Source organism: Pantherophis guttatus, chromosome 4 (genome assembly GCF_059756535.1).
Source record: "Pantherophis guttatus breed Tessera chromosome 4, ASM5975653v1, whole genome shotgun sequence".
NCBI classification, from domain to species: Eukaryota; Metazoa; Chordata; class Lepidosauria; order Squamata; family Colubridae; genus Pantherophis; species Pantherophis guttatus.
Window position 1 is genome coordinate 125217064 of NC_142066.1, and position 121896 is coordinate 125338959.

General features: G+C 38.3%; 2 protein-coding genes across 2 annotated transcripts; both read right to left on the reverse strand.

Annotated features, from left to right (window-relative positions):
- Positions 1-55822: 55822 nt before the first annotated feature.
- Positions 55823-60836, reverse strand: ARL4A (ARF like GTPase 4A). Its single transcript, XM_034402673.3, has one exon. The coding sequence runs from the start codon at positions 58237-58239 to the stop codon at positions 57637-57639; it is 603 nt and encodes a 200-aa protein (XP_034258564.1). The 5' UTR covers positions 58240-60836; the 3' UTR covers positions 55823-57636.
- A 2377-nt stretch (positions 60837-63213) lies between these two features.
- On the reverse strand, positions 63214-120714 carry SCIN (scinderin). Its single transcript, XM_034402559.3, has 16 exons — positions 120012-120714; positions 113993-114147; positions 113045-113206; positions 97251-97400; positions 87118-87210; positions 84604-84736; positions 82091-82179; positions 78441-78656; positions 77334-77455; positions 76092-76182; positions 70199-70369; positions 69079-69256; positions 68835-68956; positions 67026-67103; positions 65466-65526; positions 63214-64823 (listed from the first exon to the last, which is right to left on the reverse strand). Exons 1-16 carry the CDS (start codon positions 120211-120213, stop codon positions 64690-64692), a joined length of 2157 nt encoding a protein of 718 aa, XP_034258450.1. The 5' UTR covers positions 120214-120714; the 3' UTR covers positions 63214-64689.
- Between the last annotated feature and the right edge of the window lie 1182 nt (positions 120715-121896).

The following is a 121896-nucleotide window of genomic DNA, read 5'->3' on the forward strand; positions in this document are numbered from 1 at the left end:
AGTCCCGCCTCCCTAAATCTGGAAAGGACGTTTCTCACTCTGTCCCCCAGTTGACATTCATCCTGAGCGCTGATTAAAACATCATCAAAGTAGGGCACCACCCCCGGGAGCCCTTGCAAGAGGCGCTCCATGGTGCTTTGAAATAGGCCGGGTGCAACGCTCACCCCAAACTGGAGCCTGGTGCATTTGAATGCACCCCTATGAGTTACAATTGTCTGTGCCTCTGCCGTGGCGTCGTCGACTGGTAATTGTTGGTAGGCCTGAGCTAGGTCTAATTTGGCAAAAATTTTGCCGGGTCCCAGGGAGTGTAGTAGATGATGCACGATCGGCACCGGATAGGCGCTCGGCTGCAAAGCCTTGTTGATCGTGCACTTGTAGTCGGCGCAAATTCTAATTGAGCCGTCAGATTTAACTGGGGTCACTATGGGGGTCTCCCATTTCACATGGTCAACAGGGACCAACACCCCTTGTTTAATTAATTTGTCCAGTTCCGCATCAATCTTTGGTTTCAATGCGAAAGGCACCCGTCTGGCTTTAAGTCTTATTTGGGCTACGTTGGGGTCTAGGTTTAGGGAGATGGGGGTCCCCACATACTTGCCCAACGTGTCCCTGAAGACGTCTTGGAACTCGTTCAGGAGGCTGTCCTTCAGTGACGACTCGGACATTCGGTGGACACCGGTGAAGCCCATGCCTAGGGCTCGGAACCACCCCATGCCCAGAAGGCTAGGCAGCTGCTTGGTGATGATGGTCAGCGGCAGGTCTTTTTCGAAGTCCCCGTAGGTGACTCGGAACGTGCCCACGCCTTCGAGGGGGACCCGGTTCCCCTGGTAGTCTAGGATGCGCAGTCTTTGCTTGGATAGCTGGTCCTTCCGGAACGACGGCAGGATGGTCTTCAGGGTCACCCACGACATTATGGAGAGAGCTGATCCGGTGTCGATCTCCATCGAGCATGGCTTGCCGTTGATTTGGACCACCGTGCTGACTTTGTCCTCGATCGCCGTGCTGGCCTGGTCTATGTGTATGCTGCGGCCATCTCGCGGTTCAAATTCGCGCCATTTCTTCGCCCCTCCTTCTCTCATTGGATGCTTCTGTCGTGTTGATTCTGGTTGGCTGCGGCGCTCACGTGGTTGATGTTTTCTGGGCAGAATGGCTCTACAGACTCGCGCCAAGTGCCCTTTTTTCTCGCAACACCTGCAAATAGCCTCTCTGTATTTGCAGGACAGTCTATCATGGTGCCCGCCACAGCTGGGGCAGTTTCGCCGGGGGCTGCCTGCGTCTTTTCTCTGGTGCTCTGTTCGGAAGACGTCCTCATCTGACTCGGACTCCGAGCTGGATCCGGTGTCTTCCCTGTGCACTGGTGCAGACTTAGGATTGTCTTTGCTGGTCAGCGGATGCTGCAGCGTTTCTGCGGCTTTTGTGGAAGCTTCGTGAGCCCTGGCCTCGTCTAGGGCTCCAGCAAGCGTTAAGTCAGGCTTGGCGAGCAGGCGCCGTTGTAGCCTAATGTCCCGAACACCACAGATTAGTTGCTCAAGCAACGCATCGTCCAAGTCCCTATAGTCGCAATGAGTTGCGGCTTTACGCAGGCTCACCATGTAAGCGCTGACCGGTTCTCCCTCTCGCTGTACGCGCTGTCTGAGTTGGTATTGTTGCACGAACTTGGAGGGCACGGGAGCGTAGTGAGCCCGGAGAGTTGCCATCAGGGTGTCCCAGGAGACGGTCTGGACCGGCGTTGGCTCACAAAGTGACTCTGCCATCTCGAACACGTCCGGTCCGCAGTGGTTTAGGAAGAGGGCTCTCTTCCGATTAGCGGAGAAACCCTGCATGTCGCTGGCTTCAAGCAAGCACTCGTTAGGTACGAGACCCATTTTTCGCGGGTCGGATCAAAAGGCTTGGGCGGAACGTAGGCAGACATGTTCGGTATGCCTCCTGTAGTTCGCCTCGTCGCCTAGCTGAAGCTCGTGGTCTCACTGGTTCACCTCTTGTGGCCTCAATCCCACCTTCGTCACCAATGAAGTGGTTCGGGAATAACGAGAGGCACAAGCAAGCAAGTGACAACAGCTCTTTAATATACAGTGAGACTTCAGCAAAAACTCAGAGGCTGCAGCCCTCCTTATATACAATCCTGGAGGGACTGTCAGCCAATCAGAAACTTAAGCAGGTTTGAATCTCCCGCTGAAAAGTATCAATACATAACACTTTGTAATGCTGCTTTTGAGTTCTTGATTTATTTTTAACATTGCACATTTTGATTTGATTAGTAAAATCATGGGATTCATTTTTGTAGAATGGGACTTTCAAACTGCCAATCCCTACTTTCCCAATCCAAAGCATAATGCCAGTCTAGCATTTAATGTTGTAGTGGCAATGCAGAAAACCAAGTGACATATTTTGATTTCTCAATATTAAGAAAAGTCTAGAAGTTTAGAGCTCATTCTGAGCTAGCCTAGTTTCCACCCACCCCCCTTGTTTAATGAATAAGGAGGACATGAGGATTTTCACTTAGCTTCAAAGCTTTTCTCACTGTGTGAGTCTCAGACTTCCGATTCCCATCCCCTTGTGCCATCTAGTCAAGGTCAGGCCTTGCATAACAATGTCATAAAGCCATAGTGGCAAGTTTTGAGGCTGTTGTGGTTTGTTTGGCATTTCTGCACAGAACCCAGCATTGGGAATTGTGGAAACTGGGCACATTAAGGATATCTCTGCTGTCATTATTAAGAGGCTCCTATACCTTGTAAGAGATTATTATCTTGCTTGCTATTATGTTTTTTTATGTTCAGTTTTCAAATCTGTTTGCATGATAATAAAACTTAAAATATTTACTAGAATGTTCATTGTCTCTGGATCCAAAAGATCCAATTGCCTGGGCACCTGATCACTTCCTTCCTGATGCTTAGCAAAACAAATGTATACAAGGGTAAAAGGAAAAGGTATGGGAAAAGGTTTAACATAGAGGAATAAACTTATGGACTTTGTTTGAATTTGAGATAGAGATTTATGAAATGCAATTCTGAAGCAATTTGGCTACTAAAGAGAACCATTTTCAAAGTACTTAAACAACTGGTACTATTTCAATCAGTCTTTCTTAATGTAGGAACCTCTCAAATGCTGAAAGACAGAATGATCAGCTAGTGAACAAGATATTCTGGAGGTTGCAGGTTCAATTTATTTGAGGAAGACAATGAAAATGTCTAGGGGCACTTCAGCAAATTTATTATGGCAGAATTTTTTATGAGATAAGTTCTAAGCCAAGGCCCCCAAATGTTTCTGAGCCAGTGTTTATATCTGAAATGAGATGTATCATTGCAAAATGGTTTTTATGGAATGTGCAGCCAACTATAAAAGCCTAGGTACCAAAAGAAACTGTGAAGTAGCTTCCCAGGTCAATCAGTTCCTTCTGTTTCTTTCAAAAAGGTAAAGAACTAGACTGTAGCCATTCACCACTCTTACTTTTCAACAATCCCTCCACAGTCTGGGTAGTATCCAGAATCTATCTTGGAAATTAAATACATGCTTTTATTCTGCTACCTAGCCTTTGGAGTATGGTGGATGCCAATGAAACTATCACCAGAGACGCTGATATCGGTAGTCACCAATTGGGAACCCTGATGTTCAGTTCACTATTACCATGAAGTAGGTTTCTACATATCTATCATGTAGTAAATAGTACTCTCCTTCTATAAATTTTCTTAATATTGGAGGTCTTCCCATGGCAAAAACTATCATTAGCTCTTTGGCTAAATGCAACCTCTTGCAGAAGCCATACCTAAGAATTTCCATTTGTCTTTTTCCCTTCCACAAGGCATTTATACTCAGAATTATTTAGCTGTTGTATATAAGAACATGATTGAGAGGCTAAGGAGACCCACATTTTAGCAGGTCAAATGCAGCCTGGCAGGTGTAAAGATATGGATTCAGATGCAAATAAGGAAAGGCTGAGTGCAAGGCAAAAGAGGCAGAAACTGAATTGCTGTTGACACTATAAGCCCGACAACCCTCCCTCCCCCCAAAGTCTGCCTCTCAATGAGAATAAAGGCAGCTGGAACAGTGATGTATCCTTGCACATTATTCATCTCCATCACCGTCTCCATTGTCCCAAAGCAAAACACAATCAGTGGCTGCTCAGGCACTCCTGCTGGAGGCAATATCAAGGAATACAGCAATACATTTCAAACCCGTTTTGCATTTGTTAGAATAAACAACAGGCTGGCTATTATTTTAATCATAGGGTTGTAAGCATATAAATTCTGCTGCAATGTCACACTACATGTTCTTATCAGCCTCTCACACAATCCTATATTCTTCCTTCTTGTGACAATCCTGATTACCTTGAATAACAAATTCAGATCAACAAGAACATAGTGATTAGAGTATCACTGGAAAGAAGCTGAGTTAAATCCCTACTCAAGGTTGAAGTTGATTTAGTCAATCAGACATTACCTGACTTAATATATCTTGTACTAGCTATAGAATACTGATTAATTTAAATGTAAATGAAATTAAAGCACCACTCACTACTTATTGGCATGTTATTCAGAGGCAAAGTGCAACTTTTGTCTTGCACAATTTTTAATATCTTGTACTAAAAGGAAGGAATACAGGTAGTCGACTTACACCATTCATTTAGTGGCCATTTGAAGTTACAATGGCACTGAAAAAAGTGACTTATGGCCATTTTTCACACTGATGACCATTACAGCATCCCCATGGTCATATGAACAAAATTTGGATGCTTGGTAATTGTTTCATATTTTTGATCAATGCAGTGTCCAGGTCATGTGATCACCTTTTGTGATCTTCTGACAAGCAAAGTCAGTGGGGAAGTCAGATTCACTTAACAACCATGCTACTAAGTCAACAACTGCAATGATCTGCTTAACAACTGTGGCAAGAAAGATCGTAAAATGGGAACTTACTTAAATTGTTAACTTACTTAACAATTGTTCTGCTTAGCAACAGAATTTTTGGCTCTATTGTGATCATAAATCAAGGACCGCCTGTACCAATGGGGAAGAGGATGCTCCCACCTTTTTTTTGAAACTGATCAAAACCTATCCTTGGTCTTCTCCTTAATAGTTTTAAGCAACCTCATTCAACTCATTATGTGTCAAATGGGTGTTATTTCATTTTCCATCATTTCCCATTAAACAATGTTTTCAGTAGCTGACACAGTAGGAACTAAAATTCAGCATAGTTTTGGGGTCGTATGGAGAGGGACATGGCATTGCGGAATGATAGTTTTCAACCTGACAGTTCATATTAAAGCACAACCTTTACAATTCAATAGATAAAAAATTGCAATAGCAATAAACTATTGCCTGACCTCTTACAATGATAAACTGTCCTTTGCTGCTTAATAATTGATTTAATAATTAGGGCCTTTCTTGATGAAACTTTGAAAAGATCAAAACTTCTCTGTCTCGAAAAGTTTGCTTTGTTAAATTGCTGCTTATCAGAAGCTAATTGGTGCCCCTGAGAATTGAGGCTCCAAGAATCAACTGTAGCAGACAAGTCAGTTGAATATGCAATTTCTTTTTCCCAGAGGAGATACATCTAGGAACAAGAAAATGAGATAGCTTCAAGGTAATAATTTTGCTTTAAAAAAAAAAAGATTGTCCCAGGTAGAAATCATCATCAACCAGATAAATGATAGTATGGTCACATGTATAGTACAGCAAACAAGCATTATTTTCAAGAACGAGTAAGGAGCTCCATATAAAAAATATGTGAGGAATCACACTTAATTCCTCATATAAATTGCTTATAAGAAATTGGACATATTAGTATTGTAGGGTGAAAAGCAATTCTAAACCAAGCAAGTTCAGAAACTAACAAAGAACAATTAACCAGTGAAATGGCTTGTCTTCAGAATTGTAGGTGTTCCATCACTGGGTTTTTTTAAAAAGAGTATAGACAGCCACTTGTATGAAATGATATAAAGTCTTCTGCTGGGCTAGAGCAGTGATGGCGAACCTTTTAGAGATGGAGTGCCCAAACTGCAACCCAAAACGCACTTATTTATCGCAAAGTGCTAACATGGCAATTTAACCTGAATAATGCGGTTTTACTACCTAAAATAATGATAAACAATTCAGAGTTCAGCTAATGGTTTTAAGAAAAATGTGATGATTGTACTTTTATGTCCCTTCATTTTTTTCTGCTTTTGAAATATTATGTTTAGTAACAATAAAAAAGAAAAACTTTTGTAATAATATTTCTCTCTTTCCCTCCCTCTCTCTTTCTCTCTTTCCCTCCCTCCCTCTTTCCCTCGCTCCCTTCCCCCTCTGTCTTTGTCTCTCTCTCCCTCTCTTTCCCTCCCTCTCTCTCTCTCTCTGCCTCTCTGTTTCTTTCTTTTTCTCTCTTTCTGTCTCTTTCACTCCCTCTCTCTCTGTCTTTTCCCCGTCTCTTTCCCTCCCTCTCTCTTTCTCTCTCTCCCTCTCTTTCCCTCCCTCCCCCTCTGTCTCTCTCTCTCTCTCTCCCCCTCTCTCTTTCTCTCTCTCTCTTTTTCTCTCCTCTCTCTGCCTCTGTTTCTCTCTCTCTCTCTCTCTCTTTCCGTCTCTCTTTCTCTCACTCTCCTCCCGGGGTATGGAAAGGAAACTCTGAACTGGTGCTGGGTGGTAGAAATCTGACTTCCAGAGGCTAATGAGTCAAGGAGCAGTGTGCCGAAGACCAGCTGGCTGGCGTGGAGGCAAGGCATCCCAACACAGGCAGCTCTGCAGGAAAAGCAACTGACATCTGGGAAGCCACAACGAGGAGGGTTGCATTGTGGCTGCGCGTCATAATGGGCTCCAGGAAGAGGACGGGACCCCATCTGCCCCATTGTGAAGCACACTAAATTTCACTATGCTGCATAGGGGCAGGCCAGGGAGGCAGAAATAGCAAATGGACCACCACGAAGATGGAATGCTGTTTCGCTCAATTTTTATTCCAGCAAATGACGGCGAGAAACATGACAGTGAAACACCATGAGGCTGGTGCAACAGTGTGTGTGCCCACAGAGAGGCTCTGCGTGTCACCTCTGGCAAGCGTGCCATAGGTTTGCCACCAGGGGACTAAAGGATCTTTAAGGTCTCTTCCAACACAGTTATTCTGCCTTATGACTTGAACTGGATCCTACCACTATATTCAAGATGTCTTGCTTCCTATAGCAGGAGAGGACAATATATGAAAGAAAAAAACATTATCCTTCCTATTCTGAAATTACTTTAATTTCCTTTTGCATCCTAATTTTTCTAATATACAGTATATATATTAGAAACCTACAAACATTATTGTTAGGACAAAGCATTATATTTACCATAGATAAAATAATAACAGTTAATGTTCAACTAAGAAATTGAAGGCACATTATGTACAAGTTGCTGTAGATGGGGGAAAAATTTTTTGGAAAGAGTTCAAATGAAATGGTCTGTATATTCCTAGCCTGTATATTCCTAAATCTGGAGAATACCAGAAGAGGTTATGAGTACTTCTTCCAGGAATCTGATGGAAATGTTGAGTGTAATCTACAGATTAGGGGAAAGGAGAGAAATTGTGAAACATAAGTGGTATGATGTTTAAGACAAAAGCTCAATAAACTATTTTAAATTTTGATTACTTGAATATATTTTTGTATTTTTCTACCTTTTATACCGACGCTTGATAATAATATATTGATTTAATTAAGGACCAAATGGCTGTAATGGTGGTTGCTTTTTTTTTTTTTTTTTAATCAAATTGATGTTTTATCAAAGACTATGCATTTTAGAAACGTACCAAGAGCAGGTACTGGAAGAGGCCCAGGTAAGGGGAAATATTCTAAGTCATTTAGAAGCAAAAACAGAAACTCTGGAGGGTGTGTGTGTGTGTGTGTGTGTAAAGTTAGACCACAAATCTTTTTCTTTTATCTTGACAACATATGTCTTAGCTGTTTTAAATTACAATACCTGAAACTTTGCACATTTTTTTGAATTTATTCTTGTTTGAGCTGAGTTGTCCTTAAGATCATTTTTGTGCTACTGAATGACTTGTAATCAATAAAGCAAAACAGTGGAGACTTTGGCTCATGAAATTGATGATATTATGTGATATGCATGTACCATGCTTTCAGATCACTTGTAATGCATTTCAGAAAGCATGACACCTGGGGAAAATACAGCATGTGCATTTCCATCAGAACCTTTCATTTCCATTAGAATATTGGTTTATATAAACAACAAAATATAGGTCCATCTTGTGTCAGGCCCGAACAACCTGGTTTTCTCTGAATAAATAGCCCACATCGGTTCCCTGATATCTGAACTCAGGTCAGGAAAAAGAGCTTCGGAAAGAATTGTTTCCCAGCCATATTTTCAGAGCTATGTAAGAAGCTTTTCCTCCAAAGATAAAAGATAATATGATGTTCCTTACATTCTAAGTCACCTGAACACATTTTTGCATCTTGTTGCTACACTTGAAACTGCAAAGCATTTTCCTTGGCTCTTAAGGACAGTGAACTACCATGTTTCCCCAATAATAAGACCCTCTCTTATATTTTTTAACCCCAAAATAAGCAATTGGCCTTATTTTCAGGGAAGTCTTATTATTTTGGGGCGTGTGGAGCAAGATGGAGCTCCTCTTTCCATCTTACCTGATTTCTAGCTCTGCATTTATATATTTTTGGAGAAGGCTTATTTTTTGAGGGAGGCTTATTTTAGTGCATGCGCTCAAAAGCCCAATTGGCCTTATTATCAGGGGATGTCTTATTTTTGGGGAAACAGGGTAATAGGAAGACCAGGTTGTAAAATTCTCATAACTTTGTCCTTCACTATTCTTATCTTCCACCAGCAATACTGGGTTGCATGGTCCATCTTATTCTGCAAAGTAAAAAAAAAAAAAAATCTGGCTGCCTATATGGAGATTTTGGATACTGTACTAGGGATTTTTCATTTGAATTCTATAATTTATCACTGAGCTCTAACTTTTCTATATAATAAGGAAAACTCAATACATGAATCATTTCTAGCTTTGTTCTAATGTCATTATGCTTACATTTCTAATTCTAGTCCAATTGTTTACTAATTCTCTTTAGATTAAAGTCTTGGAATTCCTGTAATTGGATAACCATAGGGCTATATATATTCACCATGGTTGGAATTTAATAGTAATTGTAAATATAGCCATAGTTATGCATAGTTATGCTCACATCTAGTGTGGGCAGGTGTTAGCATTCCAGAGATTAAGGTATGTCAATAAACCCATGTAGCTCTGAATTCCTTGCAAGATCTTTGAGCAATTATTCATCCCTAGCTTCAGTTTCTTTTCTATAAATTGTAATTGTAACTCATATTTCCCATCTATTCTTCTCTGTATTGTTTGTCCAAAATAGCAAAACAAAAAAGAACTCATGGGTACATTTTTTTTTACTTCAGATCCTACTAAGTACAGTAGATGAATAACCTATGAAATATAAGCTTCATGCATTTCCTCAATCTACTTTTGTGACCCCCTGAGCATGTAGAAAATCTCTGGAATGACCAAATGAGCAAAGCAGTTAAACTATTGAAATTTGGAACAGAATGAAAGTCAAAGAGGTGAAATATATTCTTAAACCCTTGCAGTGACCGAAAAATACTAATTACAATTCTTTTTCCTAGCCATCTCTACAAATATAGCCATGTTCATGAGAGGCTATAAAGGCAAAATAGGATATCTTAAGTATCTAGAAGGCTTTAGGCTTTCATTTAATCCAATCCAATTCTCATCCCAACTCTTATTAAATCATTGTACAAGATCAGCATTTTTTACTGTGTACAATCCAGTAACATTTGGAATCTTGCAGTCCTTCGAAGCTAGAGATATTTATTTTTAATGTAATGCAAAATAATTGGCTATCCTGGTAAATTAAAATAATTAACTTTCCCTAAGCTCATGGGGAAGTCTAAAATGTCTCCATTTCTTTGAATCCTTTGAGTCCAGGATTTCTACACAATCAGAAGAGGAGAAACCTACAGTGGAATTCAAAAGACCAGAGGACCTGTCGTCAGAAGCAGGCTAAAGATCCACTCTTATTTCTAATTCTATGGCTACTTCAAACAAATAACATGTACAGTAGGCTCAATAGTATCTGGTTCTTTGAAAGACTATTGAGAGATAGATTTAATGGTTAGCATATAAGAAATGATACTTAAAATAGGAGGTTTCCAGTTTAGTAGCCTTAAAAAAAAATTCAATGAATTCCTTATTAAATTCCAGGGTAAGAATAGAATAGAATAGAATAGAATAGAATAGAATAGAATAGAATAGAATAGAATAGAATAGAATAGAATTTTTTATTGGCCAAGTGTGATTGGATACACAAGGAATTTGTCTTGGTGCATGTGCTCTCAGTGTATATAAAAGAAAAGATACATTCATCAAGAATCATAAGGTACCAAATCAACCAAGAAAATAACAGACAAAGACACTGGATATGAATAAGGGGAAAAAAGTGTAAATGTAATTAATATATAGCTTATTACAGATAGTCCCTGTATCTGGAAATGTTTACAGTTGAAATAGCAATATATATTTTTTAGAACTGAAGGAAATATTAAAATTACAGAGGCTTCATTAGGCATGGGAGTTGCATCAAAAAATAATATTTTGTAATGATCTACACCACAAGCCAAAGCATGCCTTTTTGGATGCAAATCTTCCTAGCTGACTCCCAGACATGTGCAAAGGTTTTCAGTCATCCACATTGTAGCAAGGAGAGGGAGTAAGATTGAACTGTAGATAATGTTTGACAAAATGCAAGCACAATGAATTCCCTATTGCCCCCTCGCCACTCTCCCTCACAATTGCCACAGAGCTTTAAATTTAAAAAAATCATAGATCCCCACTTCTGGATCTATTGAAACCTGTACAAGGAATTCAGTATTAATGACTGTGGAGCAATTTCATAATTTGCTAATTTCCATATCGGAGAAATGGAATTTTGGAATATTAAACAGGCAGCAGAAGAGGAATGACTACAATATAAGAGAAAGTAAATAGTTCTTTGTGATATTAGTAAAGTTTAATTTATTGAAATATTTTCCAGAAACAATATTGAAATTGAAATAGATTGAATTAATTATATAAACATGATATATAAACAAATGATTTTTTTTTTTTAAAAAAAGGAGGGGGATTCCTGAGGTAGACTCCCTGAAGTTTTGGTCTTTCACTATTTCATCAAAGAGTGAATTTTTGAGGAAAAGATTCATCAAAGCTGATATAAAACTGAGATCTTTTAAAATATGATTGTAAAAATAAAACTTAAATATGTTCCTGCAGATCTAATGAAAGATAGGTAGATAACCTTTAAGATGGCAAATTTACACTGCCCTTGAACTGAATGCCTGGCTAATCAACCTTCAGAAGACCTTGCTTCCTGAGGCATGGAACTGCATTGTTTAGAAGCAACCCTTTATCTGGTCCTCAGCTATCTTGCCTCCACAACAACTGGGGTCTTTTATTAAGGTTAAACATTGTTCAAAACCAGCTTTATCTTATACAAGATTTGAACTATTTTGATTGTTTGGAAGAGTTACAATTCAACAGATACAGAAGATTAACTAGAAAATTCCTCAACCTTACAGCAGCACAGCCTTTGTTTTTCACTCTTTCAACAGAATGAGCCAATCTTTTTTCTGTATACACAGCAGGCTCCTAGCCAGGCTGACCACATGCTTTACCCCCTTTATCTTAGATAAAAAATAATGGGGGGAAAGAAGCCAAGATTGCCTTTCCTAAGATTTCTCTGTTGCAACTTTCTCTTGAGCAAGAAGGTTTAACAAGAACTCCCTTTTATGGACCAAGAATCACCTTGATATCAGAAGCAAAATAAAAACACTTTTCCCACATCCTAGGTCGTTATGACAGTGGACTGGATATTTTCAGCCATTTTTAGAGGTGTTCCAAAAGGTTGCTCAAATACACCAGTTTTAGGATTTAACTGTAAAGCATTGTAAAGAACTGTAAAGTTCTCAACCAGTGGGTTTAGGATCTATACTACACTGTAGTCAGTAAGATACAGTACTTCAACTCCCAGAATTCTTAGCAATGTTATACTGTCAGGGAATTCAGGACTCAAATCACAGTGTACACATCTGAAGGCTGTCCAAGTTGCAAAAGTTAGCTTTACTTATTCAGGCAAAATTCATTTGGAACATTTTCAATATCGTTTTATTCTGGTTCAAGTCCCCAACTTGACCATGTGTGTACAGGATGACTTGGATCCAGTTGCTCTCATTGTCCAATCCACTACATTGTGTTTTTGCTATAATGATAAAACAAGAATGTTTTTCAGATAAAAATTAGGGCATAAATACAATGCATAAAAATAGTAATTTATTTATTTATTGTTTATTGGTTCGATTTATATGCCGCCCTTCTCCAGAGACTCAGGGTGGCTTACAATGCGTTAAGCAATAGCCTTCATACTTTTGTATATACCTGCTTAGTAGGATTTTCGGGGGGCCCCTAAGCGGTGTTCTTTTTATACAAAGTCAGCTTATTGCCCCCACAATCCAGGTCCTCATTTTACCTACCTCGGAAGGGTGGAAGGCTGAGTCAACTTTGAGCCTGGTGAGATTTGAACTTGCAGTAATTGCAGGCAGCTGGCAGGCAGCTAGCAGCTAAGTTCTACTTAACAGCATTTTAGTCCGCTGCGCCACCAAGGCTCCTTCGATTGTGCTGTAAACTGACAATCTTAATATTTTCCCAATGAAATTATTTCATTATAATGACTGAGGAACAGATTTGTTGGAAAGCTTTCCATTTGCGGGGAGTGAGGTTTAAAAGAAATGCATTTTGGATTAGGCTTTTTAGTTTCAGTAATAATGCCATTTGTTGGAAATCATTTTGTATGTGCTAATTGAATTCATTTCTATGTGCACAAAAGTACATTTTTCTTGCAACTGATATCATCATAGACAAGACTTGAGTCAGACTAGTCATTTAAAACCTTTACCCCATGGATTTTGTATGACCTTAAAACTGCTCTGGTTAATGCTGCTTCTTGTCCAGATTCTTGCTGAGTCACAGCTCAGTTTTAGTTTCAAGACAGGGATATATTTCAAATCCTGTCACACAGTTCGTAGTCAGAGATGTACTATGAATGATTAGATGGTGCAGACTGAAATTGTGGACAGATGTAGCTCTCTCCAAAGAGGCCCAATTTTTCCAGTTCAGATAAAGTGTCCTAGTTCTGGTCATTTGATGCTGGAAGCTGCATACTAGAATCTTTTATCTGTCTCTTAGCAAATAAACTGCTCAAATCAATCTGTGGTTAAATAAACAAAGTTCACTAGTGATAGTTCTCAGGCAATGTTTTGTTGGAAAGGGCTCAAGGTCCAATTGTACATTATGAACCTCTGTGCAGGTTTGCCACGTACGGAAGTTTAGTGTTTCCTTGTTCTTATTTGCACATCAGCAAAGAACTACTGTAAAAAAAGATAGCAATCTGAACTGGGGGAGGTAAACCTTGCACTATTGACATGATCAGTCCACCCACCTACTTCCTAAATAGAAAACTTCTATTAGAGCTGAATGAAAAAAATAAAATAAACCTCCATTGTATTCAAAATCTGCTATAATGAGATCCATTAAATTGAAGTTTTACCACCAGCAGGAATTATTTCTCACAAAACCAGCAAGAACTCCAACAATAATGGCATTTACAGAAACCCTACACTTAGTTCTAAATGGAACTGTCAGGAGGAAGTATATCTTAATACCACATTTGGAATTAATTGTATACGTATGTTTTTGCTATATTGGTTTAATCTTCTTTCCTCCACTGATGGAAATATATTTTTTACGATTCATTCATTCCATAGAGCTTTGAAATTATATGTTCAGTATTGCACTGAACATATGAGCAACCTGTAGAGTTTTTATCTAGATGTACTTAATAAAGTGGTCTGTCCCATATCCCAAGCAGACAGTTTGTGCCCCCAGAGAGGCCCTCAGATTCACTCCCATATCCACCGTGCTATTAATTTCAACATCAGATCATCACCAAACAGAACATTCTATGAAAATATGTATACTGAGAATCTGAGAGCTTCTAAGTACTCTCCCATCATACTATCAGGCTTAAATTCTGACCCAGCTCTACTTATTGTGACCTTCACCCATCGTAAGTAAATAAGTTGCAAACTAGCACCCACCAGCACTAAAAATGCCCAACCTTATGTCTATTTTGTGTGAGAAATTACTATTAGATTTCACAAGACTTTTAGATAGATGTGAGTATAGTTACACAAAATTCCAAATAAGATGCTGTTCATTATTTAAAAAAATGGTTATTTTTTTGTAATTTAGAATAATAAAAGATATAACAGCAACAGCAGATGTTATACTGGATTAAAACACCAGTATTATTAAATCTTCCTTCTAGTTAGCCTTTCTACCATTAAATGGCCATTAATGACATGAAGCTTTAAAATACCTAATTGGTTGATGATCAAACTGGAAACATACACAGAACATTGCATTCTAGGAAGCAGAAAGCCTATTTTTTTTAAAGTGTATTTCAAATGGGAACATTTCCAAGACAAATGATTAGGTCATCATCACAGGAGGCCTGTTAGCTGTTGTGCAGGAAACCCAACCTAGCTAAGAAAATAAAAAGTTTCCTTTTCAAAGAAACCATGGAATGATTGTGAAATAGTACAATATAACAATAAAAGAATCTTGTCTCAATTCCTGCTTTTTCAAATTGGGAAAAAAGGCTGGCACTCATTTGGTTGACTTGTCAATTATGTCCAGAAAAGGACCGACTTGACGCTATTTGCTTGAGCTTCACAGGATTGTGTCTTAAACTGAACCACAGCAGCAAAAAGTAGAGAGGACGGGAAAGAACATAATCTCAGTGGTGCATTAAAGTGTAGTTTTCAAATTTTGAATCAGAGGAAAATAGAATCATTGTTGCTCCAAGAGTGAGGAGCTGGCAACTAGTGGCCTTCACAGCTTTAATGATCAACCATTTAAAGATAGCAGTTGGTTCCCTGGCTCTGTTCCTTCCTCTCTTACATCATTTACTTATAAGAGAGTGAGGAGAAGGACAAGCCAGCCCCAGTTGCTGTCCTTAACATGTTATGTGCTTGGTGTCAAACCTCTTTAACAACAAAAAGATTAATGAGTCGCCCTGAACTGAGACAAGGAGAATTTATTAGAATAAAAGGTTAGAGTGAGAATAAAAGCATTCTGGTGGGTATTTTTATTTCCAGACATGAAATCAGTAGTTAGATCTTTCCAAACACTTGCAGTCCCATTCCCCCCACCCCTTGCACTCTATTAGATATAAGGGAGAGGATGCTCACCTCTTTTGAGGAAACCTCAATCCTGCACCCACTCATTGAATTAATTAATTTTTAGATGCTCATTTCAACAAGTGACTGTGGGTAGCATACATAAAATTATTTTGAAATGGCTGCTGACTTTCTTATCACAATGAGAACCAATTATCACAATCAACATGAGTGTCTAAATGAATACCTTTCAAGAAACCGAAGTGACAACTTGCCACCCCAGAGCTTCTCTGCATTGCACAGTTACTCTGCTCTTTCTGAACACTGTTCTACCATTCTTCAAGAAGAGTGTCAATTAATCCAGTGCCAAAAAATAGCTGATAAATTGATGAAATGCAGAAAGGTGCTGATGAGGTGAGATGGAGCTCCCTGGTACATCAGACAATCTCCCCACTCCCCACCCCATCCCCATTTCTTTCCATGTATCTCTAGCCCATAAACCACTTCCCCAGTGGTTTACTTTTGAAGGTAGGTTTGGTGCTCTTCCAGAAGAATGATAAACTGCACATTCAGCTGCAGCATACTGACAGGTCACACTTACATGATTGTCCATAGGACTCCTAGATCCCTCTTACTGCTTATTTACTGCTGTACTGCTGTACTACTATACTACTTTCAGTTACTTCTGTTTAGCCAGATACTTGAATTTTTGTTTTTTCTTGCCTAAGTGTAAACTCTTATTTTTCTCACCACTGATTTGCATTTGCTGGATAGCGCACAGTGTTCCAGTCTGTCAAAATCCTTCTGTATTTTGGGCCTATCTTTTAAAGTGTTGGCTATTACCCTTAACTTGGTGTTGTCTGCAAATTTGATGAGTTCGCTTTTTATCCCCTCATCTAAATTATTTATGAAGATGTTGAAGAGAACCTTGGAATATCCCAGTGCATACTTCCCTCCATGTAGATGTAGTTCCATTGAGGTCTACATGTTGAATGTGATTGGCAAGGCAGTTATGAAGCCATTGGTAGTGATGCTGTCTATCCTGCATTTTTGTGTCATACCAAAAAGTAGGCTATAGTCTACTGTGTCAAAGACCTTACATAATACCAAATATACTATCCTGTTTCCCTCAAAATAAGACATCCCTGATAAAGAGCCCAATGCTTTGGAGTGCATGGCAATAAGGAGCCTTGGTAGTACAGTGGTTTAATGCACCCTGTAATTAACACAGCTGCCTGCAATTTCTGCAGGTTCGAATCTTACCAGGCTCAAGGTTGACTCAGCCTTCCATCCTTTCTAAGGTAGGTTAAATGAGGATCCAGTTTGTAGGACAATAAGCTGACTTTGTATAAAATATATAAAAGTATGAAGGCTATTGCTTAACGCATTGTAAGCCGCCCTGAGTCTCCGGAGAAAGGCGGCATATAAATCAAATAAAAAAAAAAAAAAGCCCAAGCACTTATTTCAGAGTTCAAAAAAAATATAAGACAGGGTCTTATTTTCGGGAAAACATGGATGTGTCCAGAGCATTTTGCTGATACATTAATTTAGTCATTTCAATAATTTAACAACATTTGAGTGGCATGATCTGTTTTTGACAAACCCATGTTGGCTTCCAGTAATAACTTTGCTTATTTCTAAGTGTATGCAAATCTATTGCTTGATTAACTTTTGCAGACTCTTCCCAGATATTGATGTCAGACTGATTGATCCGTAGTTTCCTGGATGTATTTTTCTCCCTTTTTTGGGAGCCACATCAGTTCTTTTCCATACTTCTTGTATTTCCTCAGTGTTCCAAGATATGTGAAAGATATGGCTCAATAGTTCTGAGACCATGTCTGGCAGCTTCTTCAGAACTCTGGGATATAATCCATCTGGTCCTAGTGATATGAACTCATCTAGAGTGGATAATTGTTCTCTTACCTTTTTTTTTGTCTACACACTCACCATTATGTTTATTCATTGTCTTTGGCTACTTTGTGTAAACCTGAATAATTGGATAAATCATAGATGAATTAAGCCACTGAGCTATAAACTCATCAAGCCTAATTTTGGTCTAATGTTAATCTATTACTCAAACTAAACTTATTTCTTCTATTTCCATTTTTAGAGAAAAAATCTGCTCAGGAAAGGGAACACTTGTATTATTAACTGCAAAATATTATACAGAGTGATAGGAGTAGATAAATACATTACTAACCATCATGACCCATAAATGAGCATCATTGATCTTTTTGTAAAAATCTGTATATCTTCATATCATATGACATTATAAAATATTATAATAGCTATTAGGCACATGTTGTAGAGAAGATATACAAGCATACTGTATTAGACAAATCAATTCAAAGTGTGAAAGAAATAGTTGTATTATTTATGGAATCATGAATACTTTTGACAAGCAGTAAAAAAATACTTGCAAATATCATTATATTCAAAGAAGAAACACAAACACATTGGTCAAAAGGATACAAAATTTTAATCTTGACCCCAAATTTGTATCTCCATTTTCTTAGTGGAGTTTAATAGGATTTACTGAGGGCAGGATTTTAGCATGTGTGCCCATTCACACCCAATATTACTGCTTTTGTAAAATGCAGTAACTCCATTAAAAACCAGGTACACAAGCTAGACCAGTGTAAGTTATCTCAATGGAATGTCCCTGCTATTGTAATGCAAATCTATTGTCCTCGAGCAAGATACCACCATTGGCTGAAGTACAAAATCCTTTGAAAATATCACAGCAAACTTTGAGAAAGGTAACAAAAGATCTGCCCTTTTGTCATATTATCTAGTTAAGAGTTGGAGGGGGGGGAGAACGCTAGAAGGAGGAAAAGCAGGCACATTGTCCAATCCTACTTTGCCTCCCTCCATCTTTCAATACCACCCATCAATTAGTAAGTAGTCCTCAATACACTACCTGAGTGATTGCAGTCCTCCTTTCACAATGTTTTCAGGTGTAGAAATGTTTTTAGCAGCTGCAAAGGAGAACATATTGTTATTGGATTATTAGTTTTATCCTTCTGAGTAATCAGTATCTTAAAATGGGGTTGGATGATGATGCATTCCATATCCATTCACTGAATTCTTAGTAGTTAGAAACATGAAAAAAGTTGGGTTTTGGGGGAAAAAAATAACGCACCCACGGTATTTATTAGAAAATGTTCTAGTTGCATGCAATGATTTAATAATACTGATGTAGATTAAAGTAAACATTTATATTTAATCTTTTCTAAAGCAAGAATGAGCAATTTGCACCCATGATTTTTTTTAAAGCAGACCTCAAAACCATCTGCAAATTCAGTTGTGTGGTTTCCCCAAATTAATCAGTATAATTTCCAACCTTCCATTTCATGTAGGGAATGCATGACAGTTTTAGCATAATCCCTAAGGAAAGGGATAATGGTTTAATTTTTGGTCCAGGTCTTGGAGAGTTTCTATTTCAAATTCATCTGCAGCTACAGAGGTTCACAGGAGGACTTTGGAGCTGTCATTGGTTCTCACAGTTACACATCTATTTTAAAGATTTATAGCTATAGGGAAATTAGAGGACAAAGTGCTATATGCCACCTCACATTTCTGATGGAAATAAAATGTATAAATCAAAAATGAAATAAACAAATAAAAAGCCATAAACTTTTAAATGAAAAAAAATATTAAAATTATTGAATCATAGATTTGGAAGAATTTAAGATGTCATCAAATGCAATCTCCTATACACTGTAGGATTCAATACTATCTAGCCTTTGTTTGAAAATCTCCAGCAAAGAGGAAGAAACCACTCCATATAGTAACCTATTCCACTGAACAACAACTTTTACTCTCAAGAAATTCTTCTTAAAGTCAATTCTTTATTTACATTCTTGAAATTCATTGCATTAGTTCTAGTCTTATTTTGTTTTTGGCTGTGAGAATAACCAGGAGGAAGAGTCAAAGACAATGGTCAGATAAGAGAAATCTGAGTCCAAAACAGAAATGTAATTTGAGAAAATTTCTTAGACTTGACCCTCCCTTATTCTGATAGGATAAAGGTAGCAAGGGGAGGGGGAGCCAAATTCAGACATGCAAGTTTCTGTAAAAATAGTATTAGCATTCATAACTTTGGTTTCCTTGTTTGGGCTATCTTGAAGTGCTGATACTTATCCTCTGGAAAAAGTGAGCCTGCAAGTGAAAATAAGTCTGAAACTTCTACAATGTGACTGCTACTTATACATCCAAAACAGCTATCATATACCCTCTAACCATTCTCTTCTGCAAGCTGAATATATCTAGATCTTTTAACCATTCCTTGTAGGTTTTGGTTTTCATCTTATTAGTCCTTCACTGGACTTGCCCCAGTATATCCATGTCTTTACTAAATTAGGTTGTGTAAAATTAAACACAATATTCCATGCAAGGTCTGACTGGCAAAGTAGACAAGATTAATTAGTTCTTGTGATCTGGACTCTGTGTTCTTCTTGATCCTACTTAAGATGTTGATCTTCTTTGCAGCTGGATTACACTGTTGATCATTCCAGTTTTATTCTTATATTTATTTATTTATTTATTTATTTATTTATTTATTTATTTATTTATTTATTTAGGCTTATATGCCGTCCTATCTCCAGCGGACTCAGGGCGGCTTACAACAATAAAAACCACAATCCATAATGCAAGTTAAAATGCCTAATCAACTCAGATACAATTAAAAACCCGTAAAAACCCCCATCAGTCCAGGCCGGGGGACTCGAATAATCAAGTTTTTAATTCATGGTGTGCGAATTAAAGGTGCGAAGGTCAGGGGCCAGCTGAAGCCCCAAGGGAAGTTGATTCCAGAGGGTGGATGCGCCCACAGAGAAGGCTCTACCCCTGGGGGCCGCCGGCCGACATTGTCTCGCTGACGGCACCCTGAGCAGGCCCTCCCTATGGGCGCGAACCAGGCGATGGGATGTTGTTGCTGGCTGCAGGTGGTCCGCCAAATATCCTGGGCCTAAGCCATGTAGGGCTTTATAGGTCATCACCAGCACCTTGAATCTCACCCAGAGGGCAACCGGTAATCAATGCAGGTTGCACAGGAGGGGTGTTACATGGGAGTATCGGGATTCTCCCATCACAACCTGCGCGGCTGCATTTTGCACCAGCTGAAGCCTCCAAGTGGTCCTCAAGGGTAGCCCCATGTAGAGAGCATTACAGTAGTCAATCCCGGTCCAGGTAGGGGCGCAACTGGCGCACCAGATGGATCTGGGCGTATGCCCCCCTGGTCATGGTCATTATATGATCTTCTAAACTCAATCGTGAGTCCAGGAGGACACCCAAGTTGCGTGCCCTGTCTACAGGGGGTAAAACTTCACCCCCTACAGCCAGCGATGGAACCTCTCCCATGGACCGAGATGCCAGTACCCACAGCCACTCGGTCTTGGCCAGGTTGAGTCGAAGTCTGTTCCTTCCCACCCAGACCACTTCCAGGCACCGAGTCATCACGTCAAGGGCATCACTGGGTTGGTTCGGGGTGGATATAAAGAGCTGAGTGTCATCAGCATATTGATGGTACCTCACCCCAAAATCACAGATGATCTCTCCCAGCGGTTTCATATAGATGTTGAACAGAAGGGACAAGAGAACTGACCCCTGGGGCACCCCACAAGTGAGGGGCCTCCAGGTTGATCTCTGCCCCCCTGCCAACACCGCTTGCGTTTGACCCGAGAAGTAGGAAGAGAACCACCGTAAAATGGTGCCTCCTACTCCCAACCCCTCAACGCGACGCAGCAAGATACCATGGTCGACAGTATCAAAAGCCACTGAAAGATCTAATAGGACCAGAACAGAGGAATAACCTCTGTCCCGAGCCCTCCAGAGATCATCCACCAGCGCGATAATGCCGTCTCCGTGCTGTACCCGGGCCTGAAACCCGATTGGTACAGGTTGAGGTAATTCGCTTCATCCAGGGCCAGCGGGAGCTGACGCGCCATTACACTCTCAACAACCTTCGCTAGAAAGCAGAGGTTGGAGACCAGATGAAAATGACTCAAAACAGCTGGATCTAAGACCGGCTTCTTGAGGAGGGACCTCACCACCGCCTCCTTCAAGGCGGTCAGAAAGCTTCCCTCCCTCAAGGAAGCCATTATCACTGCCTGGATCCAGCCGCATGTCCCCTCCCAAGCTGAATAAACCACGGGTCCAGCACACAAGTGGCCGCACTCAGCTTCCGCATGATCCTGTCACTTCCTCTGGGGTAACAGAATCGAACTCTTCCCAAAGCACAGGACCTACTGCCTCCTCACCGTCTGACTCTGTCCAGTCAGAGTCCAAGCCATCCCGAATCTGAGCGACCTTGTCCAACAGGTGTTGGCTAAACTCCTTGGATCGTCCCCGCGGAGGGTCTTCCCTCACCCTCTGAGTCAGGAGGGAGCGGGACACCCTGAACAAGGCAGCCGGGTGATTCTCTGCAAACGCGATGACATCGGCAGAGTAGCGACGCTTTGCCGTCGCCAACTCCGCCAGGTAGGCCCATGTGGCCGACCTTAACCGGGACCAGTCAGATTCAGAACAACTGGCTCTCCAACAGCTCTCTAGGCCTCGCCTATATCGCTTCATCCCCTGGAGCTCCTTGGTAAACCAAGGCACCACCCTGGATCTGTGACATGTCAGAGGCCGCAAAGGAACGACCCAGTCAAGAGCCCTGGCAGCAGCCTCATCCCATATGTTATGGTATATGTTATGGACATGTTCATTTTGCATAATTTCTGAGATATGTGACACATTTTAAATGCAGCAACCAGCATTAAAAAGTTGCCTATTCATGCTGTGTAAACCATCCATGCAGAAAAGTTTTGAATATATGACTGCTTTAGAATCAATCGTGTCTTTTCAACTTTCCAACATCTCTGAAGTTACAAGTATAGTCAGAACATTTAGCAGATTAGCTCATTATAGTTGTATTTTTTTCTCTTTCTCTCAACTGTTGCTTGATAGTTTCATATCTCTTCTATTGCTTACAAGGCAAAATACGAATTTGAGGCCACACTTGTGCAAAGCTTGACGTAAAGAGCCGAAGTACAGTACACACAAGTAGATACAAACTGCTCTATTTATCTTCCACCAGGGTGTGGTTTGCCGAGTTGTAAAAGAGCCACTCAAAGAGCGTTCACTTCCATCAGGAAAACCCTTGCACGTAACTTGCTATGTCAAACGTGGTGGGGAAGGAAATGTGGTTTTAAACATTCCGCTCCATCAAGCTGGACAAATAGGGAATTGATTAAACACTTGAAAATGTCCATTTTAAAAATATGAATAGGAAATAAAGAATTGCCAAGAAATATTATTTCACACTGTTGATACCCTCTTTGATTGATTTTGGCAGTAGTCCATCATTCAGATACAGTGACAATGGCTGTTTAAAGGAAAATAGGCTGATAACAGTTAGAATATGCCGGTGATCAATGGCCCAGCTTAGAATTCACAGTTTGCTACTCCACATATCATTTTTATTACCAATGCTTTATATATACATTTAAAATTTACAAATCAACCTGGAAATTTATGCTGAATAGCATTTCATTCTTACATACAGGTATTTATTTATTACGTATAACCCCTAGCCAATGTCAGAATAAGAATGAAAATATCACTTAAATACCAGTAAGAATGACTTCAAATATCTCAGCCATGGGTTGAGGGCTAGTTGAAGGCAACATGGTGAATACATAGCAGGAAAAAAGTTTGCCATAATATATTTGTGCTGTAATTGGGTATAAGAGTAGAAAAGTCTTATGACAGATGTATTTATCTCATTTGCTTCTTCCCAAATGGTTTTCCAGGACACAGAATACTGAGTTAGGTTGGCCTTTGCTCTGATTTATCAGAGTTCTTCCTATACAATGCATTTTTTTCTTCCATAATAGGTTTGGATCACTGCCTCTCAGCTTAGACTTTGCTCAATTTATATAGAAATGCTCCATTATATAGAAATGTCCCTGTGTCCTACATTTTAATGCTAATTCAGGGCAAATTCAATAATGGAAAAGATATATGGCTTTATTGGGTTCCTATGCAGAGACAGAAAGCTGATTTCAGAAAATGTACCATCCTATTTATATGATGATATTCAAATGCCACCTGTTCCTGGTATCCAACATAGAATCTTGCAACATACTGTACAATTCACTTTAATAATTAAAAACAATTTAACCCAGTCCTAGATCCCAAGAGAACAATGTTTGCAAGAACTGAAAAAATTCCAAGATAATAATAGAGAAAGTGAAATTTAAGGAGGCACAACAAGCAACACAAAGGGAGAGCAATCTTGTCATGTTTTTACATAGTCTTCAAATGAGCCTACAGTATGCTTTAAAAAGTAACTTCCCTTCTAACCTAATGAATTCTAGGCTTCTATTCTTAGATGGTCATAAAATATGTACATAATATATGTATATATGTATATGTATGGTAATCAGTGGTGGGATTCTGCCGGTTCTAGGGGGTTTGGCCGAACCCTTTGTTAAATTGCTGGCTCACCCCACCCCTTGCCCCGCCCCTCCGCACCACTATTTATTGCCAATAAATAGTGAGGGGTGAGGGGTGGGGGAGCTAGCAATTTAACAAACAGTTCGGTGTTTTTTTGTAATTTTATTGGCCCGCGGAGCTTCAGCATAGGCTAATTAGCCCCTTGATTCTATCGGCCTCCCGACTCTCAGCTGATTTGCTCTCAGCTGTTTTGCTCAGGGCTCTGCTGCTTGCTTGCAAAGAGTGCAGATTTTCCCCCCCCTATCTATGCTGAAAAACGAAACTGAAAGTAAAAGCCTGCTTTACTGTTGCTGCAACGTTGGAAAATTAGGCAGGCAGATTTCTTTTCTTTTTCCTCGCCAAAAAAGGTAGGTGCAAACTACCTTTAGTGGAAAGGTAGTTTTCCCTAAAGAGGTAGTTCCTCTTTAGGGAAAAAGAGGAGAGTTCAAGATTTTAAAACACAAAAGAAAAAAAGCTCTATTTAAATAGGGAATTGTAATAATTGAGATACTATTAATTGTATACTGTGTTGAAAGCAGAAATGGTTAAATTGTGGTTTGGAGGAATATATGGGGGAAATTATTTGGTTTATTATTATTGGTAAATATAATTAATTGATTTGTAAGAAATTGGATTGCATGGAAATAATTGGAATATTCATGTTCATATTGATTAATATACAAAAAAGATAGTTATATAACTAATTGATTTATATTAAAATGTTGAATTTATATTAAACAACTGTAATATTACATAATTAACCAATGTGAGGATAGATATAAAAATAGATGACGATGCAAAGAGGTATAATATAGAATAGAAGGGAAAAATTGAATTTGATTAAGATTAGAGATGAGGATGAAGGGTAATATTTTTTAAAAAAAAAATAGATAAGGAATAAATATGGCAAAAAGGAAATATAGAAATTGTAAATTTAATTGAAATGACTAAACACTGTTTAAATTTGTGAACTGGCCAAATACTCTGTTCAAAGAAAATACATTGTATGTTTGTATGTGTGTTTCTAATTACTGCTATTTATTCATATTTATTCTCTTTTATTCTTTAAAGTTTAACAATTCATTCTTTATCTTAATATCTTTATATTTGTTTGGGGTTGCCTTTCTTCCATTTCATCTTTTTTACTGTACAGCAATCTTTCTCCTCAAACCTACCACCTCTCTCTTTTCTTTTCTTCTTACTTTCTCTTCCCCCCTCTTCTTCTCCTTCTCTCTTCCTCCCTCTCTTACCCTCACTCTTACTCTAATTTCCCTTCCCTTCCTCCCTTCTCTTCCTTCCCTGTCTCTCCTTCTTTCTTCCATCTCTCTTCTCCTTCCTTCATCCTTCTCTATTGCTGTATCCTTTTGTGCATATGGATTACTCAGAGGGCTGAAAAAGTTAATTTTGACCAGTCCTCGCACTTTTGACCAGTCCTCGCACTTACGACTGTACTCACATTTTATGTTTTGCACCCTATCTTGTCACTGTGGTGAAGACAAGTAGTGGTGAAATGACTGACACAGTTGTTAAGAATGCCACAACGGGCATAAATGTGCGGAAGGTCATAAGTGCGAGGACCAGTCAAAAATGTGAGGACCAGTCAGAAATGACTTTTTTCAGCCCTCTGAATAGTCCCTATGTGTATATGGACTAGTCAGAAGGCTGAAAAAGTTATTTTTGACCAGTCCTCGCACTTTTGACCAGTCCTTGAACTTACGACTGTCTTCACATTTTATGTTTTACACCCTATCTTGTCACCATGGTGAAGAGAAGTAGTGATGAAATGAGTGACACGGTTGTTAAGAATGCCGCAATGGGCATAAATGTGAGGATGGTCATAAGTGCGAGGACCAGTTAGAAATGACTTTTTTCAGCCCTCTTAGTAGTCCCTATGCACATAGCCACGCCCACCCAGTCACATGACCAGCTAGCCACGCCTACCCAGTCACATGACCACCAAGCCACACACCCCAATTAAGCCATGCCCACAGAACCGGTTGTTAAAAATATGGAATCCCACCACTGATAATATATAATATGCAAAATTGGACTTAAATTTGTGAACCAATATTGAATTTTCAATATTGCATAAATATGGCCTAAAGAGGGATCAGTTCTCCACATAAGTGCTAATGTTAGTTAAACAGAATCGAATTAAATAAATACCTGCTTATTTATTGAGGAAAATGATCCATTTCATTGGCTGTTTTAGAAGGGAGGCATACATTATTTTAACCAGACCTATCGATCTATTTAATTTTCAAAAAAGGACACAACCTAGAATGTCTCTATCCTATCCTATCCATTAATTTTCTTCTTTTTAATTTTTTATTGCTTTTAAAACAATTATAGAAAAAAGGAATAAAACACATACATAATTATGACAGACATGCATACACTGTCAAAGAAAAAATGCATAATTTTTTAAAAGTTGAAAGGAAAAACAGAAAAACAGAAAAATAAAAAGTAAACATTTTATAAATATTATTTAATACAAATATTTTGTCTGTTTTCTCCTTTCATCTTTCCCTCGTGTAAGTTTCATTCAAGACTATATATTGTCCCTGAATAGGCTATAGATTGAAACCAATCAAAAAGCAAAATAAAGGAATAAAGAACAAATCAATAATGTCCCACCTATACAACATTCCTCAAAATCACATGGAATTTGCTATGTCCCTTGCAATCAATTCATCCCACCTTGACTCTAGATTAGATTGGAATGTGATATAAGGGGAAAGTAGATTGCATACAAATGGAGCTGTTTTACATTACACACTGCAAGAAAATTCCTTCAGATGTATTTTATTAATTACTGTTATTATTCATTCTAAACGCTTCCCTCTCATCTTATGCCAATCTGGAATCACAGGAGATGTTGGCTCACAACAGTATTTTCCAAGCCCATAAGTGCTATAATTCAAACTGGCTGAAATTCTCATCCAAAATTATTCACACGCAAAACCTCCATTATTGTAATGGCATTGGATTGCAGTATTATCTCAAGCTATATCCAGAACTGATTTTAGTTAAATCAAATAGTGAGCCGCTTTTCAAGCACCATTCTTTTTTAGATTTGATGCTAAATTTAACAAGATAAGATGGAGGGGAGAAGCAGGGGAAGAAAAGAAATGGGATTTTGATGCTCTCTGAGCTTGGTAGTTTTCATTGAGATGTTTCATTATTTTACCTTGGAACATCCTTAGTGCCAATAAGTGTGGGATTTTCTCGTTGTTTATGTATTAAGCCATGATGTGATTTGGTTGCTTTTGACTTCAGGTGTTATGTGTGGGTTTGTTTGTTTTTTAACAAAACATTATTTTAAAAACTTATGAATTAGCATGTGGTATGTAGCCAATTAAGTGATAGAATTAAAATGATGGATCAAGGACTACTTTAAAAATGATTTATTTAAAATATTTGTATGTTATCAACTCAACTGCAGTGATTTTGAGTGACTTACAAACAATTTAATAGAACCAAATAAAAAGAATAAATAAAAGTGCAATAGAGAAATAAACAGAATAAACAATTAAGAATATCAAAATGATGGTATGAACAGAAAAGATACCATCATTTATTTGGGATTCCAGCATATCCTGACCAAACATTTTAGGAGAAAAGCCAATTCCTGATAGCTTTTCTAAAGGCCAGAAGGGTCAGTGCCAACCATAGGTCAGGACAAAGGTCAATCCATAAAGTAGAGGTCACTTCCTTGAAGTTGCATTTCCTGGGTCCCACAAAGTGGCATTGTTTCATTGAAGAGATCTGGAGCGCACCTTTCCTAAGAGTATTTGGATCAGTCATATAGTCTAGAAAGAAGTAGCAATGAGTCTGGTAGATAAATGATTGGAGAAATAGCAGAAGCATTCATGTGGATAATTGCTTTTTAAAAATTACGATTACCACGATTTTAATTCAAACAAGTAAATTGATAGCTAAAGGAGCTTTAAAAGGGTGTATTTGTTAATCAGTTTCAATGATCTTACCTGATCAATAATTTGAAGAAATTTGCTTAATAACATAAAGTAGAACATGATATTAAGTATGATCTGTTTGATCACAATAATGAGTCTCACTCAATGATGTCTGTTTCAACAGACAAAAACCCCAGAACCCAAACTTGTCACTTATACTGCTTTCCAGCATTGTTTAAAGAGAAAATATTACTGTCTGTTTGTTTTTTGCAGATAAAGAATATAATGGAGATGGCCACAATTGTGCAAAAAAAAAAAAAAAGTTAATCAAAATGTCTCTTCCAGAAAATATTTGTTTAACAAGGGTACAATCTGCTGAATGCTTACTAGAGGTAAATGCAACTGAATAAAACTAAATCTTCTGATGAGTAAGCACAGCTAGGATTGTTAAATTAACAATTAAACATTGCAGCTAAATATTTTATATCAGATAATCTTCTTAATCTGGAAGATTATGCCTAAATTTTTAAGCAGTGAAAGAATAATTTTGTAGGGAAAAAAACTTTAAAAGATACAATTTGCATGTCAACATATGCCATAACATTAAATCAAAAGCAAGTTTGGTGGAAACAAACAAGATAGAAAGATCAGTGGGGAGGGAGTGCTGCATTGTTTTAGAGGGTGGACTTTGCTCTCTTCATCTCCTGAACTCAAACTATTCTTTCAACACAACAGTAAGTTTTCCAGGTTCTTTTGTTCTACAAAGATAGCTCAAAAAAGATGCATTGTCTGCACCCTGAGGTTCCTTGGAAGGAAAATCCCTGACTCACTTAAACAATCATGGGGAGGAGAGGAAAAGTGTGAACTCCCATTCCCCATTTAATGTGAATTTAGGCACTTCAAAGCTTCACAGAAACATCTTTCGCAGCAGTGCTTTAAAAGAATTCCTGTCTCACCTCCTGTGTTTATCTAGGGTGGTGCTCTGGGACTCTGGTCTTTCAAAACCATGCTGAAAACCCCAGTTTCCCCCACCTTTTTGCTTTATATGCAGCTCCTCATTGCCCAGTCCTTTCTTCTTTGAAGCAATTCTATCCTGTCAGAGCAATTTGAATAGAGTTTCTTCTCTACTCTTGGTATGCTGTAAAGCAAGTGATTAGCTGCTACATTTATCACTGTTTCAAGCTGTCATTAGAATGGCCTTAGAGAAACATAAATGACTTTCGAAAGCATGAAAGAGACAAACTACTCCTTTGTTTGGATTCAATACAAAACATTGGTTAAGGCTAACATGGCTCTTAGAAACAATAACTTGACCTGCTTCCATACTCTGCATCTTATAGGTTAGATTCATGCAACATTTCCTCCTACTTTCTCAGGTATGGTTTATTGAATAAATCACAATTTGTGGCTTACTGAATAATTTGCTAAGTTTGCATAACAAAGACAAATCTAAGCAAACCACTTTATGTCTTAGCATGATATGAAGTTGGGCATAGTGTTTCTAGTTCTAGTTGTTCTTAAAATTAGCACAGGAACATTAATAAACCAAAACTGCAAAAACTGTACAAAATAGGAAGTCTGCTACTGATTTTTTTTTTTACTTTTGTTTCCCCGCCTCCCAAACTTGTAAATTATAGATGTCATCATGATGTAAATACTGCCCTTTTGCACTTTCATTGCAGCTTTGCAAGCAAATAACTCTGCATTATGATATTGCCACAAAAGTTTTGTCCCATGTCCTTTTTTGTACTTCCTGCACATGCTTATGGATGTGTATAGTTTCAAAGAGAAAGTATTTTAAAGCAATATGTAGATGAAGATTAGGGAGACCTTAAATCCAGGGAATGGATTTGGCTATGGAAATTGTTTGAGTAACTACTAACCACTCTATATCTTTTGATCAACTTTGCTGTAATTTTGATGGTCCAATAATGGGAGATGCTCATGTAAGAAAATGTGGGGTATGAATCCAGTGAATAAACTAACAGTAAACTATATGTAGCAAATGGCACAATTGCCTTGCTGGGTTCAGAAGCTAACTCATGAAAAGGAATTTCTGGAAAGTTACACACACAAAAAAATCCTGAATAAGCCAGTAAAAAACAATTTATATGTCCATGGAATCACCATGAATTAAAATTGTTTTGATGGAGACTTTATTTTTATTTCAAACCTACTTCTTAAAGATGTTGTAGGCTAAAACCCTAATAGAAATGCAAAATTACAATCCACAAAATCACTGATGGTAAAATTCTTACCGTATAATTGGAATCTGAAGCCAGAAACTCATTGCATCAGAGGTAGAAACAGCATAATTATCATTGCAGCAATTCTGGGTAGCAATTCATAGTATTGCTGAGTTTTAATAGAACTCTGAAATTAAGATAATGCCAAAACATAAGCTCCTGATTTAAGTAATATTGCTGGAGCTAGCCAATTTCCCTCACCTAATGGAAGTCACTGGGAAGAAATTAGTTTCTAGTTAAGACTGAATGGAACAATTCAAAATAGGTTACAGGGATGTTGTAAGAATTATGAAGCAGTGTATATAAATAATATTGATTTAAATATTAAATATATGCTTGTAGTTAATATTATTATTACTGTAATAATAATAAATAGTATTTTCCTCTCTTTTTAAAGCAACCACAATGCTTTTTAACATCTGTGGTGCAGAGAGATGGTGCTCTTGATAAAGATGTCTTTAATCATTTACATTTTATATTTATTAGTTCCTTGTTCTAAATGGTGTAATTTCTACATAAGTTAGTATTCTATTTGGTGTTTGAGTTATAGACAACCATTGTCATTTTCACTAGGTTAAATAGTGTTCCCAATACCGTATAAGTTATTATACGGTATACACCAAAACAATGCTTCCCTCACCCCCCAAAATCATGCCTTATCCAGCATATTAATGTTAAAAATAAATTTTAGCACTGTGCCAAAATATGACATCCAAAGTCTCAGCAGTCCCAGGTCTGAGAATCTTAATGAATTTCAAGAAGCAATGCTGTTATCATAACTGGGCATTCTCTCTATTAACAGAATAAAACAGAGTTGGAAGGGACCTTGGAGGTTTTCTAGTCCAACCCTCTGCTCAGGCAAGAGATCCTATATTATTCCAGACAAGTGGCTGTCTACACTCATAATTTCTTAAGGCAAGGCGTTTCAGTGGTTAATTGTTCTCACTGCTAGGAAATATTTTCTTAGTTCTGGGTTGCTTCTCTCCTTGATTAGTTTCTTCTCTTGCCTTCTGGTACTTTGGAAATTAAACCTCCAGTTCTTTGTGGCAGCCCCTCACATATTAGAGAGGCTATCATATTACCCTTAGTACTTCTTTTTACTAGACTAGACATACCAAGTTCCTGTAACCATTCTTCGTATGTTTAACCTATTCATCTTTGTTCCTCTTTTCTGCACTCTTTCCATTTTTTTATAATATGGTGACCAAAACTGGATGCAGTATTCTAAGTGTGGTCTTACTAAGACTTAATTTATTAATCTATGCCAAAACTTTAAAAGTTTGTGTACTCATAGATAGTTAAACTGTTTTAAGATTGGGTACATAAGTACAATGGTATTTAGCCCACCTCTCATAGACACACACACACACACACACTTAATTAAAGGTCAACTTTCCTAATGCAACAACTTGCAACAGTTAGGTGATTGCTGCTCCTGTTTGTTGCAGCTGCTTACACTTTCTCAATCTGATACCCTTTAGTGTATTCCCAGAATTTCCAATGAGTTGACTGAATTTGTTAGATTGGGAAAGGCTAATTTGGCAGGCTAATACAGGAACAATCATAATATATGCAATAGCAGATTTCCATTGATGAAGCAAACAGGTCCATCCATTGTGATCGAACCGAGTTCAGTTGAGGATTTGGGCTTTAAAATGAAAATATTAAACACATTACTTGCTGCTTTAAAATAAGGGGCAGCATTTATTTCCAAAATCCTGTATTTCCATAAAATTGGTGATTAAGATATTGAATGCAGATATTGAATGAAAGAGCCCAAAATGCAGGTCACTGGGTGATTTGGAGACAATTCTTTTCTCTCACACACATTGAACTTGACTCAAGGGTTTTTTTGTGAGGATCAAATAAGGAGCAATGTTTCCCATCTTTATGCTATATTCATCTTGGAAAAAAAGAAGAAGCTATAAATAGAATACATGGATACAAAATAAAATAAATAAGAATCTTTGACAGATTGTGGCTAAACTAATGGGTATCCAAGGTGGTAGGGAATTGAAAACTTTGAATGTGCCAGTTTTCAAGAATTTCATTCGTTGGTTTCTTGAAATGTAACACAATGATATAAATTGTTCCAATATCCCCAGATATCTGTTGGCTGCCTTGGTATTTTTGTTGCTTCATAGCCTGGAGCCAATTCTGGTCTATAACTGTGTTAAACTCTTTCCATAAAAATATTTATTTCCCATACCAGAGTTGATTTTAAAACAGGTATTTCTTCTTTTTAAAGTCCAGTCATTTTCTCTCAGCCCAAGTCATCTCAGAGGGTTGGTTTTTGTGGGGAAAATAGGAGAAGAAAGTTGTACTGAATATATTTATCACTTTGAGTTGTTTTTCAAAATAATGAAGGCAAAAATAAACAAACAAAAAACCAAACAAATATAAAAAATATAAATAAATAGATCTATCCAAATAAATGATGTATCAATTCCTGTACAAGGACTATACTCTGCTAGCCCCATGGACACTGTTGGTTATTTTAAAGCCACTTTCCTTTAATATATAGGATTTTCAGATATGTAGATATCAACTATTGCAATACTTGTCAATGGTCTTGCTGGTAGAGAATTCTGGGAGTTGATGTGCACATATCTAAAAGTTGTCCAAGTTAAGGAAGGTTGTAATAAAGCCTTCAATAGATTGTTGAAGAAGAGTGCTCACATTTTAAGAATTGGTATAGAAATCTTTCTCTTTTGTTTTCCTTTGAGAGCTGCTAATTTGTTCGCAATAAAAGGAAGGGCCTTTGGGGTTATGACTCCAAGATCATGGAATAGCTTGCCTTTTGAAATTTGCCAGGACCATTACTATCAGTTTTTAAAATAGTGCTAAAATTTATTTTAGTTGCTCAAAATTTCTCATCATCAAACCATATGGCTCCACTTAGGCTCCAGTTGGAACTGTGGAAACATGAAAAGCAAACAAGGACTTCTCAAATATTATCTATTGCAAACCAAAGAGAGAGGGCTTGTTTCAGATTGAAAACTGAAGATTTAGGGAGTATTAATAAAAAGGCAGTTTGGACCACTGTCACAAATTTCATATCATCAATTTTCATCAATATCATAAAAATTTTGCATATTTTTAAAGTAGGTTTCTCCAAAGTGATGCTCTTCAGAACTTTTGAAATACAATTCCAATTATGCTGACCTTGAATTAAAGAAAGCTCCCTAATGTAAAAACTTAATGGTGGAAAAATATATATAAATTGTTCATAAACAAGCAAATAGTTACTGATTTGTGAGCATATTAAATACCCATTAAAAAGTATAAATGTAAAAGTGATTTTAAAATAGCAATGACGTCCTGAATTACTCCTATAGTAGCCAGATTATATATGCTGACTCAGATAAGGTGACTAGGAAAGGATATTAGCAATCTAAGTCATATTAATCTTGTACTTTGTTACAGGTACTGTTCTAAGAACCAATTCTTTATAGCTATCTAAAAGTCTAAAAGCATGTGAGAACCTGCTGGATCCCAGAGGGCCAGGGCTTCTATGGAAAAGATAAGAGTATCTAGGTCTTACTAAATGGCAACATTTCATGGAAGCGCCTGAGGTACATTCATTGTCAGTTCGGTGGGATAGTCAGATACCCTCAAGGAGACAGAGTTTTGCATTTGAATTTTATTCATTTATTTACAATGGAACCTTGGAGCTTGACTTCTTTGAAACTTGTCAAATTTGGTACTCAACACATTTTGATATAAAAATTTTGTCCCAGTACTCATCATTTGTTTGGTGCTCAACATGCAAGCTAGAACTGGTTGGGTCCAGTTGCCTCATGACTTACTACCCTTTCTGGCCAAAACAAAGGATTAGTTATTGTTTGGTACTCATCATTTTTACTACTCAGTGTGCGTCCTGGAATCAATTAATGATGAGTACCGAGCCACCACTGTATTCATTTTAAACGATCATTCTGCTTGAAAGAAATCAGAATAGAACAAAATGGGCTTACTTCAAATGTGGGGTTATAATTAATCTCTAAAAGTTAAAACAGCAGTTTGGATCCTCAATTAGTTATGTGGTTAGGATGTTAAGAATGAAAAGAGCTCTGAGAGTTCATTACCCATTAGAAGACCAGCTTTATCATTTCATGGACTTGCAATGAGTTATTGGGCCTGCATCCTTGCTCACTTGTTACCAGAAACCAATCAGGAGACAGAATATATTTATCTTACAAAGTACAATGAAGTTATTATAATGTAAGAAGAATTTATTCCTTTGCAGAGTTTATTATGTGGGATACTTGAAAACAAGAATATCAAAACTCAAACAGAGAGATAAAATTAAATGCTAAAAGTAAACAGTTTTGCTATTTCAACCTTGCATTAAATCCACTAAGGGCCATGAAGCTGAAGCACTTTAGCTGATTGGTCAAGAGCTATTGCATAATTTAGCTTTTTAGAGAAACACAATAATGGCACTGTAGTGGTCAAACTAACCAGGGACTAAAAGGGAGAGCATGCCCACATCAGCCTGAAACAATCTCTAAGTGTGAAACAATCTCTATATCAATGGACACCTGACTTAACCTCCAGTATAAGATGGTGAAGCATAACAAAATTTACATAACTTGCACATATATTGATTTAATTGAATATGGGCCCTTAAGTCTGTCTAAATTTAATAGATAAATTTTCTCCATAACAATCTGTTTTTAACCTGGTGTCTCAAATCTTTCAACAGCGCACCCATGGTCACTGAGTCCATCCATTTTGCTGATCTTCATCCTCTTCTTCTAATTCTTTCCATCTTCCCAGCATTAGAGCCTTCTCTAAATTACACATGAATAATATAAAATATATTAATTGGTGCAACTAAAGACGACTTAAGCCTGCTTCACTCACGACCTGGCAAAAAACAAACAAACCCAACAACAGAAAAAAAGATGCTGCCAGGGCATGTTTCTGCCATACTGAGGTACAAGTGGAAAGATTCTTTATTAGAGATTACACAAGAGAATGGCAACATTTACATATAATAACATGGAATCCTTTAAACCATGATTTATAGAATAAGACACACTGGCCTGGTTCACAAATAACACTGCTGCAGTAGCTGGGTTCCAAAACTGTTCCAAGCTAAAACAAACAACATTGTGATATAGTATGATGTGCAAGCTATAACACTTCTTTCCAGTTTAACTCTTTCCTTTCTTACTAGTAGCTTCTTTGCATTAGGAAAAAAATTAATATTTTATTTGGAAGATCTACTTAATGCTAATTCTAATGTGCAGTAGCTGACGCTGTAAACATTTTGGTCAAGTAGATTCTTATTGAAATAGCTGCATGAAAGAATCCATTGCAAAGTATCTTGAAAGCTTTGATCTCTTTGTTTAAGTATTATCTTTCCAGTACTTCATCCAGCTGAGTATAAAAAGGTGTTGAACAAAAAAGTCACCTGAGTTTGTACAAGTTTAGCACTTCGTACATTTACAAACACTGCTTTGAGATCCACTGGTATAATTTTAAGAGAATCTAGATAGAAAAATATCACATCTCCTGAGCTATTTATAGACAACTGTCATTTTTATTCCCCTTCTTTTAGTTGTGTAGTAAGACTCCAGGATCACATGTAGCTCCCCTTCCAAATCTTCTTTTTTTTTTACTCAATTCTAATTTTCATTGTAGTCAAAGAGAGTAATACTTAGAACATGACTGGAGAGTAAATAATTAAATCAGCTTCTAATTTTAAATATAAATCAGATAATTTGTTTTCATTCTGGATTTATTCCTTATTTTGGAAAGGATGGCACCTGGTACACCACTCTAAGGCTGGGTGTGGTTGTCAGCCTGAAAAAAGTTGCACAGCCTTGTTATAGCAGGAAGAAAAGAGCATGATCCACCTATACCTAAACAATCTTGAGTTTGCTACTATTTGAAGTCCTTGTAATTTAAAGGATGAGAGAGAAATCCTTTCAGTTTTAGGGCTAATTGTAGTTAATATTAGATCTGACAATTTTCCTTATTATAGCCACAATTTGGAACTCTGGTCAGAAACATATTTCCAGACTGTAGCTCAAGCAAACCATTATGGTGAGTCAAAATGCCAGTGCAGATATAATGATAACCACCGCTGACTCTTTGGTAGAAATAGAACATCCTCAATGGTTCAGAGTTTTAGTATATTCTTTCTACCCATCAAGGTTTAATGTTGTGTTATGTTGTACAAAGACTAAGACTATGGGGTCATCTCATAATTCTTCTTATTTGTTATTCAGTTTGACTGTGCATATAAAACACTATGCATTCCTGATCTTCTTTCTTTCTCCATCTCTTCTTCTCAAATCCTCATTTACAAGTTGCCCTTGGTTATACCATATAGATCCTTTTATATCAAAATAACTTTTCTCCTTAATGAATAATGAATATAAAATGAATAAATGAAAGCCAAACATAGTAGCTAACATTAATGTTAATATATGGTTTTTAATCACACAGCTGACTGCTGATCAGACATAGGCCTCGATGAATTGTCTTGTATGCAAGTTAACTAAACAGTTAACTAACCTAAACTCTTTTTACCAAATGCTGAATCTCCACAACAACTACATCAAATTGTACTGAGGCACATAGTTTAATTCTGAGTATGAGGCTCTATATTTGGAACACAACAAAGAAGAGTCAAATGTTATCCATTGAGTCTCACCTGACATACAACTTAGTGTACTAACTTTCAAAGATGGCATGAATTTTAATTCTTTTTGAGGCGGGGGGAGGGAATCCCTAACCCCAACATATTGGCCACATTGTTTGTCTGGTTTCTTACCCACACCAGCAATCAGTATATTGTACTTCTGTTATTATTGTACTGTTTCTCTTACTTCATGCTGTGGAAAAATATTTAATATAGGCACCCTTATTCCAGCCACATTAAAGATGAACACAATTATCATGCCAAACAAATCAGACACATTTCATGGAAAGTGTTCTTGTTCACAACATTTTAGAGTTTAGACTATATTTATTGGTTAAATTTATTTATTGGTTCAATTTATATGCTGCCCTTCTCCAGAGACTCAGGACGGCTTATAATGTGTTAAGCAATAGCCTTCATACTTTTGTATATACCTGCTTAGTAGGGCTTTCGTCCCCCTCAAGCGGTGTTCTTTTTTTTAGTATATAAAGTCAGCTTATTTCCCCCACAATCCGGGTCCTCATTTTACCTACCTCGAAAGGATGGAAGGCTGAGTCAACCTTGAGCCTGGTGAGATTCGAACTTGCAGTAATTGCAGGCAGCTGGTGTTACTTAACAGCACTTTAGTCTGCTGCGCCACCAAGGCTCAGTTTTATAACTATTTTATAATAAAATAGTTATCTTTCTGCTGTCTTTTAGCTGCCATAGAACTTTTTTGAAAATTGACTATGCAGACTGCATTAAAATGGTTTTCTTTAAGCTATTGCAGAATTCTTTGTTGTTCTTAATGAAACAAAATACTTTAGGGTACAAGTATGCAATAGTGCCAACCTGTCTTCTGTGGGTAATGCAAAAGAGAATTTGCATTCTCTTTTGTGTACTCTCCTGTTTCTCACCTGAGGATACACTCCTTGCAGATGAAAGAGGGGGGGAAAAGAGCACAGTCAAATGCCTACAAAATCACTGCTTAATTAATTGGTGTGAATTCATTCTTGTCAGTCCAGAGTGGTCGGGATCCAAAACAGCGCACATAAGCAAGCCATGTGTATAATGTCAGAATGCAGCTCATCTCACTGAGACCAGCTTTAAGACAGGTATAGACATATATGGTTACAGGGTAGGAATTAGCAACAAAATACTTGCAAATGCACATGCTTGTTTGATTGCTAGCTTGCTAACACATTTTACACACCTTCAGTTTTTGCTGTGGAAGAAATAAAGTCTTATTTTCTCTCTTTCCCCCAAGTCGAAATCTGACAGGAAAATGTCAGATGGTTCCTACCAGCAGTCTAGACTGATCATATGAAAGTGATTTTGACAGCAGACCAATATCAAACATCTTGTGAAATCATTTAAATAATTTATTCCCAAAGCAAAATGTGCTCAGAGAAGTTTTTTTTAAAAACTTCATGATGGCAGCCATCCATCAAGGACAACCCTTTTCCTTCTTCTCCGTAATTCTATTTATTAGAGAGACTACCATCACTCTCAATCCTTCTCTATCTGTTTGATCCTTCTGTCAAATGACACCAAACAATAGGCATAAACCCAGTGATGGGATTCTACCGGTTCGCACAGTAGAAGGGTTGTTAAGTAGTTAGGAGAACCGGTTGTTAAAAGAAATCTACTTTTGTTTTTTCCACTTTACAGGGTTAATCCTGTAAGGAATTACAATATTCAGTGTTGTTTCTAGCCTCTCCAGCAGTATGCCTAGACTTACTGATGCTTCCGGTTCCGGAGGTTCTCAGAGAGTTTTTTTTTGGCTTGACTTTCTTAAAGGGGAAGGGTTCTTTTAAGCTTTTTACACCGCTGTTGGGAGGAAATACTCCCCTGTTGGAGTTCTTCCAGCCAGGGTGCAATGATCAGCATTTTGAAGAAATAATTGAATAACGAAGCAGACACTTTTAATGACAAGGAACCAAGATGAGTGACATTCAGCAAGGCTTATTGGCTAGCTAGAAACATTGACATTCAAACGTGAGTTTACATATCCTTTCTGACTTTTGGTCTAAAACTGTTTTTTGGTGAAGTTTAATTCTGTGCTTGGTAATGAGATAATTTTCCTTATTCAGCTTTGTTTGGAAGAAAAAATGTTAATCTCTGTTCCTGAAAAGAAGCAGCTCTGGAAATCTGACTAGTTCTGTGTCTATTTGTTCTGCTAATTGGTTTAACAAGCAACAGATACTCTGTTTGCTCCTTTGTTTCATTCTGGATAGCTTAAATGACTTCTCTGCTAAAGGGTTTCACATTATGAGCAAGAGTTAGCGGTTGATAGTTATCATTGCATTTTAACTATTTTAATTCCTCAAGGTGTTCTGGCACTCTCCTTGATTTGTAACTCCAGTTTGCAGGTATTTCTAATCTAATGATTGGTATTTAGGGCAGTTTTTTGCAAGCAAAGAAGCTTTTTGTATTTTTGCACAGATAATCCTTGATGTACAATAGTTACAATGGCACTGGAAAAAGTGACTTATGACCGTTTTTCAAACTTATGACCATTGCAGCAAACTGTCATTAGGGCAAAGAAGCGATGCCACATGACCAGCTGGCCACGGCCACCCGGTCACATGAAGCACCGCAGTTGTGAAATGAGTGACACGGTTGTTAAGAATGCTGCAACGGGCATAAATGATGACTGAGGACTGGTCAAAAGTGCAAGGACCTGTCAGAAATCACTTTTTTCAGCTCTCTGGGTAGTCCTTTTGTGCATATAGACTACTCAGAGGGCTGAAAAAGTTATTTTTGACTGGTCCTCACACTTTTGACTGGTCCTCGCACTTACTATTGTCCTCACATTTTATGTTTTTCGCCCTATCTTGTCACCATGGTGAAGAGAAGCAGTTGTGAAATGAGTGACACAGTTGTTAAGAATGCTGCATAAATGTGAGGATGGTCATAAGTATGAGGACCAGTCAAAAGTGCGAGGACCGGTCAGAAATGACTTTTTTCAGCCTCTGAGTAGTCCCTATATACATAGCCACAGCCACCCGGTCACATTATCACCAAGCCATGCCCACCCAAATAAACAATGCCCACAGAACTGGTTGTTAAAAAAATTGAATCCCACCACTGTATAAACCATATATATATGTCAAATCATTCCTCAAAGAAAAACTGTGTAACTGTGATTTACAATCAGGCTAAATTGTTGATTTAATTTGTGTCTTCCCTCAGTAAAGTAGAATCAAGAATTCTGTTTCCAAGTCACAGTTCTCTCAGTAGGCAGAGCATCCATTTTCAGATATGAATCATTGGAAGGCAATCCTGTTTTGCTAAATTACTTACCTTTAAATGTTTCAACTGTATGCTAAATTGGTATGTCTGTTTCCAGCAAGTCTGAATGTTTTGTTTTGTTCTTTTCTGTTGCTTGGACAGCCAAGCCCAGGAAAGAATGCTTTGTGGATATAAATATTCTCCTATTTTGGAGAACTGAAACAGCTTGATAATAAACTTCTATAAAATTAATGCAATTTAAATATGAAATGATTCATAATTATTATGTAAGATCAAAAAAAATTCTTCCTCCTTGGAGTTTCTCTTGAAACAGAAAAGTATGAAGGCTATTGCTTAACGCATTGTAAGCCGTCCTGAGACTCCGGAGAAGGGCGGCATATAAATCGAACCAATAAATAAATATAAACAAACAAACAAACAAACAAACAAACAAACTGCTGCAGGTTTTGGGTCTGGCTAGTCTAGAGAAAAGAAGAACTAGGAGTGACATGATAGCAGTATTCCAATATTTGAAGAAGAAGAGGTCAAATTATTCTCCAAAGCACCAGAGGGCAGGACAAAAAACAATGGTGGGAAAATAATCAAGGACAGAAGCAACCTGGAATTAAGGAGAAATTTCCTAAAAGTGAGGATAATCACAGAGACAATGCGGTTGATTTATTATCCAAAGAATCTGAATGCAAGACAAGAAGTAATGGATGGAAGCTTGCCAAAAAGAGACCCAACCACAATTAAGAAGAAATTTCAGGTGTCACAATAGGCATGCTTATTGATTGAAAGTACTTGAAGCACATCATCTTTGATCTCAGTAGAAAGGCACATATCATGGAAGATAAATGTTTCAGGCAGCCTGGCCCTGTGCTATGAAGGATATATATGTGAAGGAGAGCAACTTGAATTGTATCCAGAAGATCATCAATAGCCAGGACTGTCACATGAGCATTCCGAGACATACTCAACACTGCCTTTTCTGCTGTATTCTAGAGCAGTTGTAGCATCTGATCTTCAAGGGCAACCCCATGTAGAGCATATTGCAATAATCCAATCATGGAATGACATATTATTACATGAGTAATAGTATAAAACACCTCACAGTCCAGGAATGGGTGCAACCAGCATATCAGGTAAACCTGTGCAATGATCCTTTTCTTACTCTTTGACACCAACACAACCAGTGGTGGGGTTCAAATTTTTTTACTACTGGTTCTGTTGGCATGGCTTGGTGGACATGGCTGGTGGGGGTCATGTGACAGAGTGGGCATGGCCAACTCGACGTGACTGGATGACCGGGTGGGCAGGGGCAGGGCTGGCCAGAGGTGGTATTTGCTGGTTCGGCAAACCAGTTAAAATTTCTGCTACCAGTTCGCTGAAACCGGTCCGAACTCACTGAATATCACCTCCGAACACAACCCTCTAATCATATATCAATCTTGATATAGTAGATGTGACTCACTATAAAAGAAGGAGGCTACTGCTGGAATGCCTTCTCATCATTGTAACAGAAAGCACTGTTTTTAAAGAGCAATTTCTGGATTTATGTGAACAGATTGTCAGGGGAAGTCATGAAACTAATAGAAGCTATCCTAGTAATTTAAATAAGCTTTAACTGTGCCAATTCTATTACCTAGACTACCATTAAAAAACTGTTTAGGAGGAGTAGCCATTCCGGAATGGGAGATTTATTATCAAGCAGCATCCTAACATGGTTAAAGGAATGGATGGAGTTGGGAAATAAAAGAATATTAACAATTGAAGGACACGATCTACAGGTAGAATGGCATGTATTCCTATGGGGTGAAAAACATAAAACTCATGGATATTTTAGAAGACATATAATTAGAAATGCATTATTATCAATTTGGATTAAAATCAAAAAGCAACACTATATGAAAATATCGATTTGGATTTCACCTAATGAAACATTAATACATCCAAATTTAATAGACTACACTAAGATAATTAGATATAGGGATATTTTAAACAATTTGGGAAAATTAAAAACAAAGCAAGAATTGGAACAGGATTTGAATAGGGAAGTTGAATGGTGGACGTATTTACAAATAAGATCAAAATATATAGGAAATATAAAGACAATTGGAGCAAAACGAATTGGATAAAATTGTATATGGGATGGAACAGAAACTAATTAGTAAAATATATAAATTCTTATTACGGTATAAAATGGAAGAGGAAATAGTGAAAGATACTTTGATTAAATGGGCAAGGAACTTATATTATTATTATTATTATTATTATTATTATTATTATTATTATTATTATTATTTAATCTTTAGTGAGATTCACAGCCTTTGAGGCTGGTTAATAGCTCAGCAGCTCGAGTCCTAACCTAGGAACTAGGACCTAGGAACTGTTAAGGTATCATCGGAGGATGTAAGCAGTTCCGAATAAGGTGGTTTTTTTGTAGAGTCAAAATGTTCAAGTCCGGCAAATTTAGAATTTCTAAATAGCGAGGTAGCCCTTTGGGTATTGCTCCAAGGGCTCCAATTACAATTACAATTACAACTTATATTATTATTATTATTATTATTATTATTATTATTATTATTATTATTATTATTATTTTAAATTTGTATACTGCCCTACTCCCGAAGGACTCAGGGTGGTGAACAGCCAAATAAAATACATATAATACAAAGGTTAAAAAACCATTAAAATACAATTAAATAATTGGCCTGGAAAACGAAATTTAAAACACCCCAAATTCATAAGACAAATTTAAATTTAAATTTTTTCTTTAAAAAATTTAAAAACAATTTAAAAGAGAGGTTAGGCCAGGCCGGCCTGCTGGAATAAAAATGTTTTGAGGGCACAGCGGAAAGCGCGCAGATCCGGGATCCTCCGTATCTCCGGGGGGAGCTCGTTCCAGATGGCGGGTGCCCCCACAGAGAAGACTCTCCCCCTGGGGGCCGCCAGTCAACACTGTTTGGCCGACAGCACCCTGAGGAGCCCCTCTCTATGGGAGCGTACTGGTTGGTGAGAGGCTACTGGTGGCAGAAGGCAGTCTCGTAGATACCCCGTCCTAAGCCATGGAGCGCTCTAAAGGTGGTAACCAAAACCTTGAAGTGCACCCGGAAGACCACCGGGAGCCAGTGCAGCTCGCGCAGGAGGGGGGGGTCACATGGGAGCGCCACATCACTCCCATAACCACCCGCGCGGCTGCATTCTGGACCAGCTGGAGCCTCCTGGTGCTCCTCAAGGGGAGCCCCATGTAGAGAGCATTGCAGTAGTCCAGGCGGGAAGTGACGAGGGCATGAGTGACCGTATTTAATGAGTCCCGATCCAGAAAGGGATGCAACTGGCGAATCAGGCGAACCTGATAAAATGCCCTCCTGGCCACAGCCATCAAGTGCTCTTCTAAAGACACCTGTGAGTCCAGGAGGACTCCCAAGTTGTGAGCCCTCTCCATGGGGGCCAACGACTCGCCCCCAATAGTCAGTGATGGCACCAACTGACTATATCGGGATGTCGGAAACCACAGCCACTCAGTCTTGGAGGGGTTGAGCCTGAGTCTGTTCCTCCCCATCCAGATCCGTACAGCCTCCAGACACTGGGACATCACTTCAAGGGCATCATTGGGGTGGTCCGGGGTGGAGATGTACAGCTGGGTATCATCAGCGTACTGGTGGTACTTCACCCCGAAACCATGGATGATTTCACCCAGCGGCTTCACATAAATGTTGAACAGAAGGGGCGAGAGGACCGACCCTTGTGGCACCCCACATACAAGGGGCCTCGGGGTCGACCTCTGCCCCCCTGCCAACATTGACTGCGACCAGTCAGAGAGGAAGGAGGAGAACCACCCCTAACTCTTCCAGCCGGTGCAGCATGATACCATGGTCGATGGTATCAAAAGCCGTTGAGAGGTCTAATAGGACCAGGACAGAGGAGCAACCCCTGCCCCGAGCCCTCCAGAGATCATCAACCAATGCGACCAATGCTGTTTCCGTGCTGTACCCAGGCCTGAAGCCCGACTGGAACGGATCCAGATAAGCCGATTCATCCAGGTACTGAGGGAGCTGTTATGCTACCACACTCTCAACAACCTTCGCCACAAAGCGAAGGTTGGAGACTGGACAGTAATTAGCCAATACTGCCAGGTCCAGGGAAGGCTTCTTGAGGAGAGGTCTCACCACCGCCTCTTTCAAGGCGGTGGGAAAGACATCCTCACTCAAAGAAGCATTTATAATCCCCTGGAGCCAGCCTCATGTAACCTCCCGAGAGGCCAGCACCAACCAGGAGGGACATGGGTCCAATAAACATGTGGCAGCATTCAACTTCAGTAACACGGTAGAATTAGAGAAGTGGGAAAAGATGTGGCAAATAAACATGAAATTGACATTATCAATGGCATACAAGGAAAAACAGTTGAAAATGTTCCATAGATGGCATTTACCTCCAGCCAGAATAGCGAAGATGTTTCCCAGCAACTCACCGAAATGCTGGAAGTGTAAAAGTAACAATGGAACATATTATCATCTCTGGTGGACTTGCCCAGTGGCAAAGAAATTTTGGGCCAAAGTCAAAAAGTGGCTAGAGAAAATAACACAGAAATCAAAAAAAGGGAGAACCAGAAACGTTCTTGCTAGGAATTTTCATAGAAAATTACACAAAGGAAACAAAATATTTAATACTACACATACTAACAGCAGTCCGCATAGTCTATGTGCAAAATTGGAAAAAGGAAAATCCACCAACAGAAGAAGAGTTAATTTTAAAAAATTTAGAATGTGCAGAGATGGACAAACTGACAAAAGAACTCAAGGAGAAAGAGGATACAGAATACTATAAAATTTGGCATAGATGGTATGTGTGGTTGGAGGATAGGAAAAATGAGAAAGAGGAATAAAGGAGAGACAAAGAAATATTAAAATTAAGGGGGGGGAATTGGTAAATGATATAAATGACTGAAATGTAAAGATCAAGCAAAATGTAGATGAAATAAAGAATATAGATAGCAATATGGAATAAGATAAAGTTAAAATATGTATAAATAATAAATATTAAGAAAGGATCACTATGAAAAAGTTGTAAAAAAGTTTATGTATATAAATGTTGTATGTTTGTGTTTTGTTTTAATGTGTTTACAACAAAAAATTTAAAAAAAAATTAGTGATAGTTTGCATTTCTTGCTGAACCATAATGTTGTTTATATAAATTGAACCATTGTGATTTACTCAATAAAACATGACTTAATCACATATTATTATGTCACAGATAGGGAGGAACCGTAAGAGCAGAATTATGACTTGCCTCACCTCAGGCTGTGATGTAATTCTGTAACTCTGGATTTAATATTCTTAGTGGAGATCAGCTTTGAACACTATATGTGTAACACTTAAATAAACATATTTGGTTGTTGTTTTTAAACTAACAATATATTTTAAATTTGGAATGAGCATCCACTACTATAAAAAATATTTGTAGCACCTTAATGACTAACAATTTTTACTCTCTCACTGACTTTTCTAGTTTATAATCCAGTTTATCAAAAATATAAACACTTGAGAAAGCTTTTATATTCTCCCCCCATGCATCTGATGAAGAAGCTTCTATTTCTCAAAGACTCAGTTCTTTTAAGGTACCACAAGATTCTTTGCTGCAGTGATCAAAGCTATTTTCCAGAATTTGCAATTGTGTCAAACTTTTTCAACTATGAAATATTTAAGAAAACAGTAAGAATAAGAATGCTGTGGTAAGCACCTTGCTGATGTCTGAGTTCATGTTAGGCCATGAACTGTCATAGTAGCCCACCCAGCAATTACTTGCACTATTACTTGAGGAACACCTGTGTTGCTAGGCCATGGACAATGTCTAGTCTTAGCTGTACTACTGAAGTCATGAAAGTTGATATTTGAATAGTGGGATTCCAATGAATGAATATATAATAAATTGAATTCTGTTCTTTCACTCATAACCTAGCCTATGGTCACATGATTATATTACAGAATGTAGAAACTCACATTATCAAGAGCATCTCTGGATAAGAAAGGCTTAGCACCACAAATGACCACTCTCCTGTTTCCATGGTTTGGAAACAAATAAGATGCTACTATGTAACTAATGAAACAAGTGACCTTTTCACGAGGACAAAATCCAGAAGCAGTTACTTTTTACAGATCTTAAATAGATTTGAACATTCCCTGAACACCAATTGTACAATTTAGGAGTTCTTCTGGATAAGCACTGATATGGGAAGCACAATTTCAGAGGCAACCAAGAAGTCCTTTTCAGCAATTTAGCTATTTAAGCACCTTTGCTGGCTATTAGACAGAATTATGCTTCTATTCCTAACCTTTATTTCTGATATTCTTAGATTTACAACCATTAAGAAATGGCCAGTAGTTCTATTAAATCCACTAGAGCTTGTAAATATTTTATTTCCATCTGCACTCCTTTCCATATAGTTATCCCATAGCAAAAATTTAATACAGTGAAGCCTTGATTTAACAGATCCCATTTTAGCAGACTTTGGATGCAGTGGACTAAATTTCCATCTGAGATTCCCACTGCCTTAAAAAAAAAAAAAAGAGTTTAGATGAGGCAGTTAGTTACATTATTTTTATGTCATTCACAGAGATGTATGCCATTAGATAAAGACATCATTACACAAATAATACAACATTACAAATTGCTGTCCTGGGATTAACAGACATTCCTTCTCCAAACTGGTACATTAAATCAAGTTTTCACTGTACATCCTAATTTTACTGCCAATAATAATGCATTAAATCTTCAATGGGACAGTCTGGTAAAATAGTGTCATAATACATAGGAACAGAGGAAAACAAGCAAAATCTACAACAAAGAACTTTTTTTACTTAGGCCTGTTCAAATGTGGATTTTTACTGAATACAAAAGTTTTTTATCCTGTTGTGGGTTTATAAAAGGCATGTCCCATATGTTTTGCATAACCAGCTCCTCTGATTTCAGAAGAATGAACAAAAATAAGATACCATTTCCGTGAAGAACTGACATACCACATTTAGAAAGATCATTGTGTCAGCTATTTCTCATTTTAATACCCATTTGTCATAGAGTTCATAATCTAATCAATATACAATGTGATGATAACAACATTATTAATTTGTATAGTTTTAAAAAGAGATTGGATAAATTAATGAAAGATAGATCTCTTGAAGAGTCAGTGTTATCAACCAATACCAATTGTGGAACAGAGATAAATCTCAATTTCTTAGAGATCAGATTCATTCTTCATATTCAGAAATTGAATAGCCTAACCAAGCAAGATGTTAACTGCACTGTAGTAGGTAGGAGGGAGAATGCACTAGTGAAAGAGAGATTTGAGAAGACACAGGTGCAGGCTGATTCAGCATCAAAGGTCAGCAAAGGCTTGGGTGCTAGAATGCATCACAAATTATGCAGAGTAAAATAACCAAAGTAAAGTTATCTACTTGAAAGAACCATGATTCGGCCAATTGTAATAAAGGGGACATCTGTGTTTCTGGCTTTTTATGATAAATAATGTTCTACTTCCCCTCTTGAAACTCTGCCCGATGCTGTTTGGATTACCAGCATGAACTATGAATTGGAAGCAGACAACTCTTTGATATTCCCTGAACTTGTGATTTGCATCTCTGAATGCTCAGTTTATGCATATGCTTTTCTGTACACCTAAAGCAAAAGTTTAATTTGCAGCTTGCTTTGGTGTTAATTTTTCTTGAACATTTTAATACAGCTACCAGGACCCAGAATATACAGCAGAAATATTTGTATGTACAATTGCCAGAATACTACATACTGCTTGTAAACATCCCAGAGGCATAAGGTTGACTTCTGAACCAAAATGGGTCTTAAGCTGAATGTTTTTATGCATTTAAAGGTTATGCCAAATCCTAATATAGCATAAAACCTATAATGGCTAGAAGCCTAGTTATTTAAAAATGCCACTTTTCCTAGACAAATTCTGTTACGCAATATGAGCAATAAAAGTGCCTGGCTAAAGTTCCTTCTTATCCCCAAACATGATCGGGAGAAACTCGGCAGCAGGCACTGTTGGGAGCAGGCTCCTTTTCCAGCCTACCCCCAAAATGAGGGTAGCAAGAGTGGGATACTCAGTGACCCCATAGAGGGGTTATGACCTTCTAAAAGCTACTGTAAACTTAGATTGTCAGAAGGCTTTAGAAATTTTATTTTTTATTTATTTTATATCCAATTTATATACTGCCCTTCTCCCTGAGGACTCAGGGCGGTGTACAGCCAAATAAAAACATAAATTACAAACATTAAAATAGTATTAAAAGAATATATATAAATTTGGCCCCGTAATTTAAGAAAAATAACAAACCCATTTAAAACATTTAAAAAATTAAGAAAAAAAGTTAAGCCAGCCCAGCTTGCTGAAAAAAGAAGGTTTTAAGGGCACGGCGGAAGGCACCGAGGTCTTGGATTCTCCTTATCTCTGGGGGCAGTTGGTTCCAGAGGGTGGGTGCCCCCACAGAGAAGGCCCTCCCCCTGGGGATCACCAGCCTACATTGTTTGGCTGATGGCACCCCGAGGAGGCCCTCTCTGTGGGAGCGCACAGGTCGATGGGAGGCCTTCGGTAGCAGCAGGCGGTCTCGAAGATATCTAGGTCCTATGCCATGGAGCGCTTTAAAGGTGATGACCAACACCTTGAAGCGCCCCCGGAAGACCACTGGGAGCCAGTGCAGCTCACGCAGGAGAGGTGTTGTATGGGAGCGCCATGCAGCTCCCATAACTACCCGTGCGGCCGCATTCTGGACCAGTTGGAGCCTCTGGGTGCCCCTCAAGGGGAGCCCCATGTAGAGAGTGTTGCAGTAGTCAAGGCGAGAGGTGACGAGGGCATGAGTGACTGTGCGCAGGGCATCCCGATCAAGAAAGGGCCGCAACTGGCATATCAGGTGGACCTGACAAAAAGTCTCCCTGGCCACAGCTGTCAGAGGTTCCTCCAAGGACAGCTTCATATCCAGAAGGACACCCAGATTGCGGGCCCTCTCCGAGGGGGCCAAAGACTCACCCCCAATAGTCAGAGATGGAGTCATGTGACTATATCGGGATGCCAGGAACCACAGCCACTCAGTCTTGGAAGGGTTGAGTTTGAGCCGGTTTCTCCCCATCCAGATCTGCACAGCCTCCAGGCACTGGGACATTACTTCAAGGGCATCGTTGGGGTGGCCAGGGGTGGAAATGTACAGCTGGGTGTCATCAGCGTACTGGTGGTACTTTACCCCAAAACCACGGATGATCTCGCCCAGCGGCTTCACATAAATGTTGAACAGAAGGGGCGAGAGAACCGACCCCTGAGGCACTCCACATATGAGAGGCCTCGAGGTCGGCCTCTGCCCCCCTGCCAACACGAACTGCGACTGGTCGGAGAGAAAGGAGGAGAACCACCATAGCACGGTGCCCCCCATCCCCAACTCTTCCAACCAGTGGATCATGATACCATGGTCGATGGTATCAAAAGCTGCTGAGAGGTCTAACAGGGCCAGAACAGAGGAGCAACCTCTGTCCCGAGCCCTCCAGAGATCATCTACCAATGCGACCAATGCCGTTTCTGTGTTGTGCCGAGCCTGAAACCCGACTGGAACGGATCTAGATAAGACGTTTCCTCCAGGTACTGTGGAAACTGTCGTGCAACCACACTCTCAACAACCTTTGCCACAAAGCGAAGGTTGGAGACAGGACAATAGTTGGCTAATACTGCCGGATCCAGGGAAGGCTTCTTGAGGAGAGGCCTCACCACCACCTCTTTCAAGGTCGTGGGGAAGTAACCCTCACTCAGTGAAGCATTAATAATTCCCTGGAGCCAGCCTCATGTAACGTCCCGGGAAGCCAGTACTAACCAGGAGGGACATGGGTCCAGTAAACATGTGGCCGCACTAAGTCTCCCCAGAATCCTGTCCACGTCATCAGGGGTCACAGAGTCAAACTCTTCCCAGATAACATTCTCAAGACTATTCCTCGTCACCCTGCCCGAATCTACCCAGTCAGAGTCCAACTCCCCCTGGATCTGAGCGATTTTGTCATACAGATATTGTCTGAAATCCTCCGCCCTGCCTTCCAGGGGGTCCTCCTGTGCTCCTGGGTGAAGCAGGGAGCGGGTCACCCTAAACAGGGCAGCCGGACGATTCTCTGATGATGCAATAAGAGCAGAAAAGTGGTTAAACTTTGCTGCTTTTATCGCCACTAGGTAGGTCTTAATATGCGACCTTACCAGTGTTCAGTCAGATTCAGCAAGACTGGCCCTCCAACCACTCTCCAGGCATCTTTTCCGGCGCTTCATCTCCCTCAACTCCTCGGTAAACCAAGGAGCCACAAGGGATCGGCACCGGGTCAGAGGCCGCAAAGGCACAACTCGATCCAAGGCCCTACCAGCCGCCTGATCCCAGGCAGCCATCAGGTCCTTGGCTGAGTCGTGTGCCAGATCCTCAGGAAATGGCCCAAGCTCCATCTGGAACCTATCAGGATCCATCAGGCGCCTGGGGTGGACCCATCTTATTGGCTCCGCCTCCCTGCAGCGGGGTGTAGCGGTTCGAAGGTCCAGGCGGAGGAGCGAGTGATCTGACCATGACAAGGGTTCCATGTCTATATTCCCTATGACAAGATCACTTGACCACTGGCCAGAGACAAAAATCAAGTCCAGAGTGTGTCCCCCCCCCCGTGAGTGGGCCATGAACTAACTGGGTCAGGTCCGTGGCCATCATGGAAGCCATGAACTTCCGAGCCATCCCAGATGTTTCACCAACGGACGGCAAGTTGAAATCACCCATGACCATAAGTCTGGGTGTATCAACTGCCACCGTGGCTATCACATCGAGTAGCTCAGGCAGGGCCGCTGCCACGCGGCAGGGAGCCAGGTACGTAAGCAGCAAGCCCATCTGAACCCCATGACCCCATCTCACAAAGAGGGACTCACATCCCGCAATCTGAGGCACAGTGGTCTCCCTCGGACCGAGACCTTCTTTAATAATAACCGCTACCCCCCCCCTCCCCTCCCCTGGGCTCTCGGCTGATGGAATGATCTGAAACCTGGTGGGCACATCTCGACCAGAGGGACCCCTCCCTCCGGTCCCAACCAGGTCTCCGTGATACCTGCCTTGATTATATGTATATGATCAGCCCCAGAATGGTTGAGTTTACTATACTGTATGTGTTATTATATACCACTTTTTACATTTTGAACAATACCTAAATTCCCTTGGGTTAAGGCAATAAAGAAACAAAAATAAATGAACAAACACAAATTAAGTCTCCTTAATTTCAGTAGATCTACTCCAATGTCTAGATTTTTGTCATGGAGTGATTGACACCTTTTTTCTTGCACTGTTTCCAATTTCTCTCTATTACATTGAAGTATGTATTGCCCTTGGTATTATTATATAGAGATGCATGCATCTATTCTATATGTATCCAATTAAAAAATTCTACTGACTAAAATCATTCATGCAAGTGCATGTAAGACAATGGTAATGTATTTGATAAAATTGACTTGAGTCCAATAAAGCCATTTCCATAGTATGTCTTTAAGGGACCATGTTCCTTTATTGTTACTTCAGTTGGTGCTCAGTGTGGCAATGATCTGAAAAGAAAACACATCTGGTCCTACTAGATGTATCTGGTCCTACTGTTTTGAAATCATGTGTCCATGATTTCAAAACAGCCTAGAGCAGTCTTTCCAAATGCATTGGCTTCTGCCCTTCACAATCTTAACATCTTGAACTTTTCTGTTATGCAGCTGTTAAACAAAGCCTCAAAGTCAAAACAGAAGGAAAGGTACTGTAAACTGGCCAATGATATCTTGTAAATTTTAGACCCAGGATGGAAGTAGCAGCATCAGCTTATCTCGTCAGACCCAGTTTGTAATAAATAAATAATTAATAAATAATTGATAACATTTCAAAAATTACATCTTGTCCTTAGACATGCCATTCTCAATTGGATATAGCATATTTTTACAGCTGTTGTAAAGCATTCAGTTGAAAGCATGCAGGTAACAGTCCAGCAGAAAGATCAGCAGTTCGATCAACAGTTCTAGCAGGAAGATGTTATTGCAGAAAGATTGGGAGGAGAAAGGATTAATCTGAAGCAGTTGTTGATTATTTTATTAATACTTATGGAAGAATCTAAGCATATTTGAGATTGCTACACTTTTTTATCCAGATAGGCAACTACTGTACTCTAATTCTCATATCTTAAAATACTATCAAAGATAGTTTCAAAAACCTTTGGATAACTTTCAAGATTCATGGCCTAATACTTTATTTAAAAAGTAAATTTTGAATTGTATATGTAAAAAAAAAGTTCTTTTTGGTTTGGTACATCTTAGTGGTGATGTCAAATTAAATCATCATATTTTGACAGAATTCCAAAAATAAGATGCTTGGAGCCAGGTATCAGCTAAATAAATAATTTTATTGTTTTTAAAGCTATTGGGATTTCTGAGCCAAAGAGAAAATATTGTGACAACTTATAAGGTCAGCCAAATCGTATAGTACTGGCCTCCATTTAAAGCTTCCTTGTGAATCTTGAATGGTATGCAGCTACTTAAATAACAAAAAAAAAAAATCTATATGATTCCTTTGTAGGAATAGCAGTGCATATATGGAAGGGAGTGGCTGATTTGTTTTAGTAATAGATTTTGTTTTAAGTGAGTTAATGAATGTTTTACTTAAAAAGTCAATGCACAAAATTCAGCATCCCTGTCTTAAACATGGAACACATGTTTTCTCCAAAGATTTGCTGAAGAGCATTGAGAACAAGTCTCATTCATCCAACAAGTTTAGCTTGCCACAATGCCAGCTAAATGGGGAATAAAGGGTTTCTGTAGATTCCCTTCCCTATTTTGTCTATCAGAAGCGGACTGCAAAAATTACATGGACAGCTATTACATGGCTGCAAAGAGACACAGAAATGCTAAGTCTTTGTAGCCATTTAGTGATAGATTTTTGCAGACTAGTCTGATAAATGTATTACCTATCTTGGTGCCCATTAAATATGTTAAGCTGTCCATCTTAGTCAAAGAAAAGGTGGCACATTGAGCAATCTGACTGGTAACATGTATGTTTAGTAGGCTGCATTCAAGCTCAATAAAATGCAACTCAGCTAGAAAAGTCAAGTGAAACCTTCAATTTATTTCATCTTGTGCTTGACCCATATCAAATCATGAAAGTTAGAGGGAAAGACCATCACTTGCTTTGCTTAAGATTAATTGAAAATGTATATTTGAAGTCACAGAATGGAAGTTAAATGTCTTGTCCTGCATTCATATACTAAAAAAGTAATTCTTTTATAGGCAAGAATGGTTAACACAAATTATAGGTTGAAGGTATCAATTACAAGTCTCCAATATTTCATATAGTTTAGCCCCTTGGTAGAGGTTACATTATATAGAACAAGTGATAATAGCAGAGAACAATGTTAATCTACATGATTGATAGGATGTAGCCAAAAGCGAACCCACTTTTAACAGAATTTTCAGTATAATGAGAAACAAGCAGAATGAAAGCAAAAGTTTAGGCTTGCCAACTTTTTGTTGCTTTTAGGAACAGCTCAGTCTACAATAAAAAGTAATACTTTTTCCCTTTGTTTTATTGTACTATGTGAAGGGAAGCCACATTCCTCTTTTACACCTCTTATCAAATGTTGCTTAGTCAGATACTTCTGTCCATTCTAAAAGCACTTCAGAACTGAGCAAGTCATGAAGGCTGTTGCTACTGATAAAAGCGTGGAGAGGTATTAGATAAAAAATTCAGGGCCCATCCTTTTTAAAGGAGGGTGGAATGGGATGGGGCAGCCTATCATGTTAATACACATTTTTCAGAATGTTGAGTTATTAATGAACAAGATATGGTATTACTACATTATAGAAAAGTAGTAAGTTGGGGATGTGACTCAAATTAATAAACAATGAAGTAACAGTACTCGTTAATACATTCATCTAAAGTCTATTCAATTTTTAAATGCACAGCCAACTTGCATTTGCATTATCCAAGATAATAGAAATATTATTTTTATAGGTAATTTGGGCAATGACCCTTACTGTAAAATGGGAATACAAAAGCCATATAGTACAAGTGTTTTCTGGTTTCTACCGTGATCGTTTACACATACCCCAGAATGAACAGTCTTGCTACATTCTGCAGTGAGATGTTTTCTCAAAAAAAGTCCTGAAGCTGGGCCAGTAGAGCTCTGAGAACTGGATAACAATGCTCATCTGATCTCAGCAACAGTGGGATATATTTAGAAATCCTTGTATCTAAAATGCCTTTTCACAGCCTCTCAAATAACCTGCCATGCAGGATTTTTCTTGACAGTCCTGAATAGGGAAAAACAATCCTGCAAAAAATCCCCTTTGTAGGCTGGTGAAATAATTTCAGCCAATGTTTACCTCATTTAGATTCTGAATGTGTATAATCACTACTTTCTAATAATTGTTTATAACAGCTTTAAAGGAAAAAAAAATTTTTAAACTATTTATATGCTGCCAAGCATAGCCAGCCTTTGGTAGGGGTCTTCGGATCATTGCTTCTAAAGGATCAGCAGCTTGTTGCGCAAGTCTCAAAAAAATCTCCCACCAGTTTCACTTTCCTCCAAAAAAGAAAACTTCAACATGCCTGTGGTTGAACAAAACTTAGCACGAATATCAAGAATTGTCCCACAATCTTAAAAAAAAGGTATTCAATTTCTCCCCATTTTTATTCATTATTCGAACTATGACATTTATTTGCAAAATCTGCAAATGTTCACCTCTCTTCAAAAGAAAAATAGTAAGGAAATAAATAGTAGCTAATCACTCCCTTCCATCAACACTTTGTGTAGATTATATGTCTGGCTGAACTCCTTGGCACTACTTTATCAGATTAGAATGAGAAAATATCATTGTTTAAATGTTTAATGGCCTAGAACCAGTCGCCACCCACCCCCTGCAACAATTTCTAAAACATTACCAGTGTAAAACATAGCTATAATCTGTGATGTAATTTTGTATTTTATTTCCTAGTGAAAATAGGAAACAGGCATGATTTTTAATTCATTCAACTCTAGAATATTCAAAATAGCTGCACATGTAAATGATATGCTGATCTTTTAAGAAACACAACTGACTTCCAAAACTGTAGCTTAGGTAGACCCACTAAATATTCTCAAGTAATATGCAAGTAATATCTATCCTGTACAATGATTCATATTAATCCATATCAGTCTTAGAACATTTGTAAGGAAGTATTTTTCCTACAACTTCCCTCAGATTTTGCTTCCAGTCTCAATAAATACCTAGTAAAAGCCCAGACATACATCTAAAGAATATTTTTGCTCTTTAAGAGATACACACCTCATCAACAAGCGTGTACAAGGTTTATTCAATACTGGGGGTTGTGGTAGAATTTTTAAAAAAGAATGAAAAATGCCAATCCCACCTTTCCTTGGGAATAGGAAACAAACATTTTTTCCTTTTATTTTATATGGGTGAGGGGAAGAAAACTGTAAAACTTCCCCTAAAATTCAAATCTGTAGTTTTAGGTGGGCATACTTTTACCAGAGCATTCAAAAACAGCAGACATCTGGCTCTATTTTGATCAGTTCCATTGACAATTCAGTCTGCAAACAGCAAAAATGTCATTGCTTTAACAAGTTATCAACCTTTGTTTCTCAATGTTTGCAGCACAGAAAGTACTAGGACAATGCTTTTATGTCATAAAATATAGGAGTTTAATTAATAGGATGCTCTCAGAACAGAAATAGACCACCACTGTTCATAAACATCATAATTGCATAAGTAATACTTCCAGGTATTACCGGAAATACATTGTCAAGTTGTGTGCAAAGATAATTTTTAGAGACACAAGGACTAGCCCCTTACATTTTGTATTCAATTGAATGAGTGACCATAGACTTCAAGGGAAGAAATGAAGAACATTTGTATACTAACATAGGATTACAGAGAAATGTGCCACACCTTTGTAACAGCTAAATTATTCTACAACTTAGTGAGAACATCTATTGTGTCCTAAAGCTCGTCAGACACTAGAATCACAAAACTGAGACAAGAAATTGTATCAACAATTATATTTCATTGTTATAAACAGACAAAACATAATGCAAATTGCCATTAAAATTTTAATGAGATACCAGTGATTTTTAAAACATTGTCACATTTTACAAATGTCACATGAATAGAGTTCATTTTCATGCAGTGTCTTAATAAAAAGCAAAATCAACATAATAAAATGTGTTCAACTTGTGTTTCAATGAATTACTTGGAATTGAGTTTACTGAGGTTTAAGAAGTTATCTACATTTCTATAAATATAGACATTAAGTGACTTTTAATGTCACTAGTGCAGATACATATAGCCACCATACAAAAGCTCCATTAGAAGCTACTTCAATTCTTTCGAAAAGGATCAGGATTTCTTTTCTTTTTTTAAAAAAAGCTTACACTTTCAGTATTGGAAAACACTAAAGTGCATTTTTGGTTACCTTCTAACCAGTTTCTGGCTATAAAATTTGATTTTGCAGAAGTTTTTATTTCTTAACAGTCAGGACAATAGTTAACCCTCCCTATATCTGATCAATAAAATTATACTAACTTTGTTGGTTGTGCTGAAGGAAGGACAAATCTATGTTCCTTTCAAGTTCATTTAGTATTGGAATTATAATTTCTCACAGCACCAGTAGAGTAATACAGGCTTCACTTTAGCCCTTTGACCTGCTACCCATACCAACCGACTTTTTTTGGAAAAAAAATTGTACCAATAAGAAACATGTTTCAATATTACATGCCATCCCAACTCAAACAGTTTGCATGACTGTAAACAAGAAAAGTTTAAAGCATAATTAGAGTAGACTTGTCATCTTTAAACTCTTGTTTTCCACAGTGTCAAAGTTTTCAAGTGTATAAAGATTAAGTACATTCCTAGTACTACAAAAAAAATTTTTTTTATAAAAACCTGGCAGTACATTTTAACAATATTGGGCACAAAGGACATGTTGCTGATGTTAGTTTGACTTATACTGAACCACGATCAAATTTTATTGCCATCAATTTAATCTAAAGGTAATATTGCACTATAAGAATCCTGAAACTCCTTATGGTAATAGTTTACATTTGTCTAATCATTTGGGTTTTTTGTCTAAAACATGTCTTCTTGAAACAAATAAGTATGGTCCAAATCTGATTAGCACTGCTTTAAAGATGCACAGCTATTTCTAAATAACTCCTACACACCAAGACATGCTATATTATCAGGAAACTCATCCATACTCTTACATAGTCCATATTTTTTCTCTCTATCAAGTTGCAAATAATGTGACTAACACAATAGTGGTAGTTCACATCATTTGAGTTCCAAGTAGTATTTTAAGAGAAACTAGTTAAAAGTATATACCATTCAACCAATCTTTCACATTCACAGCTTCTTAAATACTGGTTGTCTAGATCCAGACATGTTAATATTATTTTAAAGCTGTATATTCATCTAAACACCCTACTGACAGAAGCAGTAGGTGAAAAACTAATGCCTTGAATGCAATTTTCTTGCAAAAGCACTCTCAGACATGACTATACCATCAAGCAAACCACTCTTCATTGTTTTATTTGGTTATTTAAATATCCAAATTACATTTACCCACCCATCTGTTTCCTGAACTCTTTGTACTATGTAACAAGGGAGCTGCTTTTTTAAAAAAATAGTAGTGCCCAAATACATATAGGGAAATGATAAAATCATCTGCCTGTAAAACTTCCCACCAGGCTGCATGTTTAATCAATCTGTACAAGATCCAAATGAGCAAGTCTGGTGCTGCCGACTTTTTTTTTTTTTTGTCAAATACCAAGAAGGAATTCACCCCTATAGTCACAGCAGCTCATCTTTTCTTCTTCTGTTGCCTCAGCATTTTCCTTCGTTTAATTATCATGTCATGCAGTTTCTCCAGCCCTTCTTTAAGACCATCTCCTATTATAGCACAAGTGGGCTGCAGATGCCAGGGAGTGGAAGAGGTCAGCTCGCTGGTTGCCAACATCTTTTCCACCTCCGAAAGCGACAATGAATGTCTCAAGTCCTGCTTGTTGGCCACAATGAGCACAGGCACTCCCTGGTTCTCGGAAATCCGTGTGATTTTGTGAAGTTCCGTTTTTGCTTCTTCCATTCTTTCCACATCCACGGAATCCACCACGAAGATGATGCCGTCCGTGCAGCGGGTGTAGGACTTCCAAAGCGGCCGCAGCTTCTCCTGGCCTCCGACGTCCCAGAAGTGAAAAGTGACGGTCTTGTGGTTTCCCAGCGTCACCTTGATTTTCTCCGTATTGAAACCTTTAGTGGGCACAGTGTTGACGAATTCGTTGAATTGCAACCGGTAAAGGACGGTGGTCTTGCCGGCACAGTCCAGCCCCAAGATCACGATGTGGAAGCACTGGAAGGAAGGCAGGCTCGACAGGATCGGCGTCTGCTCCGACAACCCATTCCCCATCGCAGGGGAGGGGCCCGCGGCGAGCAGAGGGCACCAGTCGCCCGCCGCTGCCGCCGTCGCAAGGCTTCTTCGCCTGTCCCGAGCTCCTAGTGACGATCTTGCTTCCCTGGCAAGCAGACGAGCGCAAGGTCAGACCAGAGAACGATCGCAGGGCAGAAAAAGCAAGCCACGAAAGCAGAAAATCCCCATCCGCTGCTCAGCTAAAGTCTCGCCGCCTCTTCCCCGGAGGTTCCGAGAAGGCACCTTCCAATGCCGCAGCAAAACCCGCCTGTGCTTCTGGTCGGGCCGCGCCTCCTTACCGTTTCACCCAACCCCTCATTCTTCCCACCCCCTCGTTCACGCTCCGCTCGCCATTGGATCAAGAAGCTCTTGCCGAGAAAGCAATTGGGCGGCAAAGTAGGGAAACCACTCTGCAGGCTCTGCTCTCCCCTTTCAGTTACTGGCTCCAACAGCCACCCATCAAGCAGATTGCCCAATCTGTTTGAACCTCATTGGTCAAGCTGAAGCGCGTGAAGGCAGGAGGAAGTTGGACGTTACCTCCCCGGGGCTGGCCTGCTCTGCCCCCCCTCCCCTATTCTCCCGCCGCTTTTTCTCCATTCATAGCTGTTGAGAACGGAATGTGCTGCAGTGCCTGTCCTTCTTACGCCTTCAACAGAAAGGGAGTTGCCTCCCGTCCTGTTTTCGAGAGGAAGGAAAAAGATAACTGAAACTGAGGCTGCCTCTTCGGTCTGGCTTCAGATTCCCCCCTCCTTTTCTAGCAGGGAACACCCTGCCAGGGCTAAAGAACAAGTGTGCCTGTTGGACGATTTTGGCATGGCTACTCCTGCCACCTATAGGAACATTGAGATTCATTTCTGGAAGCCTTACTCTTAATCCACTTTTCCTTCCTCATCTTTCCTGTTGATACCACTTTCTAAACGTGGAAAGAGGGGGAAGTGGGTATCTTCAAGGTTCATGAGGTGAAATAACGGCTAAAGGCGCTCTGCCCAGCCAGCTTTTCACACATTTTACAAACCCAGTTGTATTAGGCGCAGTAACCGAAGAACTCCTCCGTTGGCCTCCCCGTGCACTCGTTTCCTAGCAACCGTTTTCAAATAATGCCCTCAAGTAACCGGCAAAGAGCCGAAGCAAACGCTTTAGAACTATTAGGCATCCCCCCCCTCCCCACCCACGGTTTCTGGCACGTCTTTCCCGAATAGCCCCGCCTCCTCGGAGTTCTGCCTGCTATGCTTCACCTTCCTCAGCGCTTCTCGGCCAGCTCACGTGAATGGCAGACCAGGCACCTTGGCCAAGCCGGCTCTTTTGTATTGATCGTATTGAGGCATCCACGCAGCCTTGGTTATCTGATGATTTCCCGGGGAAAATATTAATTTTTCCTGTTCCTAAAAGAAACTCGCTGTTTTCGGGAAATATGACCAAAAAGCAAATCTATTTGATGGAGAGATTTTAAAAGTATCCCTTTTCCATGAACACATGTGCCTCCTTAATTCCTACGTAAATAAATGTACAGGGGGTTCTGATTTGAAAGTCGGGAATTGAGGATTCCGCTCACATGTATTCATATTGATAAACTGCATACCCCTAAGATGTTTCTAAGCCATAGATTCTTCTCTCTGCTACTTAATTATAATTATCTTTGCCAGCCATTCCAATCTTATTCCAGGGTTGTTCCAGTGTTAATTCCAGTTATTTGTACTATAGCCTGGCTTTATTCCTCAAGTCCAGGTTGTCAAACCAAAAGTTGTTTAAATTTATCATTGAATTTTGTATAATGTGTATTCATAATGTAGGTGCTGTTATACCTGCTCTTCCTCACAGTAACCTCTCTGCCTCAGCACTTGTAGTATGGAACTGTAAATCAAAGATAAAACAGGGTGTGTGGTGTGGAACCCCAAATCTTGACCACTTACACCAGGGTCTGGTTTATAAAATCACAAGATCTCTCAAACCAGTTGCTAAAAGCTAGGCTATTGGTTGTGACATGAAAGCAACATATTTTAACAAAATAGGGTATGGAATGAAATCAAGTCTTTAAGGCATTGTGTGTGGTAGTAATGCAAAATAGATTGGTATAATATTTGCAAAGCTCATAAATCTGTCTGAACTAAACAACTGTTTATGACATACCCGTAAGTCTTTTTCAAATTAAGCCAATGTTAAGTTATATGAAATAATCTATGCCTGAATTAAACCAGAATTAAACTGTTTTTAGTCACAAGTTTCTGCTTGCTAAATTAGTTTTTTTGGGAATGAAAATATTTAGGTTATAAAATAGACATCTTTGTGAGTTAAGCCAGTTTTTATGTGTTAGCCTCTTTAACTTAAACCAATATTTGTCATGAAACTATTAAGTCTGTGTGACATAAATCAGCTTTTGTGGAACAGAATTATAAGCCTTTGAAAGTTTCAGCAGCTTTCATGTATAAAGTCAAAATAGTCTATTAGCTACGCTAAGATTGTGTGTGTGTGGTATTAAATCAGTCTTTCCAGGCTAGACTAATATTTGTGGCATGAAATTGTATTTGGTTTAAATGATTGTAGTATAAAATCTCATATTTCTCTAAGCTAAACTAAATTTCTAAAAGTATTAAACCAAATATCCCCATCATTTATCCATCTTTAAATGATTTTTCTACTTGGAAAGAAGCATCCTTAAATTCAAATCTTGGACCATGCAATTGGCTTACAGTACCTATGTATATTATTTCTGATCCTTCCCTTTTTTTTCATATAATGTAGCAATCCAGGCAGTAAGCATTTTTTTAGAGTTGGAATGCCAATCTAGACAGTTTGGAATATTTTTCCCACGGATGGAATTCCAAATCTTGCAATACTTGGAAGACTTCAACAATGTGATTATAAATCACTCGGACCTAATGGATTACATCCCAGAGTTCTGAAGGAGCTGGTAGATGTTACCTCAGAATCATACCATAGCTTTTAAAAATCCTGGAGCACTAGAGAACTACCAGAGGATTGGAAAAGAGCTGATATGGTTCCCATCTTTAAAAAAAAAGAGGGTGGGGTGGGGGGAGACCCAGGAAACTACAGACTAATTCTTGGGAAGATACTGGAAAAAATAAACAGATCTGTGAACATGTAGAAACAAATAAAGCTATAACTAGTAGCAGGTTTGTTAAAAACAGATCATGCCAAATCAATCTTATTTCATTCTTTGACAGAGTGACTAAATTAGTAGATCAGCTAAATGCTGTGGACATAGTATACTTAGACTTCAGCAAGGCATTTGACAAAGTAGTCCACAACTTCTTGGTAAATTAGAAAAATGTGAGATAGACAGCATCACCACCAGTTGGATTTGTAACTGGCTGACAAACGGTACTCAACAAGTAAATGGTACTACATTTACATGGAGTGAAGTAAACAGTGGGGTAATACAAGGTTCTGTTTTAGGCCCAGTACTCTTCAATATCTTCATAAATGACTTAAATGAGGGAATAGAAGGGGAACTCATCAAATTTCCAAATGACACTAAGCTGGCAGGAATAGCCAAGACCCCAGATGACAAGCTCAGTATCCAAAAAGATATTGACAGACTTGAACAATAGGCCCTATCCAACAACATGAAATTTAATTTGGATAAAAGCAAGGTTTTATGCCTAGGCAGGAAGAACCAAGGGAATAAGTACAGATTCGGCAAAACCTGGCTCAAAAACAATAACTCTGAGAAGGACCTTGAAGTCCTAGTGGACAGTCACTTAAACATGAGCCAACAATTTGTGGCAGCAGCCAAAAAAGCTAATGCAATCCTTGGCTGTACAGTACAAAGAGAGGCATAGAATCAAAATCACGTGAAGCTTTAGTACTGCTTTATAATCCTTAGTAAAATTTCATCTAGAGTACTGCATCCAGTCTTGGTCATCACATTATAAAAAAGATGTCAAGACTTTAGAAAAAGTGCAAAGAGCAGCAATAAAGATGATTAAGCACCTGGAGACAAAAGCATATGAAGAACTGTTGCAAGAATTGGTTATGGCCAGGCTAGAGAAAAGAGGGACTAGGGTGACATGATAGCAGTATTCCATTATTTGAGGGACTACCACAAAGAAGACAACAACTTATTTTCTGAAGCACCAAAAGGCAATACAAGAAACAATGGATGGAAATTAATAAAGGAGAGGAGCAACTAACAGTGAGAACAATTAACCAGTGAAACAACTTGCCTTCAGAAGTAGGTGCTTAATCACTGAAGATTTTTAAGTGGAGACTGGACAGCCACCTACCTAAAATGGTATAGGGCGTCCTGCTTAAGCTGGGGGTTGGACTAGAAGACCTCCAGTTCTTCGTTTAGTTCATTTAGTGACCGTTCAAATTTACAATAGTATTGAAAAAAGTGATTTATGACTGTTTTTTACAATTATCTTTCCAGACTCCCATGATCATGAGATCAAACTTCAGGCACTTGACAATTGGTTCATATTTATGACTGTTGCTGTGTCCCAAGGTCATGTGATCCCTTTTTGCAACCTTCTGGCAAGTAAAGTCAATGCAAAAGCCAGATTAATTTAACAACTGGGCTACTAATTTATCAACTGTAGTGATTCATTTAACAACTGAGGCAAGAATGGTCGTAAAATGGGGCAAAATTCACTTAACAAATGTCTCACTTAACAGTGAGAAATTTGGGGCTCAATTGTGGTCATTAAATCGAGGACTATCTGTTTTAGTGTGACATACAGTGGTGGACTAAAGTGTAAAGATTAATAAATGTCTTAAAGTGTTTTTTTTAATATGTCTCTTAAACTTATAATGATAATGGAATGGGTAGAAATTTATACACTATATTCTGATATAGTTTGGAGAAAACAGATAAAATTAAACGATTACTTCTGCCAAAATAACTAACTATGTATATTGGAGACAAGGTAGAAGATGATCAAGGTAATAAACTACTTGAATATGTAAGTAAATCAAACATAATTATATAAAAGGAAGACAACGGTTTAACAATAGTTTTGATTAAGAGGCTTTATTAATTGGAAATATAAAATTAATATTTAAAACATAAAACATAACATATCTCATGTTTAATTTACCATAAACTCCCCCTCACCAATAAGAAACTGAACAATTATTCTCACTTTTTGATACCATATATTCATCTTGATCCTTCATGTTCTCATCAAACTTAATATTTACTTATTTTGGTCATGTCAAGAAAGAGACAATTATAGGTCAAAGCAGGTTTCCATAATGTTTTCTTAATCAGAAACTAAACTTATAGTAAATATATCTAGACATACCAATCCAATTAATAATGATAATAGTTTTGTTTCTCATAAATGTTACAAGCTCTGGAATGTAAATCATTTCAGAGTATCTTAAACTGGAAACAAAAAAATTAATACTACTATTGAGATATATTCTTATAATCAGTAAATACAGGATTACCAGATCAGTACTGCAAAAATGTCAATAAACAATAGTAACTAATGAAGTCTTCTATATTTCTTTCCTGCCATCTAATGGTCATCACATTGTAATTTTGTGTTTGTATGAAGGATCAGAACAGAAGCGTGGTAGGTCAATAAGTTTTTTTAAAAGGTTCAGTTGACAAAGGAATATAAATGACATTGTTTTTGGCAAATCTTTGTTCTGAGCAACAGAGTATAGTTTTCTTCCTACAGAGCTTTATAAGATGCAAAGGTTAGAGGAGGATTTAAATAACTTGGAATATTAAAATCAACTATTTTCACTTCCTTTCCTAAAAATTGACAGACAAGCTCAGGTATTGCATAGTTGCCTTTTTCAAAAACTGGAAGGTTCCCTAGGCTGTACAATTCTCTGGGTCTTTAAATGTCAGGTTTGAAGAGTTAAGTTGTGATTACTGTCCAGGACTTGGCATAAAAATAGATGAAAAATAGATGTTTTATGATTGAAGTATAAGCAAAACTAAAATGACTGTACCAACATAATGAGTCAGGAGAAACGTTTGGACAACCAGACCAATCTTTTCCAAATACTTAATTAGCAAGCTATAAATTACTGCGCTAGTACTCAATCACACTGGGGTTAATAATAGACGAGCACATAATAAGCCAAGCTATAGAGAGAAAAGAAGGCTATGTTGTTGAAATTCCATAATATCAGAGCAGAGCTCTGGTGTTCAGTCAATGAAATCGACAATGATAGCCCTAAATGTTGTCCAGAGATTTTGGATTTCTTTCTTCCTGAACAATGTATTTATGAAAGGACATTTTCTAATTATGCTGGTAGCATGCATTTATGCTTGTAGAATGTGACATATGTTTTATTCCCTAAATATACACCCAAGATTAAGGCACAGATCTCAATAATAGTTGTTTTTAATCCCCTTTACTCAAAGGGGATTAAACATACTCAAAACTGTTGGAGAATATGCAGCTATGATACGTTTTCCATGGTTCAGTGTTTCGTTTTCCATGGTTCAGTATTTCCATGGTGCAGCTATTAGTTCTTCCATTTGTTGTAATCCCAACCCAAAAACCAGCCTGTGAATGTTGGAGGTTCAAAACCTTGTTTTACAATAACAACTGGAGTCCGTTTATCTCTTCCAGAAGGATCAGTCTCAATGTAGTTTTTGGCTGAAATACATGAAATATATGGAAAATAATACTATAATAACATATCACTGCAAAATAGTGTTCTATTTTTAGCTAATTTCTAAATCACTTTATTTAATTTCTACATCATTCTTCCCCTTATGAGAGCTCAAGAGGGGTATGGGAAATCTGGTATAGAGCTATTCTAATAAAATCATTTATTTAAAAATAAGATTTTTCTTTAAAAAAAGTTCATTAGATAAATAATCAGCAAAATTAAAGCCGAATGCTGAAGGAGTAATTGTTTTCCCATATACATAAATCTTGAATTGTTTACAATAAAGAGAATATTCTGAGGATCAGCCAAACATCTGAAGAAAGAGTCCCATAACTGTATACCATCACTGAGATGGTCCTGCAAACAGAGCTAAACATACCAGAGAAACCACAAAGAAGAACTCTTCTAGGAATAAATATAGCTGAATTAGGGATGTACCTGAAAAAATGATCTCTTATTGAAAACCTTTTTATTTATTTATTAATTATTTGCTTTATTAATTATTTGCTTAATTATTTGCTTTTAATTGTTACATTGATAGGGAAGTATAGATGCATATCTGAAGGGAAACACTGAACTTAAAATATGAGCATCCTGCAAATCAACTATTTGGTTTCTTTTCTTACCAGATTTAACTGATTCAGCACGTTCGGTTTCGTTAGCATCTTTGCCAATCCAGACAAATACCTTGGAATAACAAGAAAGAGAAAAAAAAAACATATATCAGCTTTTGAAATGGAGCATGGAAATCATTCTACAGATTAAAGTTAGGAAACTTGTATCCAGTTTTAACCATTATTTTTTCTCATTTACTAAAATACTAAAGGTTGTATTTAATTTACTACCAATTGGGACTGGAATTGCTACTGTTAAGTGAGGCTGTCTTCAAGTGAGTCATGACTGATTTTATTACTTTTTTGTCACAATCATTAAGTGAATCATAGTTGCTAAATAAATCACAGTCATTAAACAAATTTGATTTTCCCATTTACTTTGCTCATCAGCCAGCTGGAAAGTTTTCAAATGGCGATCACATGACTGGGATGCTGCAACCATCATAAATATTTGCCAGTTGTAAAACACCCAATTTTTGATCGTATGCCCATGAGGAAACTGATGGTCATAAGTGTGCCAGTTATAAGCCATTCGTTTCAGTGATGACATATTTTTGAATGTTCGTTAAAGGAGTAGTCATAAGTTAAGGATTACTATACCTGCAAATGCATTTTCATGTTTTATTTTAGTATCAAATTGTACATGTATTGTACATATATCAGCATTGTCTGAGTGTTTATTTTGCTATGCAAACATATTATTCCAACTTACATTTGAAAACCAGCTATTGTTTCACAGCTCATAGTATAGATATATTCATTCAAGTCTCACTTTCCAGGCAATACTTCTCCATTCTAAAAGAGTTCCCTTATTTACTTGATTAATATCCTACCATTTAATAGGACTCTGCTAGATAGCTTCCAAAAAGTTAAAAATTATAATAAAACAAATATTAAAACATGAACATACAAACCTACAATACATAAAGCCATAATAAAACAATTAGTATAAAAGCATTAAAGATTAAATTCTTGCATACAGTAACTCATTTTTAAAAAGTTTTCCTGTGCCAGCATCTTAAATAAGGATTTGCCATTGGCTAAACATAATAGAATTGAGTAATATCAAAAAAATTCCCCACTCCCCAATTTGATTTCAGTATCTAGTGCAAGTTTTTTTTTAAAAAAGAGATCTTCCATCTTACATTTCTTCCTCAATCTCATATTGTCCATTGACATTTCCTCATATTTAATACTTTATTGCAATATTCTGTTAACATAATCTCATTTATTTAAATAGTGTTTTTTTTTTTTACATTAAATAGTTATGGTTAGGAATGAGTTTAGAATCAAATGGGTATAGGTATGTGAATATTACTTTTCACTCTTTTTCTTTGTGGGATTTAAAAAAACCCACAAACATGCCAACTAAGGACATAAAATAAGCATTGTAAAAATAGTTTCTAACCTTACCCATTTTCTCCCTTCCTTTTCTATTTGCTGGATACAGAATTCAAAATGTAATTGCCTATCTTTATCTTAAATGACACAAATCTTGTATCATGTACACAGTATAGCTCTATACTGTAGCTTCTGTCATAAAGAAATCCTCTAGTAAAATAAATATTTTACCTGATCCCAAGTATCTAACAACATGACATCATCCTCAGCCAAATCTTCCTGAGTGAACTCTCCAGGGACTTCTTCAATCTTTAGGAAATAATATTTTATTGAATCATACATATCTCTTATTAAAAACACCCATGCTAAACTAAAAGATGATCTTACTAATGAGATAAGTTAACATCACATTCATATTATTTTAAGATTGGCAGAAGGTGTGTAACAAGGAAAAAAATGGGGAAAGTAAATAAAACTGCAAAAGCTGAAAAAATAACAACTATAAGGAGGCTACAGATGGTCATAGCCAAATGACATTAGCAATTCAGGTCAAGTAAGAGAAGAAAATTGTCAAAAGCTAAGTATACTACTAAACAAACAATAGTTTATGTACCCTGCATGAGGATATGAGCTTACAGATACACCAAAATAACTTAAGACTATAAGATTTCCACAGAAATCTTAGCCAATATGCCAGCATATATAATTTCAGATTCATGTGTGAACTAACCCAACAATGTGGCACACCTTTTCTTGGCCAGTCTAAATAGAAGATGATACATTGAACAAAAGTATTCCAAAGGCATTATAATTACAGGCTCCAATGAACATAAGTTTACTGCAGAACTACCATCATAAAAGATCTTAATACAGAATAAATAGCAATAAATCTATAACATTAATTGGGCACCAGCTTACTATAGTTAAAGAAAAATATCATTAATTAGCAAATGTTCATGACAAAAACTTTCAGTACAGAACATTATGTTTTTGTAAATGAGAGCAGACGTGTGTGGGAATTTGTATTGCACCTGTTACTTGACTCATGATTATAGAATTCTTGTTCGATTAGCTTTAATATAAACCTACCATATGCAGAAACTGCTAAGATGTTCTCTTGCCCCATTTATATCATTAAGAGAATATGCTCACTAGATGTTTCAAATCTTATCATCCTACTTTAAACAAAGTTCAAAATTAATTTCAAGAGTTTAGAACTGAAATGTAGGCTTGAAATTTCCTTAGAAAATCAGAAATATTAACCTTTTATTTTGATAAATTGTGTAAGTATGTAAAGGATAAACATGTTTCACTTGTTTTAAATTTTGTTCTGATCATCCTGGCCACATAAAAATATTCTAAAGGACTTGCACACTTTAAAATCATCTGCATTTGGCTCAAGTTAAATTACTTTTCTTTATTTTTATTTTTCTAGATTAGATGACAGAATTCTTAAAGAATGCAATTGTTTTACTATATTTCTAAAGTCCCGTTTTATAAAACTCTTTCAAAAACACCAAAGCTAAACATCTGGCTTATATTTAGCACGTTGCATACTAAATTCTGAAAGTTTTGAAGTCACATTACTTTGACCAAGTTTAAATAAATGAACCATATAGTAGCTTAGTGAATGAAGTTTAAATGTCAATAGGAAGAAAACAATTTAAAATTAATGTATAATGTCCCAATATTCTATCAACCTCAAGACAGCAACATCTGTGGGAAAGGATCAAAATAGGCAATATGACAGTACAGCATTGCAAATGAAATTCTGCTTTTTTGAACATGTATGTAACACTGATCCACATAGAAAAGGAACAGGGTTGTTTCCACCGTCATTTTGCCTGAGGTACCCTCCCTTCCTCAAGTTCCTGATGCTGCTATGACAAGACCTAACATCTGAATTTTTATAAAATATTCCTTTATATTTTATGTTCCTACAAAAAATATTTTCATTTACTTAAAACATATTCAAATAGATTTATTATGCCCAAGAAATAAACAACCATAGTAAACTGGAAAAAACTGTGTTAAACTTACTATAAACCTGCCAGTTTTATTAGAACAACCATATAGACGAGGTGGATGGTCTTCTGATTCAGATTGCAAATGGGGTGAAGATTGGTATTGTTTTTTTCCACCAAGCGCAGTCCAAAATTCCTCTAAAAAGTAACCACACAAAAATTACCATGCAGGTATTAAAGACCGTCTTCCTGATCGCCATATCATGCCGAGATACATACATACATACATATATATATATATATATATATTGCACACTCACGGGGTTCATGACCTTCTTCGATTCTTGAAGTTTGACATTTTAGGACACCAGTTACATACTTAGCACCTTTTTCTTCTTCTTTGCTTGCTCCTTTACCAATCCAGGTATACCCAGACTTAGTTGGCAGTTTCAAAACAAAAACATCATTGGAATTCAATGAAATTGCATCAACCTCAACCTGAGATAAAGAAAATACAGATTCGTTTTTTTCTGTTTGCCTCCATTTCTGAGCTTTATATTGTAAGCAAGCATTAATTTCTTCAAGCATCATATGCTTGAGCTAAGGAGGTAAGTCTTTGAAATCAAATACTATGTAATTGAGACACAAAATTGCCATTTATAATCTTAAGAATAATTAGTTAGGAAAAAAGTTTCCATTACACACACATAAACACACACACACACTCAAAATAATCATAAAAATAGGAACAGAAAATATATTGTTCAGTGTAACAAGCAAATCAGAAGTGCAGTTTCATGCACTTTAAATATATCAATATTCTAGTGATGGCATCTTTTTTTGATGGGGAGGGGGAGAGAAGAAGGGATTTAATTTGTGCTTAATCAGACTTGTCCTTAGTTTATTAGTTTGCAATTTGGAGACAAGTTTATGATATTAAAATATGTTATGAAGTGGTATCACAGACATAAGGAACAAGATCTTAAGCAAAGAATTGTATTTTCTCATCTATACATTCACCTCAATTGTTTTGTTCAGTTTCTTATTTTGATTATCCGAGGTTTATTTTTTTCCAGTGTTGTACCGATTTGCAATTTGTAATGGATATATTAGTCTATGGATTTTTAAAAACATTTTCCCCAATTTTACTTCTTTTGCAAAATTATCTTTTCTAATACAATTGCTTGCATTACTTTTATTGGCTGAAGTTTCCCAAAATGTGTATTCAGTATATGGATATTTGCTCATTGAATGCAAATTAGCTTAAGCTACATGGCTGGATTTCATTAGAGTAGTTTATAGCAGAAGAAGCATAAATACAAAAGGCATAAAGTATAAGTCTGCAATAGATCCGTATGAAAATACCTGGCTCTGAGTCTGGACTCCAAGTAATTACATTTAGTTACACTGAGAACAGATTTCTGAATGGGAATTTGTTACCTCTACAATCCTGGTGATGGATCCAAGGTTTCTGCGAATTTGGAACAAGCGGATTGCAGCAGGGGGCACTTGGCCAGTAGCCTTGGAAGTCCCATCCTTATAAACAATGAGTGGCTTATCTTTGAACAAACTCAACAAATGTGAAGGTTCCTTGCCTTGGCTCACTCTAATCTGCAAAGTATTTTAATATAAAATACAGGATATTTTTACAAGTCTTAAATGAGAAAGTCTACTGCTCAGTTCTAGCCTCAACAATAGATCTTCACTGCATCTTGGCAGGAATAATTTCTTAAATAATGTAAGCTTTAAAACAACGTTTAAAAATGTAAGCTTTAAAATAAGATTGTAGCAGGCATGTAGTACAGTTATAGAACTTTAAGTCTATTCTCTCTCCCATCATAGCAACAGTATGACACATGCTTGCGGCAATTTAAATGTTCCCTTAAGTAAAATGGAGTGAGTGTATCTGTGTGTGATTCGAAGATTTGCATGTAAATTCAGAAGAAAGCAGGGGTGTTTACCACACATAGGAAAACCCTACATCTATTTCAAGAAATCTCTTTAACACTCCCTCAACACTATCTGTTCTTCAAACATTCCAAAAATAATCTAAATTACATTGTGCCAAATTGCCTTGCCAAAAATCTGAGACATATTTTTGACCAATATATATGAAGAGCAATGTACATTCTTCAATCCATATTATTAAAAATGTGGAAAGCTGTGGCCAAAAAATTAACACAATAACAAAGAACTTTGGAAAACTGATTTCTAGGTTATACTAAAAAATATTTTTCCTAAAACTATCTTTATCTGGCAGGGGGATTTAATAAAGAATCCTTTCCAACTCTATTACTCTGTTCTGTTATTCTTTCAATGGTCATGTATATAGCAATAGCACTTCAGAGTGCTTTTACAGCCTTCTCTAAGCAGTTTACAGAGTCAGCATATTGCCCCCAACAATCTGGATCCTCATTTGACCCACCTTAGAAGGATGGAACGCTAAGTCAACCTTGAGCCTGATGAGATTTGAATTGCCAAATTGCAGTCAGCCAGCAGTCAGCAGAAGTAGCCTGCAGTACGGCACTCTAACCACTGCACCACCACAGCTCTCGGTGGGATATCCATCCCATCAAGCGGAAAGTCCAGAATAGTTAGGATCTCCTGTCACAGGCAGGGGGTTAGACTAGAAGACTTCCAAGGTCCCTTCCAACCCAATTATTTCATGTTCTCTCTCTGTGTGTCTCTCCCTCCCCCTCCCTCCCCCCTCCACCCCCCCCCCTCTTTCTCTCTCTCTCTCTCTCTCTCTCTCTCTCTCTCTCTCTCTCTCTCTCTCTCTCTCTCTATATATATATATATATATATATATATATATGTATATATATGTATGTATGTATGTATATATATATATGTATATGTATATGTATATATGCATTGCTCTTTTTTTCCCCTTCAGAATTGTCTTTATTCCCAAGAAATGTACACTCTAGCATCTAACATAGGAGAAACTGAAAGGTAGGCAGGAAGCAGTCTTTCTCAACTACAGAACTCTGTTCCCGGAATATATGGATGTTTTCCAAGATATTACCCTTCTTTCAGGCCATTTGTGTACTGTATTTTTATATAATGTTTGAATCCTTTTAAGTAATTTGGTTGGGTTATAGTGCAGTTTCAAAAAGACAATGGGAAGTTGGCTAATTGTACTTTAAAGTAAGTCAGTTGTGAATGGAGGAAAAGAATGATAGGTAGAAACAACACAAGAGAAAAATCTATGCTACAGGTTAGGGAAGGAGTGATTCTTTGTAGGCACCATTCTTTCATAGGCACTGAAGAGTATCAAAGCTGCTCAACAATCCACATTGGATGCCAGTTTCCTGTAAGTATTGCAAACTTTCAAGCAACATAGCCCCCTGTCGATGCACAATAAGTATTATGGATTACTAGAAACGTGATAAATATACTAATTCCTGGTTTCTCACCAGGATGCCAGAAGTGAGAGTTGTTCAAGCACATGGCATATCTCCTCAAAGAGCTTGCTCTGAGCTTGGTGGTAGGAGAGGGCAGACATGTGAATTGGGAGAGAGAAAAGTGAGCACACACGAGGTTGGATGTTTCCCTTCTTGCTACAAGTGACATTTCATCTTGCACAATAACCCTAGTCTCTTTCGAACAATCTTTTAAACACAGTCTTGAGATTTGGGATGTCTACAATTTTATTCACAGTTCTAGTGTGAAGTTTGCTTTCTATTTTGTTGGTCCTTATATGGTTTAGAATTACTATGGACTCATCTTCCCAATTTGCATTTTGTAAGACAAAAACATTCATATCCATCAGTTTTGGTCCCAACTGACTGTAGACACATTTTTAATTACTTGATAATTATTAATGTTATGTTTTTCTGGTTTCTTAATTGTTATTATCTGGCCTTGTTTTAACTGGTTACATAGTTGTATGTAATCCAGATTCTGACCATGGAGATATTTAATAAATAGTGAGCAGGGTAACCGTGATCTTATGGAGACTCCTAGGAAAACATACCATAATACTATAGAATTTAACATTTGGAGAGCTTTATATTTGTTGTAAAAATAGGCAGCAGTGCCATCTGGTGACTGATAACTTAACTGCATTCTAGATTATCTAGTAAGGATTTTGAAAGATCTGTTTCCTTTTCAAAATCTAATTAGAACATAAAATGAGTTGGAGATCTTCTAGTCTCTGCTTGAGCAAGAGATTCTATACCAGTGGTTCTCAACCTGGGGGTCGCGACCCCTTTGGGGGTCGAACGGCCATTTCACAGGGGTCGCCAAAGCCCTCTCTCGCCCCCCACCACGCCTTCACTCACTCTCACCCTCTGCCTCTGTTGGATCGCCGGTTGCCGTTCGCTTATCCCGCCCACTCCCAATCTATTGCTGCCTCCGGAGTCCCAGCTGATGGCTAGAGGGAAAAAAACTTTAAATTCTTGCCGAGGGGCTTCAAAGAGCCGCCCTACTCTCAGCTGTTTTGTGGAGGGCTCTGTTGCTAGCTAGCTGCAAAGAGGTAAATTCCTGGAGCAGATTTTTTTTCCCCCTAGCTATGCTGAAAAAGCGAAATTGAAAGTAAGCAGGGTCTTTGCTGCAACGTGACAAAATGAGGCAGAGAGATTTCTTTTTCTTTTTCCTCACCAAAATAGGTAGGTGCAAAACTGCAAACAATGGGAAATTTAGGGGAAAAGAGGAGGTTCAAGATTTTAAAACACAAAAGAAAAAAAGCTCTATTTAACTAGGAATTGTAATAATTGAGATACTATTAATTGTATATTGTGTTGAAAGCAGAAATGGTTAAGTTGTGGTTTGGAGGAATATATGGGGGAAATTATTTGGTTTATTATTATTGGTAAATATAATTGATTTGTAAGAAATTGGATTGCATGGAAATAATTGGAATATTCATGTTCATATTAATATACAAAAAAGATAGTTATATAACTAATTGATTTATATTAAAATGTTGAATTTGTATTAAACAACTGTATTACATAATTACATAATTAACCAATGTGAGGATGGATATAAAAATAGATGACAATGCGAAGGGGTATAATATAGAATAGAAGGGAAAAATTGAATTTGATTAAGATTAGAGACGAGGATGAAGGGTAATATTGGTTTTTTTAAAAAATAGATGAGGAATATGGTAAAAAGGAAATATAGAAATTGTAAATTTAATTGAAATGACTAAACACTGTGTTGGAAGAAATATCCTTCTGGGTTCTGCTCCAAGTGGGGAAAAAGACACTGGAAACATAGAGACTGCTTGGAAAGATGGTTTAATGGTGGACAAGATCACATGGCTTGAGTTCCTGAACAGAAAAGGGGCAGTTACAGTAAATCCTCGGGTTTTTATGCTCTCTCTGGCTTTGCATTTCTTGGGGCCCCGAAAGAGTATCCTGATTGGTTGTCAGACTCCCAGGGGGTGGGGGTCTTAGCTAGCCTTGCTGGCTGATGGTCACATGTGCTTCCCAGGTCACATGCTTCCCAGGTCACGTGTGGTGAGTTTCTGTTGCTAGATGGGGCCCATTAGTTTCTGTTGCTATTGTGTTGCAAATGTCCTTTGACAAAGGATTGACTTTCTGCCTCTAGCCCATTAACAAAGGGTGGGGGGCAGGAAGGTGGGAGCTGCTTTGTCTGTAAAATATGCTTCTCCATTTCTCATCCAGGGAAATATAATATTCTGCCTTTTTAATATTTCATTCTTCTAGGAAAGGGGTGGGTGCTAACCTCCTACAACTGTTTAAATTTGTGAAGCGGCCAAATACTCTGTTCAAAGAAAATACGTTGTATGTTTGTATGTGTGTTTCTAATTATTGCTATTTATTGCTATTTGTTCTCTTTTATTCTTTAAAGTTTAACAATTCATTCTTTATCTTAATATCTTTATATTTGTTTGGGGTTGGCTTTCTTCCCTTTCATCTTTTTTATTGTACAGCAATCTTTCTCCTCAAACCTACCACCTCTCTCTTTTCTTTCCTTCTTACTTTCTCTTCCCCCCCTCTTCTTCTTCTCCCTACTTCCTCTTCCTTTCTCCTTCTCCTCCTCTCTTCCTCCCTCTCTTACCCTCACTCCTACTCTAATTTCCCTTACCTTTCTTCATCCCTCTCTAATGCGGTATCCTTTTATGCATATGGACTACTCAGAGGGCTAAAAACGTTATTTTTGACTGGTCCTCGCACTTTTGACCAGTCCTTGAACTTATGACTGTCCTCACAATTTACGTTTTTGCCCTATCTTGTCACCATGGTGAAGAGAAGCAGTTGTGAAATGAGTGACACGGTTGTTAAGAATGCTACAATGGGCATAAATGATGACCAGTCATAACTGCAAAGACCGGTCAAAAGTGCGAGGACCTGTCAGAAATCACTTTTTTCAGCCCTCTGGCCCTTTTGTGCACAGGGACTACTCAGAGGGCTGAAAAAGTTATTTTTGACTGGTCCTCGCACTTTTGACCAGTCCTCGAATTTATGACTGTCCTCACATTTTACATTTTTTGCCCTATCTTATCACCATGTTGAAGAGAAGCAGTTGTGAAATGAGTGACATGGTTGTTAAGAATGCTGCACAGGCATAAATGTGAGGATGGTCATAAGTGTGAGGACCAGTCAAAAGTCCGAGGACCTGTCAGAAATGACTTTTTTCAGCCCTCTGAGTAGTCCCTATACACATAGCCACGCCCACCCAGTCACATGACCTCCAAGCCATGCCCACAAAATAAGCCACGCCCACAGAACCGGGTTCTAAAAAATTTAGAACCCACCCCTGGTTGGGGGTCACCACAACAAGAGGAACTGTATTAAAGGGTCGCGGCATTAGGAAGGTTGAGAACCACTGCTCTATACCATTTCAGACAAGTGGCTGTCCAGTCTATTCTTAAAAGCCTCCAGCAATAGGACACCCACAAATTCAACTGGTTAATTTTCTCACTGTTAGGAAATTTCTCTTTGGTTCTATGTTGCTTTTCTCCTTGATTAGTTTCGATCCATTGCTTCTTGTCTTGCGTTCTTGTCTTGCTTTGGAAAATAGATTGGCTCCCTCATCTTTCTGGTAGTCCCTCAAATATTGGAATACTGCTATTACCCTAGTTCTTCTTTTCACTAGACCAGACATAACCAATTCCTGCAAACGTTCATCATAAATTTTAGCCTCCAGACCCCTAATTGTTTCTTTAAGTGTAACAAAAAGTAAGGGGATATTTTTATTCTTTGTAAAGAACAAGCAACATTAAAAACATTAACAATTAATGTTCTTACTGAAACTTATTAGAAAAATATGAACATATTTGGTATGTAATTTAGTATTTCATGTTTCCTCAAGTTTGCACCATCAAGATTTTCATATTTCACAATAGAGTTCTAACCTGGACAGCATGTCCGTCAAGTGATCGATCAAGCTGGACAGTTAAGAATGCTGAATGAGTAAGCTCATCTTTAGTTGCATGAGCTCCTTGCCTATGGACAGAAGAAGTACAATTAAATCTCATTTCAAATTAATCTCCCCCAAGATTATATAAAGCATAACTCTTTTTTTTTTTAGTCAAGAAGCATGACTAAATGTATTAAAATACATTTGGAAAAAATGAAACTATAGAAATACAAAACTTATATAAGTCTTATTCCAAAAGCTACTTGAAATGATCAAGTAGATTAGGATCAAGGCAGGCACTAATATGTTTAAAGTAACAGGGTTTCTGTACTATAGTAATAGAAGGAACACAAGGAAATCCTAAATTTGTCATAAAAGTATGCATCTTACTGTACTATGATAATTTCTTTTTAGATCTCATTGCATTACAAATGTATTATACTTCACAATTTAAGTGAGACAGGACCAAAAGTCAAAGGACTGAGATAGTATATCTTTTATCTAAAACAATGTTGGTCTTTATTGTAAAAGGAACTATTTTGACAGTAAAATTAAAGAGTTTTCTCTCACTGTGGTTTGCAGCTGCTTGCCTTTCTTGCATAAACCAGCTGGAAATTAAGCCAATTTAAGAAATAACTTTCCAGATTTCAACCTTTTCTTCCACTTTGGCCAAAGTGATAGCCAGATTCTTTTATCTAGGCCATGAGTAATACAGCCACAATTGTTACATTTCCAGGTTCTTTTCCCCTTTCACCCATATCAGAAAAGCAAAGGTCAATTGTTTTCCCTTTTGTTAGCATTTTTCAGCAGTTTTCAGGACTGGTGAGGATAAAATCAGTTTTGCATTTTTCCTGTCAGAGAATAGAAACTGGAGTGAACTCTTGTCAATTTCTCTCATTTAAAACAAAACCAAAGGAATAGCCAGTAGAGACTGGGTAGGGCGTCATATCAATCAATCAAAATGAAGACATTTATTTAAAAAAATGGAATCAGGTGTCAGGAACCACTTTTGATGCAGCTCAGAAAACTCAGGTGAAGGTCCCTTTCTGAACAGGCTGAGAACTGGCAGGGGGTGATGCCATCCATTCTAGCCATCACAAAATAATAGGACGTCCATCCTTGTCCTAAGACAAGCTGAAGCCCAGAACTATGCTTAGTATGACTCTCTATGCCTACAGTAATCCAAAGTTTTCAGACAGACTATTCAAATCATATTAACACAATTAATAGCACATACCATGTGTAGATAATCTTGCCCTTGGGGTAGGTGTACAATACGATGTAGCAGTCACCACCATAAAACTGCCCATAGCTACCAGGTTCTATAGGGATTCTGCCATTACTTTCAACTCGCCAAATCTAAGAAAAATAAGGTATGAATGGGAAACTACTGTACAAAGCTTTTGCAGATCCTCAAACAGAATTAGGGTATAAGCTTATATTTTTTTCCTATTTAGATACATTAAAGGCACACTTATAATTTAATATTTAGATGACAAAATAACAACTTGTTCACATTTACTTAATTCAGTTTTGGTACCTCAGACATCTGTGAGTCTGAGAAAAAGAAAGCATTAGTATCCTACAACCCTTAAATGGTCTTTTATTTGTGGCTTGACCTCTATCTCTAGTCTATAGGAACACTAATGAAATCATGCATGTTATGTTTTGTTAAGAAATCAACAAGGAGAAATTACAACTTTTCTTTTTTTAATCTGCAAGGGATTCTGCAACTGAGGAAATTCTTTTCCATTTCATTGGATTCACCTTCCAGATATCTTGGGAATTCAATGGAAACAAACAACGAAACTTCAAACTTCTGTTTTAGTCCACAGAATATAAGCGAATATATGTGTCACTTCTTTTCTTTAATTAATTATAGACATAGGAAGCGATCATCACTGGGAATAATGCATGCAGGAATGGGGGAGATGGGGGGAATGTTTTTCTGTCTCTTCTTTACTTGTAGTTCAAATTAAAACCACCCCTCCCCTGATGTTCTTCTCTAAAGGGGAGGATTTCCCTTTAATATCAAGAAAGCTTTTCTGAAGCCTGGGTGGGGATGCAGAAGTGAAAGAACAATCAATCACCCTTCCCCTGACCTGAGGACCAGATGAAAAGTTTGCTGCAGCTGCACTTGTTAATAGTTAAAGCATTGTGCTAAGATGTGTCCATGTATCTTGCAGTAAAGTTTTATATTTATGAGCCAAAATACCTCAATTAAAACGTGAACTGTGAGAGTGTTTGGGATAAAAATATTACAAAAATACTACCATAAAGCAAAACATCTGAAACAGTAAATATTGGAAGTTGACAGCAATATAAGGTCAATATGCATAAATACCTCCACTTTTCCAGAGCCATCATCTATCATGTTGTGCTGGGCTGCCATCTGGGGAGATTCATGTAACTTGCTAGCATCAAATTTGATTGGTTCAATTTTTGCCACTCTTTCCATGACATGCACTTTTCCAAAGCCATTGCTTTGATCTTTGTCTTTCCAGTCTTTAAAGAACTGTTTGAAGATGGGAGTCTCACCTCCTTCTGGAAGAATCTGAATCTGTATGTCAAATCACAGAATTATATATTTAAAAAATTGAAATACATATACTGTTTTTCTCCTATATTGTAGGAAAATAGTATCAAACAGTACTTGATCCAATCCATATTTAAAGATTGGATCATATTCCATAATATTCTGGAATACAGACAAGACTGCATAATTATAATTATTACTTTAAATTTACTGATCATGTGTCCCAGCCAATATTGTTGGCTTTCTTCTTAATGATTTAAATCCTATCAAGGGGCCTATGAACTGACCAAAATACAACTGATACCACTGTAGATTTCTTCCAAATATTTGCAATCTCTATTTCCAAACACTAGTATTTTGTAATAGTTTCTCATTCCTTCTTTTCAGCCTTAGTTTCTTAGAATAGCTTCACTGATAAACACATTATAGTTATTTTTAATGACAATGGTTTGATTTTTTCAGATAATCAGTCTGAAGGTAACAACATATACATTTTTGCTCTGTCATTTCCAATTACGTTATAGTGAATTTACATCACAAGTAATTCTCATTGATAGTGAAGCCATAGTTTTTATATAAGTGCTGATGTAATATTTTGCAAGCTCAGCCATGCCTTTTTTTTTTTTTGGTAATCAATCTGTATGATTTCACTATATCCAATTTTATTTGTTTCATTCTTATTTCAGCATCTACTATCTAAACTATTTCCTATTTGGGCTTAATTCCTTCTTTTTTTCTTTTTTAATGTGCTATTCCTAATCCAATACCATGGTCTGGTACTGTCCAATTTTCCATTACTACTTTTCAAAAAATGTCTATTGAGTGCTTTAATTTTCAATTTTTCTAATCTTATTTTTAATTGTTGCTTTTTAATAGTCATGTCTAAATATCATTTCTGCAAATAGTTCTTCTTTCTGAAGCGTTCCCCCACCCAGTCCATGGAAAAATGATCTTCCATGAAACCAGCCCCTGGTGTCAAAAAGATCATTTTTTCCTCTATAACTTGCATGAAATTTATCAATCCCAGATGCACTTCATTTTTTGATATATATTTTTACTACCTCTGAACTATTTTTCTCTTTAAAAGTTTACATAATTTTCTCTAATCAATTTTCAGTAATGTAACTCTCAGTAATGTCCTTTTGTTACTTTAAATTGAATGATCCCATAGTTCTATCCTGAAAAGTAATGTTACTTTGTCTTTAAATATTTGTTTATATCAACAATATTTTATATTTATTTATATTTATTTTAATTTCGCTTAGATTTACAAACATTATTCCACTCTGATGATAAAGGTAGTCCTCGAGTTATGAATGTAATGGAGCCTCCCCATTCCATTTGTAACCCAAGGATTCATGGGAGTGAATCTTGTACCGTGAATGAGATCACTCCCTCTTTTCACTCATGCATTCTCTAATCAAATGAGAGGCTTGTTAAGAGCACATGAGGTATTTTAGGATGGAGAAGGCCATGGAGGGCCTACTGATGCAACAGCCAACTGCTTAAGACCACCCAAGGCCAACCTGACCCACTGAAATACTTCACGCTCCCGACAATTGCTTCCTCCCCAACCTGCCATGCTGGATCACTTACCTTGTGAAGATCTAGCAAGCAGTCACCTCTCCAGTCTGTCAGTTGTGTGCGCACCTCTGCAGTTTGGTTTGGGTCTCCGCAGGCCTTGCATGGCAGATTGCTGGCCAAAAGAGAGCTTCTGAGGAGTGAATCTGCCCCTCCAACGCTCTGTTTGGGCCTCAACAGGTCTCCCCTAGCCCATTACAGGCCAAAATGGAGCTTCTTAGGGCCGGATCCTCCCCTTGGAAGCTCCATTTTGCCCTGCAATGGGTCAGGCAAGGCCTCTGGTGGCCCGAACGGAGCATCGGAGGGGCAGATTCACTACTCAGAAGCTCCATTTTGGCCAGCAACGTTCAGGACAAATATTGCAGTTGTTCGTAAAGGCGAACAACTGCCATAGTGCTGAAAGATTCATAGTTTTGGGACTTGTTTGCAAATGCTAGGGGGTGTTTATCGCATAACTTCGAACGTTTGCTAAGGGAACGCTCATAACCCGAGGATTACCTGTACTTGGAATCAATATTCCTTTAGAATTTATCTTGATTAGCTCCTAATTTTAAATTTTGTTTGAATTGGCTTTTATGACCGTGGGTTTTTTTTTTTTTTCTGATAATACAGTAACATAATTCTCTGTTTTAGTTCTTGATTTCCAGTTGTAGTTTTGGTTCTGATAATGCCCTGCTTTTTTAAGTCAGACATTCATTTTATTTTGGTTGCTGACGTGCAAAACAGAACTTTAAAAACCAAAATCATCTTTCACTTGCCAAAAAACCACTATAATTTTTGGAATCAGTTTCAACTGTTTATTTTTCTGTTTTCATAGTTTTAGATCTTGCAAGTTATTCAGATCTTCATTTACTTCTTTCAGTTTCAATTCTAAGAGAATTTTCCACGTAGTTTTGTTTTTAAATTTGTTTTTGTTCCTTACTTTCCCATCTCAATCTTTGGTAACAATGCAAGCAGCACAATACATTAGTTGATTAGTTTCACAAGTATTAATGCTGAAATAGTTTTCAGGTTAATGTTCTGAAATATCTCAAATAAGAGTCTCCTCTTTGTTTGCTTTAAGACAGGTAGCTTCATTCTTGCTATCAATTCTTACAAGTTTTTAATGACTTTTCCAGCCAATTCTTTTTTCTTTTCAGTTAGTTTTGGTTGCTGGAGCCTGCAAATTGCTTTATTTTCTTGCTCAAGTAGTTCATTTTCTTGCAAATCTTGACTCTCCTTTTCTATTTCTGGCTGACAGATCAAGAAAGCTTTATCATGCATTTGCAACTACTCAGATTTTTCCAAACCCTGTCCTCCCTCAGTCTATTGTTATTCTTTTCCAGGTAAGTGATCATTACTTCCTTTCTGCTTGAAATTTCTATTGCATTTAAGTATATGGAATAATCAGCAGGAATGTTTATGCTCATGCAAAACAAATAGTAGGTGGATCTTTTTGAGGTATTCCTCTAGGTGCTTCTAACAAATGTTAACAATAGCTGCTTGAGAAATTGCCTATTTGTTTAGAAATGCCAATATCATACTGTATGACTTTTCTATTTTACAAGGCTTTGCTGCTTTTTAGATCACATATATGTAGTAGGTTTTGTTATAGTTTTTGATCTGATTTTATGGTGCTTTTTGTTACTGTAGGATTTTATGTTGGTGTTTTTAATTTTGACAATCTTATTTTTATAATAAATCTAAAAATTTAAGACTTGACATGAAATAGTAAATTTTTTTTCATCTGACTATTGGGAACATTTTAATATATAGGTAATATATTTTTACCTCAGTTGTATCCATAGCAATTGGATTATGGTAGTCTTACAACTGCAGTTAATATAACTTTAGAAATCTTCTTGTGTAAACAGCAGTTGTTTCTTAAATAAGCATACCTGTGTGTTGGGAGGATAATTCATTTGCAGAACAAATTCCTCAGCTGATTTCATGGCAGCTTTCCTCTCATCTGGATTAGCATTTTTACCTTATTAATATAAAGTGATAGTTCACATTACAACAATGAAGTCATTAGATGAGAAGAACAATTCAGAAACTTCTTCGGAACTGTTACTGACAGTTTTTTAAAAATTTATTGCTGAGTCTAAGCTCAATATGATTTTTTGGAGGGCAGCATAACTTCAAATGGCATAATAGAAAAGATTCCAGCAAAAATGGTAGCAATTGATATAATTCACTGGTTTAGACAACAAAGTTTTGAAAAGTGGTAGTTATAATCAAAAATTTAATTTAATCTGGTCAGGTTTACAGTCTTCTTTATTGACTACAGGAAAGAGATCTATCATAGTAAATTTTTATAGCAGCTTTTTCATACTTGGCAACTTTAAGATGAGTAGATTTTTAACTCCCAGAATCCCACCACCAGCATGTTTAACAGTATTGGCAGCATGATGCATGTTTTACAGTATCAATGCATTCCAAGACACACAGAAAAGAACAACAAAAACAACATACACACACACCTAAGAGAATCTATGCTGAATACCGATTTGATGACTTCACAACATTTCCATTTACTGGTCCTAAACCAGGTGTTGGCAACCTTAAACACTCAAAGGGCCACTTGGACCCATTTCCTACAGAAAAAAAACACATTGGGAGCCACAAAACCTGGGTGGGCATGGCCAACTCGATGCTACTCATTCCCACCCAGTCACATGACTCCCCCAGCCATACCTACCTAGCCACAAAACCATTCTCTATGTTTCTCTCCCTCTCTTCCCCCCTCTTTCTGTATCTCTGTGTCTCCGTCCCTCTCCCTATCTTCCCCTCTTCCCCCCATGTCTCTCTCCTCTGTATCTCTCTTTTTCTCTCTCCCTCTCTTTCTCTCTCCCACCCCCTTTCTGTGTATCATTCTGTATGTGTCTCTCTATGTCTCTCTCTCACGCCCTCTCTGTAAATCCCTGTGTGTGTCTCTGTCACTCTGTGTGTATGTGTGAGTCTCCCCCCTCCAGGCGACCATCCTCCTCTGCCCCCATCCTCTTGTGACCCCTGGCTGGCTGTGGCTGAGCTGGGAGCATATGCACACACGGGGAGACTCTCCTCAAGCGAGCGCCAAAGCGCAGCAAAGGTGCACGCGGTGTGGGCGGCCACTCGCTTAGGAGGCTCTTAACAGGATGCAACAGGATGAGGCTTCTCTCCTGCACTAATGCTCTAGCCATCACCTTGCCATGTCATCCCCCACCCCTGGCAGCCTTCAGCTAAGCGTGGAGGGCTCCAACTCCAGCCCGAAGCGGCAGGAAGCAAAGGCTGCCTTACGTGCAAATGTGGTGTGAAGGCAGGTACAGGGCCACTTCACTCCTGCACTCTCTGGAAACCCTCCTCCTCCTTCTCCCCCTCTCATGACTCCCTGGCTGGCTGTGGCTAAGCCAGGAGCATGCACACTTGTGGGGAAATTCCTCTTAAGCAAGCGCCAAACCTCAGGAAAGGTGCATGCTGGGCAGGCAGCGGCTCACTTAAGGAGGGTCTCCCCATGCATGCACAAACTCCCAGCTCAGTCAAAGCTGGACAGGGGGTCCCGAGCGGAGGAGGGGTAGGAAGGTCAAGACCCTCCTAAGCAAGCGGTCACCCACCCTTCGCACGTCTTTTCTGCACTTTGGCGCTCGCTTGAGGAGGGTCTCCCCGTGTGTGTGCACACTCCCAGCTCAGTCACAGCCAGCTAGGGGATCACAAGAAGAGGAAGGGGGACGAGAGTCCAGGAGCGAAGCAGCCCTGTACCTGCCTCTGCACCACATTTGTGCGTAAGGCAGCCTTTGCTTCCTGCTGCTTCAGGCTGGAGTCCAAAAAAGAAATAAGAGGAATGAGGGGTGGGGCCAACCAGTGATGGGACAGGGAGCTGCAGCAGAGGGCCCAAAGAGCTGCTTGCAGCTCCGGAACTGCAGGTTGCCGACCCCTGTCCTAAACAGTTTTACTTTTATTGAAGAGCCAATTATAGATAATGATCTGCCAAGAAAGCAAACAAAGACATTTCATCTCTTCAGATACAAAAACTTCAGACTTTGTATCAATGTACGTCCACAAGCAAAAACAAAGGTTTCCTTGGAGGACTATGATAGTGGAAACCCTAAAAGCTCAATTGCTCAGTAAATTCTTTCTGGCAGATAAAAATCTTAGGAAATGTCTCCTTTTCTTTTTGGTCATTTTTTAAAAAAATATTTTTACTCTGTAGTTACAGTAATAAAGCAGGAGACCAGAGTGATCTGTTGAATCCAGATATTCAATGGCCTTCCCACCTCATTTTCTTTTAAAAACCATTTGACAAACTTTTCTAAGAGTATAACAGTCTGGTTAAGAAAATTCTCTCATGTCAGATTTTCTCTTCTGAGGCCAGCGTCTTTCATTTCAAGCTTCTATTGGCATTTTAAAAGAAAGCAAAGAGACTTCCATTTACCTTTCCATACAAATATCTGTCTAGCTGCACCATAATCCAATATAAAACATTCTTCGGATAAAAGCATTGCTCTTGAGAAGGGATTTTCTTCTGCAACAAGTGTAATCTTCATAGAGCCACTGGCATCGGACACCTGAATATGCAGGACATTCACATTAAGATCAATTCACTGTTCAATTAATTTCACATGGTTACTACTTCTAAAGTTCATGTATGTATCTAAGGATGTACAGGGAATGCCACTTCATTCAACTTTGAACTTTCAAATTTGTGCTCCTGATACAACAAAAGACAACAAAAATCTAGAATCTGGTTTCTATTGTTTTATTAGGGTTTTTTTTATTAGTTTTACTTACTTTGCTTCAGGGTACTGTAATGACCTTAGATTAAAACTATAAAAATTAAGTAAATTTTAATTATTTAAATTAAGTAATCTTAAATAATGTTAAATTGAAACTTTAAAAATGAATTATTACAGAGGGAGCTTTGCAAAGAAAAGAGGCTGAAGGTTTACTAATAACATTCTTTATCGAAATATCTCCTAATAACCCTAATTTCTTTTCCCGGAACATAAGGGAAGGAAAACAATTGCTGCCTTCATCTCATTTGTTATAACAAATTGGTGCTATAAAAAATGAAAATGCAAGAAGCCAAAAATTAAAGCCTTTCCTACATACACTTTAATTTCCTAGTCATGCTAAAAACAGGAAGCATTAAAATCAGCAGGGACTGCAAACTAGAAGCTTTTCTGTACTCTTTAAAGATCCTTTATCTGAATACGGTCTATTTAGACCGTATATCACATGTTTTGGAAAGAGGAACCAGCTCTACAGGATCAAATATAGCACTATATTAAATATATGTAAATCCTTTCCAGTTGCTTAAAGTGGTGCTTTTGCAGTTCCAAACATCTTTCAATAAATATGTGCCAGCTTTCCTTTACTCCAGACATTAAAAGAGGGTAAATCAGTGTTTCATTCCATTCCATTTCCCAAAGAACCAGCTGTGCTCTCATGCTTCATCTCCCATTGTTTCCAGAAGAGGGAGCTGAACCATTATACTTTATAATTTGGGTAATTTCTTTTCTCCTTATAATGCATTAGAATTCAAAAATCAAGGTGACTATTTTATAGCATTAAAATCAAGTCACTGAAGTTCTTTAGAAAGACTATCACTCTGAAATTGTATGAGCAATGTAAATCAGTAGGAAATTATATTGTTTAAGTCACAGGCCAGAAAAACAGGATTGGTATCTTATAACTTCAATTGAAGAAAGAACTTGAGCTGCTGTTTGTGAAGTAGGTTCCTATTGTTAATCATGGAGTATAACTAGGTAATCATGAATATCTGACACCTTTTTCTTGATCATCTTTTCCTAAGGGGAGCAGTGGACTGTCTATTTCTCCTCTCTCACACAATAACTATTTATAATTGCTTCTGCATACATTTGTAATTACTTAGGCATGTAATTGCAGGCAAATATTAGCACATGACGTTTTTCCTGGAATGGAGAACTATAAAATGTCAGAAGTCCTTTTCTGTTATTCAGTTGATAGTGAAAGTCTTCAAACTGGGTAGACAATCAACATGCATAATAGTCCATTCACTTTTCTCCTCATTTCCAAGGTTTCAGTTTGGATGATCTCAAGGGGAGCCAAACTCACATTTACGTTAATGTAAATATACCCCCTCCATAAAATTTTTGCTTTAATAAGGCATCAGATAATATATCAGATATAGTACCTTTAAGGGGAACAGTCATAAAGCAAGTGAAAAAAAGTCACAAATTGGGATCAGCTGACTATAGGACGCAGCAATCAGTCATGTATGCAACCCAGTTACTGAGCACCTGAAATGCAATCACATGATTGTGGAGTTTGTGTGTGGCAGTTGTAATGTCTAAGATGGGTCATAACTATCTTTTGGAGGATCTGTTGTAACATTGAATTGTCATTAGGCAACCAGTTCAGTGGTGAAATTCAAATTTTTTTACTACTGGTTCTGTGGGCGTGGCTTGGTGGGCATGGCAGGGAAGGATACAACAAAAACTCTATTCCCACCCCACTCCAGGGGAAGGATACTATAGAATCCCCATTTACTCCCCACTCTTGGGGGAAGAATATTGCAAAATCTCCATTGCCACCCCACCAGCCAGAGGTGGTATTTTCTAGTTCCTCAAACTATTCAAAATTTCCGCTACCAGTTCTCCAGAACCTGTTAGAACCTGCTGGATTTCACCCCTGAACCAGTTGTTAAACAAGAATTATCTTGAAGCATGTTTCATCAATTTATGTACTTGCCACACAAGTACAGTGCCTGTGGATATACATCGCATATCTTTAATGTGATAAATCTGTCATAGATTTAAATGACTGAAAACATTTGAATAACTAATTTAGACTGTCAAGAAGGGTATGAAATTAAGCATATCACAGTAGCCGTATCAAATCATTAAAAGAACATGCTTTCATTGCTCCATATAAAATGATCTGCATAAATAAAGAGGATTCCTACCATGTAGAGTTTAGCATTTCGCCTGTTAGTAATATCAGTTGCCTCATCATCATTGTCATTGCCTTCCTGAAGATTTTGCTTGGGTCCCAAAACCTAAACATAAGGAAAGAAGTTGGGGCTGAAAGAGAGATAGGATGGCAAAGTAATATAAATAAAATGACTTTTTACTTATGGATAAATATTCTTGACCATTTTTTGGTGATTTTGATTGTTTCAAAGTGATACCAACATAAGCCCACCTAAATTTTACAACTTAATCAGATGCTTTCATGCCTTTGGAAAGATGGATGACAAGGGGTTGATCTGAAATAGACACATGCTAGGAAGGTAGTGGGTATTAAACTTGTTCATTCACAGTATTTATCCTATGGAAATATTTCATTCTCTCTCAGCAATATGATCCTGACCCAAATCTACTCTCTACTTATAATGGTAACAGAACTATAATCATAACAAAAGTTATTTAAAAATGTGATCACTTCATTAGGTTCCTCCACTCTTGAACATCATATGGCATTTCTTGGTATTCTGGTAGCTTCTGGTATTGTTTTTAGTTTATGCCTATTGTTTACAGCTAGTTTTTGACATTTTATGTTATATGGTTTCTTTGGATTTTCTGGTTGTTTTTTGCTTTTGTCCCAATAATGACTACAAGCCTTGAAGCATTTAACAGTGTCACACTATCTTTCAGGTTTGATTCCAGAAAGGTGTTTTGCAGCATATGGATACATAAGCAGGCCTATCTGCATTCTATTAAAGCAGCTGCATTTTTTTCAAGACTGAGCAACACAATCCTCAGCTACCACATGCAAACACTGGGAAAACACAAGTGCCCAAACAATAGAAAGGCAACCACTTAGCACTGGCTCCAAAGCGAAGTGACTGACTGCCCATTGGTTAATAAGTCAGTTGCCCACAAGATAGGATTAATGCCAAGAGATAAATAGTTCTTCCTGTTGTGGCCCATGCCAATTTCATATGTGTTTCTTTATAACTCCACTCTATTCCAATTTCCATGGAAATTCACACAGAAATATTTCGTAATGTTCTTTTGAACTGATTCTTTCATAAAGTGTACTTTTCTAAACATATACAACTTTCAAACTAAGAAAATCTAAAATATGTATTTCACAGTTATGTTTTCTATGATAAAATTCAAACAAGTGGAAAAACCAATCTACCCATTAGTTGGTCTGGTCACATTGACAAAATTGAAAATACAGTCTTAAAGAACAACTTAATACTTAAAGAAAATTTATGGAAAGTATAGCATGTGATCAATGAATAGGAAGAACTTATTAATTTTCTTGAAATTAATATTTAGCAAAATATTATTTAAACATATTTAGCAAAATATGCTACTAAGAGAGATTACACAAGTCATTTTATATAAACCATTCTGTCGCACCATGCCTCCCCAAAACTAGGAATATTTTGGACCAATTACAAGAAAGATAAAATTTCCTTCAAGTTGAGCTTGAGTTCTGGTGACTCCATGACCATGTCCACTGGTTTTCTTGGAAGAAGTAGGTTGCCATTGCCTTCTTCATATTATGAGAGGTTTTTTTAACTCTTCAAACTAGCTCAGAAGCCCTGTTATTTCCTAGAGGTCTCCCATACAAGTACTAATTAAGCCCAACCCCATTTTATACATCTGTTAATGAATGACAGAATGCATTGATACCTAGGCACATAGTCAAAATGAAAATAGGTCAGTACTAAAACTAATCTATTTATAAATATTTATCTAGGGGCCAAATCCTGTGCAAATCTCAAAAACAGATGCACACTTTAACAATCGCCAAGTTTATATAATTTGATAGTCTGGATGTAAAAAAGTTATTCTGAGACACCATATACTGTATGTGACTTGTTTTCAAGTCTACTTCATTTTGATGGCAGAAAGAAATATAATCCCAAAGTATAACTATATCTGTACAATTAAAATGAGAAAATCACAAAAACAAATTCATAAAATTGAATTATATAGGCATCAAATGTGGGAGGCTGTTGGAAATTCACTACTTGGTATAAATACATCACTAAATTCTCTTCATATTTAGTAAAGAAAAACTAACTTCATTTGGCTTAATGTCTAACCAGAATATATTTAAATAAGATAACTGCAATGCAATATTACCCAGGGCAGGGTATATATTTATGAAGCAGAGTTCCATGTTGACAATGCAAATATTTTCTAAGGGAGAAGCAGCAAAGTAATATAGTATAAAGATATTAAAAGCACTTTAAAGATATTTAAAACAGTAAGCTATCTCTATATTTTTCTGTCCTAGAAAGATATTATGCAATAATATAAATAAAATTGTATTTGCCAGCTGGCAAATACAGTGACATTACCTTATCATGGTATATGGTCCATTCTTACTTTGCTGAGAAGAGTAAGAGCAGACCTAACAGAGTAATTATTTTCAGGATAGTTGGGAAAATGGTCAGCTGCCAAATTAAACAGTTCCTCCAATAACACCCCCCCATATACCATTTTTGCATCAATTACCAGTATACTGATGACCAGTGTGTTTTTAGGTTTATTTTAAATTACTGTTGATATTTCTGAAATCACTGAATGATTTGGGTTGCTTGGATAATCATCTTTGCTTCTACCTATCAATCTTTATGTTAAGTTCATGATCAGGGATCTTGCTCATATGTCCACCATGATGATGAACATAATTTCCTTAGCTCTAAGATATTTTCAGTTAAATAAGTTATAATCAATGGAATAACATTTTGATTAAATCTGAGGATTCCTTTTTTACACGCATGAAAATGCTTAGTGGGCCTAGTCTCAAAGGTGCTTTTTTTAAAAAGGCAACTGGACTTTGTAGCACCTTTGGGACAATTATGACCTGGATGACTGAGAATCTCCATAGGTCCAAATAGGCGCACGCGCGTGAATCTCCCCCCCCCCATCTCCTGGCACGTGATGGCAAAAAGGTTAGTCATCACTGGCCTAGGCAATGTTGGTCTCAGACTAGCACATGACACTTCTTTGTAGGACATCAGGAGCAGAAGGAGTGAGCAGCGGAATAGCTGGAGAAGATAGTACCAGGATGGTCTCGGTAGTGGCGACAGCTGTGAAATGCTATGCACCAAGGAGAATCTCCTCTCATTCAGCTATTTCTCCTTGGGTGATCTACAACAGTGGGCAGAAAGTGAGATGTGGCTGAGGAAAAACAAGAGCAGCAGATAACAGCCTGGAGAGGAAGTTCTGAAGGCATTGGCAGCAGCACTGAGTGAAAAGGGCAAAAGGAGGAGGGGTTTACTCAGCCGCTACTTGCCAGTTTTCTCTGGTAACAGCATTAAGTGAGAAGTAGGAGAAAGAGCAGGCAAGTAGCTTCAGAGACATCTACCAAGTCAATATTGTATGGCTGGAATACTGTGGAGTATATCTTGGCTTTTAAGGTACACACTGAAAAAAACAACAGGAATGGACAACTTGGGTTACAATTGATCCAAGATCTATTTTGCTACACTTTCAAACTGGCTTCCAAAAATTTTTTTCAGGGGGTTTTGTGCTCCTGTAATTGTGCTCGTGAGAAGGAAGTTTGAGATTTCTAAGCAGTTTTAAACTTTGTTTTAATGCATCTAAAGTTTAAAGAGTTTAAAAGACCCTATGTTTTAAAACTGCTTAAAGGCTGATAATTCAAGGATTTTTAAATATTTTTTTCCACCTGCTCTTTTTAACAAAAATTTTAACAATTCCAAAATTTGTCAACTGGCTTCTTTATGTAAAGAGGGATTGTAATTATTGTCCCAGGTAAACTTGGGCTAGGGCCACTCTAATTATGGCTTAACCTGTTGTTCTGGCAAGAATCATGAATTTAGACATTCATGGACCAAATCTTTCAGAAAGTAAGTGAATGTCATGATCCACCTAAATTATCCAGGATTGAGTTCCTAGATAACTCAGATACTTACTAACAAATATCAACTCTGTCTTGAGGTAATTTAATCTAATCCATCTCTCCAGTCTTTTACAGCCTGCTGAGACCTGTTCAGGATTTTCACAGCATCTCTAATTTGGCCTGGAATGGCAGTTAAAGAATTTTCAACATATTGGGAACATTTCACTCCAAAGTAATTGTTATTTCCCCACAGTTTCATAGAAATGCTAAATAATATAGAATAGGTGAATCGCTCCTTGAAATAAGTTTTAACTACCTCCTGAATGTAGTCATATTTGCACTGCCCAACTACACAAAGGATCCAGTAATATGGATTTATTCTACAGCAGCCTAATCATCTATCATTAAAAACTTAATAATGTAAACCTTGTTTGGATTCAATAGAAATTGGAGGAATACGGTTAGTTCTTGGGAAAAATAAATTGTCTTTAGCTAGCAAGTGCCCTATTTCAACCCCAAGTTTAATTTTCCATATTTGGTGGAACTAACAACTTTTACTGTTTCACTTTCTTCCAGTAAATTGTAACAGTTTAATAACAGCTTTCTGTGTAAAAAAAGACATGACTATATTGATAAGGTAGAGTTTTGAACGTAATTTGAACGTAAATATGAGTCTTGGTAGCGTAGCAGACTAAAGTGCTGTTAAATAGCACCAACTGCCTGCAATTACTGCAAGTTCAAATCTCACCAGGCTCAAGGTTGACTCAGTCTTCCATCCTTTCGAGGTAGGTAAAATGAGGACCCGGATTGTGGGGGAAATAAGCTGACTTTGTATAAAAAAAGAACACCGCTTAGGGGGACCCGAAAGCCCTACTAAGCAGGTATATACAAAAGTATGAAGGCTATTGCTTAACACATTGTAAGCCGTCCTGAGTCTCTAGAGAAGGGCGGCATATAAATTGAACCAATAAATAAATAAATAAATAAATTTATAACTGTTCAAGCGCCTCTGATCTTATAAGTAGTTAAGATGCTAAGGACACAATCATACAGAATAGATGAGTTGATTGAGTATACTATAATTTAAGTGTAAAGAGTTGAAAAAAAATAATTTCTTAAGAAAGCTGTTTAATCTCTTTATTCAAGAATGGCTCAGCTTGCCTAAAAAAAGAAATGATGTGTGTAACCATTTGTTGTAGAGTTTCCCTTGAAATGCTTGATAAATGTCCATCCATTTATTTGAATAATTTTCATGTGAAAAATCATTAGGCTAGTCCTCTGAAAAGTCCTTCAACTTAATATTTAGCTTAATATTTGGGGCATTCTGGCATTCTGAAGAAGAACTGGGTGCAGAGTGGGGCCAGGCAGGATGCAATGGTTGGCAGCTGCTGCCACCTTCTGAAAAGCTGGAAAATGGTAGGCCCTGCCCCCAACTAGCTCCTCCCATGTGGTCCACCATGAGCTCCACCACCCTAGTGCAGGCAACCTGGATGAGATAGGGTGGCTGGGATTGTGGCTGGCTCCTGGGCCAGTGAGCTTCAAGCTTTGAGACCTTGGCAGACACACCCCCCACACAATTTGCTCCCATGCCCTATTCTTTCCATCTAAATCTCAGGGGAGACAACACTCAAAAGTGCTGCAAGTGACCCAGAAGGAGTTGCACAAGCTACACTTACAAATGGCTCTGGTGACTGGTCACCCGCTGCCCCTGGGAAACACCTGTCCCAAGCAATGGCTCAGGGACCTCAAATCCCATCCGTTCAACAAACTGGGCTTTAGGTTGGTAAACAAATCCAGGGTTTCAAAACTTGAAGCTGGCTGACCTGGGAGCTGGCTGCCCTGCCCCCTCAAGATTGCCTGTGCCAGGTGGATCTCAAGGCAGTCCTCATGATGGGAGAGCTGTCAGGGGTACGGCCTTCTTTCCAGCCTTTCAGGAGGCAACAGCTGCCACCATCTATTCGTTCTGTACCCACCTCCTCCTCGCAACACTAAAGCATCCAAGGGAAGCTGGATGCAGAGCAGGATCAGGTAGGACACAACAGGCAGTGGGAGCAGAAGCTGTGGAGTGGAGCCCAGCACCAGATGTGTGGCTATTTGTCCCACACAGGTTATTGGCTGGGGACAAGTATCACCTGGGACAAGGGGATAGGAGACTAGTAGCAGGTGACCAGTGGTGGGGGAAAAACACCAATGGAGGGCCAGCTGAGGATGAACATCCACAATGGGTCAGCTGCATTAGGGGAGGGACACAGTGCAGTGGACGCAGCCATGGGCCCATGGTTATTTGTTCTAGACAGTTTGTGAGTACTAAAATAGAGATTTCTGATCAGAATAGCCAATCATTTGTGTTTAAATCCAAGTGGTGAATTTTTAAAGATTTACCTTACATTTTTTACGCTATTTGTTTGTTGCTTCATCTGGTTATAAGCCTTTTATAGTTAACTATTAATTTACACTCAGAATGATTATATATGTGATGGGAAAACAAATTATGGGAGATCCTATTCATATATCTCCACAAAGTATGTCTGATTAAGCCCTGAATCAATTATTTTAAAGGCAATGATACACAGATTTGCCAACTAAACCTAAGGCTCCTAAATGACATTTTAAAATTATTTGTATTTTAATTAAGCTTTTTTTTTTTTTTTTAGTTCAAGCAATGAGACCCAATAGTTACTCCATTCTGGTCCTGTTCAAACAATTTTTTAATTTGTTTGTTTTTCAGAAAAGTGTGAGCAGAATGTCATGACAGATGTGAGAAAGAAATAAAGAAAAACACATTTGCTATAGATTACTTCAATTGTCCTCATGTTGAAAGCATTCAAGTTAACCAAATAAAAATCAGTATTCCCACTGTGCCAGTCACTGTGTAATCATAAAGTTGGACAGACTGGCCAGTGAATTCTGTATTATTAAAAGAATGATATTCTCAGTTTGTTAGTTATAGTTCTATGTTAGTTATAGTCCTACAGAATTAATAATTCTGTATTATAAGAATGATATTCTCAGTTTGTTAGTTATAGTCCTATAGTTTCAATTAAGTCTATTGATAAGAGAATGAATAAATTTAATTGCTTAATAAATTAAATAAATAAATAAAAGCTTCCTTTCAAAAAAATTGCTTTGCTGTATCAGAAGAAAAAACACTTTTTAATATCTTGGATTTTATGAGAAAAATATATTCTAGTGTATGTATAATCACTGAAGGAACATTTAAAAACTCTGCCATGTAAAAATCCTGAATAGAAAACATTGTTATAGGTAAATCCATGGAATAATTGTGATTTATACTCTGAATAATGAAGTCCGAGTAAACCACTTTAAATTAAATTTTAGAAATTTTTCAAATTAAAGTTTAGAAATTTAGCTACTTGTAAAAGCTTCCCATTTGGACAGCTACTTGTAAAGAAGAAGAAAATAAAAGAATTCTATGTATATGCAAAAAAAGAACATCATAGCTCTGCTTACATAGAAACAAAATGAAATCAGTTTTATATATAAATGATGCAGAAACTTTATGGGTATAGCTGTGTGCAAACACTTCTCAAACAGAAGAATTAGTCATCTCCATTGCTATGCTTCATCTTCATTTTATAACATAATAATGTAGATTGTGTACTTTTATCACTGCAAAGATCAAATAATGTTATTTCAGATTCAGGACCATGTTGTCTAAATCAGGGGTCCCCAACCCCCGTGCCATGACCCACTGCTGGGCTGTAGGCCTTTCGGAACGGGGCCAAAGAAGCAGTGGGCGAGTGCATGTGCACGCATAGCTCCACTTGCATGAGCAGCAGGCAAGCACATGCATGAGCACAGGTCCATTTGTGCAAGCAGCAGGCTAGTGAGCACAGATCTATTTGTGTGAGAGGTGCATGTGTGTACCTGCCACTCAAACAACTGGAGCTGTGTGCACATGTGCTTGTCCACTGTTCACACAAACCATTCCCTCTCCCCCTCCCATCGGTCTGCAAAGCCAGAAAGGTTGGAGACCGCTGGTTTAAATAATAAATGTAATTCAAGCTGGTACAATAAATCACTGCCCACCCGCCACCCCCCCGTCTTTAACGCCTATTGCACACTTCATGATGCATAGGGTCAACTACTTTGGTAAATGGCCCAATGATCTTCAGGATAAAATACTCACTGAAAACACAAAAGCAGAAAGTCTACAGTTGCTAATTGTTTGCAATACTGTAACTACTTTCAGCCACTATTTGACTATTCTCAAAAAGTTTGCATAGCAGCATGGTAGATTTGGGACATTTTACATGCTTCCCAAAAATGGGATTAGAGCTATGGTCAAATCAGAGAACTTCAAATTCATTACTTAATGGGCAGAAATGAGAATGCAGAGTACTTCATCCCATCTGGTGCTTTTTTACATCACTATCCCTTCTCTCTCTCTCTCCCTCCCTCCCTCCCTCCCTCCCTCCCTCCCTCCCTCTCCCTCTCCCTCTCTCCATCTCCCCCTCTCCCCCTCCCCCTCTCCCTCTCCCTCTCCCTCTCTGCAGGTTTGACATGTGCCTCTTAAATGTCAAGTCACCCTGCATGGATCATTTATCATCTTATCTGCAAGTTGAAAAGGGAATGTGCTGTTTAACTTTTATGAGTCTGTGAAAGATATAAGGAAGTTATTTTTCACTTTGAAATAATGCCAGCAGGAAAGGGGGAAGAAACTTGCAGTATATTTAGTTAAAAGATAAGTGTTTATTTCTAAGATTTAATGAGATATATCTATCCCATAGTTTTCAACATGCAGTTATCTAGTGCAAATTAGAATCCTGAGTGAGAGGAACAAAAACTCATAACTTTCTAGTTGGCTTCTCTGTAGAGAAATTCTGTGCTTTGGAGATTATAATCATCACATGTTGTATTTGTTCAAGGACTTTATAAAAATAAATTGAATACATTACCTTTGACTCAGTTCTGCCATTTTATTATAATACAATAAATAGCCAGGAGTTCTGTGAGAGAGCAAAGGTTAACAAAAAGTCTGCTTGATCATAGCCGATTTTCCATTCCAAGAGTTTGCATCTTGATCAGGAATTCTGGGGTTTCTTTTTTTTTTAACAACAGATTCCACAGCCTAAAAAAGTTTGAAACTACAAGTGTGTGTGTGTGTGTGTGTGTGTGTGTGTGCGTGCGTGCGTGCATGCATGCATGCATGCATGCATGCATGCATGCATATATTACATTATATTATTCCATATACACAAAGCAAATCATTCTCAAAGCAAGTTTTTGTTTTTCTGTTCAATTTTTGAATTTACTGACACCAAACCCCCTGTCATCTTCATAGCTATTTCTCAAGAAACCAAAGCTCACATAACTTGAGTTGTCTTGTCTCCACACTCCTTTGAAACAAACTGGACAAAGATAGCTCTACTTCTATCACTATGCATGGATCCAGATTTTGCCCTTCTCTTCTCCCACTGTTGGTGTGATACTGAAGCATACGGGTTCAAATAACATTTCTGAATGTTTTTTTCCCAGGTTGCAAACTGTTCCTTAAGAACAAGATAGCATTATTATACTAAGAGTTCCATAGCTGATTCTTTCAACAGAATTCTATACTATCATCATATAAAGTTGTCTCTTATACACTATAACAAATAAACTTTGTCTCTGCTTGCCCCAAAGTCGTATCCCCATGGTTTCTTATTAAATATAATTGCTTCTCCTAGGTAACTCAAGAATTTAGCCTGTTCATGTCTCTACATTTCCTTGAAGAAGGAGAATGAGATAAAATCTGTTTATGGTATAAATATACAAACATTTACTATACAAATTTTGAATAAAAAATATTTCTTTCCTGATACACGTGATCCTATTTTATACTGAGTTGGTCCAATTACTGAGATATTCTCTGGAGTCTCATAGGATAATTTCATTTCAATTTGCTCATTCATTCACTTATTCAAACTATATCAGGTCACTTTTTAATACCCATTCCTTTCTGCTGTTCATCCCACTTTCTTCAGTTTACAGCTCACTACTGGTTTACATAAATCAGGGGTATCAAACTTGATCCCATTGTGGGCTGTATCAGGATTTTGTTTACCAATGGGGAGCCGGGATGATCATGGCCTGGTCATCGTGGCCAATTGGGTGGGCATGGCCAGGGTGGCACAGGCTGGTCTCTCACCATCTCCAGAACGGCCCCATGGGACAACTCTGGGCTTTCATTCATGAGATCTGGAACTATGGCCTGAGGCAAGCTATCCAACTAACAGACATTTTTAAAACAAATGAATATGATACCTGTAGGAGCTCCCGGGGTTCACTTCCTTCATCCACAACAATCAACTGTGCTCTCCCATTCCGTTCATTGTCTCTAATACCCACAGCAACCTGAGTAGCTTTCAAGCGCTCATATTTATTGCAGGTAGAGCCACACCACTGATAGATATGCTACAACAAAACAAACACAATTTCAGTTAACAGAATTTACTTAGAAAAGCATGAATGTGAAGTATGAAAAATGTAGGATGCTTGGGGACTTTCCTTCATTTTATGTACATAACAATCAGCGAGGGGGTACTGAGAGACAGCCAATATCCAATAAGCTCTGTGATCAACAGGAACTTGAACTTGAGCCCCCAATCCAAGCAAACACTCTTAACTTCTATTTTACTGTTGAAATTATTTTCAGAATTCCAGGTGCTTGTCTTTCACTGCAAATGCAGAAGTTAAACATTTCCCATTTTTTATTTTTTATTTTTTTGTCTTAAAATATAGAAGCATAGTTGAGAAAACTGAAAATCCCTTTGTACCTCACAGGAATTTATATGTTCTTCTTTAATATTAATATGGATTACATTTTTGGAAGATTTTCCCTTCTGAAAGGCTCTAGGCCAGTCTTTTCAAGCTTGGTGCTTCCAGATTTGCTTTCCATATTTTATGGCCAAGGATTCTGGAATTGTAGTTCTAGAATAGAGATGCTGCATTCTAGTAGGTTAACCTTAATATTCAGGAGCTTCTATATTTCCACAAGGAAGGTTCTATTTTCATAACAGGAAGCAGAGTTGCACATGTTTTTTCTCTATGCATATAAATTCCAAGTTTATATGGAAACATAAATCACAGGTTCCAAGCAAAATTTATTCTCAAAAGATCCTTTCTGCCAATTATTAACATGTAGCTGATAAAAAAGAATGAGGTGAAAAATACACAGAAAACTGGTATAAGCTATCTTATATTAGAAATTGATTCTGTTTTTGCTGACAAACACATTCTAAATACTAATTAGATCAAAACCTGTTAATTCTTTGAGATACCCATCTTGATTGGGTGGTCACCTACCTGAACTCAGAAGACTTACAACAAGGATTTTAAAAGGTGAATTCAGAACTCCTACTCCTCCAATTAAAGGCATATAAAGAAAATGGGGTGCATACTCATTCTGCATGATTCAGCCACCCAGCTAAAAAAATTGCCAGCTCTGGGTTATGACTGATCCACTGCTCCAAAAGCAGCCTAGAAAAGGTTCCTCTTACTTCCAGAAATAGAGCAAAGGGAAAATGTGATAATCTATTAATACTGTAGTATATGTTGAACTTTTATTAGCCTATTTGGATGCTATTTAGCAATGAATAGTACTAACAGTTAAGCAAATAGCATGTTCTCGTTTATCAACACTAGGGTACATTTGCTCAGAAAAAGTTACAGAACTAATTGTATTTTTGATATCATGGAGCATTTGAATTTCCATCAATTTCTATTGCATATAATACATCCCAACACAGGAACAAAAATTAAAATCATACTACAATATGAATTTACAAATATATTCTGTTGTGTTGTGTTTTTATGGTATAAAAGCATATGACAAAGAAAATTAACTTCAAAATTTTGTTTTAGAAAATTTAATATTCTAGATATATATTGCATGAATAATTGCTTGACATGTAATTCAATTCAATTAACGTTTAATTTTAGCTAAAGTTAAACTGATTTAAATACAGCTAATATCACCATTTATGTAGCAATTTCTGTCTTTGCTTGATTAAAAATTGTAATTCAGCAGCAACTTGTGTCATGCACACACACGTGTTTGAGGCTCACTGCATAACATTAGATAGGTCTTTCTAAATAGAACAGGTAGATTTAGAAAGAATTTTCTGCACATAGTAAACACATTACAAACACAAAAACGAAATGTTTTATTTTTCTTTTCACTTTAGCAGTCTCTTTTTTGTAAAAGAAAACAGTGCATAATAATGATAAAGGAATGAGAAGAACAATATCAGTTCTTTCAATTTTCCTATGTTAAAAGTAAAGATAGTTAAAGCAAAAGAAGGTAAGACAAGGCCCTGAAGTGCTTTTTAGAACATGAGAAGTAAAAAAAAAAAAAATCATTGCTACACTTATATGAAAAGAACTGGTTTAAAGGTTTCCATTAATAGATTCTGCTTTTTCCCCACACAGAACTCGGGAGAAACATCCTGTTCAGACTGGGATTTTCCACTGTTAACAAATTGAGACATTATTTCCATAACAGTTTGGATCAAAAACTCTTCATATAGAGCCCATGTAGTTCCTTGGAAGTTGGTGTATGTGTTGTTTGCCAGTTAGTATAAAAAAAGGGGGGGGGAGGAGGAGGAGTAAGGAAGGCAATATTCTTCTTTTCTACAACCAGTAGAAAAGGGAAGAAAGCAAGGTCCCAATAGCAAGACTCTTTCCATAACCTGCTTTCCTTGTCATAGCATTGACCAGCAGCACCTGGCAATTGGTCTTGGCCCATTTAAATTCCACACTCATGGCTACAGGCTGTTTCTAAGTTCTAACAAACTTCTGTCTTCCCCAAATCTCTATGAACAAAAACTGTTACCATATTCTTGCCACTAGCAAAACATTTTGTGTCTATAAAAGCCATGTTTTACATTTCCATGCTTGTCTTTATCTACCTGCCAGAGAAATAACCACAATCTTCTAAATGACATCAATCATAAAACCATAAAGTTGGAATGACTTTAGGCATCACCTCATCCAACCTCTTGCAGAGAATAGGATGTATTACATAATTGTTGACAAATGACCATCTGGCTTCTATTTGAAGAACCATGGAGAAGAAAAACTTACAACTTTGTGTGGTTGTTTATCTGAAGACTCATAGTTTATCTCCCTTCAATCATCTACCATTGATTAAAAATATGCATTCCTTTAACATTTCCTCAAAAGTTCGGTTTCCACAGTCCATATTTTCTTGGTAGCTGTCATTGAAACTTGCTTCAATTTCTCAGAGTAATTTATAAATGTGGTGCACAGAACCAAATACTATACTACCACAAGTGGGTTCTAATCAGGATAGAATAGAGTGGAACAATTACTTTCCATACTCTGGACTCTATGCTCCTACAGTATTAATGAATCCTAATATCTAATTTACCTTTTTATCAGTTGCTTCACATTTCAGGTTCTTATTTAACTTGTGATCTAAAAGGCCTATTCAAGTTCACAATATGAACAGGTATATTTGTAATTCATTCTTGTCCCATTGTTTTTGAGCATCTCACTTCTGCAATTTCTGTTTCCTTTTGCAGTAAAATTGCATCAAGGGTATTTTTCATAATTCTGTGTATGACACTTGGCCCACATTCTATGATAATCTCTATCTATGAATCATACCTCCTGACCACATATAGTAGGAGGAAACTAAATGGAGCATATTTATAGTAGGAGGAAACTAAATGGAGGAAATTTGACACTTGTTTTATGGGAATAGAATTGTTTCAGTCCTTTAGCACTTCTACTTTCTATTGAGAAATGAAACAAAATAAAACATGCACGCATAGAGAAATATATACATATGCGTCCATTTTTAAAGTTAAGGTTACAGATTACTTAAATAAAAGATAGATTTTATTTGACAAATTTAAGATTTCTAAGAAACAGAATTTCCTGCTAATTTTCTTTTTGCAACCTGTATAAGCTATAACTATAAATTAATAGTAGCAAACCTCCTCTGATGCTTAATATTGAGTCTTTTTTTTAAAAAAAAAATCTTTATTTACATTTATCATTAAAAAAGAAGACAACACGCCAGATAAATGACAAACAAAACAACAAAACAAATAACATACATGCCTATAAGTAGTACCTTAATAACTTAATATTCGGTACAATATATCTATGTTACATTCCGGGGGAGGCAGAACAACCTAATTTACATTTGTAAATCAATTAGGTCTATCCGACCTCACTTTACTTGTATAATATAAATTCTTCAATAAATACAACTCTTAATCTGGTTTGGGTTTATAGTTTTCTCTTTGATAGCCAAATATATAGTTTTTCCCAAGATAAACATGTTTGTGTTTGGTCTCTATCTTTCACTTTTTTAGTCAATTTATCTGCTTCCGCACAATCCAAAATCTTCTTTATAATTGCTTCCTCTGATGGGGTATTTTTATCTTTCCAGAATTGAGCATATGTTAATCTTGCTGCTGTAATAATGTGTAATGCAAGGTACCATGAATCTTTTTTAATATTTTCCGGTTTAGAGCCGAGCAAACATGTCTCTGGTCACCATTCAATCTCTTGGTTTAAGATCTCGTTGAGCCTCTTTTTTATTTTTCCCCAAAATTTTACTGCTTCTGGGCACGTCCACCATTGGTGATAATAAGTGCCACGCTCAAACCCACACTTCCAGCATTCAGCGGACTGTCCAGTAAACATTTTGGCCAATCTATCGGGAAGAGATGCCATCTATATAGCATCTTGTAAATATTTTCTTTATATGCCGTAGAAACTACTAGCTTCATACTCCCCCACCAAATCTCTTGCCATTTTTCCAGATGAATTGAGTAACCAAAATTTTTCCCCCAGGCAATCGTTGTATCCTTTATTATCTCGTCACCAATCTCTAATCTCATCAACAGTTTATAGCTTTTAGAAATCATGCCTTTTTCCTGGCCCATCAAGATTTTATCTAACTCCTGCAAGTCAACATTTACACCTTTCCTATCTCTGTCTTTTTTATATTTTGATTGAATCTGTAGATAGGTCCACCAATCCAATTGTAGTCCCTGGGAATTCAACTCTTGTTTTGGCTTTAGCTCTCCTCATGCATTCAGCAAGTCTTCGTACATTAATTTTTTCACAGGGTTATATAATTTTGAATATATCAACGCTTCTAGAGGTGATATCCAGCACCGTGTTTTAATATAGTATTTTTTTACTGATCTTCTCCCAATTTCGAATTAAGATATTCCTTATATAATGCCGGGTAAACCATTTGCTTTGTGGAGTGTTATCCCGCCAGAGTCCCATATGCCAGCCCTGTTGTAAATCATGGCCTTCTATCTTGAGAAGACGGCTATTGCCTAAGGTGATCCATTCTTTTACCCAGACTAACAGAGCGGCTGAATAGTAGTTCTCCCAGCATGGTAAACTCAGGCCTCCCCTTTCTTTTATCTCCTGCATCATTTTTTTTTAATCCGGGTTTTTTTCCCCTGCCAAATAAATTTGGTTATTGCTTGATTTAGATCCATAAATAATTTTTTTGATAGATTCACTGGGGCAGTTTGAAACAAAAAATTAAACTTCGGTAAAACATAAGATTTTATTGTTGTTACCCGTCCCAAAAGTGATAGTTGAATTTTACCCCACTTGTCAAGGTCTTTTCTTATTTGGGTTAATAGTTTATTATAATTGTCCTCTTGTATGCTCGAGCATCTGCTGGTTAACCAAATTCCCAAATATTTAATTTTATTGACTACTCTTAATCCAATCGCTTCCTGTAAACCCTTCTTATCTTTCTCTGAAATGTTCTTGGTTAATATATTTGTTTTCTTTTTGTTAATTAATAGGCCTGCTCCCGCCCCAAATTCTTCAATTGTCTCTAACAGGGATAAACAAGATTTTATGGGATCTTCCAAAATAAAAGCCATGTCATCTGCAAAGACCTGAGTTTTATATACCTGGTGTCCAATTTCAAGACCTTTTATTTTTTCCTCATTTCTTATTTTACGCAGTAGTGTTACTAACAATAATATAAAAAGTAAGGGGGATAGGGGGCAACTCTGTCTTATGTCTTTGCCAATAGAAAATTCTTCCGTCAAGTCCCCATTTATCAGTAACCTAGCCGTTTGTTTGGAATAAATGGCTTTAACTGCGTTTATAAATCTTTGTCCAAAGCCCATGTATTCTAACTGTAATAATATAAATTCCCAATTGACCCTATCAAATGCCTTCTGGGCATCTATAAAAACTAATGCAACCTGTTTACCTGGGTGATCTTCATAATATTCAAGTACATTTAACATGACTCTCAAATTATCTCGTATTTGTCATGATGGCAAAAACCCATTTTGATCGATATGTATAAATTCATTTAGAAAACCCTTTAATCTATTTGCTAAGATTGCTGTAAAAATTTTATAATCTGAATTCAGAAGAGATATTGGTCTATAGTTTTTTATATCTACCGGAGGAGGATCTTCTTTAGGTATTAAACTGATTAAAGCCTCCCTCCATGAGTGGGGAATTTCTGCTTTTCCAAGAACTTCATTAAGTTGGGACTGCGCATGCACAAGATGGCGGTTCCCCGAAGTGCTGGCTGAGATCGGGATGTAAGGACGAGTGACAGGAAACTGGGGGGAGGAAACCATTTTTCCATTCTTCGGCCCCCTGCCCAATATGCAGAGCCTCCGGCAGTTTAAATGAGCCGTCTCCAGCAGGAGACGGCTCTCGGACGACCTGAGGATGGCGATGAAAGGGTTGCATCAGCTGGGCACCGCTGGGAGGGCGGCGTCGGTCTCTGCAACAGCGTTGCGGCCATTAGAGCTTCATCGGCCAGATCAGCGCTACCAGACGCTGTTGACACTTGGCGATCCTGCATCGGGGAGTGCTACAGATGCTGTGGCTGCTGTAATATCATTAGCCCCCCTGATGAATCTGCTGAGGTTAGGTCAGCGAGCATTGTGGAGGCCTTGTCGACGGCGGTGACTGCCACACCGGAGATGATGGGACTATGGCCCAGCAGACCTGTCTGCTGGGATTACATCTAATAGCCCCTGAAGGGCATGAGGCCGGGAAGATCTGGGCTGTAATAGCCCAGCGAGGACAGGCTATGACTGTGGGGTAAGTGGACCTGGATAAGATCTGGGGGGTTGGGAGTTGGCCAGAGGGGAAGTGGTAATCGTCCATCTTGCTCTTTCCTGTGGTCTCTCTCTCCCCCACTTTTGATGCCCCCACCCCGGACTGTTACCTGCCCCAGTTTTGGCCCGCCTTGTTTACTCATCTTCAGCTGTTTGTTGGGACTTTTGTCATCTTCCTCCTTCTTGAACTGCCATCTCATCCCTGGCTCCTCTCTCATCGCAATGTGTTACATCTCATCCTTTCACCCCCTTACTGCCTTCATTGGATTCGACCTATTGGACAGAGACATGGAGCCACAGGCTGAAGAGCTGTGAATCCTGGTAGACTGCTGCTGCATCATGTTCCTAGGAACTGTTCTATGAGTCTGCTGGCGGTTGTTTTCCACCTAGCCACCGTGAGAGGGTGGTTGCGGCTGGTTCCGCTGGACTTATTCGCTGCAGCTTTTGGACTCCCCCACTGCTGTGAGAGAGTGGTGGTCATGCCGGCCTGTTTTACTCCTACTTTGTTATTATCAAAGTATTATGTTGTTTACCATCTTGGTCCCCTGTCGCTGTTTTCCATCCTCCTCTCATATTTATTCTGGCTTACACCTCGGCGACCTTCCTCGCTCTGTGGAATACCCCCCTCTCGCAGACATGGCCTTCGGATTTACCGAAGGCCTACCTCAAGGACGGGTTTTGGAACCCCGAATGGTGGCATGCCTCTAAGCATGGTCTGAAGGGTTTTTTAATTAAGGCTTTTAACCAAATTTTAAGGGCACCCGGAAGAGGGGTGGTGAGGGTTAGGGTTAGGGTTAGGGTTAGGGTTAGGCAATCGGGCCCGTCAGATGGTTGTGGGGGGAGGGGGGAGGGGGAGGAAATGAAGAGGCTCGGTGGAGAGAAGGTCTTCCAATCCCTGTGACAGTTGGGAGAGGCAGGGGTGGTGAGAAGGGGGGCTTGGAGAGCGCCCCCCCTTTGTTCAAGTGGTGGCGCTCTCCTGCTCCCTCAGCTCATCCTGCTCCCCCGATGGCGATGGAGTGCAGAGCCCTAGACTCCAGCTGGTATACTTGAATGGCAGGTCCGTGGTGAACAAGGACCTCCTTGTTCGAGATCTTATTGACAGGGAGGACGCGGACCTGGCTTGTATCACTGAGACCTGGTTGGGGCCGGAGGGTGGTGTCCCTCTCGTGGATTTATGTCCCCCAGGTTTCCGGATACTACACCAGCCACGTCTCCAAGGGAGGGGCGGAGGAGTGGCGGTAATCATTAAGGAAAGTCTCAGTCCTAGGGAGGTCATTGTTCCTCAGATAGGTGGGTGTGAATTCCTTCTTTTGAAATGGGAACCTGGAGTTCAGTCTGGGCTGTTGATCATGTACCTCTCCCTGAGCTCCATGGCCTCAGCCCTGCCCGCATACTAGATGTCTTGGCTGAACTGGCGGTGGAACTCCCCAACCTTTTGGTTGTGAGAGATTTCAACCTGCCGTCAGCTGGTGAGACATCTGAGTTGGTGCGGGAGTTCATGACCTCCCTGATGGCCATGGACCTAACTCAGATTGTACAGGGCCCAACTCATATTGGAGGACACACACTTGACCTGATTTTTCTCTCTGGACAGTGGATAAATGATCGTGGGGAGGGGACTTTATTGATCGACCCTCTGTCATGGACCGATCATTCCCTCCTTAAGCTTGACTTTCCTACCGCCATCCCCCGTCGCAGAGGTGCGGAACCAGTAAGATGGTTTCACCCAAGGCGCCTGATGGAACCTGAAAGGTTCCTGAGGGAGCTTGGGTCATTTCCCACCTCCTTAGCCCAAGATTTATCCGAGGCCCTTGTCGCAGCCTGGGAACAGGCTGTGGTGGGGGCCCTGGATTGAATTGCACCTTCGCGGCCTCTGATCCGACACAGATCCCGGGCAGCTCCTTGGTTCATCGCGGAGCTCAGGGAAATGAAGCTTTGGAAAAGACGCCTGGAGGGTGGTTGGAGATCCTCCCAATCCGAGTCTGACCGAACACAACTAAGAACCCATATTAGGTCTTATCTTTTGGTGATGGAAGTGGCGAAATGTAACTATTTCGCCACTCTCATTGCATCTGCAGAAAACCACCCAGCAGCCCTGTTTAGAGTGACCCACTCCCTCCTTAATCAGGGAGTGAGGGAGGACCCCTTGCTGGGGTCCGTGAGGGCCGTGCTGAGGACTTTGCACAGTTTCTGCAAGATAAAATCACTGAGATTCGGACCGGATTGGACTCTGACTGGACAGAGTCCGTTGAGGTGACGGGCTAGTCTTGATGGAGACATCTGGGTTGAGTTTGAGCCTATTTCATTGGATGACGTGGACAGGATTATGGGTAGGCTGGGGTCCTCCATGTGTTTATTGGACCCTTGTCCCTCCTGGCTAGTTTCGGCAGCCAGAGAGGTGACTGGAGACTGGATCCAGGCTGTTGTCAATGCTTCGTTAAAAGAAGGGGTCTTCCCCACTGCACTCAAACAGGCAGTGGTTCGATCCCTCCTTAAGAAGCCTAGCCTGGATCCTGATATTCTTAACAACTACCGTCCAGTCTCCAACCTTCGCTTTTTAGCGAAGGTTGTTGAGTCCATGGTGGCACAGCAATTCCCTCAATTCCTGGAGGAAACAGACTACCTCAATCCTTACCAATCCAGTTTCAGGCGTGGTCACAGCACGGAAACGGCATTGGTTGCCCTAGTAAATGATCTCTGGCGGGCCAGGGATGGGGGTTGTTCCTCCATCCTGGTCCTTCTTGGCCTCTCAGCGGCTTTCGATACCATCGACCATGGTATCCTGCTGCAACAGCTCAGGGGGATGGGGTTAGGAGGCACTGTTTTACAGTGGTTCTCCTCCTATCTCTCTGGTCGTCTGCAATCTGTTTGGCTGGGGGTCAGGGATCCTCCCAGAGGCCTCTCACTTGTGGGGTGCCTCAGGGATCAGTTCTCTCCCCTCTGCTCTTTAACATCTACATGAAACCGCTGGGTGAGATCATTCGTGGTTTTGGGGTGAGGTATCATCAATATGCTGATGATACCCAGCTTTACATCTCCACCCGTGACCACCCTAGGGATGCCCTTTCCATGATGTCCCACTGCCTGGAAGCGGTGCGGGTTTGGATGGGGAGGAACAGACTTAGACTCAACCCTTCCAAGACTGAGTGGCTGTGGATGCCGGCATCCCGGGATCTGGAGGTTCCATCTTTAGTTTAGCTTCTCTGAGTGAGGGTGCCTTTCCTGCCTTTCCTGCCGCCTTGAAAGAGGCGGTAGTGAGGCCCCTCCTCAAGAAGCCTTCCCTGGACCCGGCTGAATTAGCCAACTATCGTCCAGTCTCCAACCTCGTTTTGTGGTGAAGGTTGTTGAGAGCGTGGTGGCACGACAACTTCCCCGGCACCTGGATGAAGCTATCTATCTAGACCCGTACCAGTCGGGCTTCAGGCAGGGGTACAGCACAGAAACAGCATTGGTCGCGTTGGTGGATGATCTCTGGAGGGCTCGGGACAGGGGTTGCTCCTCTGTCCTAGTCCTATTAGATCTCTCAGCGGCTTTTGATACCATCGACCATGGTATCATGCTGCAGCAGTTGAGGGGGTTAGGAATAGGGGGCACCGTTTTGCGGTGGTTCTCCTCCTTCCTCTCCAACCGCTCGCAGTTCGTGTTGGCAGGGGGACAGAGGTCAACCTCGAGGCGTCTCGCATGGGGAGTGCCGCAAGGGTCGGTCCTCTCGCCCCTCCTGTTCAACATTTATGTGAAGCCGCTGGGTGAGATCATCCGTGGTTTTGGGGTGAAGTGCCATCTGTACGCTGATGATACTCAGCTGTACATCTCCACCCCAGACCACCCCAACGATGCCCTTGATGTGATGTCTCGCTGCCTGGAGGCCATGCGGGTCTGGATGGGGAGGAACAGGCTCAGACTCAACCCGTCCAAGACTGAGTGGCTGTGGCTTCCGGCGCCCCGATATAGTCAGCAGGTGCCATCGCTGACTATTGGGGGTGAATCTTTGCCCCCCACGGAGAGGGCTCACAATCTGGGTGTCCTCTTGGACGCGCGGCTGTCTTTAGAAGAGCATATGACGGCCGTGGCCAGGGGGGCCTTTTATCAGGTTCACCTGATTCGCCAGTTGCAGCCCTTTCTGGATTGGGATGCCTTGCGCACGGTCACTCATGCCCTTGTTACTTCCCGGTTGGACTATTGTAATGCTCTCTACATGGGGCTCCCCTTGAAGAGCACTCGGAGGCTCCAACTGGTCCAGAATGCGGCCGCGCGGGTGGTTATGGGCGCAACCCGTTGTGCCCATGTGACACCCCTCCTGCATGAGCTGCACTGGCTCCCAGTGGTCTTCCGGGTGCGATTCAAGGTGTTGGTTACCACCTTTAAAGCGCTCCATGGCATAGGACCCGGGTACCTCCGAGACCGTCTTCTGCCACCAATAGCCTCCCACCGACCAGTCCGTTCCCACAGAGAGGGTCTCCTCAGGGTGCCATCAGCCAAGTTATGTCAGCTGGCGATGCCCAGGGGGAGGGCCTTCTCTGTGGGAGCCCCAGCCCTGTGGAACGAACTGTCCCCGGAAATTCGTAAGATCTCCGACCTCCGGGTGTTTCGCTGCGCATTGAAGACCCTGTTGTTCCGCCAGGCCGGACTATCAACACAATAGTTTTAAATTGGGGTATTTAAATTTATTGGGGTTTTAAATCTGAGCCACTTTATTTAATTATTTTAAATTTTATATTGTTGTTTTGTCTGTGTTTTTAAATAGGCTGTACACCGCCCTGAGTCCTTCGGGAGAAGGACGGTATAGAAATAAAATTATTATTATTATTATTATTTAGTGATCAGGGGAGAGACTTCTATAAAGGGAAGGACTACCTATAAAGCCCTTCATGGCTTAGGCCCGGGGTACTTACAGGACCATCTCCAGCCGTTCTCCCATTGTCCTGTGCGCTCTCACAGAGTGGGCCTCCTCAGGCTACCGTCGGCCAAACAATGTGGGCTGACGGCCCCCAGGAGGAGAGCGTTCTCCGTGGGAGCTCTGACCCTCTGGAATGGATTGCCCACCAAGCTCAGGACAGCCCCCGACCTTCTTTCCTTCCATCGCGAGCTGAAGATGTGGTTCTTCTGTCAATTTAACTGATCCATTTGGGGGTACACTGTTATAATTTTAAATTGTTTTAATAGGGTTGCTGATTTTAATTTTTATTTCATTGTGATTTGTATTGGAAATTGTCATTTTGTAAGTCGCCTTGAGTCCCCAGGGAGAAAGGCGGCATATAAATCGCAGTAATAAATAATAAATAAATAAATCTTTCATATGTTCTCCCATTACCTCAAACAATGTTTTATATAACTCCGCCGGGAGTCCATCTGTGCCCGGTGTTTTTAAATTTTCCTGTTTCTTCACTGCTTTTTCAATCTCCGTTAGGGTAATTTCCTCGTCCAAAATTTCTTTCATTAAATTGGGTATCTTAGGTAGATCCGAATTCTCTATATAATTTTTCGTCACACCTGCTAAAATCTCCTCTCTTTTATATAATTCCTTGTAAAAATCCACTGCAATTCTTTCTTTCCCTCCCTTATCTTTTATTAGATTTCCATCCTTATCTTCTAATTGTTCAATTCGTCTACTCTGTTTCTCCTTTTTTAACCTAAATGTAAGCCATCTTCCTAGTTTATTAGCTGACTTGAAGTGTTTTTGCTTTGCTGCCTTTATCTTATCTTTCAACCTGTCCAGATCCAAGAGATTAAGTTGGTGTTTTAACAATATTATCTGTTCTTTTGCTTCAATAGATAATGGGTTATATTGCAATTGTTCCTCGGCCTTTGTTAATTTGCTTAATATCTCACCCCTCTCTTGTTCTTCTTTTTTACGTTTAATAGCCATGTGTTTCATAATAAGACCTCTTATAAAGGCTTTGGCAGCGTCCCAGACTATTTAAAGAGGCATTCCTGGTGTCCTATTTTCTTGAAAGAAGAAGATCACTTCTGTCTTAAGCTTTTGTGTAAATTCAAATTCTTTCAAAATCTCTGATCTCATCATCCACCTCTTCCTATTTTTCCCTTCTTTCTTTATTACAGCTAATACTGGGCTATGGTCCACCCAGTCATTCGGTATAATCCTAACCTCTGTCATTTGAGTTAAGTTCTTGTGACATCCAAATCATGTCCAACCTGGACCACGATTTGTGCCTGGGAGAATAATAAGTGAATTGTTCAACTGTTGAATTGCCAAATATCTTTCAATCCTAGTTCATCTCTCATTTCATTACAAATAGCTGGTAAGATCCTCTTATCTTGTCCTCGGTTTCCCTTTTTTGAATTTTCCCGTTTTGTAATCCTGCGTCCTATTGATTACTGTATTGAAGTCGCCCAAGAGACATACTTGCTCATATTCCAAATCTCGAATTTCTCTTTGTATTCTTCGAAAGAATGATCTCTGTTTGGTGTTGGGAGCATAAATTCCTATCAATAGTACCTTGCTCTGCAACAATTCCACCTCTAGGATTAGTAATCTTCCCTCTTCATCTGAAAATAGTTGTTTCAGTGAGAGATGTTCCTTTATATACATTGCCACTCCTCTCTTTCTCTCCTCCGAAGCCGTTACAAACAATTTCCCTGCTTTTGGGCATTTCAATAAATTAGATTGCAATAGTTTAATATGAGTTTCTTGCAAACATGTTATATCCACTTTGGCTTTAACAATTTTTGATAAGATACATCTTCTCTTTGTCGGAGCATTAAGGCCATTAGCATTCACCGTTAATAGTCTCACTCCTTGATCCATTTTTATCTATTAATCCTTTTAGATTTTGTTTTCACAAAAGTCCTGTGCATCTTGAATATTCTCTTTTTCGATTTTCTGGTCCTGCCATGTCACCAAAAGCCCTTCAGGTAGCAACCATCGATATGGCGCATTATGTTTCCTTAGTTGTGAGGTTATAAATTGGTAGTTCTGTCTCTGCTCCCGCACCCTTCTAGGAATCTGTTTCAAGATTGTAATCTGATGCCCTTTATATGTAGCATTCTGATCCCTAGCCTTATGGAGAGTTTCATCTCTAAGCGCCTTTTTAGTTAGCCTCACATGTATTTCGCTGGGCAAATTGTGGCGTCTTGCATAATTGGTATAGATGTGGTAAGCTTCATCTATATTACCATGGACTTCTTCTTTTCTTTTCCCCACTACTTCTGCAATCACTTCTCCCACAATCTCAACGAGCTGTTCCTCTTTACCTCCACCACATTCTGGAAGTGTAAGAAAAAGGCAGATTTCTCCATCTCTAAGAATACTACTTCATCCCCAAGTTTCCCCACCGCTTGTGCACATCTCCATTCACATTTCTCTATCTGAGTCTCCATTCTTTCAGTAGTTTTTTCGACCTCTATCAGCCGCTCCTCGTGTTTAGATAGAGTTGATCTCATCTCTCCCAATGTCTCTTTAACTTGTTTAATTTCTCCTCTTAATTCACTCATCTCGGTTTTCAAGTCATCAAAATTTTTAGATGTCGATTCTTGATTTTTCTCCATTATTTCCTGAATGTTCTGAAACATGGCCTGAATTCCTTGCATTGTGACTGATTCCTCTGCTGTTGGTAGGCTTTCAGATGACGTTCTTAACCCTGGAGGGGTTGTTATTGGAGAAGATGCCACTGTAGAGGCTACATGTTTCTTCATCACTTTTGTGGATGTCACTGTAGTAGACATGTTAGCCAAGCAAAGGAGATTTTTCCAAATTATCATGTAAACAATATTGTTTAGTCTGTTTAGGTTTACACAATCAATTCTACTTTTCTTCTTATTTGAAGCTCTTATTACTATTCAACCTCGATTCTATATAATTATAATCATAAATTAATTCAAATTTATCCTATATATCTACAATAGTATATATATATATACACAAAATTATGTTACAATACACAAAATTATGCTAAATAGTAAATCAAGATAAATAGTTAAATACTCAATCAATTAATCAACAATCATTATATACATTTAATAAATATTAAAAATTATATAAACTATCAGTTAGGTATTCAGAAGAATATTAAATTCAAATATTATACCAATTTATCACAATAGATAAATTCAACAGGAAAGGGCTCACTATCAAAGATCTTGAGGGGGAAGGGGGATCAGGAAAAGATTTACCCCCAATCATCACCCACTTTTCCACAGTTAATATTTTGAAATATATTGTTCTTTTATCAGCTAAAGTTCCTCTCAATTATTACCACCACTAATAAGTTCCGTTCCAACACGTAATCCAATTATACAAATCGTACTTCCATTCCGCTCCAGTTCCACAGCAGCAAGAAAGCCAAAAGCCAGTAAATAAAAGCTTCTTTCACTTATAATCTTGACTGCCGCTATTCTCTCAATTTGCTGCACAGTCCCTTTGATATTAAATTCAATCTCCTTCTTCTTCTTTTTCCGTCTCGTTCCATCTCGTCTCCCCATGCCGGTCAAAAACCCAGTGTCATTGGCTTTGGGGCGGCTGTTTCGCAGTCCTCTTTCTGTTCTCCGGGTCCTCGAAGCTCGAGCTTCGTTGCAGTGAGGGGTCGCACTCCCCTCCTCACCTCCGAAGAAAGCCCCTCTGCTCCCCCAACCTCTCCGGGGTTGAGAACGGCAAAAAAAAGCCGCGGAGGCTCAAGAAAATTGCTCGGCACAGCAGAGCTAACGCCGCACCGATCTTTCTGCCCTGACAGCTGTACCGGAAGTCTTAATATTAAGCCTTAATATTGAGTCTTAAATCATATAAATTTCAGAAAATTTTCCTAATCTGGTGCTCTCAGATTTTCAGTAGGGGAGGGGAATTATTAAAATTATTAACCAACACATCTGGCAAAGCATTCAAATTAGAGTAAGGCTAGACAAGACATTCTGGTTTGAACTTATACATTAGATGGTATTTAGATGGTATTTGCAGGACTTTCTCTTGTTTATTTTGAAAACATGAGATCTGTGACAACTTACCGTTCCAAGATCTACGATGAAGCAATCTCCTTTGTTGAAACTCTCCCAGCTAAGGGGAACTTCTGTAGCTCTAACTACTCTCCGGCCCTTGATATGTAGTAGTCTCTTAGCACTTAGGTCATTTGTAATTACATGCTTAAAACCAGAAGCAGTGCCACCTGCCTGGAACAACAAGCATATCAAAGAACTTAGGCTTTAGCAGCATGTATTAGAGATCATAACAAAACATGTTTCCAGAAAACTTAAATTTGCAGACTATGCACTATATGCTTGGAGCTTCTAGTACATACAGGCAAACCATAAAACTTATTTGCTTTAATTCTCCCACATTCAGGTGTAATCAGCAGTAACAGCTTCATCTAAGAAGAGTGTCAGATAGTGACTTCAGCAGAAATAGGAGATAAAGGAGAATAAACATTTTGGAGCTTTTAAAATATTATCTTAACATTTTAAGAACATTTGAGGCTTGACTGATACCACTACTATTATTCAGTTGACATCACTGAAATTCTGTAGTCCTGTTGCTTAGGTTTCCAAGGACTGAGAAAAATAAATTAGAGAACAATGTAACTTTTATGACTTTTCTTATTTCTTACTTTTTCTTTTTTCTAATTTTTTCCTTATGTTAATTTTTAATTCTGAAAAAAAAAAATCACTAACAATTGTATATTTAAAAAGTCCTACCGTTTTCTTCATTAACAATCATTCTTGATAGCCAGGAAACTATAGTTCATGAAACAACTTCCTGGTACATTGAAGGAGGTACACTAATCTAAAAGTTCATCAACTGAATTCTCTCACTCATAATTCTTTAGCTAAAGAGGCTTGGTAGTAATTATGCCTATTATTTAAAATGAATAGGAGGGTTGGGACCTCCTTTGATTTAATATTACACTGATATTTTAATGTAAACAATTCTTGAAAAAGTCTCTTATTTTCATGCTATACCTTATATTTAATGCCTCCTTTGAAGTATCCAACGAATTGTGTGGACTCATACCCTTGTATTTCTCGGTGCTGCACAGGTTTCCCTCCGAGATAATCATCCAGCTGAACTGTAAAGATGGCTGCTGCAGTGCTTTCGTCCTGAGTACATTCTTTACCTACGAGAAAGCATAGTATGGTTCTACTTAGAGAAACAGAGAAGGAAAAATTGTGAATGATTAAATTACACAGTTGTCCATAAGCCAAATAGACCAGGATGCTGCAGATTCTGAATAATCACCCAGACTAGAAACCAATTATCCATCTTCTGTGAAGTTCTCCAGATTTCCTTTTTAAAAAAAGAAAGAAATGGGTGACTATCATCTCCTCATCTGATGACAGGGACATCAAAGCAACTTCTTGTATAAAAAACATCTGCTTGATTTTGATCCTGAAATAGTAGCTGTAGATCCTGCTAAGGAGCTGTAGAAAGTTCAAATCAGTGAAAAACTGATTAAAAGGTCCAGTCTTCAAACAGTGTAAGACCTATCATATAGAACAGGACATAGTATATTTTATACTGACCTACAAGACAGGACTAGACTTATGGATTTAAGTTGTAAGACAGTATTAGGAAAAACATCCTGGTGATATGGCAGTGAATTAAGTGACAGGTGTGCATTTTTCCTTATTAAAAATCTAAGCAACAAAAGCATTTGGTAAATACTATAATGAAGAACAATTTTAATCCAATATGAACACATTTTATTAGCTATATTACTGTTTTCCCTGAAAAATTTATCCCACTAGCATAGTTGATTAATTTTTTGCTTCTCCTCAGTTACAGATATATTCTCAATTCTCTAAAAGTAATCTTTGACTTACAACTGAAATTGAGCTGGAATTACAGTCATAAATCATTACAATTGTAAGTTGGGACATCATTTATCAAACCCAATTTTTCAGCATTTTTTTATGATGGTCATTAAGCAAATCCATTATATCCAATGGGTCTTTTTGGTAGGATATCAGCAAAAAAAAGTAAAAAAATGTGCCCATATGATCCCAGGATGCTGCAAATGGCCATAAAGATGAATCGGTTGCCAAGCAGCCAAAATATAATCATGTAACCATGGGAGGCTGGGCCATGTAAGGCTGAAATCAGGTTGTAAGTAACTTTTGAGGAGTCCATTGACCTATACCTATACTCCCAATGCTTTATATTTTCCTTTTTCTATTTATTTCTTAAATAATTAAATCTGTGTATTTTCATTATTTTTAGTTTTGTATAGACACTGTTTAGTTATGTATCCCCCCCCCCATCAGCTTTGTAAATTACATCTGTTGGGGATGCTCATCTCCAAAAATTGCTTTAGTTCTGCATATCCAAACTAAGCTGAAGGTTTGTCTTCATGGCAAAAACAATGTCATCTTTCAGGTTAGGATCACCAATTTCACTTTTTTTAAACTAAGCTCATTTTTTAATGGGAACTATCAAAAGCACTTAACCAAACTGAATAATCAGAAAGTCATCTGCAATGGATTTCTTTTCTTATTTATAAATCTATCTAAGCTTGGTCTTGTTCCAAAGACTTTCACTGCTCCTTCCTTTTTGACATCATCCAAGCTAAGTGGGATGTTCCAGGAAAGTGTAATGATCTTTGGCTATCTTTTAATAATTTATAAAATGATAAAACTCCTTCAGAAAGATTTGTATTATTCATCATATCAAAATATTGTAACTAGGTCCATTTCTCCTAAATATATAGCAATAGCAATAGCACTTAGACTTATATACCACTCCACAGTGATTTTTACAGCCCTCTCTAAGTGGTTTAAAGAGTCAACATATTGCCCCCAACAGTCTGGGTCCTCATTTTACCAACCTCGAAGGATGGAAGGCTGAATCAACCTTGAGCCTGGTGAGAATTGAACGGCCAAATTGCAGGCAGCCGGCAGGCAGCAGAAATAGCCTGCAGTACTGCATTCTAACTACTGAGCCACTACGGCTCTTGTAGAAATCAAGACTCTTCTTTTCTCAATGAATAAAATGGAAAATTGGTTAATTTGATATGTTAACAGGATGATGAATAAATATAATTAACTACCTTACTTTGCAAATTAGACACAGCTCACACCATCATGCCGCACAATAAGGGCTCTATCTGAATTGGCAAATTAATGTTTGCAATCAGAAACCAGTTTTTAGTGAAATTGCCAGTCATATGCTCACTTTGGTTAGGCACAACATTGTCGATAAATCATTATTTTTGTTTTATTTTGTGAGGCTCCTGTACAAACTATGCAACACACTGCTAAAAGAAGTGAATACTGGAACAGATATGTTGCTTTAAAACTATAGCTTGATTTCATTTCCAAACTAACAATAAATAATCTATGGTTTGATGTAATGGTAACAGAGTTGCATAGCCCTCCATTATGGGATATTAATTTGTTGATAAATCATTTATCAGTAGCAAATTTCTGCTCTTGTCTTTCAAGCTAGGATTACAAATCTGCATTTAGCTTTATGTCTGTACTATTTCTGTAATTGAAATGTCCAAATTCTGTTTTCTCAGAGACTATTTTCCTTTGAAAATAAAGTTGAACTCTATTCAGTGGATAGAGTTTTTTATCCAATTTTTTTGGATAATTTTTTATGAAACTTGCACTCCCATGCGAATGAAAGATTATCCAGCCAAATTTAATTCAAAGAATGTCTAGATGTTTCACCTCTATCTCAGAAGCATTAGCAAAATAGTTTCATATATTTAAGTACGAATCATTTTCCATCAGATGCAGAAAACATTGATATTGAATGTTAAAAAAAAGTTGAATTCATTTTTTTAGATAAATCAAGAACAAAGAAACATACTTTTATATTGCATAACACTTTAACTATAGCTGAATATTTAAAAGAAGCATATTAAGCAGCTGAAGACTTTTTTCTTTCACATGTGAACTTATGAAGAAGTACTGAGCCAAAAAACTGAGCCAGAAAAAAAAAGCTAGGTCATAAGCTGCTTAAATATCTCAGCTACAAATTACAGAGGATACTTACATACCATTGTACTGTATTTACAATAGCAAAACCTCACAGTAAAAATGTGAATACCTGAGTTTGCCAATATTCTCAGCTGCTTTCTAGTTTCTTTGCATATTCTGATTTGAATAGGGGAATCCTGAGAAATGGGCTGACATTTTTTTTGCTCTGTCCTTACATCACTCCTTCAGTCAGAAATAATTATTTTTACTAAACATAATCCAAATTACACAGATGAGCTAACAGTGTTGTCTGATGAATTGGAAAGAGAGTGTGTGTGTGTGTGTATGTGTGTGTATGTGTGTGTAAGACAAGTGAAAGTTTTTATTGAATTGACTGGACAAAGGTGAGATGGAGTTGATAAACAAGCAAACATATCAGAATAACCCAAAGAAAACTGCATCTGAAATAACCATTAAGTCAGGCACAACAGGATTCTCCAGGAAATACTGCCGTGCCCTACTCAAAGTTAATAACCTTACTATACTATACTATACTATACTATACTATACTATACTATACTATACTATACTATAATATAATATAATATACTATAATATACTACACTATACTACACTACACTACACTACACTACACTACACCACACCACACCACACTACACTACACACTATACTATACTATACTATACACTATACTATACATAAAACCTTGCTATATTGTATGTGTGTATATGTATGTGTATATCTAAGTGCTAGTGCAATTATTACATTATTGTCCAGCACTATGGAAATCAAGTTTCAGAAAAAGAAAGTGACATCTACTCCACCAGATAGTTCCTGGTGGTACTATAAAAATATAATGGCTTAATTTTGACAAGACTTTCTTTTTTGCATTTCTTATAGTATAAGAGATGAAATTGACTTCACCCTGCTGGAATTTGTCTTTCAAAAGACCCTGAATTATTTATTTCACACATTTGACATAAATGCATCACAAAGTAATGTAGAATAATGTTACTGAAATAATTTGACAAGGACAATAAATTAAACAGCATAAATTAAAAAGGTGAGATTAAAAAGCATTGAACCATTCATTCAACATTCAATTAAGTCTTTTAAAAGTGCCTAAAATATGTTCAATACCTTGAAACCTTCATTTTCTAGAGTGTGATTCAACTAACTGGAGGAAATTGCCATTACAGTTTATCTCATGTCCTTAATATCATTATGGAAATCAAATCATTTGCACCAGTTATGACATTTAAATAATGAGATCAGTATGCAAATCACATAAACTGCTGCAAATGATGAAATTTTCTTCAATTGCATAATGAAGCCATAATGTAAATCAAGTAAATTTATAAATTTATAAATCTGCAATTTATAAATACTTTCTCATGCCAACTTGTCCACTTAATTTGGAGATGCCTGATGTTGCTAACTTGTCTCCCTTAAGTAGGAACCTCACAAATTCCAGGTCACAGTATGATTGCAGGTGCCATCACAGAGAAGGCCCTACAAGTAACTTACCTGATGACACTCTGAAAATCTTGATTAATGCAACAGGACTGCCCAGAACAGAACAGATGACTTATCAGATATCCTGCTCCCAAATTGATTATGGATTTATATGGAAAAAGCAAAATGTGGAATCTGATCATTAGCTAATTGGCCACAAATGCAGCTGCTTTAGCAGAGGTAAAATCTTGCCAATGCCAGGTACCTTATCCAGAAATCTGGCTGCATTATGGGAATATCACTATACATTTGTAAACATTTCATATATCAATAGAATCACCACTAGTGTACATGTGCATTATGCAGAGTACAAAATTCTTGTATTTCTATCCCAGGCGTTTACAATCTATTTCAAACTTTCTCAACTTGGCATGTTGCAACACAACTCCCAGAACTCACAGCCAAAAGTTTTGTTATGAATTATAAAAGCCACAGTTGAAACACATCTGGAGAATTCTAAGCCGGGAAAGGCTGAACTAGAGTACAAGACTCCCTTCTTTTTGTAACATTTTTAATGTAATTTGTTCTCCAGAATCAACTTTGCTATGCATGCCTGTGCCACCAAATCAAACTGTAGCAACACTCTTTGCTATACATACTGCAATGAGAAGCAGAAACTAAGTTGGATCAGCTGAGTGAAGTTGGGTAACATTTGGATAGCAAACTTGAAATGTGTTGCAGCCATACAACATCTGGGGAGCAACAGGGAGAAATAATTTATGAGCTGAGTACTTTCTGCAGAGAGACTTATTCATGCATTCCTAAACTAAGGAATGCTAAATTCACTTTGAGTTCTTTGTGCTCTGTTCAGCTAAAAGCAGAGAGATTTCTTTTCTTTTTTCTTTAATTCCACTGGGAACAATAGCTGCTATTCCAGCAAATATGTTCCTCCTAACTGAGACCAACTTCAATCATCAAAGATAGTCAGTTCAACCAGGATTTCTTCAAGCAGGTTCCTGATACTGCAACACTTTCCAGATGTCTTGGATTATAATAACCCTCCCCCAAGTAGTGGGTACTTTTAGTTCCGTTGGATCAGGGATAAAACCCAATAGGTTTTGACAGGTTCTAGAGAACCGGTAGTGGAAATTTTGAGCAGTTCAGAGGACCTACAAATACCACTTCTGACTGGCCCCAGAGTGGGGTGGGAATGGAGATTTTGTAGTATCCTTCCCCTGCCATGCCCACCAAGTCATGCCGACAGAACCGGTAGTAAAAAAAATTGGATTTCACCACTGTGTTGGATACTGTTAAACTCAGTTCCTCTTTCAATATGTGTTGGACTATCACACTTATCTTCTCCTTCCAGCCTCATATGTCTGCAATGAGAGCTACCCTGCTCATCCCTACCCAGCACAGACTACGGCCAGAGTTGATCGAATATGTTGGCAATTGTAGTTTGATCCCTTGGCAGCTCTAGTTTTAGGAAAGCTCATTTAAGTCTGTTTTAGTACGGTTTTAGCTAAGCTTTGTTTTTCGCCCCGTTAATTGCCCCATCCCAGCCGATGACCCAGCGCCCTACCTAGCCAATAGTGCAGATTGTAGAAGGTGGTGTTGCTCTTCTTGAAGGTGTGCAGCACCAGGTAGGCGTCGCCGACGTAGAAATCGCCGTACAAAGGTTCGGGCACCGGCACCAGTTCCATTTTCTCTATCCGCCAGATCTGCAGCCCGACCTTCTGGCCTGCCCGGGCAAATTCTTTGTGATAAAGCTCCGGCGGTGCCATCTCGCTGCTTCTTCTTCTTCAAGCGGTCAAACCAAGTAGAAACCAAACCAAACTCCTCGCTTCAATCGGTTGCGCGTCTCAACTGCTGAGGTTCATCTGCGAAAAGCAAAGCAACTCTCTCCGCTTTATAAACTTTAGTCTGCCCGGGCTCTCCAGCGCCCCGCGAAGGGGAGCGGTCCCGATAGGCGGGTCTTGTTTACACTCTCTTACCAGCCCTCCAGCTCAGAAGAAGACCGACGCCTCCCTAAGCTCGGAAGCGCACCTGGGCTGGCTAAGGAGGAGAGACGCCTCTTGCCTTGACGCTCCACTGGGAACAGGGAAGCCCACTGACCGCGCCTCCGATCGGCTGAAAGGCGACTTGTCTCAGGGAACAGCGAGTTCGTTCAGGAAGAGTTAGCAGGAAACCTCGAGGCGGCCAAAGGGCTGCGCAACTTGCCTTCCTTCCAGCAGCCTGGTTTTCTCTCCATAAATTCATTTATAGCGCAAAGATCCAGCCAACGCCTTTTTCAAACAAATCGATAAAAATAAAGCAAGTAATACCCCCGTTTTTATTTTTATCCCTTTTAGGGAGACCTTTTAACGTATGAACGTATAACAGGATTGCTGTCAGAATCTCCGGTCATCCTAACATATATTTCATTCGAACTTCTGAATGTGACAGATGTAACGTGTGGGGTGGAAGAAGATTTGCAAGACAACTCTGCAAATGTCCATATCTAGCTAAATCGTAACGGGATGGTGGTAACGTGGGGGTTTACATTGGTTGTATGAATCCAGCAGTTAGAATAAGCAAACCGCAATTAGTGATTATTATACAGCCAACGCTGATTCTTAACAATATGGTTTCATAAACGCTATGGGAATGCAGCTTCACATATATCATTCTCTCTTGAATAAATTCATTGAGCTGGAAGAATGCAGAACCAGCTTAGGAGGTTATGCCAACTAAAATTGGAACAAAAATATTCTTGATTTGATAGGTTGCAATGAAATAGGATTAGGAGCCAAATGCTCACTTTGTGAAGCAGACAAGCAGTGCAGAAGAAGCAGTAGGAAGAGAGCAGGAGTGGGTGTTAATTCCAGCCAGGTTTGCTGCATTGTATAGATAACATGACTCTAGATAAGTGTTTCTCAACCCTGACAAGTTCAAGATGAGTGGACTTCCACTTCCAGAATTTCTTCATCTGAGCAACTTAGAGCAAAGACTTAAAGCTAAGACTTGAAAGATTTACCAGAAACTCACAATACATCTGATGACACCTGTCCTTACCATTGTTATTTCAACACAGTGAAGGTTGGGTAATTTGAGAAGACTTTATGAGTCATTACAGTGTGGTGGGGAAATAACGTTCAGTGGTCACTGTAAGAAAACTCTATCTCTAGATTCATAATATGGATTGTTTGATTTTGGTTTAATATGATACGTGAACTTTGGCATTTGGCTGTAATTTAGAAATTAGCATGAAGTATGTACCCAACTAATTGTAACGTATTAAAAACAACAACAATCACCATGATTAAACACTTCTGTCTTAGTACAATATGTATATCCATATTATAAACATGAGAAGAAGGGCAAAAATCTAATAAGCAGTTATATCCAATTGGAATAACTATGGAAATATTAGACCAGAGAAAAAACTCACCCTGTGCAGAATTATATATAATCCAGTAGATTCAGAA

Excerpts from the sequence above, each read along its gene's own strand:
- ARL4A (XM_034402673.3), bottom strand. The coding sequence starts at position 58,239 with ATGGGGAATGGGTTGTCGGAGCAGACGCCGATCCTGTCGAGCCTGCCT.
- SCIN (XM_034402559.3), bottom strand. The coding sequence starts at position 120,213 with ATGGCACCGCCGGAGCTTTATCACAAAGAATTTGCCCGGGCAGGCCAG. Across the intron at positions 78,657-82,090 it reads ATTATCCTCCCAACACACAG|ATTCAGATTCTTCCAGAAGG; the intron begins GTATGCTTATTT and ends TTTGACATACAG. Across the intron at positions 68,957-69,078 it reads CGAAGAAGGTCATGAACCCC|AGGAATTTTGGACTGCGCTT; the intron begins GTGAGTGTGCAA and ends GTTACTTTTTAG.